Below are 143,556 nucleotides of genomic sequence, written 5' to 3'. Positions count from 1 at the left end.
ATCTCTACGAGCGTGTCGCTTTGGTGCTTTTAATAATCCTAACTCGACGGTAGTCACTGGGACGGTCCTTTACGGTGGCTTCTTCAGACTTCTGGATCGCCAGTCCCAGTATTTCCATTTCATCCTACCAAAAAAAACCCCAAAGCACGTTACAGCTGCACATAACATTTTCTGCACGTTCTTGTACGAGTATTTAAGGCGTAGGAGAAAGAGAAGATCTGAAAGGCAGAAGAGGCATTCAAAAACCGTGCAACTATGAAAAAGTAAAGCAGCTCTCTCGGAAAAGCACGAGAAACGGCCATAAAAGGTATACTTATGAAATACGCCAAGTAATATCGGGGCACCAAAATATACTATATAGGAAGGCTAGGTGGCTCATTTGATAGAAATTCGATGTAAATCTAAGACAGTACCGAGAATTCTGTCTGTAAATGGGTAATATTCGGCACCACTCGGCTCTAAAATTGCCGCTGCGCCTGCCTGTTAAAAATCCTACTTTAAAAGCATCTAGTACGAACCTTAAAGTTTTCATCACAGTTACAGCCATCTTTCACCTTAAAGCATGCTTTACATTGCTGCTGCAGCCTATCTGCCAACTTGGAGTGTACACATCTGGGTATACACGCTTGTAATTCAGGACGATTCCCACAAATCGTTTCTGTGCAGAAAAACAGGCCTCGTTTCATTATGCAATCAAATTTGAAATTTTTTTTCTCGGGAGAAGTTTTGCCTTTTTAACTGTGAGAATTTTAACTAGGAATTCACACGCTACCCATGCCTCAAATTATGAGGAGACGCATCACAAAACGAACTCAAAACGAACATCCCGGATTCAGGAAAACTAATTGTGCCTCCCCCCTCCGTGGAACGTGTCCGTAGGACAGGAGCGGGCACCCGCTTTGCCACAGAAGCAGACGGATGCGGAATTGCTCCACGCGTGTCGGTTAACACACATTCGGCTAATGGCCCACCACTCCTTGTACGCACAGGCTGACGACAGCCAGGTCGCCCGGTACGGGCTGAACACTTTGCAGGATTTGTTACAAACCTTTTTAGTGAAATAGATTTTGAAACCCCAGGAAACACACCCCTACCTCCGAGAATTGTAAGGCAATAAATACTTTGACAACTTACATTTCACGTCTATCCATGTATGTCCCATTACTGTCTGTGGTCATAAACTATCTAATATAGAATACTAAACGTTGCTACCATTTAAGAACCGAACGACAGCAACTGAACTGAACCGAAAGGAAGAGCTTTTCTTTGAAAATCGCAGTGCCACCTGAGAAGAAGCTGAAGACTGAAAATCGGGCGAGAGAATCACGCAAAAATATCAGCCTTGCTCTAAAAGCAAGACAGGAGAAAACCCACCAAAAAATAAAATGCAGTTCAATTGACCCAAAGGTCACCAAACAAGACAGGCAAAAAGCTTCACAACACACAGCGTTTGCACCGCTGTCGCTTTTCTGGCTTTTGCTGGGCCTAAGAGGTTGCTGTGACTTCCTCGAGCTGCCCTTCTGCGGTCACCAGATTGTTTCAGGGGAGACAGACGTCTCCCGGGGAGGCGCACGCAGAGAGCGCCGCTACGTCTCGGCTGTGACCCCTTGGTCACTGCGTTCCTGCGGTGCCCGTACCCGTGCTACCAACAGGATGTCACAAAAGGACGCAAGAGCAGGGGGAATCGCTACAGGAGTCCTGAATGTTTCCACGGGCTTTTGAAAACCCCATTTTCTAAATTAAGTTACGCGAGGGAGTCTTTTTGAAAGTTACGAGGCTTCTGTGTGTCTGCTACTAAAAACATCCAACCGACCGACTCAAAAAACACCCAGAACACACTTTCCCCACGTTCCCCCGACACCGTAGCCTTTCATCTCGGGGGATTTCCTTTCCTGCCTTGCGAACGGATGCAGGTTAGGGACACCATAAAACAGCTTCCCTAGGGTATCCGAACGGCTGTCAGCGTACCATTTAGATCCCTTGAGTACAAGCAATAGCGCGCGTTACCTCTCCGGTTTGATGCTCGCTGACAGGCCGAATCCTTTGTGGAACCTTAAGCTGTTGTTCCGGCTTCCCTATCTCTTGCTGGAAAAGGTCTCTCTCCTGCTCTCGGTCAATTGCTCGCTCCTGAAAGTGACGAAACAGTGAGGATGCACCATTTCACGTAAAAACTGTCTAAATTAAGGATATTACAGCTTCTCGCTTCTTTTAACACGAGGCTGCTAACGGTACGTCAGTAGCATTATTACATGTCAGTACGAGCCGGCAACGCGCGCTGGCAGCCCAGAAAGCCAACCCCACCCTGGGCTGCATCAAGAGAAGCGTGGCCAGCGGGTCACGGGAGGCGATTCTACCCCCCTCTACTCTGCGCGCGCGAGACCCCACCTGGCGTACGGTGTCCAGCTTTGGAGTCCTCGACACGGGAAGGACGTGGACCTGTTGGAAGGGGCCCAGCGGAGGGCCACGAAAACCATCGGAGGGACGGAGCACCTCCCCTGTGAAGAGAGACTGAGAGAGCTGGGGTTGTTCAGCCTGGAGAAGAGAAGGCTCCGGGGAGACCTCAGAGCAGCCTTCCAATATCTGAAGGGAGCCTACGGGAGAGCCGGAGAGGGACTCTCTGTCGGGAAAGGTAGCGACAGGACAAGGGGTAACGGTTTTAAATCGGAAGAGGGGAGATTCAGACTAGATGTTAGGAGGAAATTCTTTACCGTGAGGGTGGTGAGGCACTGGAACAGGTTGCCCGGGGAAGCTGTGGATGCCCCATCCCTGGAAGTGTTTAAGGCCAGGCTGGACGGGGCTTTGAGCAACCCGCTCTAGTGGAGGCGTCCCTGCCCAAGGCAGGGGGGCTGCAACACGATGATCTTGAAGGTCCCTTCCAACTCTAACCATTCTATGATTCTATGGTTTTTAAGGTGGCAGAACCTCTTGCGACTTCCATTAACAAAAACTACTCTCACCATTCGGGGCAACAAATCTCACATTTTTGAATAAAAACACGAGGACGGCACTGATACAGCCAGTATTATTTCACAAAAAGGACAGTTTTGTCTCTTCTGTTCAAAGCGCAGCATACAAATAGCAATAGGCCAGTATTTTATGGTCTCCTTTCCTCGCGTTCATCCTTCATATATGTAGCATAAATAGGAATTAAGAATAGAAATTAACTTTGTGTTCATACTGAGGAGGAGCCAATGGGAAAAAAGAAATTCTAAATTTTGCATTTCAGTGTTACTTTTGACCAGCTGCAGTTGTTATATCCCACTCTGATATTTGGGGAATACATCTTTATACTGGAAATAAGGCACAGCCGCTGGCATCCGGTGAAATGTCACCTTTAAATGCCACTTTGCTGAACAGACAAACCTGATCAGACGCATTGAAATAAACTAGCTCAAGTAGCTGATACACAGAGGAATGCTCTGTCTAGCAACAGAAGCTTTTGCAAAAATGGAGGAAGCCAGAACAAAGCTGCAACAGTTACAAGTTGCAGATTTGAAAACCTCACCTGCTGTTTGAGCACCCCGCAGCCCGCCCAGCCCCTGCTTTCCCCCGCAGCCCCCAACGCCCTCCTGCCCACCCCCCGTGCAGAACCAGCCAAAACGGCTTCTGCTCTCCGCCCCCAAACCGCATCACTTACTGCCCCCTTCCGAGCCCCAAAACCCAGCCGCTGAGCCTCTGCTCAAGTCCCCAAAACGCCGGACTCCACCCCCGCCCCTCAGCCCAAAGCCACACGACTCCCTCTCCGGCTGAAGCCCCAACACCAGCCACGCGAGCCCGTTTGCCAGCCCCAGGAGCCGCGAGCACCTCCCCAGACGCCTCAGCCCGCCCCCCCGCAACGCCGTCTCCCCTCGGAGCCGCCTCGGGACCCCGGCCGCCTTCCCCGCGCCCCCCCGCTGGCCTCGACGCTGTCCAGCTGCCTCGCGACGCTGTCCAGCTGCCTCGCGACGCTGTCCAGCGGCACCGCGACGCTGTCCAGCGGCACCGCGACGCTGTCCGGCTGCCCGGTGCTTTCCGCCCGCGCCGGTCCGGTGCGGTGCGGTGCGGTCCGCGCCGCGCCGCAGCCGCTTCTGCGCGCGCCGCCATTTTCCCCCGGCCCCCTCCGCTTCCGGAGCGGCTCGGCCCGCCCATGCGGCGCGCCCATTGGTCACGGCGCCGGAAGCGGCTTCCGTCCTCGGGGAGCCCGTCCCATTGGTCGGTCGCGCCGTCAATCTTCAGCGCCTCCCACCCCGGCCAATCGGAGCGCGGCAGGCGATCCGACCAATCGGAGCGCGGCGGTCGCGCTGTGATTGGCTCGTCCTCCTGTCAATCCGCCAGGGGGCGGTTGCCATGGTGAGGACGCCCCGCCCGGTGGCGCATGCGCAGTAGTGAGGGCGGCGCCGTGCTCGCTACTGCCCCCTCGTGGACAAAAAGCGGTACTGCAGGTACGCAGGTACAGGGCGGGGGGGGGGGGGGGGGGACGCGCATGCCCAGTAGAAAGGGGGGCGCTGCGCTCGCCGCCGCTGCCGCCCGTGCCAGCAGAAACCGGCGGTGCGGCTCGGGGAGCGGGGGGAGGCGGGACCGGGGAAGGTTCCCTTTTCCCCAAATTAGGGAAAATGTTATTCATGTTCGGGGTTCAATTTGGGGGTTCAATTTACGGTTCTGCAGCGTCAGCCCCCGCATGGGCGCCGTCCCCGGCGGCGGGGAAGGGCAAGAAAAACCCTAACAAAACCCTGAAGTCTTTTCCGTTGCGGAAAAGCACCGAAAAAAACCCCAAATTGAATAATTTTCCCCAATTTGGGGAAAATGGAACCTCCCAGGGCTCCGCCTTCCCCCCCCGCATCCGCCGAGCTGCAGCGCCGGTTTCTGCTGGCACGGGCGGCAGCGGCGAGCGCAGCGCCCCCCCCCCCCCGTCCACTGCGCATGCGGCCGGACCCCCCTACCCCCGTACCTGCAGTACCGCTTTTTGTCCACAAGCGGCGGCAGCAGCGAGGGCGGCGCCACTCTTTCCACTGCGCATGCGCGCCCCCCCACCTGCAGTACCGATTTTTGTCCACAAGGCGGCAGTAGCGAGCACGGCGCCGCCCTTACTACTGCGCATGCGCGACCAGGCGGGGCTTCCTCACCATGGCAACCGCCCCCGGGCGGATTGACAGGAGGACGAGCCAATCACAACGCGACCGCCGCGCTCCGATTGGTCGGATCGCCTGCCGCGCTCCGATTGGCCGGAGTGGGACGTCAATGGCGGTTGCCATGGTGAGGACGCCCCGCCCGGTGGCGCATGCGCAGTAGTGAGGGCGGCGCCGTCCTTACTACTGCGCATGCGCGACCGGGCGGGGCTTCCTCACCATGGCAACCGCCCCCCGGGCGGATTGACAGGAGGACGAGCCAATCACAACGCGACCGCCCCGCTCCGATTGGTCGGATCGCCTGCCGCGCTCCGATTGGCCGGACTGGGAGGCGCTGGAGATTGACGGCGCGATCCACCAATGGGACGGGGGCTCCTAGAGGACGGACGCCGCTTACGGCACCGCGACCAATGGGCGCGCGGTATGGGCGGGCCGAGCCGCTCCGGAACCGGAGGGGGCCGGGGGAAAACGGCGGCCAGCCCAGAAATCGCTGCGGACCGGTCCGCAGCGGGCGGAAAGCACCGGGCAGCGCCCACGCCCCCTTCCTTGTCCCCCTCTGAGACCTCACCGGGGCCATGAGCGGTGACCGCTCTCAGCCCGCTTCCCTCCACCCAGGGACCGTGACCACTTACCGGCGGGCAGGCCTTCCCGCTCTCTGCCCTGTCCCCGCTCGCAGTCCGGGCAGCCGCAGCCGTCGCCTCGGCGCCAAAAACCTCCGGTGTTCGCCCCGCAACCAGCCCCAGGGACGCCGCGGCGCTCTGCGCGTGGCCCCGGGGGCCGTGGGGGCGACAGCAGCCAGTCCGCCGGCGTCCAGGAAGGCAGGCGGGGGTGCCGCCTTATCCACCACAGAGACATCGGGGAGCTTTGCGTCCCTGCAGGAAAACGGGGCTGCGTTTTTTTCCTCCTGTCCCGCTGCACCGATCCAGCTCCCCAGGGCGGGAGGGGAAACGGGGGAAGGGGCTGCTTTTCATAGAATCATAGAATCGTCTAGGTTGCAAGAGACCCTTGGGATCATCGAGTCCAACCATCTACCCTACTCTACAAAGTTCTCCCCTACACCATATCCCCCAACACCACATCTCAACGGTTCTTAAACACATCCAGGGATGGTGACTCGACCACCTCCCTGGGTAGCCTGTTCCAATGCCCGACCACTCCCTCTGTGAAACATTCTTTCCTAATGTCCAGTCTAAACCTACCCTGTTGGAGCTTGAAGCCGTTCCCTCTCGTTCTGTCATTACCTACCCGTGCCAGGAGACCAGCACCGACCTCTCTACAGTGTCCTTTCAAGTAGGTTTAGAGAGTGACGAGGTCTCCCCTCAGCCCCCTCTTCCTCATACTAAACAGTCCCAGCTCCTTCAACCGCTCTTCATAGGATTCGTTTTCCAGGCCCTTCACCAGCTTCGTTGCCCTCCTCTGCACTCGCTCCAGCACCTCGACATCTCTCTTGGATTGAGGTGCCCAAAACCGGACGCAATACTCCAGGTGTGGCCTCACCAGTGCCGAGTACAGGGGCACAATCGCCTCCCTACTTCTGCTGCTCACGCTGTTTCTAATACAAGCCAGGATGCCGTTGGCTTTCGTGGCCACCTGGGCACACTGCCGGCTCACGTTCAGCCGCTTGTCCATTAGAACCCCCAGGTCTCTTTCTTCCAGGTGGTTTTCCAGCCACGTTTCCCCAAGCCTGTAGCGCTGCTCGGGGTTATTGTGGCCCACGCGCAGAACCTGGCGCTCGCCCTTGTTGAAACTCATACCACTGATGTTGGCCCAACGATCCAATCTACCTAAGTCTCTCTGTAGAGCTTCCCTATCCTCCTGGGAATCAACACTCCTGCTTAAAGCGCTTTTGAAAGCGCTTGGACGCCGGCAAGAGAGAGCAGAGGGGAGGGCCAGTTTGGAAATCCCTTCTAGCGATAGGCTCTCTTTGCAGTCTGGAACCATCTACAGCACAGGCGTTTACGCCTCCGCACTGACCGACCCGTGGGTAAGACTTAGGGAAAACGGATGCTCTTGATACACTTCGACAGAACGTCTGCTAAGAGTCACATCTGTTTAGACTTACAGATTAACACGCACGATAGACAACATCCAATTGGACTAGCGACCTGTCCAGACATCCGCTTTGACGCTTCAATCTCTCTTTATAAATAAATCTTTTAAAAAATCTTTCCGTCGTCTAAACTCCCATTAAATAATACAGAATCCTTAGAGATACGGGTTGGTATTTGGAACTCCTTTTATATACGTAAGGGAATATTATTTTTCAACACACAGAAAAATGAGAGATTGTTCTCTACTCCAATGCCTCACCCCCGCATATACAGCTTTTAACATTTTTTAAACACCACCGCCCAAAACCCCAACCACCTGCCCCGCACCAAGTTTTCAGGCGTTTGGGGGCCGTGACCCACCCTCTTGTGGGGGGAACCCCACTTAACCCCCACTCACCTGCTCCTCCGCCGCACCGTCGCTCCCCCGCTGACATCCGGCTGCCCCAAATGACATCATCACACCACCACCACCACCCCCCCCCCACACCGTTTTTTTTAATTCGCCCCAAAAAATGCACCGAACGACCAGACCCAGGGCTGGCCCCTTCCCCTCAGGCGGCTCCACCACCGGCTGCAAACCCGGGCCGGGGCATCTGTCGAGCAGCACGAGACGCGGACAACGAGGCACCTGCAAAACAAACAGCAAACCCCAACCGGAGATCAGCATCATCAAACGAAAGAGCACCGAAGAGAGTAGAGGAATTCCCTCCGGCCGAGGGACAGGACAGGAGCTGAGCTACAGGAGGATTGCGGGGAAACAGCTCCACTCCAAAGACGGCACGGCCTGCCAAAGCCGGAGCCATCCCGACGCTTCAGGTCCCTATTCAGACTGACCCGTGCCACTTGCAACACCTTCTCAGCCTAACAGCGTAACAAACCCTCCGCCCGCTGGGGGGAAGCGCCTCCTCCCTTCCCTTTCCCTGCCGCTGGAAAGCTCTGCGCGCGTTTAGATACGGCCAAGAAAAATACTCACGCTAGAAAAGCCTCGGGTTTTTTCTTCGGCGCTAATTCAACTGGCACAGCTCCGAACCCCCACCGTTGCGCTCTCCGTCTCCAGAACGCGCAGTTGTCATTTGACCGGGGGCTGCTTTCTCTCCTACCCAAGGAGGAGGGACATCTGGCCGGCGGCACTGCCCGAGAGAGATGCTACCGCACTGCCGGGGAAACGCGACGCTGAAAGCCAGGCAGAAATCAGGTTCTTCAGAGCGCTCCGCCTAAAGAAAAGGGGGGGGAAAAACAAAAAACAAAAAAACTAGAAAAAAAACCCAACCAAAAACCCAACCCGTTACCTTCAGTCGCCTCTCTTTTCAAAGATTTGGAACAAATACCTCGCCGCTTAGGGACGCCTAAGACGCTGTAGGCTACAGCCGGTGGACGGTTGCCGTTTAAAGCCTGCAAGTCAGTTTGCACGTTATACGACTTTAACCCTTTTTTTAAAGTCTCCTTTACGATAGAAAAAACCAGGAAGGTAAGAGATTCCCCAAACGGCTGTACTTTTGGCGGGGGGAAATCCAATCCCCGGTGCCGCGATCCACCAGGCTACCGAAAACGACCGGCGGACCGGCCAAGGCTTTTGGCTGTGCCGAACACGCAGAGGAACAGGGTTTGGCCGTGTCCCCGCTGTTACGGGGGACCCAGAGCCCAAAGGCCGGCCATGCCATCGGCCGTCGGAAGAGGTGCCGCGCTCGGGCCTTTGGAAGGACATCGTCTTTCTTTTTGTCCCTATTTAATAGAGCGCGCGACGTCTCCTCGCTGATGACTTCTGCTGCCCAGCGCATCGTCTCCGAGGATCCCCTCTCGTGGGAACTTCAGGAGAGGCAACCGCTTGGCACGAGAAACCGGTGCCCTTTCAGAAAGGGAAACCTCCTTCCGACTGACGTCCAAATGACACGCCGTAGGCTACGGACAACGGACGTTCCTGGAAGGCTCGACTCACCTAAGCCACCTCAGGACTCGCCGCCACCAGTGACGAGGCTGATGATGCTCCTTGGTTCGTGGCAAAGCCTGGAAAACAGGCAGAAGCGGCGCCGGTTCGTCCCGTTTTGTCCACGTCTCTTCGTTGACCGCCCCGGCTTTCAGCGCAGATGCCATGAAAGAGGAGTGACAAAGAAAAGGCGAGGTCAGGCAGCAAAAGAGCTCTGCAGGCTGCCACCTGCAGTCAACCGCGCACCCTGTTTTGGAAGCCACACGCCCGCCCGCCCGCCCGCCACCCCCCGCCCAAAACAAACAAACAAACAAACAAACAAAGAGACAAGAACCCCGGCACCTGGCCTCTTTCTTGTCTTCAGGAGCTCATCCTGAAGCTCATCGCTTCTGTCTTGTCAGAGCAGGAAGCGCAGACCATCTGTATCCCGAGGACACCTGACCGGGATTAACACGTGTCCAGAGGTAGTCCCCATCTCTACGAGCGTGTCGCTTTGGTGCTTTTAATAATCCTAACTCGACGGTAGTCACTGGGACGGTCCTTTACGGTGGCTTCTTCAGACTTCTGGATCGCCAGTCCCAGTATTTCCATTTCATCCTACCAAAAAAAACCCCAAAGCACGTTACAGCTGCACATAACATTTTCTGCACGTTCTTGTACGAGTATTTAAGGCGTAGGAGAAAGAGAAGATCTGAAAGGCAGAAGAGGCATTCAAAAACCGTGCAACTATGAAAAAGTAAAGCAGCTCTCTCGGAAAAGCACGAGAAACGGCCATAAAAGGTATACTTATGAAATACGCCAAGTAATATCGGGGCACCAAAATATACTATATAGGAAGGCTAGGTGGCTCATTTGATAGAAATTCGATGTAAATCTAAGACAGTACCGAGAATTCTGTCTGTAAATGGGTAATATTCGGCACCACTCGGCTCTAAAATTGCCGCTGCGCCTGCCTGTTAAAAATCCTACTTTAAAAGCATCTAGTACGAACCTTAAAGTTTTCATCACAGTTACAGCCATCTTTCACCTTAAAGCATGCTTTACATTGCTGCTGCAGCCTATCTGCCAACTTGGAGTGTACACATCTGGGTATACACGCTTGTAATTCAGGACGATTCCCACAAATCGTTTCTGTGCAGAAAAACAGGCCTCGTTTCATTATGCAATCAAATTTGAAATTTTTTTTCTCGGGAGAAGTTTTGCCTTTTTAACTGTGAGAATTTTAACTAGGAATTCACACGCTACCCATGCCTCAAATTATGAGGAGACGCATCACAAAACGAACTCAAAACGAACATCCCGGATTCAGGAAAACTAATTGTGCCTCCCCCCTCCGTGGAACGTGTCCGTAGGACAGGAGCGGGCACCCGCTTTGCCACAGAAGCAGACGGATGCGGAATTGCTCCACGCGTGTCGGTTAACACACATTCGGCTAATGGCCCACCACTCCTTGTACGCACAGGCTGACGACAGCCAGGTCGCCCGGTACGGGCTGAACACTTTGCAGGATTTGTTACAAACCTTTTTAGTGAAATAGATTTTGAAACCCCAGGAAACACACCCCTACCTCCGAGAATTGTAAGGCAATAAATACTTTGACAACTTACATTTCACGTCTATCCATGTATGTCCCATTACTGTCTGTGGTCATAAACTATCTAATATAGAATACTAAACGTTGCTACCATTTAAGAACCGAACGACAGCAACTGAACTGAACCGAAAGGAAGAGCTTTTCTTTGAAAATCGCAGTGCCACCTGAGAAGAAGCTGAAGACTGAAAATCGGGCGAGAGAATCACGCAAAAATATCAGCCTTGCTCTAAAAGCAAGACAGGAGAAAACCCACCAAAAAATAAAATGCAGTTCAATTGACCCAAAGGTCACCAAACAAGACAGGCAAAAAGCTTCACAACACACAGCGTTTGCACCGCTGTCGCTTTTCTGGCTTTTGCTGGGCCTAAGAGGTTGCTGTGACTTCCTCGAGCTGCCCTTCTGCGGTCACCAGATTGTTTCAGGGGAGACAGACGTCTCCCGGGGAGGCGCACGCAGAGAGCGCCGCTACGTCTCGGCTGTGACCCCTTGGTCACTGCGTTCCTGCGGTGCCCGTACCCGTGCTACCAACAGGATGTCACAAAAGGACGCAAGAGCAGGGGGAATCGCTACAGGAGTCCTGAATGTTTCCACGGGCTTTTGAAAACCCCATTTTCTAAATTAAGTTACGCGAGGGAGTCTTTTTGAAAGTTACGAGGCTTCTGTGTGTCTGCTACTAAAAACATCCAACCGACCGACTCAAAAAACACCCAGAACACACTTTCCCCACGTTCCCCCGACACCGTAGCCTTTCATCTCGGGGGATTTCCTTTCCTGCCTTGCGAACGGATGCAGGTTAGGGACACCATAAAACAGCTTCCCTAGGGTATCCGAACGGCTGTCAGCGTACCATTTAGATCCCTTGAGTACAAGCAATAGCGCGCGTTACCTCTCCGGTTTGATGCTCGCTGACAGGCCGAATCCTTTGTGGAACCTTAAGCTGTTGTTCCGGCTTCCCTATCTCTTGCTGGAAAAGGTCTCTCTCCTGCTCTCGGTCAATTGCTCGCTCCTGAAAGTGACGAAACAGTGAGGATGCACCATTTCACGTAAAAACTGTCTAAATTAAGGATATTACAGCTTCTCGCTTCTTTTAACACGAGGCTGCTAACGGTACGTCAGTAGCATTATTACATGTCAGTACGAGCCGGCAACGCGCGCTGGCAGCCCAGAAAGCCAACCCCACCCTGGGCTGCATCAAGAGAAGCGTGGCCAGCGGGTCACGGGAGGCGATTCTACCCCCCTCTACTCTGCGCGCGCGAGACCCCACCTGGCGTACGGTGTCCAGCTTTGGAGTCCTCGACACGGGAAGGACGTGGACCTGTTGGAAGGGGCCCAGCGGAGGGCCACGAAAACCATCGGAGGGACGGAGCACCTCCCCTGTGAAGAGAGACTGAGAGAGCTGGGGTTGTTCAGCCTGGAGAAGAGAAGGCTCCGGGGAGACCTCAGAGCAGCCTTCCAATATCTGAAGGGAGCCTACGGGAGAGCCGGAGAGGGACTCTCTGTCGGGAAAGGTAGCGACAGGACAAGGGGTAACGGTTTTAAATCGGAAGAGGGGAGATTCAGACTAGATGTTAGGAGGAAATTCTTTACCGTGAGGGTGGTGAGGCACTGGAACAGGTTGCCCGGGGAAGCTGTGGATGCCCCATCCCTGGAAGTGTTTAAGGCCAGGCTGGACGGGGCTTTGAGCAACCCGCTCTAGTGGAGGCGTCCCTGCCCAAGGCAGGGGGGCTGCAACACGATGATCTTGAAGGTCCCTTCCAACTCTAACCATTCTATGATTCTATGGTTTTTAAGGTGGCAGAACCTCTTGCGACTTCCATTAACAAAAACTACTCTCACCATTCGGGGCAACAAATCTCACATTTTTGAATAAAAACACGAGGACGGCACTGATACAGCCAGTATTATTTCACAAAAAGGACAGTTTTGTCTCTTCTGTTCAAAGCGCAGCATACAAATAGCAATAGGCCAGTATTTTATGGTCTCCTTTCCTCGCGTTCATCCTTCATATATGTAGCATAAATAGGAATTAAGAATAGAAATTAACTTTGTGTTCATACTGAGGAGGAGCCAATGGGAAAAAAGAAATTCTAAATTTTGCATTTCAGTGTTACTTTTGACCAGCTGCAGTTGTTATATCCCACTCTGATATTTGGGGAATACATCTTTATACTGGAAATAAGGCACAGCCGCTGGCATCCGGTGAAATGTCACCTTTAAATGCCACTTTGCTGAACAGACAAACCTGATCAGACGCATTGAAATAAACTAGCTCAAGTAGCTGATACACAGAGGAATGCTCTGTCTAGCAACAGAAGCTTTTGCAAAAATGGAGGAAGCCAGAACAAAGCTGCAACAGTTACAAGTTGCAGATTTGAAAACCTCACCTGCTGTTTGAGCACCCCGCAGCCCGCCCAGCCCCTGCTTTCCCCCGCAGCCCCCAACGCCCTCCTGCCCACCCCCCGTGCAGAACCAGCCAAAACGGCTTCTGCTCTCCGCCCCCAAACCGCATCACTTACTGCCCCCTTCCGAGCCCCAAAACCCAGCCGCTGAGCCTCTGCTCAAGTCCCCAAAACGCCGGACTCCACCCCCGCCCCTCAGCCCAAAGCCACACGACTCCCTCTCCGGCTGAAGCCCCAACACCAGCCACGCGAGCCCGTTTGCCAGCCCCAGGAGCCGCGAGCACCTCCCCAGACGCCTCAGCCCGCCCCCCCGCAACGCCGTCTCCCCTCGGAGCCGCCTCGGGACCCCGGCCGCCTTCCCCGCGCCCCCCCGCTGGCCTCGACGCTGTCCAGCTGCCTCGCGACGCTGTCCAGCTGCCTCGCGACGCTGTCCAGCGGCACCGCGACGCTGTCCAGCGGCACCGCGACGCTGTCCGGCTGCCCGGTGCTTTCCGCCCGCGCCGGTCCGGTGCGGTGCGGTGCGGTCCGCGCCGCGCCGCAGCCGCTTCTGCGCGCGCCGCCATTTTCCCCCGGCCCCCTCCGCTTCCGGAGCGGCTCGGCCCGCCCATGCGGCGCGCCCATTGGTCACGGCGCCGGAAGCGGCTTCCGTCCTCGGGGAGCCCGTCCCATTGGTCGGTCGCGCCGTCAATCTTCAGCGCCTCCCACCCCGGCCAATCGGAGCGCGGCAGGCGATCCGACCAATCGGAGCGCGGCGGTCGCGCTGTGATTGGCTCGTCCTCCTGTCAATCCGCCAGGGGGCGGTTGCCATGGTGAGGACGCCCCGCCCGGTGGCGCATGCGCAGTAGTGAGGGCGGCGCCGTGCTCGCTACTGCCCCCTCGTGGACAAAAAGCGGTACTGCAGGTACGCAGGTACAGGGCGGGGGGGGGGGGGGGGGGACGCGCATGCCCAGTAGAAAGGGGGGCGCTGCGCTCGCCGCCGCTGCCGCCCGTGCCAGCAGAAACCGGCGGTGCGGCTCGGGGAGCGGGGGGAGGCGGGACCGGGGAAGGTTCCCTTTTCCCCAAATTAGGGAAAATGTTATTCATGTTCGGGGTTCAATTTGGGGGTTCAATTTACGGTTCTGCAGCGTCAGCCCCCGCATGGGCGCCGTCCCCGGCGGCGGGGAAGGGCAAGAAAAACCCTAACAAAACCCTGAAGTCTTTTCCGTTGCGGAAAAGCACCGAAAAAAACCCCAAATTGAATAATTTTCCCCAATTTGGGGAAAATGGAACCTCCCAGGGCTCCGCCTTCCCCCCCCGCATCCGCCGAGCTGCAGCGCCGGTTTCTGCTGGCACGGGCGGCAGCGGCGAGCGCAGCGCCCCCCCCCCCCCGTCCACTGCGCATGCGGCCGGACCCCCCTACCCCCGTACCTGCAGTACCGCTTTTTGTCCACAAGCGGCGGCAGCAGCGAGGGCGGCGCCACTCTTTCCACTGCGCATGCGCGCCCCCCCACCTGCAGTACCGATTTTTGTCCACAAGGCGGCAGTAGCGAGCACGGCGCCGCCCTTACTACTGCGCATGCGCGACCAGGCGGGGCTTCCTCACCATGGCAACCGCCCCCGGGCGGATTGACAGGAGGACGAGCCAATCACAACGCGACCGCCGCGCTCCGATTGGTCGGATCGCCTGCCGCGCTCCGATTGGCCGGAGTGGGACGTCAATGGCGGTTGCCATGGTGAGGACGCCCCGCCCGGTGGCGCATGCGCAGTAGTGAGGGCGGCGCCGTCCTTACTACTGCGCATGCGCGACCGGGCGGGGCTTCCTCACCATGGCAACCGCCCCCCGGGTGGATTGACAGGAGGACGAGCCAATCACAACGCGACCGCCCCGCTCCGATTGGTCGGATCGCCTGCCGCGCTCCGATTGGCCGGACTGGGAGGCGCTGGAGATTGACGGCGCGATCCACCAATGGGACGGGGGCTCCTAGAGGACGGACGCCGCTTACGGCACCGCGACCAATGGGCGCGCGGTATGGGCGGGCCGAGCCGCTCCGGAACCGGAGGGGGCCGGGGGAAAACGGCGGCCAGCCCAGAAATCGCTGCGGACCGGTCCGCAGCGGGCGGAAAGCACCGGGCAGCGCCCACGCCCCCTTCCTTGTCCCCCTCTGAGACCTCACCGGGGCCATGAGCGGTGACCGCTCTCAGCCCGCTTCCCTCCACCCAGGGACCGTGACCACTTACCGGCGGGCAGGCCTTCCCGCTCTCTGCCCTGTCCCCGCTCGCAGTCCGGGCAGCCGCAGCCGTCGCCTCGGCGCCAAAAACCTCCGGTGTTCGCCCCGCAACCAGCCCCAGGGACGCCGCGGCGCTCTGCGCGTGGCCCCGGGGGCCGTGGGGGCGACAGCAGCCAGTCCGCCGGCGTCCAGGAAGGCAGGCGGGGGTGCCGCCTTATCCACCACAGAGACATCGGGGAGCTTTGCGTCCCTGCAGGAAAACGGGGCTGCGTTTTTTTCCTCCTGTCCCGCTGCACCGATCCAGCTCCCCAGGGCGGGAGGGGAAACGGGGGAAGGGGCTGCTTTTCATAGAATCATAGAATCGTCTAGGTTGCAAGAGACCCTTGGGATCATCGAGTCCAACCATCTACCCTACTCTACAAAGTTCTCCCCTACACCATATCCCCCAACACCACATCTCAACGGTTCTTAAACACATCCAGGGATGGTGACTCGACCACCTCCCTGGGTAGCCTGTTCCAATGCCCGACCACTCCCTCTGTGAAACATTCTTTCCTAATGTCCAGTCTAAACCTACCCTGTTGGAGCTTGAAGCCGTTCCCTCTCGTTCTGTCATTACCTACCCGTGCCAGGAGACCAGCACCGACCTCTCTACAGTGTCCTTTCAAGTAGGTTTAGAGAGTGACGAGGTCTCCCCTCAGCCCCCTCTTCCTCATACTAAACAGTCCCAGCTCCTTCAACCGCTCTTCATAGGATTCGTTTTCCAGGCCCTTCACCAGCTTCGTTGCCCTCCTCTGCACTCGCTCCAGCACCTCGACATCTCTCTTGGATTGAGGTGCCCAAAACCGGACGCAATACTCCAGGTGTGGCCTCACCAGTGCCGAGTACAGGGGCACAATCGCCTCCCTACTTCTGCTGCTCACGCTGTTTCTAATACAAGCCAGGATGCCGTTGGCTTTCGTGGCCACCTGGGCACACTGCCGGCTCACGTTCAGCCGCTTGTCCATTAGAACCCCCAGGTCTCTTTCTTCCAGGTGGTTTTCCAGCCACGTTTCCCCAAGCCTGTAGCGCTGCTCGGGGTTATTGTGGCCCACGCGCAGAACCTGGCGCTCGCCCTTGTTGAAACTCATACCACTGATGTTGGCCCAACGATCCAATCTACCTAAGTCTCTCTGTAGAGCTTCCCTATCCTCCTGGGAATCAACACTCCTGCTTAAAGCGCTTTTGAAAGCGCTTGGACGCCGGCAAGAGAGAGCAGAGGGGAGGGCCAGTTTGGAAATCCCTTCTAGCGATAGGCTCTCTTTGCAGTCTGGAACCATCTACAGCACAGGCGTTTACGCCTCCGCACTGACCGACCCGTGGGTAAGACTTAGGGAAAACGGATGCTCTTGATACACTTCGACAGAACGTCTGCTAAGAGTCACATCTGTTTAGACTTACAGATTAACACGCACGATAGACAACATCCAATTGGACTAGCGACCTGTCCAGACATCCGCTTTGACGCTTCAATCTCTCTTTATAAATAAATCTTTTAAAAAATCTTTCCGTCGTCTAAACTCCCATTAAATAATACAGAATCCTTAGAGATACGGGTTGGTATTTGGAACTCCTTTTATATACGTAAGGGAATATTATTTTTCAACACACAGAAAAATGAGAGATTGTTCTCTACTCCAATGCCTCACCCCCGCATATACAGCTTTTAACATTTTTTAAACACCACCGCCCAAAACCCCAACCACCTGCCCCGCACCAAGTTTTCAGGCGTTTGGGGGCCGTGACCCACCCTCTTGTGGGGGGAACCCCACTTAACCCCCACTCACCTGCTCCTCCGCCGCACCGTCGCTCCCCCGCTGACATCCGGCTGCCCCAAATGACATCATCACACCACCACCACCACCCCCCCCCCACACCGTTTTTTTTAATTCGCCCCAAAAAATGCACCGAACGACCAGACCCAGGGCTGGCCCCTTCCCCTCAGGCGGCTCCACCACCGGCTGCAAACCCGGGCCGGGGCATCTGTCGAGCAGCACGAGACGCGGACAACGAGGCACCTGCAAAACAAACAGCAAACCCCAACCGGAGATCAGCATCATCAAACGAAAGAGCACCGAAGAGAGTAGAGGAATTCCCTCCGGCCGAGGGACAGGACAGGAGCTGAGCTACAGGAGGATTGCGGGGAAACAGCTCCGCTCCAAAGACGGCACGGCCTGCCAAAGCCGGAGCCATCCCGACGCTTCAGGTCCCTATTCAGACTGACCCGTGCCACTTGCAACACCTTCTCAGCCTAACAGCGTAACAAACCCTCCGCCCGCTGGGGGGAAGCGCCTCCTCCCTTCCCTTTCCCTGCCGCTGGAAAGCTCTGCGCGCGTTTAGATACGGCCAAGAAAAATACTCACGCTAGAAAAGCCTCGGGTTTTTTCTTCGGCGCTAATTCAACTGGCACAGCTCCGAACCCCCACCGTTGCGCTCTCCGTCTCCAGAACGCGCAGTTGTCATTTGACCGGGGGCTGCTTTCTCTCCTACCCAAGGAGGAGGGACATCTGGCCGGCGGCACTGCCCGAGAGAGATGCTACCGCACTGCCGGGGAAACGCGACGCTGAAAGCCAGGCAGAAATCAGGTTCTTCAGAGCGCTCCGCCTAAAGAAAAGGGGGGGGAAAAACAAAAAACAAAAAAACTAGAAAAAAAACCCAACCAAAAACCCAACCCGTTACCTTCAGTCGCCTCTCTTTTCAAAGATTTGGAACAAATACCTCGCCGCTTAGGGACGCCTAAGACGCTGTAGGCTACAGCCGGTGGACGGTTGCCGTTTAAAGCCTGCAAGTCAGTTTGCACGTTATACGACTTTAACCCTTTTTTTAAAGTCTCCTTTACGATAGAAAAAACCAGGAAGGTAAGAGATTCCCCAAACGGCTGTACTTTTGGCGGGGGGAAATCCAATCCCCGGTGCCGCGATCCACCAGGCTACCGAAAACGACCGGCGGACCGGCCAAGGCTTTTGGCTGTGCCGAACACGCAGAGGAACAGGGTTTGGCCGTGTCCCCGCTGTTACGGGGGACCCAGAGCCCAAAGGCCGGCCATGCCATCAGCCGTCGGAAGAGGTGCCGCGCTCGGGCCTTTGGAAGGACATCGTCTTTCTTTTTGTCCCTATTTAATAGAGCGCGCGACGTCTCCTCGCTGATGACTTCTGCTGCCCAGCGCATCGTCTCCGAGGATCCCCTCTCGTGGGAACTTCAGGAGAGGCAACCGCTTGGCACGAGAAACCGGTGCCCTTTCAGAAAGGGAAACCTCCTTCCGACTGACGTCCAAATGACACGCCGTAGGCTACGGACAACGGACGTTCCTGGAAGGCTCGACTCACCTAAGCCACCTCAGGACTCGCCGCCACCAGTGACGAGGCTGATGATGCTCCTTGGTTCGTGGCAAAGCCTGGAAAACAGGCAGAAGCGGCGCCGGTTCGTCCCGTTTTGTCCACGTCTCTTCGTTGACCGCCCCGGCTTTCAGCGCAGATGCCATGAAAGAGGAGTGACAAAGAAAAGGCGAGGTCAGGCAGCAAAAGAGCTCTGCAGGCTGCCACCTGCAGTCAACCGCGCACCCTGTTTTGGAAGCCACACGCCCGCCCGCCCGCCCGCCACCCCCCGCCCAAAACAAACAAACAAACAAACAAACAAAGAGACAAGAACCCCGGCACCTGGCCTCTTTCTTGTCTTCAGGAGCTCATCCTGAAGCTCATCGCTTCTGTCTTGTCAGAGCAGGAAGCGCAGACCATCTGTATCCCGAGGACACCTGACCGGGATTAACACGTGTCCAGAGGTAGTCCCCATCTCTACGAGCGTGTCGCTTTGGTGCTTTTAATAATCCTAACTCGACGGTAGTCACTGGGACGGTCCTTTACGGTGGCTTCTTCAGACTTCTGGATCGCCAGTCCCAGTATTTCCATTTCATCCTACCAAAAAAAACCCCAAAGCACGTTACAGCTGCACATAACATTTTCTGCACGTTCTTGTACGAGTATTTAAGGCGTAGGAGAAAGAGAAGATCTGAAAGGCAGAAGAGGCATTCAAAAACCGTGCAACTATGAAAAAGTAAAGCAGCTCTCTCGGAAAAGCACGAGAAACGGCCATAAAAGGTATACTTATGAAATACGCCAAGTAATATCGGGGCACCAAAATATACTATATAGGAAGGCTAGGTGGCTCATTTGATAGAAATTCGATGTAAATCTAAGACAGTACCGAGAATTCTGTCTGTAAATGGGTAATATTCGGCACCACTCGGCTCTAAAATTGCCGCTGCGCCTGCCTGTTAAAAATCCTACTTTAAAAGCATCTAGTACGAACCTTAAAGTTTTCATCACAGTTACAGCCATCTTTCACCTTAAAGCATGCTTTACATTGCTGCTGCAGCCTATCTGCCAACTTGGAGTGTACACATCTGGGTATACACGCTTGTAATTCAGGACGATTCCCACAAATCGTTTCTGTGCAGAAAAACAGGCCTCGTTTCATTATGCAATCAAATTTGAAATTTTTTTTCTCGGGAGAAGTTTTGCCTTTTTAACTGTGAGAATTTTAACTAGGAATTCACACGCTACCCATGCCTCAAATTATGAGGAGACGCATCACAAAACGAACTCAAAACGAACATCCCGGATTCAGGGAAACTAATTGTGCCTCCCCCCTCCGTGGAACGTGTCCGTAGGACAGGAGCGGGCACCCGCTTTGCCACAGAAGCAGACGGATGCGGAATTGCTCCACGCGTGTCGGTTAACACACATTCGGCTAATGGCCCACCACTCCTTGTACGCACAGGCTGACGACAGCCAGGTCGCCCGGTACGGGCTGAACACTTTGCAGGATTTGTTACAAACCTTTTTAGTGAAATAGATTTTGAAACCCCAGGAAACACACCCCTACCTCCGAGAATTGTAAGGCAATAAATATTTTGACAACTTACATTTCACGTCTATCCATGTATGTCCCATTACTGTCTGTGGTCATAAACTATCTAATATAGAATACTAAACGTTGCTACCATTTAAGAACCGAACGACAGCAACTGAACTGAACCGAAAGGAAGAGCTTTTCTTTGAAAATCGCAGTGCCACCTGAGAAGAAGCTGAAGACTGAAAATCGGGCGAGAGAATCACGCAAAAATATCAGCCTTGCTCTAAAAGCAAGACAGGAGAAAACCCACCAAAAAATAAAATGCAGTTCAATTGACCCAAAGGTCACCAAACAAGACAGGCAAAAAGCTTCACAACACACAGCGTTTGCACCGCTGTCGCTTTTCTGGCTTTTGCTGGGCCTAAGAGGTTGCTGTGACTTCCTCGAGCTGCCCTTCTGCGGTCACCAGATTGTTTCAGGGGAGACAGACGTCTCCCGGGGAGGCGCACGCAGAGAGCGCCGCTACGTCTCGGCTGTGACCCCTTGGTCACTGCGTTCCTGCGGTGCCCGTACCCGTGCTACCAACAGGATGTCACAAAAGGACGCAAGAGCAGGGGGAATCGCTACAGGAGTCCTGAATGTTTCCACGGGCTTTTGAAAACCCCATTTTCTAAATTAAGTTACGCGAGGGAGTCTTTTTGAAAGTTACGAGGCTTCTGTGTGTCTGCTACTAAAAACATCCAACCGACCGACTCAAAAAACACCCAGAACACACTTTCCCCACGTTCCCCCGACACCGTAGCCTTTCATCTCGGGGGATTTCCTTTCCTGCCTTGCGAACGGATGCAGGTTAGGGACACCATAAAACAGCTTCCCTAGGGTATCCGAACGGCTGTCAGCGTACCATTTAGATCCCTTGAGTACAAGCAATAGCGCGCGTTACCTCTCCGGTTTGATGCTCGCTGACAGGCCGAATCCTTTGTGGAACCTTAAGCTGTTGTTCCGGCTTCCCTATCTCTTGCTGGAAAAGGTCTCTCTCCTGCTCTCGGTCAATTGCTCGCTCCTGAAAGTGACGAAACAGTGAGGATGCACCATTTCACGTAAAAACTGTCTAAATTAAGGATATTACAGCTTCTCGCTTCTTTTAACACGAGGCTGCTAACGGTACGTCAGTAGCATTATTACATGTCAGTACGAGCCGGCAACGCGCGCTGGCAGCCCAGAAAGCCAACCCCACCCTGGGCTGCATCAAGAGAAGCGTGGCCAGCGGGTCACGGGAGGCGATTCTACCCCCCTCTACTCTGCGCGCGCGAGACCCCACCTGGCGTACGGTGTCCAGCTTTGGAGTCCTCGACACGGGAAGGACGTGGACCTGTTGGAAGGGGCCCAGCGGAGGGCCACGAAAACCATCGGAGGGACGGAGCACCTCCCCTGTGAAGAGAGACTGAGAGAGCTGGGGTTGTTCAGCCTGGAGAAGAGAAGGCTCCGGGGAGACCTCAGAGCAGCCTTCCAATATCTGAAGGGAGCCTACGGGAGAGCCGGAGAGGGACTCTCTGTCGGGAAAGGTAGCGACAGGACAAGGGGTAACGGTTTTAAATCGGAAGAGGGGAGATTCAGACTAGATGTTAGGAGGAAATTCTTTACCGTGAGGGTGGTGAGGCACTGGAACAGGTTGCCCGGGGAAGCTGTGGATGCCCCATCCCTGGAAGTGTTTAAGGCCAGGCTGGACGGGGCTTTGAGCAACCCGCTCTAGTGGAGGCGTCCCTGCCCAAGGCAGGGGGGCTGCAACACGATGATCTTGAAGGTCCCTTCCAACTCTAACCATTCTATGATTCTATGGTTTTTAAGGTGGCAGAACCTCTTGCGACTTCCATTAACAAAAACTACTCTCACCATTCGGGGCAACAAATCTCACATTTTTGAATAAAAACACGAGGACGGCACTGATACAGCCAGTATTATTTCACAAAAAGGACAGTTTTGTCTCTTCTGTTCAAAGCGCAGCATACAAATAGCAATAGGCCAGTATTTTATGGTCTCCTTTCCTCGCGTTCATCCTTCATATATGTAGCATAAATAGGAATTAAGAATAGAAATTAACTTTGTGTTCATACTGAGGAGGAGCCAATGGGAAAAAAGAAATTCTAAATTTTGCATTTCAGTGTTACTTTTGACCAGCTGCAGTTGTTATATCCCACTCTGATATTTGGGGAATACATCTTTATACTGGAAATAAGGCACAGCCGCTGGCATCCGGTGAAATGTCACCTTTAAATGCCACTTTGCTGAACAGACAAACCTGATCAGACGCATTGAAATAAACTAGCTCAAGTAGCTGATACACAGAGGAATGCTCTGTCTAGCAACAGAAGCTTTTGCAAAAATGGAGGAAGCCAGAACAAAGCTGCAACAGTTACAAGTTGCAGATTTGAAAACCTCACCTGCTGTTTGAGCACCCCGCAGCCCGCCCAGCCCCTGCTTTCCCCCGCAGCCCCCAACGCCCTCCTGCCCACCCCCCGTGCAGAACCAGCCAAAACGGCTTCTGCTCTCCGCCCCCAAACCGCATCACTTACTGCCCCCTTCCGAGCCCCAAAACCCAGCCGCTGAGCCTCTGCTCAAGTCCCCAAAACGCCGGACTCCACCCCCGCCCCTCAGCCCAAAGCCACACGACTCCCTCTCCGGCTGAAGCCCCAACACCAGCCACGCGAGCCCGTTTGCCAGCCCCAGGAGCCGCGAGCACCTCCCCAGACGCCTCAGCCCGCCCCCCCGCAACGCCGTCTCCCCTCGGAGCCGCCTCGGGACCCCGGCCGCCTTCCCCGCGCCCCCCCGCTGGCCTCGACGCTGTCCAGCTGCCTCGCGACGCTGTCCAGCTGCCTCGCGACGCTGTCCAGCGGCACCGCGACGCTGTCCAGCGGCACCGCGACGCTGTCCGGCTGCCCGGTGCTTTCCGCCCGCGCCGGTCCGGTGCGGTGCGGTGCGGTGCGGTGCGGTCCGCGCCGCGCCGCAGCCGCTTCTGCGCGCGCCGCCATTTTCCCCCGGCCCCCTCCGCTTCCGGAGCGGCTCGGCCCGCCCATGCGGCGCGCCCATTGGTCACGGCGCCGGAAGCGGCTTCCGTCCTCGGGGAGCCCGTCCCATTGGTCGGTCGCGCCGTCAATCTTCAGCGCCTCCCACCCCGGCCAATCGGAGCGCGGCAGGCGATCCGACCAATCGGAGCGCGGCGGTCGCGCTGTGATTGGCTCGTCCTCCTGTCAATCCGCCAGGGGGCGGTTGCCATGGTGAGGACGCCCCGCCCGGTGGCGCATGCGCAGTAGTGAGGGCGGCGCCGTCCTTACTACTGCGCATGCGCGACCGGGCGGGGCTTCCTCACCATGGCAACCGCCCCCCGGGCGGATTGACAGGAGGACGAGCCAATCACAACGCGACCGCCGCGCTCCGATTGGCCGGAGTGGGACGTCAATGGCGGTTGCCATGGTGAGGACGCCCCGCCCGGTGGCGCATGCGCAGTAGTGAGGGCGGCGCCGTGCTCGCTACTGCCCCCTCGTGGACAAAAAGCGGTACTGCAGGTACGCAGGTACAGGGCGGGGGGGGGGGGGGGGGGACGCGCATGCCCAGTAGAAAGGGGGGCGCTGCGCTCGCCGCCGCTGCCGCCCGTGCCAGCAGAAACCGGCGGTGCGGCTCGGGGAGCGGGGGGAGGCGGGACCGGGGAAGGTTCCCTTTTCCCCAAATTAGGGAAAATGTTATTCATGTTCGGGGTTCAATTTGGGGGTTCAATTTACGGTTCTGCAGCGTCAGCCCCCGCATGGGCGCCGTCCCCGGCGGCGGGGAAGGGCAAGAAAAACCCTAACAAAACCCTGAAGTCTTTTCCGTTGCGGAAAAGCACCGAAAAAAACCCCAAATTGAATAATTTTCCCCAATTTGGGGAAAATGGAACCTCCCAGGGCTCCGCCTTCCCCCCCCGCATCCGCCGAGCTGCAGCGCCGGTTTCTGCTGGCACGGGCGGCAGCGGCGAGCGCAGCGCCCCCCCCCCCCCGTCCACTGCGCATGCGGCCGGACCCCCCTACCCCCGTACCTGCAGTACCGCTTTTTGTCCACAAGCGGCGGCAGCAGCGAGGGCGGCGCCACTCTTTCCACTGCGCATGCGCGCCCCCCCACCTGCAGTACCGATTTTTGTCCACAAGGCGGCAGTAGCGAGCACGGCGCCGCCCTTACTACTGCGCATGCGCGACCAGGCGGGGCTTCCTCACCATGGCAACCGCCCCCGGGCGGATTGACAGGAGGACGAGCCAATCACAACGCGACCGCCGCGCTCCGATTGGTCGGATCGCCTGCCGCGCTCCGATTGGCCGGAGTGGGACGTCAATGGCGGTTGCCATGGTGAGGACGCCCCGCCCGGTGGCGCATGCGCAGTAGTGAGGGCGGCGCCGTCCTTACTACTGCGCATGCGCGACCGGGCGGGGCTTCCTCACCATGGCAACCGCCCCCCGGGCGGATTGACAGGAGGACGAGCCAATCACAACGCGACCGCCCCGCTCCGATTGGTCGGATCGCCTGCCGCGCTCCGATTGGCCGGACTGGGAGGCGCTGGAGATTGACGGCGCGATCCACCAATGGGACGGGGGCTCCTAGAGGACGGACGCCGCTTACGGCACCGCGACCAATGGGCGCGCGGTATGGGCGGGCCGAGCCGCTCCGGAACCGGAGGGGGCCGGGGGAAAACGGCGGCCAGCCCAGAAATCGCTGCGGACCGGTCCGCAGCGGGCGGAAAGCACCGGGCAGCGCCCACGCCCCCTTCCTTGTCCCCCTCTGAGACCTCACCGGGGCCATGAGCGGTGACCGCTCTCAGCCCGCTTCCCTCCACCCAGGGACCGTGACCACTTACCGGCGGGCAGGCCTTCCCGCTCTCTGCCCTGTCCCCGCTCGCAGTCCGGGCAGCCGCAGTCGGCGCCAAAAACCTCCGGTGTTCGCCCCGCAACCAGCCCCAGGGACGCCGCGGCGCTCTGCGCGTGGCCCCGGGGGCCGTGGGGGCGACAGCAGCCAGTCCGCCGGCGTCCAGGAAGGCAGGCGGGGGTGCCGCCTTATCCACCACAGAGACATCGGGGAGCTTTGCGTCCCTGCAGGAAAACGGGGCTGCGTTTTTTTCCTCCTGTCCCGCTGCACCGATCCAGCTCCCCAGGGCGGGAGGGGAAACGGGGGAAGGGGCTGCTTTTCATAGAATCATAGAATCGTCTAGGTTGCAAGAGACCCTTGGGATCATCGAGTCCAACCATCTACCCTACTCTACAAAGTTCTCCCCTACACCATATCCCCCAACACCACATCTCAACGGTTCTTAAACACATCCAGGGATGGTGACTCGACCACCTCCCTGGGTAGCCTGTTCCAATGCCCGACCACTCCCTCTGTGAAACATTCTTTCCTAATGTCCAGTCTAAACCTACCCTGTTGGAGCTTGAAGCCGTTCCCTCTCGTTCTGTCATTACCTACCCGTGCCAGGAGACCAGCACCGACCTCTCTACAGTGTCCTTTCAAGTAGGTTTAGAGAGTGACGAGGTCTCCCCTCAGCCCCCTCTTCCTCATACTAAACAGTCCCAGCTCCTTCAACCGCTCTTCATAGGATTCGTTTTCCAGGCCCTTCACCAGCTTCGTTGCCCTCCTCTGCACTCGCTCCAGCACCTCGACATCTCTCTTGGATTGAGGTGCCCAAAACCGGACGCAATACTCCAGGTGTGGCCTCACCAGTGCCGAGTACAGGGGCACAATCGCCTCCCTACTTCTGCTGCTCACGCTGTTTCTAATACAAGCCAGGATGCCGTTGGCTTTCGTGGCCACCTGGGCACACTGCCGGCTCACGTTCAGCCGCTTGTCCATTAGAACCCCCAGGTCTCTTTCTTCCAGGTGGTTTTCCAGCCACGTTTCCCCAAGCCTGTAGCGCTGCTCGGGGTTATTGTGGCCCACGCGCAGAACCTGGCGCTCGCCCTTGTTGAAACTCATACCACTGATGTTGGCCCAACGATCCAATCTACCTAAGTCTCTCTGTAGAGCTTCCCTATCCTCCTGGGAATCAACACTCCTGCTTAAAGCGCTTTTGAAAGCGCTTGGACGCCGGCAAGAGAGAGCAGAGGGGAGGGCCAGTTTGGAAATCCCTTCTAGCGATAGGCTCTCTTTGCAGTCTGGAACCATCTACAGCACAGGCGTTTACGCCTCCGCACTGACCGACCCGTGGGTAAGACTTAGGGAAAACGGATGCTCTTGATACACTTCGACAGAACGTCTGCTAAGAGTCACATCTGTTTAGACTTACAGATTAACACGCACGATAGACAACATCCAATTGGACTAGCGACCTGTCCAGACATCCGCTTTGACGCTTCAATCTCTCTTTATAAATAAATCTTTTAAAAAATCTTTCCGTCGTCTAAACTCCCATTAAATAATACAGAATCCTTAGAGATACGGGTTGGTATTTGGAACTCCTTTTATATACGTAAGGGAATATTATTTTTCAACACACAGAAAAATGAGAGATTGTTCTCTACTCCAATGCCTCACCCCCGCATATACAGCTTTTAACATTTTTTAAACACCACCGCCCAAAACCCCAACCACCTGCCCCGCACCAAGTTTTCAGGCGTTTGGGGGCCGTGACCCACCCTCTTGTGGGGGGAACCCCACTTAACCCCCACTCACCTGCTCCTCCGCCGCACCGTCGCTCCCCCGCTGACATCCGGCTGCCCCAAATGACATCATCACACCACCACCACCACCCCCCCCCCACACCGTTTTTTTTAATTCGCCCCAAAAAATGCACCGAACGACCAGACCCAGGGCTGGCCCCTTCCCCTCAGGCGGCTCCACCACCGGCTGCAAACCCGGGCCGGGGCATCTGTCGAGCAGCACGAGACGCGGACAACGAGGCACCTGCAAAACAAACAGCAAACCCCAACCGGAGATCAGCATCATCAAACGAAAGAGCACCGAAGAGAGTAGAGGAATTCCCTCCGGCCGAGGGACAGGACAGGAGCTGAGCTACAGGAGGATTGCGGGGAAACAGCTCCGCTCCAAAGACGGCACGGCCTGCCAAAGCCGGAGCCATCCCGACGCTTCAGGTCCCTATTCAGACTGACCCGTGCCACTTGCAACACCTTCTCAGCCTAACAGCGTAACAAACCCTCCGCCCGCTGGGGGGAAGCGCCTCCTCCCTTCCCTTTCCCTGCCGCTGGAAAGCTCTGCGCGCGTTTAGATACGGCCAAGAAAAATACTCACGCTAGAAAAGCCTCGGGTTTTTTCTTCGGCGCTAATTCAACTGGCACAGCTCCGAACCCCCACCGTTGCGCTCTCCGTCTCCAGAACGCGCAGTTGTCATTTGACCGGGGGCTGCTTTCTCTCCTACCCAAGGAGGAGGGACATCTGGCCGGCGGCACTGCCCGAGAGAGATGCTACCGCACTGCCGGGGAAACGCGACGCTGAAAGCCAGGCAGAAATCAGGTTCTTCAGAGCGCTCCGCCTAAAGAAAAGGGGGGGGAAAAACAAAAAACAAAAAAACTAGAAAAAAAACCCAACCAAAAACCCAACCCGTTACCTTCAGTCGCCTCTCTTTTCAAAGATTTGGAACAAATACCTCGCCGCTTAGGGACGCCTAAGACGCTGTAGGCTACAGCCGGTGGACGGTTGCCGTTTAAAGCCTGCAAGTCAGTTTGCACGTTATACGACTTTAACCCTTTTTTTAAAGTCTCCTTTACGATAGAAAAAACCAGGAAGGTAAGAGATTCCCCAAACGGCTGTACTTTTGGCGGGGGGAAATCCAATCCCCGGTGCCGCGATCCACCAGGCTACCGAAAACGACCGGCGGACCGGCCAAGGCTTTTGGCTGTGCCGAACACGCAGAGGAACAGGGTTTGGCCGTGTCCCCGCTGTTACGGGGGACCCAGAGCCCAAAGGCCGGCCATGCCATCAGCCGTCGGAAGAGGTGCCGCGCTCGGGCCTTTGGAAGGACATCGTCTTTCTTTTTGTCCCTATTTAATAGAGCGCGCGACGTCTCCTCGCTGATGACTTCTGCTGCCCAGCGCATCGTCTCCGAGGATCCCCTCTCGTGGGAACTTCAGGAGAGGCAACCGCTTGGCACGAGAAACCGGTGCCCTTTCAGAAAGGGAAACCTCCTTCCGACTGACGTCCAAATGACACGCCGTAGGCTACGGACAACGGACGTTCCTGGAAGGCTCGACTCACCTAAGCCACCTCAGGACTCGCCGCCACCAGTGACGAGGCTGATGATGCTCCTTGGTTCGTGGCAAAGCCTGGAAAACAGGCAGAAGCGGCGCCGGTTCGTCCCGTTTTGTCCACGTCTCTTCGTTGACCGCCCCGGCTTTCAGCGCAGATGCCATGAAAGAGGAGTGACAAAGAAAAGGCGAGGTCAGGCAGCAAAAGAGCTCTGCAGGCTGCCACCTGCAGTCAACCGCGCACCCTGTTTTGGAAGCCACACGCCCGCCCGCCCGCCCGCCACCCCCCGCCCAAAACAAACAAACAAACAAACAAACAAAGAGACAAGAACCCCGGCACCTGGCCTCTTTCTTGTCTTCAGGAGCTCATCCTGAAGCTCATCGCTTCTGTCTTGTCAGAGCAGGAAGCGCAGACCATCTGTATCCCGAGGACACCTGACCGGGATTAACACGTGTCCAGAGGTAGTCCCCATCTCTACGAGCGTGTCGCTTTGGTGCTTTTAATAATCCTAACTCGACGGTAGTCACTGGGACGGTCCTTTACGGTGGCTTCTTCAGACTTCTGGATCGCCAGTCCCAGTATTTCCATTTCATCCTACCAAAAAAAACCCCAAAGCACGTTACAGCTGCACATAACATTTTCTGCACGTTCTTGTACGAGTATTTAAGGCGTAGGAGAAAGAGAAGATCTGAAAGGCAGAAGAGGCATTCAAAAACCGTGCAACTATGAAAAAGTAAAGCAGCTCTCTCGGAAAAGCACGAGAAACGGCCATAAAAGGTATACTTATGAAATACGCCAAGTAATATCGGGGCACCAAAATATACTATATAGGAAGGCTAGGTGGCTCATTTGATAGAAATTCGATGTAAATCTAAGACAGTACCGAGAATTCTGTCTGTAAATGGGTAATATTCGGCACCACTCGGCTCTAAAATTGCCGCTGCGCCTGCCTGTTAAAAATCCTACTTTAAAAGCATCTAGTACGAACCTTAAAGTTTTCATCACAGTTACAGCCATCTTTCACCTTAAAGCATGCTTTACATTGCTGCTGCAGCCTATCTGCCAACTTGGAGTGTACACATCTGGGTATACACGCTTGTAATTCAGGACGATTCCCACAAATCGTTTCTGTGCAGAAAAACAGGCCTCGTTTCATTATGCAATCAAATTTGAAATTTTTTTTCTCGGGAGAAGTTTTGCCTTTTTAACTGTGAGAATTTTAACTAGGAATTCACACGCTACCCATGCCTCAAATTATGAGGAGACGCATCACAAAACGAACTCAAAACGAACATCCCGGATTCAGGAAAACTAATTGTGCCTCCCCCCTCCGTGGAACGTGTCCGTAGGACAGGAGCGGGCACCCGCTTTGCCACAGAAGCAGACGGATGCGGAATTGCTCCACGCGTGTCGGTTAACACACATTCGGCTAATGGCCCACCACTCCTTGTACGCACAGGCTGACGACAGCCAGGTCGCCCGGTACGGGCTGAACACTTTGCAGGATTTGTTACAAACCTTTTTAGTGAAATAGATTTTGAAACCCCAGGAAACACACCCCTACCTCCGAGAATTGTAAGGCAATAAATACTTTGACAACTTACATTTCACGTCTATCCATGTATGTCCCATTACTGTCTGTGGTCATAAACTATCTAATATAGAATACTAAACGTTGCTACCATTTAAGAACCGAACGACAGCAACTGAACTGAACCGAAAGGAAGAGCTTTTCTTTGAAAATCGCAGTGCCACCTGAGAAGAAGCTGAAGACTGAAAATCGGGCGAGAGAATCACGCAAAAATATCAGCCTTGCTCTAAAAGCAAGACAGGAGAAAACCCACCAAAAAATAAAATGCAGTTCAATTGACCCAAAGGTCACCAAACAAGACAGGCAAAAAGCTTCACAACACACAGCGTTTGCACCGCTGTCGCTTTTCTGGCTTTTGCTGGGCCTAAGAGGTTGCTGTGACTTCCTCGAGCTGCCCTTCTGCGGTCACCAGATTGTTTCAGGGGAGACAGACGTCTCCCGGGGAGGCGCACGCAGAGAGCGCCGCTACGTCTCGGCTGTGACCCCTTGGTCACTGCGTTCCTGCGGTGCCCGTACCCGTGCTACCAACAGGATGTCACAAAAGGACGCAAGAGCAGGGGGAATCGCTACAGGAGTCCTGAATGTTTCCACGGGCTTTTGAAAACCCCATTTTCTAAATTAAGTTACGCGAGGGAGTCTTTTTGAAAGTTACGAGGCTTCTGTGTGTCTGCTACTAAAAACATCCAACCGACCGACTCAAAAAACACCCAGAACACACTTTCCCCACGTTCCCCCGACACCGTAGCCTTTCATCTCGGGGGATTTCCTTTCCTGCCTTGCGAACGGATGCAGGTTAGGGACACCATAAAACAGCTTCCCTAGGGTATCCGAACGGCTGTCAGCGTACCATTTAGATCCCTTGAGTACAAGCAATAGCGCGCGTTACCTCTCCGGTTTGATGCTCGCTGACAGGCCGAATCCTTTGTGGAACCTTAAGCTGTTGTTCCGGCTTCCCTATCTCTTGCTGGAAAAGGTCTCTCTCCTGCTCTCGGTCAATTGCTCGCTCCTGAAAGTGACGAAACAGTGAGGATGCACCATTTCACGTAAAAACTGTCTAAATTAAGGATATTACAGCTTCTCGCTTCTTTTAACACGAGGCTGCTAACGGTACGTCAGTAGCATTATTACATGTCAGTACGAGCCGGCAACGCGCGCTGGCAGCCCAGAAAGCCAACCCCACCCTGGGCTGCATCAAGAGAAGCGTGGCCAGCGGGTCACGGGAGGCGATTCTACCCCCCTCTACTCTGCGCGCGCGAGACCCCACCTGGCGTACGGTGTCCAGCTTTGGAGTCCTCGACACGGGAAGGACGTGGACCTGTTGGAAGGGGCCCAGCGGAGGGCCACGAAAACCATCGGAGGGACGGAGCACCTCCCCTGTGAAGAGAGACTGAGAGAGCTGGGGTTGTTCAGCCTGGAGAAGAGAAGGCTCCGGGGAGACCTCAGAGCAGCCTTCCAATATCTGAAGGGAGCCTACGGGAGAGCCGGAGAGGGACTCTCTGTCGGGAAAGGTAGCGACAGGACAAGGGGTAACGGTTTTAAATCGGAAGAGGGGAGATTCAGACTAGATGTTAGGAGGAAATTCTTTACCGTGAGGGTGGTGAGGCACTGGAACAGGTTGCCCGGGGAAGCTGTGGATGCCCCATCCCTGGAAGTGTTTAAGGCCAGGCTGGACGGGGCTTTGAGCAACCCGCTCTAGTGGAGGCGTCCCTGCCCAAGGCAGGGGGGCTGCAACACGATGATCTTGAAGGTCCCTTCCAACTCTAACCATTCTATGATTCTATGGTTTTTAAGGTGGCAGAACCTCTTGCGACTTCCATTAACAAAAACTACTCTCACCATTCGGGGCAACAAATCTCACATTTTTGAATAAAAACACGAGGACGGCACTGATACAGCCAGTATTATTTCACAAAAAGGACAGTTTTGTCTCTTCTGTTCAAAGCGCAGCATACAAATAGCAATAGGCCAGTATTTTATGGTCTCCTTTCCTCGCGTTCATCCTTCATATATGTAGCATAAATAGGAATTAAGAATAGAAATTAACTTTGTGTTCATACTGAGGAGGAGCCAATGGGAAAAAAGAAATTCTAAATTTTGCATTTCAGTGTTACTTTTGACCAGCTGCAGTTGTTATATCCCACTCTGATATTTGGGGAATACATCTTTATACTGGAAATAAGGCACAGCCGCTGGCATCCGGTGAAATGTCACCTTTAAATGCCACTTTGCTGAACAGACAAACCTGATCAGACGCATTGAAATAAACTAGCTCAAGTAGCTGATACACAGAGGAATGCTCTGTCTAGCAACAGAAGCTTTTGCAAAAATGGAGGAAGCCAGAACAAAGCTGCAACAGTTACAAGTTGCAGATTTGAAAACCTCACCTGCTGTTTGAGCACCCCGCAGCCCGCCCAGCCCCTGCTTTCCCCCGCAGCCCCCAACGCCCTCCTGCCCACCCCCCCTGCAGAACCAGCCAAAACGGCTTCTGCTCTCCGCCCCCAAACCGCATCACTTACTGCCCCCTTCCGAGCCCCAAAACCCAGCCGCTGAGCCTCTGCTCGAGTCCCCAAAACGCCGGACTCCACCCCCGCCCCTCAGCCCAAAGCCACACGACTCCCTCTCCGGCTGAAGCCCCAACACCAGCCACGCGAGCCCGTTTGCCAGCCCCAGGAGCCGCGAGCACCTCCCCAGACGCCTCAGCCCGCCCCCCCGCAACGCCGTCTCCCCTCGGAGCCGCCTCGGGACCCCGGCCGCCTTCCCCGCGCCCCCCCGCTGGCCTCGACGCTGTCCAGCTGCCTCGCGACGCTGTCCAGCTGCCTCGCGACGCTGTCCAGCGGCACCGCGACGCTGTCCAGCGGCACCGCGACGCTGTCCGGCTGCCCGGTGCTTTCCGCCCGCGCCGGTCCGGTGCGGTGCGGTGCGGTCCGCGCCGCGCCGCAGCCGCTTCTGCGCGCGCCGCCATTTTCCCCCGGCCCCCTCCGCTTCCGGAGCGGCTCGGCCCGCCCATGCGGCGCGCCCATTGGTCACGGCGCCGGAAGCGGCTTCCGTCCTCGGGGAGCCCGTCCCATTGGTCGGTCGCGCCGTCAATCTTCAGCGACTCCCACCCCGGCCAATCGGAGCGCGGCAGGCGATCCGACCAATCGGAGCGCGGCGGTCGCGCTGTGATTGGCTCGTCCTCCTGTCAATCCGCCAGGGGGCGGTTGCCATGGTGAGGACGCCCCGCCCGGTGGCGCATGCGCAGTAGTGAGGGCGGCGCCGTCCTTACTACTGCGCATGCGCGACCGGGCGGGGCTTCCTCACCATGGCAACCGCCCCCCGGGCGGATTGACAGGAGGACGAGCCAATCACAACGCGACCGCCGCGCTCCGATTGGTCGGATCGCCTGCCGCGCTCCGATTGGCCGGAGTGGGACGTCAATGGCGGTTGCCATGGTGAGGACGCCCCGCCCGGTGGCGCATGCGCAGTAGTGAGGGCGGCGCCGTGCTCGCTACTGCCCCCTCGTGGACAAAAAGCGGTACTGCAGGTACGCAGGTACAGGGCGGGGGGGGGGGGGGGGGGGACGCGCATGCCCAGTAGAAAGGGGGGCGCTGCGCTCGCCGCCGCTGCCGCCCGTGCCAGCAGAAACCGGCGGTGCGGCTCGGGGAGCGGGGGGAGGCGGGACCGGGGAAGGTTCCCTTTTCCCCAAATTAGGGAAAATGTTATTCATGTTCGGGGTTCAATTTGGGGGTTCAATTTACGGTTCTGCAGCGTCAGCCCCCGCATGGGCGCCGTCCCCGGCGGCGGGGAAGGGCAAGAAAAACCCTAACAAAACCCTGAAGTCTTTTCCGTTGCGGAAAAGCACCGAAAAAAACCCCAAATTGAATAATTTTCCCCAATTTGGGGAAAATGGAACCTCCCAGGGCTCCGCCTTCCCCCCCCGCATCCGCCGAGCTGCAGCGCCGGTTTCTGCTGGCACGGGCGGCAGCGGCGAGCGCAGCGCCCCCCCCCCCCCGTCCACTGCGCATGCGGCCGGACCCCCCTACCCCCGTACCTGCAGTACCGCTTTTTGTCCACAAGCGGCGGCAGCAGCGAGGGCGGCGCCACTCTTTCCACTGCGCATGCGCGCCCCCCCACCTGCAGTACCGATTTTTGTCCACAAGGCGGCAGTAGCGAGCACGGCGCCGCCCTTACTACTGCGCATGCGCGACCAGGCGGGGCTTCCTCACCATGGCAACCGCCCCCGGGCGGATTGACAGGAGGACGAGCCAATCACAACGCGACCGCCGCGCTCCGATTGGTCGGATCGCCTGCCGCGCTCCGATTGGCCGGAGTGGGACGTCAATGGCGGTTGCCATGGTGAGGACGCCCCGCCCGGTGGCGCATGCGCAGTAGTGAGGGCGGCGCCGTCCTTACTACTGCGCATGCGCGACCGGGCGGGGCTTCCTCACCATGGCAACCGCCCCCCGGGCGGATTGACAGGAGGACGAGCCAATCACAACGCGACCGCCCCGCTCCGATTGGTCGGATCGCCTGCCGCGCTCCGATTGGCCGGACTGGGAGGCGCTGGAGATTGACGGCGCGATCCACCAATGGGACGGGGGCTCCTAGAGGACGGACGCCGCTTACGGCACCGCGACCAATGGGCGCGCGGTATGGGCGGGCCGAGCCGCTCCGGAACCGGAGGGGGCCGGGGGGAAAACGGCGGCCAGCCCAGAAATCGCTGCGGACCGGTCCGCAGCGGGCGGAAAGCACCGGGCAGCGCCCACGCCCCCTTCCTTGTCCCCCTCTGAGACCTCACCGGGGCCATGAGCGGTGACCGCTCTCAGCCCGCTTCCCTCCACCCAGGGACCGTGACCACTTACCGGCGGGCAGGCCTTCCCGCTCTCTGCCCTGTCCCCGCTCGCAGTCCGGGCAGCCGCAGCCGTCGCCTCGGCGCCAAAAACCTCCGGTGTTCGCCCCGCAACCAGCCCCAGGGACGCCGCGGCGCTCTGCGCGTGGCCCCGGGGGCCGTGGGGGCGACAGCAGCCAGTCCGCCGGCGTCCAGGAAGGCAGGCGGGGGTGCCGCCTTATCCACCACAGAGACATCGGGGAGCTTTGCGTCCCTGCAGGAAAACGGGGCTGCGTTTTTTTCCTCCTGTCCCGCTGCACCGATCCAGCTCCCCAGGGCGGGAGGGGAAACGGGGGAAGGGGCTGCTTTTCATAGAATCATAGAATCGTCTAGGTTGCAAGAGACCCTTGGGATCATCGAGTCCAACCATCTACCCTACTCTACAAAGTTCTCCCCTACACCATATCCCCCAACACCACATCTCAACGGTTCTTAAACACATCCAGGGATGGTGACTCGACCACCTCCCTGGGTAGCCTGTTCCAATGCCCGACCACTCCCTCTGTGAAACATTCTTTCCTAATGTCCAGTCTAAACCTACCCTGTTGGAGCTTGAAGCCGTTCCCTCTCGTTCTGTCATTACCTACCCGTGCCAGGAGACCAGCACCGACCTCTCTACAGTGTCCTTTCAAGTAGGTTTAGAGAGTGACGAGGTCTCCCCTCAGCCCCCTCTTCCTCATACTAAACAGTCCCAGCTCCTTCAACCGCTCTTCATAGGATTTGTTTTCCAGGCCCTTCACCAGCTTCGTTGCCCTCCTCTGCACTCGCTCCAGCACCTCGACATCTCTCTTGGATTGAGGTGCCCAAAACCGGACGCAATACTCCAGGTGTGGCCTCACCAGTGCCGAGTACAGGGGCACAATCGCCTCCCTACTTCTGCTGCTCACGCTGTTTCTAATACAAGCCAGGATGCCGTTGGCTTTCGTGGCCACCTGGGCACACTGCCGGCTCACGTTCAGCCGCTTGTCCATTAGAACCCCCAGGTCTCTTTCTTCCAGGTGGTTTTCCAGCCACGTTTCCCCAAGCCTGTAGCGCTGCTCGGGGTTATTGTGGCCCACGCGCAGAACCTGGCGCTCGCCCTTGTTGAAACTCATACCACTGATGTTGGCCCAACGATCCAATCTACCTAAGTCTCTCTGTAGAGCTTCCCTATCCTCCTGGGAATCAACACTCCTGCTTAAAGCGCTTTTGAAAGCGCTTGGACGCCGGCAAGAGAGAGCAGAGGGGAGGGCCAGTTTGGAAATCCCTTCTAGCGATAGGCTCTCTTTGCAGTCTGGAACCATCTACAGCACAGGCGTTTACGCCTCCGCACTGACCGACCCGTGGGTAAGACTTAGGGAAAACGGATGCTCTTGATACACTTCGACAGAACGTCTGCTAAGAGTCACATCTGTTTAGACTTACAGATTAACACGCACGATAGACAACATCCAATTGGACTAGCGACCTGTCCAGACATCCGCTTTGACGCTTCAATCTCTCTTTATAAATAAATCTTTTAAAAAATCTTTCCGTCGTCTAAACTCCCATTAAATAATACAGAATCCTTAGAGATACGGGTTGGTATTTTGAACTCCTTTTATATACGTAAGGGAATATTATTTTTCAACACACAGAAAAATGAGAGATTGTTCTCTACTCCAATGCCTCACCCCCGCATATACAGCTTTTAACATTTTTTAAACACCACCGCCCAAAACCCCAACCACCTGCCCCGCACCAAGTTTTCAGGCGTTTGGGGGCCGTGACCCACCCTCTTGTGGGGGGAACCCCACTTAACCCCCACTCACCTGCTCCTCCGCCGCACCGTCGCTCCCCCGCTGACATCCGGCTGCCCCAAATGACATCATCACACCACCACCACCACCCCCCCACACACCGTTTTTTTTAATTCGCCCCAAAAAATGCACCGAACGACCAGACCCAGGGCTGGCCCCTTCCCCTCAGGCGGCTCCACCACCGGCTGCAAACCCGGGCCGGGGCATCTGTCGAGCAGCACGAGACGCGGACAACGAGGCACCTGCAAAACAAACAGCAAACCCCAACCGGAGATCAGCATCATCAAACGAAAGAGCACCGAAGAGAGTAGAGGAATTCCCTCCGGCCGAGGGACAGGACAGGAGCTGAGCTACAGGAGGATTGCGGGGAAACAGCTCCGCTCCAAAGACGGCACGGCCTGCCAAAGCCGGAGCCATCCCGACGCTTCAGGTCCCTATTCAGACTGACCCGTGCCACTTGCAACACCTTCTCAGCCTAACAGCGTAACAAACCCTCCGCCCGCTGGGGGGAAGCGCCTCCTCCCTTCCCTTTCCCTGCCGCTGGAAAGCTCTGCGCGCGTTTAGATACGGCCAAGAAAAATACTCACGCTAGAAAAGCCTCGGGTTTTTTCTTCGGCGCTAATTCAACTGGCACAGCTCCGAACCCCCACCGTTGCGCTCTCCGTCTCCAGAACGCGCAGTTGTCATTTGACCGGGGGCTGCTTTCTCTCCTACCCAAGGAGGAGGGACATCTGGCCGGCGGCACTGCCCGAGAGAGATGCTACCGCACTGCCGGGGAAACGCGACGCTGAAAGCCAGGCAGAAATCAGGTTCTTCAGAGCGCTCCGCCTAAAGAAAAGGGGGGGGAAAAACAAAAAACAAAAAAACTAGAAAAAAAACCCAACCAAACACCCAACCCGTTACCTTCAGTCGCCTCTCTTTTCAAAGATTTGGAACAAATACCTCGCCGCTTAGGGACGCCTAAGACGCTGTAGGCTACAGCCGGTGGACGGTTGCCGTTTAAAGCCTGCAAGTCAGTTTGCACGTTATACGACTTTAACCCTTTTTTTAAAGTCTCCTTTACGATAGAAAAAACCAGGAAGGTAAGAGATTCCCCAAACGGCTGTACTTTTGGCGGGGGGAAATCCAATCCCCGGTGCCGCGATCCACCAGGCTACCGAAAACGACCGGCGGACCGGCCAAGGCTTTTGGCTGTGCCGAACACGCAGAGGAACAGGGTTTGGCCGTGTCCCCGCTGTTACGGGGGACCCAGAGCCCAAAGGCCGGCCATGCCATCGGCCGTCGGAAGAGGTGCCGCGCTCGGGCCTTTGGAAGGACATCGTCTTTCTTTTTGTCCCTATTTAATAGAGCGCGCGACGTCTCCTCGCTGATGACTTCTGCTGCCCAGCGCATCGTCTCCGAGGATCCCCTCTCGTGGGAACTTCAGGAGAGGCAACCGCTTGGCACGAGAAACCGGTGCCCTTTCAGAAAGGGAAACCTCCTTCCGACTGACGTCCAAATGACACGCCGTAGGCTACGGACAACGGACGTTCCTGGAAGGCTCGACTCACCTAAGCCACCTCAGGACTCGCCGCCACCAGTGACGAGGCTGATGATGCTCCTTGGTTCGTGGCAAAGCCTGGAAAACAGGCAGAAGCGGCGCCGGTTCGTCCCGTTTTGTCCACGTCTCTTCGTTGACCGCCCCGGCTTTCAGCGCAGATGCCATGAAAGAGGAGTGACAAAGAAAAGGCGAGGTCAGGCAGCAAAAGAGCTCTGCAGGCTGCCACCTGCAGTCAACCGCGCACCCTGTTTTGGAAGCCACACGCCCGCCCGCCCGCCCGCCACCCCCCGCCCAAAACAAACAAACAAACAAACAAACAAAGAGACAAGAACCCCGGCACCTGGCCTCTTTCTTGTCTTCAGGAGCTCATCCTGAAGCTCATCGCTTCTGTCTTGTCAGAGCAGGAAGCGCAGACCATCTGTATCCCGAGGACACCTGACCGGGATTAACACGTGTCCAGAGGTAGTCCCCATCTCTACGAGCGTGTCGCTTTGGTGCTTTTAATAATCCTAACTCGACGGTAGTCACTGGGACGGTCCTTTACGGTGGCTTCTTCAGACTTCTGGATCGCCAGTCCCAGTATTTCCATTTCATCCTACCAAAAAAAACCCCAAAGCACGTTACAGCTGCACATAACATTTTCTGCACGTTCTTGTACGAGTATTTAAGGCGTAGGAGAAAGAGAAGATCTGAAAGGCAGAAGAGGCATTCAAAAACCGTGCAACTATGAAAAAGTAAAGCAGCTCTCTCGGAAAAGCACGAGAAACGGCCATAAAAGGTATACTTATGAAATACGCCAAGTAATATCGGGGCACCAAAATATACTATATAGGAAGGCTAGGTGGCTCATTTGATAGAAATTCGATGTAAATCTAAGACAGTACCGAGAATTCTGTCTGTAAATGGGTAATATTCGGCACCACTCGGCTCTAAAATTGCCGCTGCGCCTGCCTGTTAAAAATCCTACTTTAAAAGCATCTAGTACGAACCTTAAAGTTTTCATCACAGTTACAGCCATCTTTCACCTTAAAGCATGCTTTACATTGCTGCTGCAGCCTATCTGCCAACTTGGAGTGTACACATCTGGGTATACACGCTTGTAATTCAGGACGATTCCCACAAATCGTTTCTGTGCAGAAAAACAGGCCTCGTTTCATTATGCAATCAAATTTGAAATTTTTTTTCTCGGGAGAAGTTTTGCCTTTTTAACTGTGAGAATTTTAACTAGGAATTCACACGCTACCCATGCCTCAAATTATGAGGAGACGCATCACAAAACGAACTCAAAACGAACATCCCGGATTCAGGAAAACTAATTGTGCCTCCCCCCTCTGTGGAACGTGTCCGTAGGACAGGAGCGGGCACCCGCTTTGCCACAGAAGCAGACGGATGCGGAATTGCTCCACGCGTGTCGGTTAACACACATTCGGCTAATGGCCCACCACTCCTTGTACGCACAGGCTGACGACAGCCAGGTCGCCCGGTACGGGCTGAACACTTTGCAGGATTTGTTACAAACCTTTTTAGTGAAATAGATTTTGAAACCCCAGGAAACACACCCCTACCTCCGAGAATTGTAAGGCAATAAATATTTTGACAACTTACATTTCACGTCTATCCATGTATGTCCCATTACTGTCTGTGGTCATAAACTATCTAATATAGAATACTAAACGTTGCTACCATTTAAGAACCGAACGACAGCAACTGAACTGAACCGAAAGGAAGAGCTTTTCTTTGAAAATCGCAGTGCCACCTGAGAAGAAGCTGAAGACTGAAAATCGGGCGAGAGAATCACGCAAAAATATCAGCCTTGCTCTAAAAGCAAGACAGGAGAAAACCCACCAAAAAATAAAATGCAGTTCAATTGACCCAAAGGTCACCAAACAAGACAGGCAAAAAGCTTCACAACACACAGCGTTTGCACCGCTGTCGCTTTTCTGGCTTTTGCTGGGCCTAAGAGGTTGCTGTGACTTCCTCGAGCTGCCCTTCTGCGGTCACCAGATTGTTTCAGGGGAGACAGACGTCTCCCGGGGAGGCGCACGCAGAGAGCGCCGCTACGTCTCGGCTGTGACCCCTTGGTCACTGCGTTCCTGCGGTGCCCGTACCCGTGCTACCAACAGGATGTCACAAAAGGACGCAAGAGCAGGGGGAATCGCTACAGGAGTCCTGAATGTTTCCACGGGCTTTTGAAAACCCCATTTTCTAAATTAAGTTACGCGAGGGAGTCTTTTTGAAAGTTACGAGGCTTCTGTGTGTCTGCTACTAAAAACATCCAACCGACCGACTCAAAAAACACCCAGAACACACTTTCCCCACGTTCCCCCGACACCGTAGCCTTTCATCTCGGGGGATTTCCTTTCCTGCCTTGCGAACGGATGCAGGTTAGGGACACCATAAAACAGCTTCCCTAGGGTATCCGAACGGCTGTCAGCGTACCATTTAGATCCCTTGAGTACAAGCAATAGCGCGCGTTACCTCTCCGGTTTGATGCTCGCTGACAGGCCGAATCCTTTGTGGAACCTTAAGCTGTTGTTCCGGCTTCCCTATCTCTTGCTGGAAAAGGTCTCTCTCCTGCTCTCGGTCAATTGCTCGCTCCTGAAAGTGACGAAACAGTGAGGATGCACCATTTCACGTAAAAACTGTCTAAATTAAGGATATTACAGCTTCTCGCTTCTTTTAACACGAGGCTGCTAACGGTACGTCAGTAGCATTATTACATGTCAGTACGAGCCGGCAACGCGCGCTGGCAGCCCAGAAAGCCAACCCCACCCTGGGCTGCATCAAGAGAAGCGTGGCCAGCGGGTCACGGGAGGCGATTCTACCCCCCTCTACTCTGCGCGCGCGAGACCCCACCTGGCGTACGGTGTCCAGCTTTGGAGTCCTCGACACGGGAAGGACGTGGACCTGTTGGAAGGGGCCCAGCGGAGGGCCACGAAAACCATCGGAGGGACGGAGCACCTCCCCTGTGAAGAGAGACTGAGAGAGCTGGGGTTGTTCAGCCTGGAGAAGAGAAGGCTCCGGGGAGACCTCAGAGCAGCCTTCCAATATCTGAAGGGAGCCTACGGGAGAGCCGGAGAGGGACTCTCTGTCGGGAAAGGTAGCGACAGGACAAGGGGTAACGGTTTTAAATCGGAAGAGGGGAGATTCAGACTAGATGTTAGGAGGAAATTCTTTACCGTGAGGGTGGTGAGGCACTGGAACAGGTTGCCCGGGGAAGCTGTGGATGCCCCATCCCTGGAAGTGTTTAAGGCCAGGCTGGACGGGGCTTTGAGCAACCCGCTCTAGTGGAGGCGTCCCTGCCCAAGGCAGGGGGGCTGCAACACGATGATCTTGAAGGTCCCTTCCAACTCTAACCATTCTATGATTCTATGGTTTTTAAGGTGGCAGAACCTCTTGCGACTTCCATTAACAAAAACTACTCTCACCATTCGGGGCAACAAATCTCACATTTTTGAATAAAAACACGAGGACGGCACTGATACAGCCAGTATTATTTCACAAAAAGGACAGTTTTGTCTCTTCTGTTCAAAGCGCAGCATACAAATAGCAATAGGCCAGTATTTTATGGTCTCCTTTCCTCGCGTTCATCCTTCATATATGTAGCATAAATAGGAATTAAGAATAGAAATTAACTTTGTGTTCATACTGAGGAGGAGCCAATGGGAAAAAAGAAATTCTAAATTTTGCATTTCAGTGTTACTTTTGACCAGCTGCAGTTGTTATATCCCACTCTGATATTTGGGGAATACATCTTTATACTGGAAATAAGGCACAGCCGCTGGCATCCGGTGAAACGTCACCTTTAAATGCCACTTTGCTGAACAGACAAACCTGATCAGACGCATTGAAATAAACTAGCTCAAGTAGCTGATACACAGAGGAATGCTCTGTCTAGCAACAGAAGCTTTTGCAAAAATGGAGGAAGCCAGAACAAAGCTGCAACAGTTACAAGTTGCAGATTTGAAAACCTCACCTGCTGTTTGAGCACCCCGCAGCCCGCCCAGCCCCTGCTTTCCCCCGCAGCCCCCAACGCCCTCCTGCCCACCCCCCCTGCAGAACCAGCCAAAACGGCTTCTGCTCTCCGCCCCCAAACCGCATCACTTACTGCCCCCTTCCGAGCCCCAAAACCCAGCCGCTGAGCCTCTGCTCAAGTCCCCAAAACGCCGGACTCCACCCCCGCCCCTCAGCCCAAAGCCACACGACTCCCTCTCCGGCTGAAGCCCCAACACCAGCCACGCGAGCCCGTTTGCCAGCCCCAGGAGCCGCGAGCACCTCCCCAGACGCCTCAGCCCGCCCCCCCGCAACGCCGTCTCCCCTCGGAGCCGCCTCGGGACCCCGGCCGCCTTCCCCGCGCCCCCCCCGCTGGCCTCGACGCTGTCCAGCGGCACCGCGACGCTGTCCAGCGGCACCGCGACGCTGTCCGGCTGCCCGGTGCTTTCCGCCCGCGCCGGTCCGGTGCGGTGCGGTCCGCGCCGCGCCGCGCCGCGCCGCAGCCGCTTCTGCGCGCGCCGCCATTTTCCCCCGGCCCCCTCCGCTTCCGGAGCGGCTCGGCCCGCCCATGCGGCGCGCCCATTGGTCACGGCGCCGGAAGCGGCTTCCGTCCTCGGGGAGCCCGTCCCATTGGTCGGTCGCGCCGTCAATCTTCAGCGCCTCCCACCCCGGCCAATCGGAGCGCGGCAGGCGATCCGACCAATCGGAGCGCGGCGGTCGCGCTGTGATTGGCTCGTCCTCCTGTCAATCCGCCAGGGGGCGGTTGCCATGGTGAGGACGCCCCGCCCGGTGGCGCATGCGCAGTAGTGAGGGCGGCGCCGTGCTCGCTACTGCCCCCTCGTGGACAAAAAGCGGTACTGCAGGTACGCAGGTACAGGGCGGGGGGGGGGGGGGGGGGGGGGGACGCGCATGCCCAGTAGAAAGGGGGGCGCTGCGCTCGCCGCCGCTGCCGCCCGTGCCAGCAGAAACCGGCGGTGCGGCTCGGGGAGCGGGGGGAGGCGGGACCGGGGAAGGTTCCCTTTTCCCCAAATTAGGGAAAATGTTATTCATGTTCGGGGTTCAATTTGGGGGTTCAATTTACGGTTCTGCAGCGTCAGCCCCCGCATGGGCGCCGTCCCCGGCGGCGGGGAAGGGCAAGAAAAACCCTAACAAAACCCTGAAGTCTTTTCCGTTGCGGAAAAGCACCGAAAAAAACCCCAAATTGAATAATTTTCCCCAATTTGGGGAAAATGGAACCTCCCAGGGCTCCGCCTTCCCCCCCCGCATCCGCCGAGCTGCAGCGCCGGTTTCTGCTGGCACGGGCGGCAGCGGCGAGCGCAGCGCCCCCCCCCCCCCGTCCACTGCGCATGCGGCCGGACCCCCCTACCCCCGTACCTGCAGTACCGCTTTTTGTCCACAAGCGGCGGCAGCAGCGAGGGCGGCGCCACTCTTTCCACTGCGCATGCGCGCCCCCCCCACCTGCAGTACCGATTTTTGTCCACAAGGCGGCAGTAGCGAGCACGGCGCCGCCCTTACTACTGCGCATGCGCGACCAGGCGGGGCTTCCTCACCATGGCAACCGCCCCCGGGCGGATTGACAGGAGGACGAGCCAATCACAACGCGACCGCCGCGCTCCGATTGGTCGGATCGCCTGCCGCGCTCCGATTGGCCGGAGTGGGACGTCAATGGCGGTTGCCATGGTGAGGACGCCCCGCCCGGTGGCGCATGCGCAGTAGTGAGGGCGGCGCCGTCCTTACTACTGCGCATGCGCGACCGGGCGGGGCTTCCTCACCATGGCAACCGCCCCCCGGGCGGATTGACAGGAGGACGAGCCAATCACAACGCGACCGCCCCGCTCCGATTGGTCGGATCGCCTGCCGCGCTCCGATTGGCCGGACTGGGAGGCGCTGGAGATTGACGGCGCGATCCACCAATGGGACGGGGGCTCCTAGAGGACGGACGCCGCTTACGGCACCGCGACCAATGGGCGCGCGGTATGGGCGGGCCGAGCCGCTCCGGAACCGGAGGGGGCCGGGGGAAAACGGCGGCCAGCCCAGAAATCGCTGCGGACCGGTCCGCAGCGGGCGGAAAGCACCGGGCAGCGCCCACGCCCCCTTCCTTGTCCCCCTCTGAGACCTCACCGGGGCCATGAGCGGTGACCGCTCTCAGCCCGCTTCCCTCCACCCAGGGACCGTGACCACTTACCGGCGGGCAGGCCTTCCCGCTCTCTGCCCTGTCCCCGCTCGCAGTCCGGGCAGCCGCAGCCGTCGCCTCGGCGCCAAAAACCTCCGGTGTTCGCCCCGCAACCAGCCCCAGGGACGCCGCGGCGCTCTGCGCGTGGCCCCGGGGGCCGTGGGGGCGACAGCAGCCAGTCCGCCGGCGTCCAGGAAGGCAGGCGGGGGTGCCGCCTTATCCACCACAGAGACATCGGGGAGCTTTGCGTCCCTGCAGGAAAACGGGGCTGCGTTTTTTTCCTCCTGTCCCGCTGCACCGATCCAGCTCCCCAGGGCGGGAGGGGAAACGGGGGAAGGGGCTGCTTTTCATAGAATCATAGAATCGTCTAGGTTGCAAGAGACCCTTGGGATCATCGAGTCCAACCATCTACCCTACTCTACAAAGTTCTCCCCTACACCATATCCCCCAACACCACATCTCAACGGTTCTTAAACACATCCAGGGATGGTGACTCGACCACCTCCCTGGGTAGCCTGTTCCAATGCCCGACCACTCCCTCTGTGAAACATTCTTTCCTAATGTCCAGTCTAAACCTACCCTGTTGGAGCTTGAAGCCGTTCCCTCTCGTTCTGTCATTACCTACCCGTGCCAGGAGACCAGCACCGACCTCTCTACAGTGTCCTTTCAAGTAGGTTTAGAGAGTGACGAGGTCTCCCCTCAGCCCCCTCTTCCTCATACTAAACAGTCCCAGCTCCTTCAACCGCTCTTCATAGGATTCGTTTTCCAGGCCCTTCACCAGCTTCGTTGCCCTCCTCTGCACTCGCTCCAGCACCTCGACATCTCTCTTGGATTGAGGTGCCCAAAACCGGACGCAATACTCCAGGTGTGGCCTCACCAGTGCCGAGTACAGGGGCACAATCGCCTCCCTACTTCTGCTGCTCACGCTGTTTCTAATACAAGCCAGGATGCCGTTGGCTTTCGTGGCCACCTGGGCACACTGCCGGCTCACGTTCAGCCGCTTGTCCATTAGAACCCCCAGGTCTCTTTCTTCCAGGTGGTTTTCCAGCCACGTTTCCCCAAGCCTGTAGCGCTGCTCGGGGTTATTGTGGCCCACGCGCAGAACCTGGCGCTCGCCCTTGTTGAAACTCATACCACTGATGTTGGCCCAACGATCCAATCTACCTAAGTCTCTCTGTAGAGCTTCCCTATCCTCCTGGGAATCAACACTCCTGCTTAAAGCGCTTTTGAAAGCGCTTGGACGCCGGCAAGAGAGAGCAGAGGGGAGGGCCAGTTTGGAAATCCCTTCTAGCGATAGGCTCTCTTTGCAGTCTGGAACCATCTACAGCACAGGCGTTTACGCCTCCGCACTGACCGACCCGTGGGTAAGACTTAGGGAAAACGGATGCTCTTGATACACTTCGACAGAACGTCTGCTAAGAGTCACATCTGTTTAGACTTACAGATTAACACGCACGATAGATAGACAACATCCAATTGGACTAGCGACCTGTCCAGACATCCGCTTTGACGCTTCAATCTCTCTTTATAAATAAATCTTTTAAAAAATCTTTCCGTCGTCTAAACTCCCATTAAATAATACAGAATCCTTAGAGATACGGGTTGGTATTTTGAACTCCTTTTATATACGTAAGGGAATATTATTTTTCAACACACAGAAAAATGAGAGATTGTTCTCTACTCCAATGCCTCACCCCCGCATATACAGCTTTTAACATTTTTTAAACACCACCGCCCAAAACCCCAACCACCTGCCCCGCACCAAGTTTTCAGGCGTTTGGGGGCCGTGACCCACCCTCTTGTGGGGGGAACCCCACTTAACCCCCACTCACCTGCTCCTCCGCCGCACCGTCGCTCCCCCGCTGACATCCGGCTGCCCCAAATGACATCATCACACCACCACCACCACCCCCCCCCCACACCGTTTTTTTTAATTCGCCCCAAAAAATGCACCGAACGACCAGACCCAGGGCTGGCCCCTTCCCCTCAGGCGGCTCCACCACCGGCTGCAAACCCGGGCCGGGGCATCTGTCGAGCAGCACGAGACGCGGACAACGAGGCACCTGCAAAACAAACAGCAAACCCCAACCGGAGATCAGCATCATCAAACGAAAGAGCACCGAAGAGAGTAGAGGAATTCCCTCCGGCCGAGGGACAGGACAGGAGCTGAGCTACAGGAGGATTGCGGGGAAACAGCTCCGCTCCAAAGACGGCACGGCCTGCCAAAGCCGGAGCCATCCCGACGCTTCAGGTCCCTATTCAGACTGACCCGTGCCACTTGCAACACCTTCTCAGCCTAACAGCGTAACAAACCCTCCGCCCGCTGGGGGGAAGCGCCTCCTCCCTTCCCTTTCCCTGCCGCTGGAAAGCTCTGCGCGCGTTTAGATACGGCCAAGAAAAATACTCACGCTAGAAAAGCCTCGGGTTTTTTCTTCGGCGCTAATTCAACTGGCACAGCTCCGAACCCCCACCGTTGCGCTCTCCGTCTCCAGAACGCGCAGTTGTCATTTGACCGGGGGCTGCTTTCTCTCCTACCCAAGGAGGAGGGACATCTGGCCGGCGGCACTGCCTGAGAGAGATGCTACCGCACTGCCGGGGAAACGCGACGCTGAAAGCCAGGCAGAAATCAGGTTCTTCAGAGCGCTCCGCCTAAAGAAAAGGGGGGGGAAAAACAAAAAACAAAAAAACTAGAAAAAAAACCCAACCAAAAACCCAACCCGTTACCTTCAGTCGCCTCTCTTTTCAAAGATTTGGAACAAATACCTCGCCGCTTAGGGACGCCTAAGACGCTGTAGGCTACAGCCGGTGGACGGTTGCCGTTTAAAGCCTGCAAGTCAGTTTGCACGTTATACGACTTTAACCCTTTTTTTAAAGTCTCCTTTACGATAGAAAAAACCAGGAAGGTAAGAGATTCCCCAAACGGCTGTACTTTTGGCGGGGGGAAATCCAATCCCCGGTGCCGCGATCCACCAGGCTACCGAAAACGACCGGCGGACCGGCCAAGGCTTTTGGCTGTGCCGAACACGCAGAGGAACAGGGTTTGGCCGTGTCCCCGCTGTTACGGGGGACCCAGAGCCCAAAGGCCGGCCATGCCATCGGCCGTCGGAAGAGGTGCCGCGCTCGGGCCTTTGGAAGGACATCGTCTTTCTTTTTGTCCCTATTTAATAGAGCGCGCGACGTCTCCTCGCTGATGACTTCTGCTGCCCAGCGCATCGTCTCCGAGGATCCCCTCTCGTGGGAACTTCAGGAGAGGCAACCGCTTGGCACGAGAAACCGGTGCCCTTTCAGAAAGGGAAACCTCCTTCCGACTGACGTCCAAATGACACGCCGTAGGCTACGGACAACGGACGTTCCTGGAAGGCTCGACTCACCTAAGCCACCTCAGGACTCGCCGCCACCAGTGACGAGGCTGATGATGCTCCTTGGTTCGTGGCAAAGCCTGGAAAACAGGCAGAAGCGGCGCCGGTTCGTCCCGTTTTGTCCACGTCTCTTCGTTGACCGCCCCGGCTTTCAGCGCAGATGCCATGAAAGAGGAGTGACAAAGAAAAGGCGAGGTCAGGCAGCAAAAGAGCTCTGCAGGCTGCCACCTGCAGTCAACCGCGCACCCTGTTTTGGAAGCCACACGCCCGCCCGCCCGCCCGCCACCCCCCGCCCAAAACAAACAAACAAACAAACAAACAAAGAGACAAGAACCCCGGCACCTGGCCTCTTTCTTGTCTTCAGGAGCTCATCCTGAAGCTCATCGCTTCTGTCTTGTCAGAGCAGGAAGCGCAGACCATCTGTATCCCGAGGACACCTGACCGGGATTAACACGTGTCCAGAGGTAGTCCCCATCTCTACGAGCGTGTCGCTTTGGTGCTTTTAATAATCCTAACTCGACGGTAGTCACTGGGACGGTCCTTTACGGTGGCTTCTTCAGACTTCTGGATCGCCAGTCCCAGTATTTCCATTTCATCCTACCAAAAAAAACCCCAAAGCACGTTACAGCTGCACATAACATTTTCTGCACGTTCTTGTACGAGTATTTAAGGCGTAGGAGAAAGAGAAGATCTGAAAGGCAGAAGAGGCATTCAAAAACCGTGCAACTATGAAAAAGTAAAGCAGCTCTCTCGGAAAAGCACGAGAAACGGCCATAAAAGGTATACTTATGAAATACGCCAAGTAATATCGGGGCACCAAAATATACTATATAGGAAGGCTAGGTGGCTCATTTGATAGAAATTCGATGTAAATCTAAGACAGTACCGAGAATTCTGTCTGTAAATGGGTAATATTCGGCACCACTCGGCTCTAAAATTGCCGCTGCGCCTGCCTGTTAAAAATCCTACTTTAAAAGCATCTAGTACGAACCTTAAAGTTTTCATCACAGTTACAGCCATCTTTCACCTTAAAGCATGCTTTACATTGCTGCTGCAGCCTATCTGCCAACTTGGAGTGTACACATCTGGGTATACACGCTTGTAATTCAGGACGATTCCCACAAATCGTTTCTGTGCAGAAAAACAGGCCTCGTTTCATTATGCAATCAAATTTGAAATTTTTTTTCTCGGGAGAAGTTTTGCCTTTTTAACTGTGAGAATTTTAACTAGGAATTCACACGCTACCCATGCCTCAAATTATGAGGAGACGCATCACAAAACGAACTCAAAACGAACATCCCGGATTCAGGAAAACTAATTGTGCCTCCCCCCTCCGTGGAACGTGTCCGTAGGACAGGAGCGGGCACCCGCTTTGCCACAGAAGCAGACGGATGCGGAATTGCTCCACGCGTGTCGGTTAACACACATTCGGCTAATGGCCCACCACTCCTTGTACGCACAGGCTGACGACAGCCAGGTCGCCCGGTACGGGCTGAACACTTTGCAGGATTTGTTACAAACCTTTTTAGTGAAATAGATTTTGAAACCCCAGGAAACACACCCCTACCTCCGAGAATTGTAAGGCAATAAATACTTTGACAACTTACATTTCACGTCTATCCATGTATGTCCCATTACTGTCTGTGGTCATAAACTATCTAATATAGAATACTAAACGTTGCTACCATTTAAGAACCGAACGACAGCAACTGAACTGAACCGAAAGGAAGAGCTTTTCTTTGAAAATCGCAGTGCCACCTGAGAAGAAGCTGAAGACTGAAAATCGGGCGAGAGAATCACGCAAAAATATCAGCCTTGCTCTAAAAGCAAGACAGGAGAAAACCCACCAAAAAATAAAATGCAGTTCAATTGACCCAAAGGTCACCAAACAAGACAGGCAAAAAGCTTCACAACACACAGCGTTTGCACCGCTGTCGCTTTTCTGGCTTTTGCTGGGCCTAAGAGGTTGCTGTGACTTCCTCGAGCTGCCCTTCTGCGGTCACCAGATTGTTTCAGGGGAGACAGACGTCTCCCGGGGAGGCGCACGCAGAGAGCGCCGCTACGTCTCGGCTGTGACCCCTTGGTCACTGCGTTCCTGCGGTGCCCGTACCCGTGCTACCAACAGGATGTCACAAAAGGACGCAAGAGCAGGGGGAATCGCTACAGGAGTCCTGAATGTTTCCACGGGCTTTTGAAAACCCCATTTTCTAAATTAAGTTACGCGAGGGAGTCTTTTTGAAAGTTACGAGGCTTCTGTGTGTCTGCTACTAAAAACATCCAACCGACCGACTCAAAAAACACCCAGAACACACTTTCCCCACGTTCCCCCGACACCGTAGCCTTTCATCTCGGGGGATTTCCTTTCCTGCCTTGCGAACGGATGCAGGTTAGGGACACCATAAAACAGCTTCCCTAGGGTATCCGAACGGCTGTCAGCGTACCATTTAGATCCCTTGAGTACAAGCAATAGCGCGCGTTACCTCTCCGGTTTGATGCTCGCTGACAGGCCGAATCCTTTGTGGAACCTTAAGCTGTTGTTCCGGCTTCCCTATCTCTTGCTGGAAAAGGTCTCTCTCGTGCTCTCGGTCAATTGCTCGCTCCTGAAAGTGACGAAACAGTGAGGATGCACCATTTCACATAAAAACTGTCTAAATTAAGGATATTACAGCTTCTTGCTTCTTTTAACACGAGGCTGCTAACGGTACGTCAGTAGCATTATTACATGTCAGTACGAGCCGGCAACGCGCGCTGGCAGCCCAGAAAGCCAACCCCACCCTGGGCTGCATCAAGAGAAGCGTGGCCAGCGGGTCACGGGAGGCGATTCTACCCCCCTCTACTCTGCGCGCGCGAGACCCCACCTGGCGTACGGTGTCCAGCTTTGGAGTCCTCGACACGGGAAGGACGTGGACCTGTTGGAAGGGGCCCAGCGGAGGGCCACGAAAACCATCGGAGGGACGGAGCACCTCCCCTGTGAAGAGAGACTGAGAGAGCTGGGGTTGTTCAGCCTGGAGAAGAGAAGGCTCCGGGGAGACCTCAGAGCAGCCTTCCAATATCTGAAGGGAGCCTACGGGAGAGCCGGAGAGGGACTCTCTGTCGGGAAAGGTAGCGACAGGACAAGGGGTAACGGTTTTAAATCGGAAGAGGGGAGATTCAGACTAGATGTTAGGAGGAAATTCTTTACCGTGAGGGTGGTGAGGCACTGGAACAGGTTGCCCGGGGAAGCTGTGGATGCCCCATCCCTGGAAGTGTTTAAGGCCAGGCTGGACGGGGCTTTGAGCAACCCGCTCTAGTGGAGGCGTCCCTGCCCAAGGCAGGGGGGCTGCAACACGATGATCTTGAAGGTCCCTTCCAACTCTAACCATTCTATGATTCTATGGTTTTTAAGGTGGCAGAACCTCTTGCGACTTCCATTAACAAAAACTACTCTCACCATTCGGGGCAACAAATCTCACATTTTTGAATAAAAACACGAGGACGGCACTGATACAGCCAGTATTATTTCACAAAAAGGACAGTTTTGTCTCTTCTGTTCAAAGCGCAGCATACAAATAGCAATAGGCCAGTATTTTATGGTCTCCTTTCCTCGCGTTCATCCTTCATATATGTAGCATAAATAGGAATTAAGAATAGAAATTAACTTTGTGTTCATACTGAGGAGGAGCCAATGGGAAAAAAGAAATTCTAAATTTTGCATTTCAGTGTTACTTTTGACCAGCTGCAGTTGTTATATCCCACTCTGATATTTGGGGAATACATCTTTATACTGGAAATAAGGCACAGCCGCTGGCATCCGGTGAAATGTCACCTTTAAATGCCACTTTGCTGAACAGACAAACCTGATCAGACGCATTGAAATAAACTAGCTCAAGTAGCTGATACACAGAGGAATGCTCTGTCTAGCAACAGAAGCTTTTGCAAAAATGGAGGAAGCCAGAACAAAGCTGCAACAGTTACAAGTTGCAGATTTGAAAACCTCACCTGCTGTTTGAGCACCCCGCAGCCCGCCCAGCCCCTGCTTTCCCCCGCAGCCCCCAACGCCCTCCTGCCCACCCCCCGTGCAGAACCAGCCAAAACGGCTTCTGCTCTCCGCCCCCAAACCGCATCACTTACTGCCCCCTTCCGAGCCCCAAAACCCAGCCGCTGAGCCTCTGCTCAAGTCCCCAAAACGCCGGACTCCACCCCCGCCCCTCAGCCCAAAGCCACACGACTCCCTCTCCGGCTGAAGCCCCAACACCAGCCACGCGAGCCCGTTTGCCAGCCCCAGGAGCCGCGAGCACCTCCCCAGACGCCTCAGCCCGCCCCCCCGCAACGCCGTCTCCCCTCGGAGCCGCCTCGGGACCCCGGCCGCCTTCCCCGCGCCCCCCCGCTGGCCTCGACGCTGTCCAGCTGCCTCGCGACGCTGTCCAGCGGCACCGCGACGCTGTCCAGCGGCACCGCGACGCTGTCCAGCGGCACCGCGACGCTGTCCGGCTGCCCGGTGCTTTCCGCCCGCGCCGGTCCGGTGCGGTGCGGTGCGGTGCGGTGCGGTCCGCGCCGCGCCGCAGCCGCTTCTGCGCGCGCCGCCATTTTCCCCCGGCCCCCTCCGCTTCCGGAGCGGCTCGGCCCGCCCATGCGGCGCGCCCATTGGTCACGGCGCCGGAAGCGGCTTCCGTCCTCGGGGAGCCCGTCCCATTGGTCGGTCGCGCCGTCAATCTTCAGCGCCTCCCACCCCGGCCAATCGGAGCGCGGCAGGCGATCCGACCAATCGGAGCGCGGCGGTCGCGCTGTGATTGGCTCGTCCTCCTGTCAATCCGCCAGGGGGCGGTTGCCATGGTGAGGACGCCCCGCCCGGTGGCGCATGCGCAGTAGTGAGGGCGGCGCCGTCCTTACTACTGCGCATGCGCGACCGGGCGGGGCTTCCTCACCATGGCAACCGCCCCCCGGGCGGATTGACAGGAGGACGAGCCAATCACAACGCGACCGCCGCGCTCCGATTGGTCGGATCGCCTGCCGCGCTCCGATTGGCCGGAGTGGGACGTCAATGGCGGTTGCCATGGTGAGGACGCCCCGCCCGGTGGCGCATGCGCAGTAGTGAGGGCGGCGCCGTGCTCGCTACTGCCCCCTCGTGGACAAAAAGCGGTACTGCAGGTACGCAGGTACAGGGCGGGGGGGGGGGGGGGGGGGACGCGCATGCCCAGTAGAAAGGGGGGCGCTGCGCTCGCCGCCGCTGCCGCCCGTGCCAGCAGAAACCGGCGGTGCGGCTCGGGGAGCGGGGGGAGGCGGGACCGGGGAAGGTTCCCTTTTCCCCAAATTAGGGAAAATGTTATTCATGTTCGGGGTTCAATTTGGGGGTTCAATTTACGGTTCTGCAGCGTCAGCCCCCGCATGGGCGCCGTCCCCGGCGGCGGGGAAGGGCAAGAAAAACCCTAACAAAACCCTGAAGTCTTTTCCGTTGCGGAAAAGCACCGAAAAAAACCCCAAATTGAATAATTTTCCCCAATTTGGGGAAAATGGAACCTCCCAGGGCTCCGCCTTCCCCCCCCGCATCCGCCGAGCTGCAGCGCCGGTTTCTGCTGGCACGGGCGGCAGCGGCGAGCGCAGCGCCCCCCCCCCCCCCGTCCACTGCGCATGCGGCCGGACCCCCCTACCCCCGTACCTGCAGTACCGCTTTTTGTCCACAAGCGGCGGCAGCAGCGAGGGCGGCGCCACTCTTTCCACTGCGCATGCGCGCCCCCCCACCTGCAGTACCGATTTTTGTCCACAAGGCGGCAGTAGCGAGCACGGCGCCGCCCTTACTACTGCGCATGCGCGACCGGGCGGGGCTTCCTCACCATGGCAACCGCCCCCGGGCGGATTGACAGGAGGACGAGCCAATCACAACGCGACCGCCGCGCTCCGATTGGTCGGATCGCCTGCCGCGCTCCGATTGGCCGGAGTGGGACGTCAATGGCGGTTGCCATGGTGAGGACGCCCCGCCCGGTGGCGCATGCGCAGTAGTGAGGGCGGCGCCGTCCTTACTACTGCGCATGCGCGACCGGGCGGGGCTTCCTCACCATGGCAACCGCCCCCCGGGCGGATTGACAGGAGGACGAGCCAATCACAACGCGACCGCCGCGCTCCGATTGGTCGGATCGCCTGCCGCGCTCCGATTGGCCGGAGTGGGACGTCAATGGCGGTTGCCATGGTGAGGACGCCCCGCCCGGTGGCGCATGCGCAGTAGTGAGGGCGGCGCCGTGCTCGCTACTGCCCCCTCGTGGACAAAAAGCGGTACTGCAGGTACGCAGGTACAGGGCGGGGGGGGGGGGGGGGGGGACGCGCATGCCCAGTAGAAAGGGGGGCGCTGCGCTCGCCGCCGCTGCCGCCCGTGCCAGCAGAAACCGGCGGTGCGGCTCGGGGAGCGGGGGGAGGCGGGACCGGGGAAGGTTCCCTTTTCCCCAAATTAGGGAAAATGTTATTCATGTTCGGGGTTCAATTTGGGGGTTCAATTTACGGTTCTGCAGCGTCAGCCCCCGCATGGGCGCCGTCCCCGGCGGCGGGGAAGGGCAAGAAAAACCCTAACAAAACCCTGAAGTCTTTTCCGTTGCGGAAAAGCACCGAAAAAAACCCCAAATTGAATAATTTTCCCCAATTTGGGGAAAATGGAACCTCCCAGGGCTCCGCCTTCCCCCCCCGCATCCGCCGAGCTGCAGCGCCGGTTTCTGCTGGCACGGGCGGCAGCGGCGAGCGCAGCGCCCCCCCCCCCCCCGTCCACTGCGCATGCGGCCGGACCCCCCTACCCCCGTACCTGCAGTACCGCTTTTTGTCCACAAGCGGCGGCAGCAGCGAGGGCGGCGCCACTCTTTCCACTGCGCATGCGCGCCCCCCCCACCTGCAGTACCGATTTTTGTCCACAAGGCGGCAGTAGCGAGCACGGCGCCGCCCTTACTACTGCGCATGCGCGACCGGGCGGGGCTTCCTCACCATGGCAACCGCCCCCGGGCGGATTGACAGGAGGACGAGCCAATCACAACGCGACCGCCGCGCTCCGATTGGTCGGATCGCCTGCCGCGCTCCGATTGGCCGGAGTGGGACGTCAATGGCGGTTGCCATGGTGAGGACGCCCCGCCCGGTGGCGCATGCGCAGTAGTGAGGGCGGCGCCGTCCTTACTACTGCGCATGCGCGACCGGGCGGGGCTTCCTCACCATGGCAACCGCCCCCCGGGCGGATTGACAGGAGGACGAGCCAATCACAACGCGACCGCCCCGCTCCGATTGGTCGGATCGCCTGCCGCGCTCCGATTGGCCGGACTGGGAGGCGCTGGAGATTGACGGCGCGATCCACCAATGGGACGGGGGCTCCTAGAGGACGGACGCCGCTTACGGCACCGCGACCAATGGGCGCGCGGTATGGGCGGGCCGAGCCGCTCCGGAACCGGAGGGGGCCGGGGGAAAACGGCGGCCAGCCCAGAAATCGCTGCGGACCGGTCCGCAGCGGGCGGAAAGCACCGGGCAGCGCCCACGCCCCCTTCCTTGTCCCCCTCTGAGACCTCACCGGGGCCATGAGCGGTGACCGCTCTCAGCCCGCTTCCCTCCACCCAGGGACCGTGACCACTTACCGGCGGGCAGGCCTTCCCGCTCTCTGCCCTGTCCCCGCTCGCAGTCCGGGCAGCCGCAGCCGTCGCCTCGGCGCCAAAAACCTCCGGTGTTCGCCCCGCAACCAGCCCCAGGGACGCCGCGGCGCTCTGCGCGTGGCCCCGGGGGCCGTGGGGGCGACAGCAGCCAGTCCGCCGGCGTCCAGGAAGGCAGGCGGGGGTGCCGCCTTATCCACCACAGAGACATCGGGGAGCTTTGCGTCCCTGCAGGAAAACGGGGCTGCGTTTTTTTCCTCCTGTCCCGCTGCACCGATCCAGCTCCCCAGGGCGGGAGGGGAAACGGGGGAAGGGGCTGCTTTTCATAGAATCATAGAATCGTCTAGGTTGCAAGAGACCCTTGGCATCATCGAGTCCAACCATCTACCCTACTCTACAAAGTTCTCCCCTACACCATATCCCCCAACACCACATCTCAACGGTTCTTAAACACATCCAGGGATGGTGACTCGACCACCTCCCTGGGTAGCCTGTTCCAATGCCCGACCACTCCCTCTGTGAAACATTCTTTCCTAATGTCCAGTCTAAACCTACCCTGTTGGAGCTTGAAGCCGTTCCCTCTCGTTCTGTCATTACCTACCCGTGCCAAGAGACCAGCACCGACCTCTCTACAGTGTCCTTTCAAGTAGGTTTAGAGAGTGACGAGGTCTCCCCTCAGCCCCCTCTTCCTCATACTAAACAGTCCCAGCTCCTTCAACCGCTCTTCATAGGATTTGTTTTCCAGGCCCTTCACCAGCTTCGTTGCCCTCCTCTGCACTCGCTCCAGCACCTCGACATCTCTCTTGGATTGAGGTGCCCAAAACCGGACGCAATACTCCAGGTGTGGCCTCACCAGTGCCGAGTACAGGGGCACAATCGCCTCCCTACTTCTGCTGCTCACGCTGTTTCTAATACAAGCCAGGATGCCGTTGGCTTTCGTGGCCACCTGGGCACACTGCCGGCTCACGTTCAGCCGCTTGTCCATTAGAACCCCCAGGTCTCTTTCTTCCAGGTGGTTTTCCAGCCACGTTTCCCCAAGCCTGTAGCGCTGCTCGGGGTTATTGTGGCCCACGCGCAGAACCTGGCGCTCGCCCTTGTTGAAACTCATACCACTGATGTTGGCCCAACGATCCAATCTACCTAAGTCTCTCTGTAGAGCTTCCCTATCCTCCTGGGAATCAACACTCCTGCTTAAAGCGCTTTTGAAAGCGCTTGGACGCCGGCAAGAGAGAGCAGAGGGGAGGGCCAGTTTGGAAATCCCTTCTAGCGATAGGCTCTCTTTGCAGTCTGGAACCATCTACAGCACAGGCGTTTACGCCTCCGCACTGACCGACCCGTGGGTAAGACTTAGGGAAAACGGATGCTCTTGATACACTTCGACAGAACGTCTGCTAAGAGTCACATCTGTTTAGACTTACAGATTAACACGCACGATAGACAACATCCAATTGGACTAGCGACCTGTCCAGACATCCGCTTTGACGCTTCAATCTCTCTTTATAAATAAATCTTTTAAAAAATCTTTCCGTCGTCTAAACTCCCATTAAATAATACAGAATCCTTAGAGATACGGGTTGGTATTTGGAACTCCTTTTATATACGTAAGGGAATATTATTTTTCAACACACAGAAAAATGAGAGATTGTTCTCTACTCCAATGCCTCACCCCCGCATATACAGCTTTTAACATTTTTTAAACACCACCGCCCAAAACCCCAACCACCTGCCCCGCACCAAGTTTTCAGGCGTTTGGGGGCCGTGACCCACCCTCTTGTGGGGGGAACCCCACTTAACCCCCACTCACCTGCTCCTCCGCCGCACCGTCGCTCCCCCGCTGACATCCGGCTGCCCCAAATGACATCATCACACCACCCCCCCCCCCCCACACGCACCGGTTTTTTTAATTCGCCCCAAAAAATGCACCGAACGACCAGACCCAGGGCTGGCCCCTTCCCCTCAGGCGGCTCCACCACCGGCTGCAAACCCGGGCCGGGGCATCTGTCGAGCAGCACGAGACGCGGACAACGAGGCACCTGCAAAACAAACAGCAAACCCCAACCGGAGATCAGCATCATCAAACGAAAGAGCACCGAAGAGAGTAGAGGAATTCCCTCCGGCCGAGGGACAGGACAGGAGCTGAGCTACAGGAGGATTGCGGGGAAACAGCTCCGCTCCAAAGACGGCACGGCCTGCCAAAGCCGGAGCCATCCCGACGCTTCAGGTCCCTATTCAGACTGACCCGTGCCACTTGCAACACCTTCTCAGCCTAACAGCGTAACAAACCCTCCGCCCGCTGGGGGGAAGCGCCTCCTCCCTTCCCTTTCCCTGCCGCTGGAAAGCTCTGCGCGCGTTTAGATACGGCCAAGAAAAATACTCACGCTAGAAAAGCCTCGGGTTTTTTCTTCGGCGCTAATTCAACTGGCACAGCTCCGAACCCCCACCGTTGCGCTCTCCGTCTCCAGAACGCGCAGTTGTCATTTGACCGGGGGCTGCTTTCTCTCCTACCCAAGGAGGAGGGACATCTGGCCGGCGGCACTGCCCGAGAGAGATGCTACCGCACTGCCGGGGAAACGCGACGCTGAAAGCCAGGCAGAAATCAGGTTCTTCAGAGCGCTCCGCCTAAAGAAAAGGGGGGGGAAAAACAAAAAACAAAAAAACTAGAAAAAAAACCCAACCAAAAACCCAACCCGTTACCTTCAGTCGCCTCTCTTTTCAAAGATTTGGAACAAATACCTCGCCGCTTAGGGACGCCTAAGACGCTGTAGGCTACAGCCGGTGGACGGTTGCCGTTTAAAGCCTGCAAGTCAGTTTGCACGTTATACGACTTTAACCCTTTTTTTAAAGTCTCCTTTACGATAGAAAAAACCAGGAAGGTAAGAGATTCCCCAAACGGCTGTACTTTTGGCGGGGGGAAATCCAATCCCCGGTGCCGCGATCCACCAGGCTACCGAAAACGACCGGCGGACCGGCCAAGGCTTTTGGCTGTGCCGAACACGCAGAGGAACAGGGTTTGGCCGTGTCCCCGCTGTTACGGGGGACCCAGAGCCCAAAGGCCGGCCATGCCATCGGCCATCGGAAGAGGTGCCGCGCTCGGGCCTTTGGAAGGACATCGTCTTTCTTTTTGTCCCTATTTAATAGAGCGCGCGACGTCTCCTCGCTGATGACTTCTGCTGCCCAGCGCATCGTCTCCGAGGATCCCCTCTCGTGGGAACTTCAGGAGAGGCAACCGCTTGGCACGAGAAACCGGTGCCCTTTCAGAAAGGGAAACCTCCTTCCGACTGACGTCCAAATGACACGCCGTAGGCTACGGACAACGGACGTTCCTGGAAGGCTCGACTCACCTAAGCCACCTCAGGACTCGCCGCCACCAGTGACGAGGCTGATGATGCTCCTTGGTTCGTGGCAAAGCCTGGAAAACAGGCAGAAGCGGCGCCGGTTCGTCCCGTTTTGTCCACGTCTCTTCGTTGACCGCCCCGGCTTTCAGCGCAGATGCCATGAAAGAGGAGTGACAAAGAAAAGGCGAGGTCAGGCAGCAAAAGAGCTCTGCAGGCTGCCACCTGCAGTCAACCGCGCACCCTGTTTTGGAAGCCACACGCCCGCCCGCCCGCCCGCCACCCCCCGCCCAAAACAAACAAACAAACAAACAAACAAAGAGACAAGAACCCCGGCACCTGGCCTCTTTCTTGTCTTCAGGAGCTCATCCTGAAGCTCATCGCTTCTGTCTTGTCAGAGCAGGAAGCGCAGACCATCTGTATCCCGAGGACACCTGACCGGGATTAACACGTGTCCAGAGGTAGTCCCCATCTCTACGAGCGTGTCGCTTTGGTGCTTTTAATAATCCTAACTCGACGGTAGTCACTGGGACGGTCCTTTACGGTGGCTTCTTCAGACTTCTGGATCGCCAGTCCCAGTATTTCCATTTCATCCTACCAAAAAAAACCCCAAAGCACGTTACAGCTGCACATAACATTTTCTGCACGTTCTTGTACGAGTATTTAAGGCGTAGGAGAAAGAGAAGATCTGAAAGGCAGAAGAGGCATTCAAAAACCGTGCAACTATGAAAAAGTAAAGCAGCTCTCTCGGAAAAGCACGAGAAACGGCCATAAAAGGTATACTTATGAAATACGCCAAGTAATATCGGGGCACCAAAATATACTATATAGGAAGGCTAGGTGGCTCATTTGATAGAAATTCGATGTAAATCTAAGACAGTACCGAGAATTCTGTCTGTAAATGGGTAATATTCGGCACCACTCGGCTCTAAAATTGCCGCTGCGCCTGCCTGTTAAAAATCCTACTTTAAAAGCATCTAGTACGAACCTTAAAGTTTTCATCACAGTTACAGCCATCTTTCACCTTAAAGCATGCTTTACATTGCTGCTGCAGCCTATCTGCCAACTTGGAGTGTACACATCTGGGTATACACGCTTGTAATTCAGGACGATTCCCACAAATCGTTTCTGTGCAGAAAAACAGGCCTCGTTTCATTATGCAATCAAATTTGAAATTTTTTTTCTCGGGAGAAGTTTTGCCTTTTTAACTGTGAGAATTTTAACTAGGAATTCACACGCTACCCATGCCTCAAATTATGAGGAGACGCATCACAAAACGAACTCAAAACGAACATCCCGGATTCAGGAAAACTAATTGTGCCTCCCCCCTCCGTGGAACGTGTCCGTAGGACAGGAGCGGGCACCCGCTTTGCCACAGAAGCAGACGGATGCGGAATTGCTCCACGCGTGTCGGTTAACACACATTCGGCTAATGGCCCACCACTCCTTGTACGCACAGGCTGACGACAGCCAGGTCGCCCGGTACGGGCTGAACACTTTGCAGGATTTGTTACAAACCTTTTTAGTGAAATAGATTTTGAAACCCCAGGAAACACACCCCTACCTCCGAGAATTGTAAGGCAATAAATATTTTGACAACTTACATTTCACGTCTATCCATGTATGTCCCATTACTGTCTGTGGTCATAAACTATCTAATATAGAATACTAAACGTTGCTACCATTTAAGAACCGAACGACAGCAACTGAACTGAACCGAAAGGAAGAGCTTTTCTTTGAAAATCGCAGTGCCACCTGAGAAGAAGCTGAAGACTGAAAATCGGGCGAGAGAATCACGCAAAAATATCAGCCTTGCTCTAAAAGCAAGACAGGAGAAAACCCACCAAAAAATAAAATGCAGTTCAATTGACCCAAAGGTCACCAAACAAGACAGGCAAAAAGCTTCACAACACACAGCGTTTGCACCGCTGTCGCTTTTCTGGCTTTTGCTGGGCCTAAGAGGTTGCTGTGACTTCCTCGAGCTGCCCTTCTGCGGTCACCAGATTGTTTCAGGGGAGACAGACGTCTCCCGGGGAGGCGCACGCAGAGAGCGCCGCTACGTCTCGGCTGTGACCCCTTGGTCACTGCGTTCCTGCGGTGCCCGTACCCGTGCTACCAACAGGATGTCACAAAAGGACGCAAGAGCAGGGGGAATCGCTACAGGAGTCCTGAATGTTTCCACGGGCTTTTGAAAACCCCATTTTCTAAATTAAGTTACGCGAGGGAGTCTTTTTGAAAGTTACGAGGCTTCTGTGTGTCTGCTACTAAAAACATCCAACCGACCGACTCAAAAAACACCCAGAACACACTTTCCCCACGTTCCCCCGACACCGTAGCCTTTCATCTCGGGGGATTTCCTTTCCTGCCTTGCGAACGGATGCAGGTTAGGGACACCATAAAACAGCTTCCCTAGGGTATCCGAACGGCTGTCAGCGTACCATTTAGATCCCTTGAGTACAAGCAATAGCGCGCGTTACCTCTCCGGTTTGATGCTCGCTGACAGGCCGAATCCTTTGTGGAACCTTAAGCTGTTGTTCCGGCTTCCCTATCTCTTGCTGGAAAAGGTCTCTCTCCTGCTCTCGGTCAATTGCTCGCTCCTGAAAGTGACGAAACAGTGAGGATGCACCATTTCACGTAAAAACTGTCTAAATTAAGGATATTACAGCTTCTCGCTTCTTTTAACACGAGGCTGCTAACGGTACGTCAGTAGCATTATTACATGTCAGTACGAGCCGGCAACGCGCGCTGGCAGCCCAGAAAGCCAACCCCACCCTGGGCTGCATCAAGAGAAGCGTGGCCAGCGGGTCACGGGAGGCGATTCTACCCCCCTCTACTCTGCGCGCGCGAGACCCCACCTGGCGTACGGTGTCCAGCTTTGGAGTCCTCGACACGGGAAGGACGTGGACCTGTTGGAAGGGGCCCAGCGGAGGGCCACGAAAACCATCGGAGGGACGGAGCACCTCCCCTGTGAAGAGAGACTGAGAGAGCTGGGGTTGTTCAGCCTGGAGAAGAGAAGGCTCCGGGGAGACCTCAGAGCAGCCTTCCAATATCTGAAGGGAGCCTACGGGAGAGCCGGAGAGGGACTCTCTGTCGGGAAAGGTAGCGACAGGACAAGGGGTAACGGTTTTAAATCGGAAGAGGGGAGATTCAGACTAGATGTTAGGAGGAAATTCTTTACCGTGAGGGTGGTGAGGCACTGGAACAGGTTGCCCGGGGAAGCTGTGGATGCCCCATCCCTGGAAGTGTTTAAGGCCAGGCTGGACGGGGCTTTGAGCAACCCGCTCTAGTGGAGGCGTCCCTGCCCAAGGCAGGGGGGCTGCAACACGATGATCTTGAAGGTCCCTTCCAACTCTAACCATTCTATGATTCTATGGTTTTTAAGGTGGCAGAACCTCTTGCGACTTCCATTAACAAAAACTACTCTCACCATTCGGGGCAACAAATCTCACATTTTTGAATAAAAACACGAGGACGGCACTGATACAGCCAGTATTATTTCAAAAAAAAGGACAGTTTTGTCTCTTCTGTTCAAAGCGCAGCATACAAATAGCAATAGGCCAGTATTTTATGGTCTCCTTTCCTCGCGTTCATCCTTCATATATGTAGCATAAATAGGAATTAAGAATAGAAATTAACTTTGTGTTCATACTGAGGAGGAGCCAATGGGAAAAAAGAAATTATAAATTTTGCATTTCAGTGTTACTTTTGACCAGCTGCAGTTGTTATATCCCACTCTGATATTTGGGGAATACATCTTTATACTGGAAATAAGGCACAGCCGCTGGCATCCGGTGAAACGTCACCTTTAAATGCCACTTTGCTGAACAGACAAACCTGATCAGACGCATTGAAATAAACTAGCTCAAGTAGCTGATACACAGAGGAATGCTCTGTCTAGCAACAGAAGCTTTTGCAAAAATGGAGGAAGCCAGAACAAAGCTGCAACAGTTACAAGTTGCAGATTTGAAAACCTCACCTGCTGTTTGAGCACCCCGCAGCCCGCCCAGCCCCTGCTTTCCCCCGCAGCCCCCAACGCCCTCCTGCCCACCCCCCCTGCAGAACCAGCCAAAACGGCTTCTGCTCTCCGCCCCCAAACCGCATCACTTACTGCCCCCTTCCGAGCCCCAAAACCCAGCCGCTGAGCCTCTGCTCAAGTCCCCAAAACGCCGGACTCCACCCCCGCCCCTCAGCCCAAAGCCACACGACTCCCTCTCCGGCTGAAGCCCCAACACCAGCCACGCGAGCCCGTTTGCCAGCCCCAGGAGCCGCGAGCACCTCCCCAGACGCCTCAGCCCGCCCCCCCGCAACGCCGTCTCCCCTCGGAGCCGCCTCGGGACCCCGGCCGCCTTCCCCGCGCCCCCCCGCTGGCCTCGACGCTGTCCAGCTGCCTCGCGACGCTGTCCAGCTGCCTCGCGACGCTGTCCAGCGGCACCGCGACGCTGTCCAGCGGCACCGCGACGCTGTCCGGCTGCCCGGTGCTTTCCGCCCGCGCCGGTCCGGTGCGGTGCGGTGCGGTGCGGTCCGCGCCGCGCCGCGCCGCAGCCGCTTCTGCGCGCGCCGCCATTTTCCCCCGGCCCCCTCCGCTTCCGGAGCGGCTCGGCCCGCCCATGCGGCGCGCCCATTGGTCACGGCGCCGGAAGCGGCTTCCGTCCTCGGGGAGCCCGTCCCATTGGTCGGTCGCGCCGTCAATCTTCAGCGCCTCCCACCCCGGCCAATCGGAGCGCGGCAGGCGATCCGACCAATCGGAGCGCGGCGGTCGCGCTGTGATTGGCTCGTCCTCCTGTCAATCCGCCAGGGGGCGGTTGCCATGGTGAGGACGCCCCGCCCGGTGGCGCATGCGCAGTAGTGAGGGCGGCGCCGTGCTCGCTACTGCCCCCTCGTGGACAAAAAGCGGTACTGCAGGTACGCAGGTACAGGGCGGGGGGGGGGGGGGGGGGGGGGACGCGCATGCCCAGTAGAAAGGGGGGCGCTGCGCTCGCCGCCGCTGCCGCCCGTGCCAGCAGAAACCGGCGGTGCGGCTCGGGGAGCGGGGGGAGGCGGGACCGGGGAAGGTTCCCTTTTCCCCAAATTAGGGAAAATGTTATTCATGTTCGGGGTTCAATTTGGGGGTTCAATTTACGGTTCTGCAGCGTCAGCCCCCGCATGGGCGCCGTCCCCGGCGGCGGGGAAGGGCAAGAAAAACCCTAACAAAACCCTGAAGTCTTTTCCGTTGCGGAAAAGCACCGAAAAAAACCCCAAATTGAATAATTTTCCCCAATTTGGGGAAAATGGAACCTCCCAGGGCTCCGCCTTCCCCCCCCGCATCCGCCGAGCTGCAGCGCCGGTTTCTGCTGGCACGGGCGGCAGCGGCGAGCGCAGCGCCCCCCCCCCCCCCGTCCACTGCGCATGCGGCCGGACCCCCCTACCCCCGTACCTGCAGTACCGCTTTTTGTCCACAAGCGGCGGCAGCAGCGAGGGCGGCGCCACTCTTTCCACTGCGCATGCGCGCCCCCCCACCTGCAGTACCGATTTTTGTCCACAAGGCGGCAGTAGCGAGCACGGCGCCGCCCTTACTACTGCGCATGCGCGACCGGGCGGGGCTTCCTCACCATGGCAACCGCCCCCGGGCGGATTGACAGGAGGACGAGCCAATCACAACGCGACCGCCGCGCTCCGATTGGTCGGATCGCCTGCCGCGCTCCGATTGGCCGGAGTGGGACGTCAATGGCGGTTGCCATGGTGAGGACGCCCCGCCCGGTGGCGCATGCGCAGTAGTGAGGGCGGCGCCGTCCTTACTACTGCGCATGCGCGACCGGGCGGGGCTTCCTCACCATGGCAACCGCCCCCCGGGCGGATTGACAGGAGGACGAGCCAATCACAACGCGACCGCCCCGCTCCGATTGGTCGGATCGCCTGCCGCGCTCCGATTGGCCGGACTGGGAGGCGCTGGAGATTGACGGCGCGATCCACCAATGGGACGGGGGCTCCTAGAGGACGGACGCCGCTTACGGCACCGCGACCAATGGGCGCGCGGTATGGGCGGGCCGAGCCGCTCCGGAACCGGAGGGGGCCGGGGGAAAACGGCGGCCAGCCCAGAAATCGCTGCGGACCGGTCCGCAGCGGGCGGAAAGCACCGGGCAGCGCCCACGCCCCCTTCCTTGTCCCCCTCTGAGACCTCACCGGGGCCATGAGCGGTGACCGCTCTCAGCCCGCTTCCCTCCACCCAGGGACCGTGACCACTTACCGGCGGGCAGGCCTTCCCGCTCTCTGCCCTGTCCCCGCTCGCAGTCCGGGCAGCCGCAGCCGTCGCCTCGGCGCCAAAAACCTCCGGTGTTCGCCCCGCAACCAGCCCCAGGGACGCCGCGGCGCTCTGCGCGTGGCCCCGGGGGCCGTGGGGGCGACAGCAGCCAGTCCGCCGGCGTCCAGGAAGGCAGGCGGGGGTGCCGCCTTATCCACCACAGAGACATCGGGGAGCTTTGCGTCCCTGCAGGAAAACGGGGCTGCGTTTTTTTCCTCCTGTCCCGCTGCACCGATCCAGCTCCCCAGGGCGGGAGGGGAAACGGGGGAAGGGGCTGCTTTTCATAGAATCATAGAATCGTCTAGGTTGCAAGAGACCCTTGGCATCATCGAGTCCAACCATCTACCCTACTCTACAAAGTTCTCCCCTACACCATATCCCCCAACACCACATCTCAACGGTTCTTAAACACATCCAGGGATGGTGACTCGACCACCTCCCTGGGTAGCCTGTTCCAATGCCCGACCACTCCCTCTGTGAAACATTCTTTCCTAATGTCCAGTCTAAACCTACCCTGTTGGAGCTTGAAGCCGTTCCCTCTCGTTCTGTCATTACCTACCCGTGCCAAGAGACCAGCACCGACCTCTCTACAGTGTCCTTTCAAGTAGGTTTAGAGAGTGACGAGGTCTCCCCTCAGCCCCCTCTTCCTCATACTAAACAGTCCCAGCTCCTTCAACCGCTCTTCATAGGATTTGTTTTCCAGGCCCTTCACCAGCTTCGTTGCCCTCCTCTGCACTCGCTCCAGCACCTCGACATCTCTCTTGGATTGAGGTGCCCAAAACCGGACGCAATACTCCAGGTGTGGCCTCACCAGTGCCGAGTACAGGGGCACAATCGCCTCCCTACTTCTGCTGCTCACGCTGTTTCTAATACAAGCCAGGATGCCGTTGGCTTTCGTGGCCACCTGGGCACACTGCCGGCTCACGTTCAGCCGCTTGTCCATTAGAACCCCCAGGTCTCTTTCTTCCAGGTGGTTTTCCAGCCACGTTTCCCCAAGCCTGTAGCGCTGCTCGGGGTTATTGTGGCCCACGCGCAGAACCTGGCGCTCGCCCTTGTTGAAACTCATACCACTGATGTTGGCCCAACGATCCAATCTACCTAAGTCTCTCTGTAGAGCTTCCCTATCCTCCTGGGAATCAACACTCCTGCTTAAAGCGCTTTTGAAAGCGCTTGGACGCCGGCAAGAGAGAGCAGAGGGGAGGGCCAGTTTGGAAATCCCTTCTAGCGATAGGCTCTCTTTGCAGTCTGGAACCATCTACAGCACAGGCGTTTACGCCTCCGCACTGACCGACCCGTGGGTAAGACTTAGGGAAAACGGATGCTCTTGATACACTTCGACAGAACGTCTGCTAAGAGTCACATCTGTTTAGACTTACAGATTAACACGCACGATAGACAACATCCAATTGGACTAGCGACCTGTCCAGACATCCGCTTTGACGCTTCAATCTCTCTTTATAAATAAATCTTTTAAAAAATCTTTCCGTCGTCTAAACTCCCATTAAATAATACAGAATCCTTAGAGATACGGGTTGGTATTTGGAACTCCTTTTATATACGTAAGGGAATATTATTTTTCAACACACAGAAAAATGAGAGATTGTTCTCTACTCCAATGCCTCACCCCCGCATATACAGCTTTTAACATTTTTTAAACACCACCGCCCAAAACCCCAACCACCTGCCCCGCACCAAGTTTTCAGGCGTTTGGGGGCCGTGACCCACCCTCTTGTGGGGGGAACCCCACTTAACCCCCACTCACCTGCTCCTCCGCCGCACCGTCGCTCCCCCGCTGACATCCGGCTGCCCCAAATGACATCATCACACCACCCCCCCCCCCCACACACGCACCGTTTTTTTTAATTCGCCCCAAAAAATGCACCGAACGACCAGACCCAGGGCTGGCCCCTTCCCCTCAGGCGGCTCCACCACCGGCTGCAAACCCGGGCCGGGGCATCTGTCGAGCAGCACGAGACGCGGACAACGAGGCACCTGCAAAACAAACAGCAAACCCCAACCGGAGATCAGCATCATCAAACGAAAGAGCACCGAAGAGAGTAGAGGAATTCCCTCCGGCCGAGGGACAGGACAGGAGCTGAGCTACAGGAGGATTGCGGGGAAACAGCTCCGCTCCAAAGACGGCACGGCCTGCCAAAGCCGGAGCCATCCCGACGCTTCAGGTCCCTATTCAGACTGACCCGTGCCACTTGCAACACCTTCTCAGCCTAACAGCGTAACAAACCCTCCGCCCGCTGGGGGGAAGCGCCTCCTCCCTTCCCTTTCCCTGCCGCTGGAAAGCTCTGCGCGCGTTTAGATACGGCCAAGAAAAATACTCACGCTAGAAAAGCCTCGGGTTTTTTCTTCGGCGCTAATTCAACTGGCACAGCTCCGAACCCCCACCGTTGCGCTCTCCGTCTCCAGAACGCGCAGTTGTCATTTGACCGGGGGCTGCTTTCTCTCCTACCCAAGGAGGAGGGACATCTGGCCGGCGGCACTGCCCGAGAGAGATGCTACCGCACTGCCGGGGAAACGCGACGCTGAAAGCCAGGCAGAAATCAGGTTCTTCAGAGCGCTCCGCCTAAAGAAAAGGGGGGGGAAAAACAAAAAACAAAAAAACTAGAAAAAAAACCCAACCAAAAACCCAACCCGTTACCTTCAGTCGCCTCTCTTTTCAAAGATTTGGAACAAATACCTCGCCGCTTAGGGACGCCTAAGACGCTGTAGGCTACAGCCGGTGGACGGTTGCCGTTTAAAGCCTGCAAGTCAGTTTGCACGTTATACGACTTTAACCCTTTTTTTAAAGTCTCCTTTACGATAGAAAAAACCAGGAAGGTAAGAGATTCCCCAAACGGCTGTACTTTTGGCGGGGGGAAATCCAATCCCCGGTGCCGCGATCCACCAGGCTACCGAAAACGACCGGCGGACCGGCCAAGGCTTTTGGCTGTGCCGAACACGCAGAGGAACAGGGTTTGGCCGTGTCCCCGCTGTTACGGGGGACCCAGAGCCCAAAGGCCGGCCATGCCATCGGCCGTCGGAAGAGGTGCCGCGCTCGGGCCTTTGGAAGGACATCGTCTTTCTTTTTGTCCCTATTTAATAGAGCGCGCGACGTCTCCTCGCTGATGACTTCTGCTGCCCAGCGCATCGTCTCCGAGGATCCCCTCTCGTGGGAACTTCAGGAGAGGCAACCGCTTGGCACGAGAAACCGGTGCCCTTTCAGAAAGGGAAACCTCCTTCCGACTGACGTCCAAATGACACGCCGTAGGCTACGGACAACGGACGTTCCTGGAAGGCTCGACTCACCTAAGCCACCTCAGGACTCGCCGCCACCAGTGACGAGGCTGATGATGCTCCTTGGTTCGTGGCAAAGCCTGGAAAACAGGCAGAAGCGGCGCCGGTTCGTCCCGTTTTGTCCACGTCTCTTCGTTGACCGCCCCGGCTTTCAGCGCAGATGCCATGAAAGAGGAGTGACAAAGAAAAGGCGAGGTCAGGCAGCAAAAGAGCTCTGCAGGCTGCCACCTGCAGTCAACCGCGCACCCTGTTTTGGAAGCCACACGCCCGCCCGCCCGCCCGCCACCCCCCGCCCAAAACAAACAAACAAACAAACAAACAAAGAGACAAGAACCCCGGCACCTGGCCTCTTTCTTGTCTTCAGGAGCTCATCCTGAAGCTCATCGCTTCTGTCTTGTCAGAGCAGGAAGCGCAGACCATCTGTATCCCGAGGACACCTGACCGGGATTAACACGTGTCCAGAGGTAGTCCCCATCTCTACGAGCGTGTCGCTTTGGTGCTTTTAATAATCCTAACTCGACGGTAGTCACTGGGACGGTCCTTTACGGTGGCTTCTTCAGACTTCTGGATCGCCAGTCCCAGTATTTCCATTTCATCCTACCAAAAAAAACCCCAAAGCACGTTACAGCTGCACATAACATTTTCTGCACGTTCTTGTACGAGTATTTAAGGCGTAGGAGAAAGAGAAGATCTGAAAGGCAGAAGAGGCATTCAAAAACCGTGCAACTATGAAAAAGTAAAGCAGCTCTCTCGGAAAAGCACGAGAAACGGCCATAAAAGGTATACTTATGAAATACGCCAAGTAATATCGGGGCACCAAAATATACTATATAGGAAGGCTAGGTGGCTCATTTGATAGAAATTCGATGTAAATCTAAGACAGTACCGAGAATTCTGTCTGTAAATGGGTAATATTCGGCACCACTCGGCTCTAAAATTGCCGCTGCGCCTGCCTGTTAAAAATCCTACTTTAAAAGCATCTAGTACGAACCTTAAAGTTTTCATCACAGTTACAGCCATCTTTCACCTTAAAGCATGCTTTACATTGCTGCTGCAGCCTATCTGCCAACTTGGAGTGTACACATCTGGGTATACACGCTTGTAATTCAGGACGATTCCCACAAATCGTTTCTGTGCAGAAAAACAGGCCTCGTTTCATTATGCAATCAAATTTGAAATTTTTTTTCTCGGGAGAAGTTTTGCCTTTTTAACTGTGAGAATTTTAACTAGGAATTCACACGCTACCCATGCCTCAAATTATGAGGAGACGCATCACAAAACGAACTCAAAACGAACATCCCGGATTCAGGAAAACTAATTGTGCCTCCCCCCTCCGTGGAACGTGTCCGTAGGACAGGAGCGGGCACCCGCTTTGCCACAGAAGCAGACGGATGCGGAATTGCTCCACGCGTGTCGGTTAACACACATTCGGCTAATGGCCCACCACTCCTTGTACGCACAGGCTGACGACAGCCAGGTCGCCCGGTACGGGCTGAACACTTTGCAGGATTTGTTACAAACCTTTTTAGTGAAATAGATTTTGAAACCCCAGGAAACACACCCCTACCTCCGAGAATTGTAAGGCAATAAATACTTTGACAACTTACATTTCACGTCTATCCATGTATGTCCCATTACTGTCTGTGGTCATAAACTATCTAATATAGAATACTAAACGTTGCTACCATTTAAGAACCGAACGACAGCAACTGAACTGAACCGAAAGGAAGAGCTTTTCTTTGAAAATCGCAGTGCCACCTGAGAAGAAGCTGAAGACTGAAAATCGGGCGAGAGAATCACGCAAAAATATCAGCCTTGCTCTAAAAGCAAGACAGGAGAAAACCCACCAAAAAATAAAATGCAGTTCAATTGACCCAAAGGTCACCAAACAAGACAGGCAAAAAGCTTCACAACACACAGCGTTTGCACCGCTGTCGCTTTTCTGGCTTTTGCTGGGCCTAAGAGGTTGCTGTGACTTCCTCGAGCTGCCCTTCTGCGGTCACCAGATTGTTTCAGGGGAGACAGACGTCTCCCGGGGAGGCGCACGCAGAGAGCGCCGCTACGTCTCGGCTGTGACCCCTTGGTCACTGCGTTCCTGCGGTGCCCGTACCCGTGCTACCAACAGGATGTCACAAAAGGACGCAAGAGCAGGGGGAATCGCTACAGGAGTCCTGAATGTTTCCACGGGCTTTTGAAAACCCCATTTTCTAAATTAAGTTACGCGAGGGAGTCTTTTTGAAAGTTACGAGGCTTCTGTGTGTCTGCTACTAAAAACATCCAACCGACCGACTCAAAAAACACCCAGAACACACTTTCCCCACGTTCCCCCGACACCGTAGCCTTTCATCTCGGGGGATTTCCTTTCCTGCCTTGCGAACGGATGCAGGTTAGGGACACCATAAAACAGCTTCCCTAGGGTATCCGAACGGCTGTCAGCGTACCATTTAGATCCCTTGAGTACAAGCAATAGCGCGCGTTACCTCTCCGGTTTGATGCTCGCTGACAGGCCGAATCCTTTGTGGAACCTTAAGCTGTTGTTCCGGCTTCCCTATCTCTTGCTGGAAAAGGTCTCTCTCCTGCTCTCGGTCAATTGCTCGCTCCTGAAAGTGACGAAACAGTGAGGATGCACCATTTCACGTAAAAACTGTCTAAATTAAGGATATTACAGCTTCTCGCTTCTTTTAACACGAGGCTGCTAACGGTACGTCAGTAGCATTATTACATGTCAGTACGAGCCGGCAACGCGCGCTGGCAGCCCAGAAAGCCAACCCCACCCTGGGCTGCATCAAGAGAAGCGTGGCCAGCGGGTCACGGGAGGCGATTCTACCCCCCTCTACTCTGCGCGCGCGAGACCCCACCTGGCGTACGGTGTCCAGCTTTGGAGTCCTCGACACGGGAAGGACGTGGACCTGTTGGAAGGGGCCCAGCGGAGGGCCACGAAAACCATCGGAGGGACGGAGCACCTCCCCTGTGAAGAGAGACTGAGAGAGCTGGGGTTGTTCAGCCTGGAGAAGAGAAGGCTCCGGGGAGACCTCAGAGCAGCCTTCCAATATCTGAAGGGAGCCTACGGGAGAGCCGGAGAGGGACTCTCTGTCGGGAAAGGTAGCGACAGGACAAGGGGTAACGGTTTTAAATCGGAAGAGGGGAGATTCAGACTAGATGTTAGGAGGAAATTCTTTACCGTGAGGGTGGTGAGGCACTGGAACAGGTTGCCCGGGGAAGCTGTGGATGCCCCATCCCTGGAAGTGTTTAAGGCCAGGCTGGACGGGGCTTTGAGCAACCCGCTCTAGTGGAGGCGTCCCTGCCCAAGGCAGGGGGGCTGCAACACGATGATCTTGAAGGTCCCTTCCAACTCTAACCATTCTATGATTCTATGGTTTTTAAGGTGGCAGAACCTCTTGCGACTTCCATTAACAAAAACTACTCTCACCATTCGGGGCAACAAATCTCACATTTTTGAATAAAAACACGAGGACGGCACTGATACAGCCAGTATTATTTCACAAAAAGGACAGTTTTGTCTCTTCTGTTCAAAGCGCAGCATACAAATAGCAATAGGCCAGTATTTTATGGTCTCCTTTCCTCACGTTCATCCTTCATATATGTAGCATAAATAGGAATTAAGAATAGAAATTAACTTTGTGTTCATACTGAGGAGGAGCCAATGGGAAAAAAGAAATTCTAAATTTTGCATTTCAGTGTTACTTTTGACCAGCTGCAGTTGTTATATCCCACTCTGATATTTGGGGAATACATCTTTATACTGGAAATAAGGCACAGCCGCTGGCATCCGGTGAAACGTCACCTTTAAATGCCACTTTGCTGAACAGACAAACCTGATCAGACGCATTGAAATAAACTAGCTCAAGTAGCTGATACACAGAGGAATGCTCTGTCTAGCAACAGAAGCTTTTGCAAAAATGGAGGAAGCCAGAACAAAGCTGCAACAGTTACAAGTTGCAGATTTGAAAACCTCACCTGCTGTTTGAGCACCCCGCAGCCCGCCCAGCCCCTGCTTTCCCCCGCAGCCCCCAACGCCCTCCTGCCCACCCCCCGTGCAGAACCAGCCAAAACGGCTTCTGCTCTCCGCCCCCAAACCGCATCACTTACTGCCCCCTTCCGAGCCCCAAAACCCAGCCGCTGAGCCTCTGCTCAAGTCCCCAAAACGCCGGACTCCACCCCCGCCCCTCAGCCCAAAGCCACACGACTCCCTCTCCGGCTGAAGCCCCAACACCAGCCACGCGAGCCCGTTTGCCAGCCCCAGGAGCCGCGAGCACCTCCCCAGACGCCTCAGCCCGCCCCCCCGCAACGCCGTCTCCCCTCGGAGCCGCCTCGGGACCCCGGCCGCCTTCCCCGCGCCCCCCCGCTGGCCTCGACGCTGTCCAGCTGCCTCGCGACGCTGTCCAGCGGCACCGCGACGCTGTCCAGCGGCACCGCGACGCTGTCCGGCTGCCCGGTGCTTTCCGCCCGCGCCGGTCCGGTGCGGTGCGGTCCGCGCCGCGCCGCGCCGCGCCGCAGCCGCTTCTGCGCGCGCCGCCATTTTCCCCCGGCCCCCTCCGCTTCCGGAGCGGCTCGGCCCGCCCATGCGGCGCGCCCATTGGTCACGGCGCCGGAAGCGGCTTCCGTCCTCGGGGAGCCCGTCCCATTGGTCGGTCGCGCCGTCAATCTTCAGCGCCTCCCACCCCGGCCAATCGGAGCGCGGCAGGCGATCCGACCAATCGGAGCGCGGCGGTCGCGCTGTGATTGGCTCGTCCTCCTGTCAATCCGCCAGGGGGCGGTTGCCATGGTGAGGACGCCCCGCCCGGTGGCGCATGCGCAGTAGTGAGGGCGGCGCCGTGCTCGCTACTGCCCCCTCGTGGACAAAAAGCGGTACTGCAGGTACGCAGGTACAGGGCGGGGGGGGGGGGGGGGACGCGCATGCCCAGTAGAAAGGGGGGCGCTGCGCTCGCCGCCGCTGCCGCCCGTGCCAGCAGAAACCGGCGGTGCGGCTCGGGGAGCGGGGGGAGGCGGGACCGGGGAAGGTTCCCTTTTCCCCAAATTAGGGAAAATGTTATTCATGTTCGGGGTTCAATTTGGGGGTTCAATTTACGGTTCTGCAGCGTCAGCCCCCGCATGGGCGCCGTCCCCGGCGGCGGGGAAGGGCAAGAAAAACCCTAACAAAACCCTGAAGTCTTTTCCGTTGCGGAAAAGCACCGAAAAAAACCCCAAATTGAATAATTTTCCCCAATTTGGGGAAAATGGAACCTCCCAGGGCTCCGCCTTCCCCCCCGCATCCGCCGAGCTGCAGCGCCGGTTTCTGCTGGCACGGGCGGCAGCGGCGAGCGCAGCGCCCCCCCCCCCCCCCGTCCACTGCGCATGCGGCCGGACCCCCCTACCCCCGTACCTGCAGTACCGCTTTTTGTCCACAAGCGGCGGCAGCAGCGAGGGCGGCGCCACTCTTTCCACTGCGCATGCGCGCCCCCCCACCTGCAGTACCGATTTTTGTCCACAAGGCGGCAGTAGCGAGCACGGCGCCGCCCTTACTACTGCGCATGCGCGACCAGGCGGGGCTTCCTCACCATGGCAACCGCCCCCGGGCGGATTGACAGGAGGACGAGCCAATCACAACGCGACCGCCGCGCTCCGATTGGTCGGATCGCCTGCCGCGCTCCGATTGGCCGGAGTGGGACGTCAATGGCGGTTGCCATGGTGAGGACGCCCCGCCCGGTGGCGCATGCGCAGTAGTGAGGGCGGCGCCGTCCTTACTACTGCGCATGCGCGACCGGGCGGGGCTTCCTCACCATGGCAACCGCCCCCCGGGCGGATTGACAGGAGGACGAGCCAATCACAACGCGACCGCCGCGCTCCGATTGGTCGGATCGCCTGCCGCGCTCCGATTGGCCGGACTGGGAGGCGCTGGAGATTGACGGCGCGATCCACCAATGGGACGGGGGCTCCTAGAGGACGGACGCCGCTTACGGCACCGCGACCAATGGGCGCGCGGTATGGGCGGGCCGAGCCGCTCCGGAACCGGAGGGGGCCGGGGGAAAACGGCGGCCAGCCCAGAAATCGCTGCGGACCGGTCCGCAGCGGGCGGAAAGCACCGGGCAGCGCCCACGCCCCCTTCCTTGTCCCCCTCTGAGACCTCACCGGGGCCATGAGCGGTGACCGCTCTCAGCCCGCTTCCCTCCACCCAGGGACCGTGACCACTTACCGGCGGGCAGGCCTTCCCGCTCTCTGCCCTGTCCCCGCTCGCAGTCCGGGCAGCCGCAGCCGTCGCCTCGGCGCCAAAAACCTCCGGTGTTCGCCCCGCAACCAGCCCCAGGGACGCCGCGGCGCTCTGCGCGTGGCCCCGGGGGCCGTGGGGGCGACAGCAGCCAGTCCGCCGGCGTCCAGGAAGGCAGGCGGGGGTGCCGCCTTATCCACCACAGAGACATCGGGGAGCTTTGCGTCCCTGCAGGAAAACGGGGCTGCGTTTTTTTCCTCCTGTCCCGCTGCACCGATCCAGCTCCCCAGGGCGGGAGGGGAAACGGGGGAAGGGGCTGCTTTTCATAGAATCATAGAATCGTCTAGGTTGCAAGAGACCCTTGGCATCATCGAGTCCAACCATCTACCCTACTCTACAAAGTTCTCCCCTACACCATATCCCCCAACACCACATCTCAACGGTTCTTAAACACATCCAGGGATGGTGACTCGACCACCTCCCTGGGTAGCCTGTTCCAATGCCCGACCACTCCCTCTGTGAAACATTCTTTCCTAATGTCCAGTCTAAACCTACCCTGTTGGAGCTTGAAGCCGTTCCCTCTCGTTCTGTCATTACCTACCCGTGCCAGGAGACCAGCACCGACCTCTCTACAGTGTCCTTTCAAGTAGGTTTAGAGAGTGACGAGGTCTCCCCTCAGCCCCCTCTTCCTCATACTAAACAGTCCCAGCTCCTTCAACCGCTCTTCATAGGATTCGTTTTCCAGGCCCTTCACCAGCTTCGTTGCCCTCCTCTGCACTCGCTCCAGCACCTCGACATCTCTCTTGGATTGAGGTGCCCAAAACCGGACGCAATACTCCAGGTGTGGCCTCACCAGTGCCGAGTACAGGGGCACAATCGCCTCCCTACTTCTGCTGCTCACGCTGTTTCTAATACAAGCCAGGATGCCGTTGGCTTTCGTGGCCACCTGGGCACACTGCCAGCTCACGTTCAGCCGCTTGTCCATTAGAACCCCCAGGTCTCTTTCTTCCAGGTGGTTTTCCAGCCACGTTTCCCCAAGCCTGTAGCGCTGCTCGGGGTTATTGTGGCCCACGCGCAGAACCTGGCGCTCGCCCTTGTTGAAACTCATACCACTGATGTTGGCCCAACGATCCAATCTACCTAAGTCTCTCTGTAGAGCTTCCCTATCCTCCTGGGAATCAACACTCCTGCTTAAAGCGCTTTTGAAAGCGCTTGGACGCCGGCAAGAGAGAGCAGAGGGGAGGGCCAGTTTGGAAATCCCTTCTAGCGATAGGCTCTCTTTGCAGTCTGGAACCATCTACAGCACAGGCGTTTACGCCTCCGCACTGACCGACCCGTGGGTAAGACTTAGGGAAAACGGATGCTCTTGATACACTTCGACAGAACGTCTGCTAAGAGTCACATCTGTTTAGACTTACAGATTAACACGCACGATAGACAACATCCAATTGGACTAGCGACCTGTCCAGACATCCGCTTTGACGCTTCAATCTCTCTTTATAAATAAATCTTTTAAAAAATCTTTCCGTCGTCTAAACTCCCATTAAATAATACAGAATCCTTAGAGATACGGGTTGGTATTTGGAACTCCTTTTATATACGTAAGGGAATATTAGTTTTCAACACACAGAAAAATGAGAGATTGTTCTCTACTCCAATGCCTCACCCCCGCATATACAGCTTTTAACATTTTTTAAACACCACCGCCCAAAACCCCAACCACCTGCCCCGCACCAAGTTTTCAGGCGTTTGGGGGCCGTGACCCACCCTCTTGTGGGGGGAACCCCACTTAACCCCCACTCACCTGCTCCTCCGCCGCACCGTCGCTCCCCCGCTGACATCCGGCTGCCCCAAATGACATCATCACACCACCACCACCACCCCCCCCCCACACCGTTTTTTTTAATTCGCCCCAAAAAATGCACCGAACGACCAGACCCAGGGCTGGCCCCTTCCCCTCAGGCGGCTCCACCACCGGCTGCAAACCCGGGCCGGGGCATCTGTCGAGCAGCACGAGACGCGGACAACGAGGCACCTGCAAAACAAACAGCAAACCCCAACCGGAGATCAGCATCATCAAACGAAAGAGCACCGAAGAGAGTAGAGGAATTCCCTCCGGCCGAGGGACAGGACAGGAGCTGAGCTACAGGAGGATTGCGGGGAAACAGCTCCGCTCCAAAGACGGCACGGCCTGCCAAAGCCGGAGCCATCCCGACGCTTCAGGTCCCTATTCAGACTGACCCGTGCCACTTGCAACACCTTCTCAGCCTAACAGCGTAACAAACCCTCCGCCCGCTGGGGGGAAGCGCCTCCTCCCTTCCCTTTCCCTGCCGCTGGAAAGCTCTGCGCGCGTTTAGATACGGCCAAGAAAAATACTCACGCTAGAAAAGCCTCGGGTTTTTTCTTCGGCGCTAATTCAACTGGCACAGCTCCGAACCCCCACCGTTGCGCTCTCCGTCTCCAGAACGCGCAGTTGTCATTTGACCGGGGGCTGCTTTCTCTCCTACCCAAGGAGGAGGGACATCTGGCCGGCGGCACTGCCTGAGAGAGATGCTACCGCACTGCCGGGGAAACGCGACGCTGAAAGCCAGGCAGAAATCAGGTTCTTCAGAGCGCTCCGCCTAAAGAAAAGGGGGGGGAAAAACAAAAAACAAAAAAACTAGAAAAAAAACCCAACCAAAAACCCAACCCGTTACCTTCAGTCGCCTCTCTTTTCAAAGATTTGGAACAAATACCTCGCCGCTTAGGGACGCCTAAGACGCTGTAGGCTACAGCCGGTGGACGGTTGCCGTTTAAAGCCTGCAAGTCAGTTTGCACGTTATACGACTTTAACCCTTTTTTTAAAGTCTCCTTTACGATAGAAAAAACCAGGAAGGTAAGAGATTCCCCAAACGGCTGTACTTTTGGCGGGGGGAAATCCAATCCCCGGTGCCGCGATCCACCAGGCTACCGAAAACGACCGGCGGACCGGCCAAGGCTTTTGGCTGTGCCGAACACGCAGAGGAACAGGGTTTGGCCGTGTCCCCGCTGTTACGGGGGACCCAGAGCCCAAAGGCCGGCCATGCCATCGGCCGTCGGAAGAGGTGCCGCGCTCGGGCCTTTGGAAGGACATCGTCTTTCTTTTTGTCCCTATTTAATAGAGCGCGCGACGTCTCCTCGCTGATGACTTCTGCTGCCCAGCGCATCGTCTCCGAGGATCCCCTCTCGTGGGAACTTCAGGAGAGGCAACCGCTTGGCACGAGAAACCGGTGCCCTTTCAGAAAGGGAAACCTCCTTCCGACTGACGTCCAAATGACACGCCGTAGGCTACGGACAACGGACGTTCCTGGAAGGCTCGACTCACCTAAGCCACCTCAGGACTCGCCGCCACCAGTGACGAGGCTGATGATGCTCCTTGGTTCGTGGCAAAGCCTGGAAAACAGGCAGAAGCGGCGCCGGTTCGTCCCGTTTTGTCCACGTCTCTTCGTTGACCGCCCCGGCTTTCAGCGCAGATGCCATGAAAGAGGAGTGACAAAGAAAAGGCGAGGTCAGGCAGCAAAAGAGCTCTGCAGGCTGCCACCTGCAGTCAACCGCGCACCCTGTTTTGGAAGCCACACGCCCGCCCGCCCGCCCGCCACCCCCCGCCCAAAACAAACAAACAAACAAACAAACAAAGAGACAAGAACCCCGGCACCTGGCCTCTTTCTTGTCTTCAGGAGCTCATCCTGAAGCTCATCGCTTCTGTCTTGTCAGAGCAGGAAGCGCAGACCATCTGTATCCCGAGGACACCTGACCGGGATTAACACGTGTCCAGAGGTAGTCCCCATCTCTACGAGCGTGTCGCTTTGGTGCTTTTAATAATCCTAACTCGACGGTAGTCACTGGGACGGTCCTTTACGGTGGCTTCTTCAGACTTCTGGATCGCCAGTCCCAGTATTTCCATTTCATCCTACCAAAAAAAACCCCAAAGCACGTTACAGCTGCACATAACATTTTCTGCACGTTCTTGTACGAGTATTTAAGGCGTAGGAGAAAGAGAAGATCTGAAAGGCAGAAGAGGCATTCAAAAACCGTGCAACTATGAAAAAGTAAAGCAGCTCTCTCGGAAAAGCACGAGAAACGGCCATAAAAGGTATACTTATGAAATACGCCAAGTAATATCGGGGCACCAAAATATACTATATAGGAAGGCTAGGTGGCTCATTTGATAGAAATTCGATGTAAATCTAAGACAGTACCGAGAATTCTGTCTGTAAATGGGTAATATTCGGCACCACTCGGCTCTAAAATTGCCGCTGCGCCTGCCTGTTAAAAATCCTACTTTAAAAGCATCTAGTACGAACCTTAAAGTTTTCATCACAGTTACAGCCATCTTTCACCTTAAAGCATGCTTTACATTGCTGCTGCAGCCTATCTGCCAACTTGGAGTGTACACATCTGGGTATACACGCTTGTAATTCAGGACGATTCCCACAAATCGTTTCTGTGCAGAAAAACAGGCCTCGTTTCATTATGCAATCAAATTTGAAATTTTTTTTCTCGGGAGAAGTTTTGCCTTTTTAACTGTGAGAATTTTAACTAGGAATTCACACGCTACCCATGCCTCAAATTATGAGGAGACGCATCACAAAACGAACTCAAAACGAACATCCCGGATTCAGGAAAACTAATTGTGCCTCCCCCCTCCGTGGAACGTGTCCGTAGGACAGGAGCGGGCACCCGCTTTGCCACAGAAGCAGACGGATGCGGAATTGCTCCACGCGTGTCGGTTAACACACATTCGGCTAATGGCCCACCACTCCTTGTACGCACAGGCTGACGACAGCCAGGTCGCCCGGTACGGGCTGAACACTTTGCAGGATTTGTTACAAACCTTTTTAGTGAAATAGATTTTGAAACCCCAGGAAACACACCCCTACCTCCGAGAATTGTAAGGCAATAAATACTTTGACAACTTACATTTCACGTCTATCCATGTATGTCCCATTACTGTCTGTGGTCATAAACTATCTAATATAGAATACTAAACGTTGCTACCATTTAAGAACCGAACGACAGCAACTGAACTGAACCGAAAGGAAGAGCTTTTCTTTGAAAATCGCAGTGCCACCTGAGAAGAAGCTGAAGACTGAAAATCGGGCGAGAGAATCACGCAAAAATATCAGCCTTGCTCTAAAAGCAAGACAGGAGAAAACCCACCAAAAAATAAAATGCAGTTCAATTGACCCAAAGGTCACCAAACAAGACAGGCAAAAAGCTTCACAACACACAGCGTTTGCACCGCTGTCGCTTTTCTGGCTTTTGCTGGGCCTAAGAGGTTGCTGTGACTTCCTCGAGCTGCCCTTCTGCGGTCACCAGATTGTTTCAGGGGAGACAGACGTCTCCCGGGGAGGCGCACGCAGAGAGCGCCGCTACGTCTCGGCTGTGACCCCTTGGTCACTGCGTTCCTGCGGTGCCCGTACCCGTGCTACCAACAGGATGTCACAAAAGGACGCAAGAGCAGGGGGAATCGCTACAGGAGTCCTGAATGTTTCCACGGGCTTTTGAAAACCCCATTTTCTAAATTAAGTTACGCGAGGGAGTCTTTTTGAAAGTTACGAGGCTTCTGTGTGTCTGCTACTAAAAACATCCAACCGACCGACTCAAAAAACACCCAGAACACACTTTCCCCACGTTCCCCCGACACCGTAGCCTTTCATCTCGGGGGATTTCCTTTCCTGCCTTGCGAACGGATGCAGGTTAGGGACACCATAAAACAGCTTCCCTAGGGTATCCGAACGGCTGTCAGCGTACCATTTAGATCCCTTGAGTACAAGCAATAGCGCGCGTTACCTCTCCGGTTTGATGCTCGCTGACAGGCCGAATCCTTTGTGGAACCTTAAGCTGTTGTTCCGGCTTCCCTATCTCTTGCTGGAAAAGGTCTCTCTCCTGCTCTCGGTCAATTGCTCGCTCCTGAAAGTGACGAAACAGTGAGGATGCACCATTTCACGTAAAAACTGTCTAAATTAAGGATATTACAGCTTCTCGCTTCTTTTAACACGAGGCTGCTAACGGTACGTCAGTAGCATTATTACATGTCAGTACGAGCCGGCAACGCGCGCTGGCAGCCCAGAAAGCCAACCCCACCCTGGGCTGCATCAAGAGAAGCGTGGCCAGCGGGTCACGGGAGGCGATTCTACCCCCCTCTACTCTGCGCGCGCGAGACCCCACCTGGCGTACGGTGTCCAGCTTTGGAGTCCTCGACACGGGAAGGACGTGGACCTGTTGGAAGGGGCCCAGCGGAGGGCCACGAAAACCATCGGAGGGACGGAGCACCTCCCCTGTGAAGAGAGACTGAGAGAGCTGGGGTTGTTCAGCCTGGAGAAGAGAAGGCTCCGGGGAGACCTCAGAGCAGCCTTCCAATATCTGAAGGGAGCCTACGGGAGAGCCGGAGAGGGACTCTCTGTCGGGAAAGGTAGCGACAGGACAAGGGGTAACGGTTTTAAATCGGAAGAGGGGAGATTCAGACTAGATGTTAGGAGGAAATTCTTTACCGTGAGGGTGGTGAGGCACTGGAACAGGTTGCCCGGGGAAGCTGTGGATGCCCCATCCCTGGAAGTGTTTAAGGCCAGGCTGGACGGGGCTTTGAGCAACCCGCTCTAGTGGAGGCGTCCCTGCCCAAGGCAGGGGGGCTGCAACACGATGATCTTGAAGGTCCCTTCCAACTCTAACCATTCTATGATTCTATGGTTTTTAAGGTGGCAGAACCTCTTGCGACTTCCATTAACAAAAACTACTCTCACCATTCGGGGCAACAAATCTCACATTTTTGAATAAAAACACGAGGACGGCACTGATACAGCCAGTATTATTTCACAAAAAGGACAGTTTTGTCTCTTCTGTTCAAAGCGCAGCATACAAATAGCAATAGGCCAGTATTTTATGGTCTCCTTTCCTCGCGTTCATCCTTCATATATGTAGCATAAATAGGAATTAAGAATAGAAATTAACTTTGTGTTCATACTGAGGAGGAGCCAATGGGAAAAAAGAAATTCTAAATTTTGCATTTCAGTGTTACTTTTGACCAGCTGCAGTTGTTATATCCCACTCTGATATTTGGGGAATACATCTTTATACTGGAAATAAGGCACAGCCGCTGGCATCCGGTGAAATGTCACCTTTAAATGCCACTTTGCTGAACAGACAAACCTGATCAGACGCATTGAAATAAACTAGCTCAAGTAGCTGATACACAGAGGAATGCTCTGTCTAGCAACAGAAGCTTTTGCAAAAATGGAGGAAGCCAGAACAAAGCTGCAACAGTTACAAGTTGCAGATTTGAAAACCTCACCTGCTGTTTGAGCACCCCGCAGCCCGCCCAGCCCCTGCTTTCCCCCGCAGCCCCCAACGCCCTCCTGCCCACCCCCCGTGCAGAACCAGCCAAAACGGCTTCTGCTCTCCGCCCCCAAACCGCATCACTTACTGCCCCCTTCCGAGCCCCAAAACCCAGCCGCTGAGCCTCTGCTCAAGTCCCCAAAACGCCGGACTCCACCCCCGCCCCTCAGCCCAAAGCCACACGACTCCCTCTCCGGCTGAAGCCCCAACACCAGCCACGCGAGCCCGTTTGCCAGCCCCAGGAGCCGCGAGCACCTCCCCAGACGCCTCAGCCCGCCCCCCCGCAACGCCGTCTCCCCTCGGAGCCGCCTCGGGACCCCGGCCGCCTTCCCCGCGCCCCCCCGCTGGCCTCGACGCTGTCCAGCTGCCTCGCGACGCTGTCCAGCTGCCTCGCGACGCTGTCCAGCGGCACCGCGACGCTGTCCAGCGGCACCGCGACGCTGTCCGGCTGCCCGGTGCTTTCCGCCCGCGCCGGTCCGGTGCGGTGCGGTGCGGTCCGCGCCGCGCCGCAGCCGCTTCTGCGCGCGCCGCCATTTTCCCCCGGCCCCCTCCGCTTCCGGAGCGGCTCGGCCCGCCCATGCGGCGCGCCCATTGGTCACGGCGCCGGAAGCGGCTTCCGTCCTCGGGGAGCCCGTCCCATTGGTCGGTCGCGCCGTCAATCTTCAGCGCCTCCCACCCCGGCCAATCGGAGCGCGGCAGGCGATCCGACCAATCGGAGCGCGGCGGTCGCGCTGTGATTGGCTCGTCCTCCTGTCAATCCGCCAGGGGGCGGTTGCCATGGTGAGGACGCCCCGCCCGGTGGCGCATGCGCAGTAGTGAGGGCGGCGCCGTCCTTACTACTGCGCATGCGCGACCGGGCGGGGCTTCCTCACCATGGCAACCGCCCCCCGGGCGGATTGACAGGAGGACGAGCCAATCACAACGCGACCGCCCCGCTCCGATTGGTCGGATCGCCTGCCGCGCTCCGATTGGCCGGACTGGGAGGCGCTGGAGATTGACGGCGCGATCCACCAATGGGACGGGGGCTCCTAGAGGACGGACGCCGCTTACGGCACCGCGACCAATGGGCGCGCGGTATGGGCGGGCCGAGCCGCTCCGGAACCGGAGGGGGCCGGGGGAAAACGGCGGCCAGCCCAGAAATCGCTGCGGACCGGTCCGCAGCGGGCGGAAAGCACCGGGCAGCGCCCACGCCCCCTTCCTTGTCCCCCTCTGAGACCTCACCGGGGCCATGAGCGGTGACCGCTCTCAGCCCGCTTCCCTCCACCCAGGGACCGTGACCACTTACCGGCGGGCAGGCCTTCCCGCTCTCTGCCCTGTCCCCGCTCGCAGTCCGGGCAGCCGCAGCCGTCGCCTCGGCGCCAAAAACCTCCGGTGTTCGCCCCGCAACCAGCCCCAGGGACGCCGCGGCGCTCTGCGCGTGGCCCCGGGGGCCGTGGGGGCGACAGCAGCCAGTCCGCCGGCGTCCAGGAAGGCAGGCGGGGGTGCCGCCTTATCCACCACAGAGACATCGGGGAGCTTTGCGTCCCTGCAGGAAAACGGGGCTGCGTTTTTTTCCTCCTGTCCCGCTGCACCGATCCAGCTCCCCAGGGCGGGAGGGGAAACGGGGGAAGGGGCTGCTTTTCATAGAATCATAGAATCGTCTAGGTTGCAAGAGACCCTTGGGATCATCGAGTCCAACCATCTACCCTACTCTACAAAGTTCTCCCCTACACCATATCCCCCAACACCACATCTCAACGGTTCTTAAACACATCCAGGGATGGTGACTCGACCACCTCCCTGGGTAGCCTGTTCCAATGCCCGACCACTCCCTCTGTGAAACATTCTTTCCTAATGTCCAGTCTAAACCTACCCTGTTGGAGCTTGAAGCCGTTCCCTCTCGTTCTGTCATTACCTACCCGTGCCAGGAGACCAGCACCGACCTCTCTACAGTGTCCTTTCAAGTAGGTTTAGAGAGTGACGAGGTCTCCCCTCAGCCCCCTCTTCCTCATACTAAACAGTCCCAGCTCCTTCAACCGCTCTTCATAGGATTCGTTTTCCAGGCCCTTCACCAGCTTCGTTGCCCTCCTCTGCACTCGCTCCAGCACCTCGACATCTCTCTTGGATTGAGGTGCCCAAAACCGGACGCAATACTCCAGGTGTGGCCTCACCAGTGCCGAGTACAGGGGCACAATCGCCTCCCTACTTCTGCTGCTCACGCTGTTTCTAATACAAGCCAGGATGCCGTTGGCTTTCGTGGCCACCTGGGCACACTGCCGGCTCACGTTCAGCCGCTTGTCCATTAGAACCCCCAGGTCTCTTTCTTCCAGGTGGTTTTCCAGCCACGTTTCCCCAAGCCTGTAGCGCTGCTCGGGGTTATTGTGGCCCACGCGCAGAACCTGGCGCTCGCCCTTGTTGAAACTCATACCACTGATGTTGGCCCAACGATCCAATCTACCTAAGTCTCTCTGTAGAGCTTCCCTATCCTCCTGGGAATCAACACTCCTGCTTAAAGCGCTTTTGAAAGCGCTTGGACGCCGGCAAGAGAGAGCAGAGGGGAGGGCCAGTTTGGAAATCCCTTCTAGCGATAGGCTCTCTTTGCAGTCTGGAACCATCTACAGCACAGGCGTTTACGCCTCCGCACTGACCGACCCGTGGGTAAGACTTAGGGAAAACGGATGCTCTTGATACACTTCGACAGAACGTCTGCTAAGAGTCACATCTGTTTAGACTTACAGATTAACACGCACGATAGACAACATCCAATTGGACTAGCGACCTGTCCAGACATCCGCTTTGACGCTTCAATCTCTCTTTATAAATAAATCTTTTAAAAAATCTTTCCGTCGTCTAAACTCCCATTAAATAATACAGAATCCTTAGAGATACGGGTTGGTATTTGGAACTCCTTTTATATACGTAAGGGAATATTATTTTTCAACACACAGAAAAATGAGAGATTGTTCTCTACTCCAATGCCTCACCCCCGCATATACAGCTTTTAACATTTTTTAAACACCACCGCCCAAAACCCCAACCACCTGCCCCGCACCAAGTTTTCAGGCGTTTGGGGGCCGTGACCCACCCTCTTGTGGGGGGAACCCCACTTAACCCCCACTCACCTGCTCCTCCGCCGCACCGTCGCTCCCCCGCTGACATCCGGCTGCCCCAAATGACATCATCACACCACCACCACCACCCCCCCCCCACACCGTTTTTTTTAATTCGCCCCAAAAAATGCACCGAACGACCAGACCCAGGGCTGGCCCCTTCCCCTCAGGCGGCTCCACCACCGGCTGCAAACCCGGGCCGGGGCATCTGTCGAGCAGCACGAGACGCGGACAACGAGGCACCTGCAAAACAAACAGCAAACCCCAACCGGAGATCAGCATCATCAAACGAAAGAGCACCGAAGAGAGTAGAGGAATTCCCTCCGGCCGAGGGACAGGACAGGAGCTGAGCTACAGGAGGATTGCGGGGAAACAGCTCCACTCCAAAGACGGCACGGCCTGCCAAAGCCGGAGCCATCCCGACGCTTCAGGTCCCTATTCAGACTGACCCGTGCCACTTGCAACACCTTCTCAGCCTAACAGCGTAACAAACCCTCCGCCCGCTGGGGGGAAGCGCCTCCTCCCTTCCCTTTCCCTGCCGCTGGAAAGCTCTGCGCGCGTTTAGATACGGCCAAGAAAAATACTCACGCTAGAAAAGCCTCGGGTTTTTTCTTCGGCGCTAATTCAACTGGCACAGCTCCGAACCCCCACCGTTGCGCTCTCCGTCTCCAGAACGCGCAGTTGTCATTTGACCGGGGGCTGCTTTCTCTCCTACCCAAGGAGGAGGGACATCTGGCCGGCGGCACTGCCCGAGAGAGATGCTACCGCACTGCCGGGGAAACGCGACGCTGAAAGCCAGGCAGAAATCAGGTTCTTCAGAGCGCTCCGCCTAAAGAAAAGGGGGGGGAAAAACAAAAAACAAAAAAACTAGAAAAAAAACCCAACCAAAAACCCAACCCGTTACCTTCAGTCGCCTCTCTTTTCAAAGATTTGGAACAAATACCTCGCCGCTTAGGGACGCCTAAGACGCTGTAGGCTACAGCCGGTGGACGGTTGCCGTTTAAAGCCTGCAAGTCAGTTTGCACGTTATACGACTTTAACCCTTTTTTTAAAGTCTCCTTTACGATAGAAAAAACCAGGAAGGTAAGAGATTCCCCAAACGGCTGTACTTTTGGCGGGGGGAAATCCAATCCCCGGTGCCGCGATCCACCAGGCTACCGAAAACGACCGGCGGACCGGCCAAGGCTTTTGGCTGTGCCGAACACGCAGAGGAACAGGGTTTGGCCGTGTCCCCGCTGTTACGGGGGACCCAGAGCCCAAAGGCCGGCCATGCCATCGGCCGTCGGAAGAGGTGCCGCGCTCGGGCCTTTGGAAGGACATCGTCTTTCTTTTTGTCCCTATTTAATAGAGCGCGCGACGTCTCCTCGCTGATGACTTCTGCTGCCCAGCGCATCGTCTCCGAGGATCCCCTCTCGTGGGAACTTCAGGAGAGGCAACCGCTTGGCACGAGAAACCGGTGCCCTTTCAGAAAGGGAAACCTCCTTCCGACTGACGTCCAAATGACACGCCGTAGGCTACGGACAACGGACGTTCCTGGAAGGCTCGACTCACCTAAGCCACCTCAGGACTCGCCGCCACCAGTGACGAGGCTGATGATGCTCCTTGGTTCGTGGCAAAGCCTGGAAAACAGGCAGAAGCGGCGCCGGTTCGTCCCGTTTTGTCCACGTCTCTTCGTTGACCGCCCCGGCTTTCAGCGCAGATGCCATGAAAGAGGAGTGACAAAGAAAAGGCGAGGTCAGGCAGCAAAAGAGCTCTGCAGGCTGCCACCTGCAGTCAACCGCGCACCCTGTTTTGGAAGCCACACGCCCGCCCGCCCGCCCGCCACCCCCCGCCCAAAACAAACAAACAAACAAACAAACAAAGAGACAAGAACCCCGGCACCTGGCCTCTTTCTTGTCTTCAGGAGCTCATCCTGAAGCTCATCGCTTCTGTCTTGTCAGAGCAGGAAGCGCAGACCATCTGTATCCCGAGGACACCTGACCGGGATTAACACGTGTCCAGAGGTAGTCCCCATCTCTACGAGCGTGTCGCTTTGGTGCTTTTAATAATCCTAACTCGACGGTAGTCACTGGGACGGTCCTTTACGGTGGCTTCTTCAGACTTCTGGATCGCCAGTCCCAGTATTTCCATTTCATCCTACCAAAAAAAACCCCAAAGCACGTTACAGCTGCACATAACATTTTCTGCACGTTCTTGTACGAGTATTTAAGGCGTAGGAGAAAGAGAAGATCTGAAAGGCAGAAGAGGCATTCAAAAACCGTGCAACTATGAAAAAGTAAAGCAGCTCTCTCGGAAAAGCACGAGAAACGGCCATAAAAGGTATACTTATGAAATACGCCAAGTAATATCGGGGCACCAAAATATACTATATAGGAAGGCTAGGTGGCTCATTTGATAGAAATTCGATGTAAATCTAAGACAGTACCGAGAATTCTGTCTGTAAATGGGTAATATTCGGCACCACTCGGCTCTAAAATTGCCGCTGCGCCTGCCTGTTAAAAATCCTACTTTAAAAGCATCTAGTACGAACCTTAAAGTTTTCATCACAGTTACAGCCATCTTTCACCTTAAAGCATGCTTTACATTGCTGCTGCAGCCTATCTGCCAACTTGGAGTGTACACATCTGGGTATACACGCTTGTAATTCAGGACGATTCCCACAAATCGTTTCTGTGCAGAAAAACAGGCCTCGTTTCATTATGCAATCAAATTTGAAATTTTTTTTCTCGGGAGAAGTTTTGCCTTTTTAACTGTGAGAATTTTAACTAGGAATTCACACGCTACCCATGCCTCAAATTATGAGGAGACGCATCACAAAACGAACTCAAAACGAACATCCCGGATTCAGGAAAACTAATTGTGCCTCCCCCCTCCGTGGAACGTGTCCGTAGGACAGGAGCGGGCACCCGCTTTGCCACAGAAGCAGACGGATGCGGAATTGCTCCACGCGTGTCGGTTAACACACATTCGGCTAATGGCCCACCACTCCTTGTACGCACAGGCTGACGACAGCCAGGTCGCCCGGTACGGGCTGAACACTTTGCAGGATTTGTTACAAACCTTTTTAGTGAAATAGATTTTGAAACCCCAGGAAACACACCCCTACCTCCGAGAATTGTAAGGCAATAAATACTTTGACAACTTACATTTCACGTCTATCCATGTATGTCCCATTACTGTCTGTGGTCATAAACTATCTAATATAGAATACTAAACGTTGCTACCATTTAAGAACCGAACGACAGCAACTGAACTGAACCGAAAGGAAGAGCTTTTCTTTGAAAATCGCAGTGCCACCTGAGAAGAAGCTGAAGACTGAAAATCGGGCGAGAGAATCACGCAAAAATATCAGCCTTGCTCTAAAAGCAAGACAGGAGAAAACCCACCAAAAAATAAAATGCAGTTCAATTGACCCAAAGGTCACCAAACAAGACAGGCAAAAAGCTTCACAACACACAGCGTTTGCACCGCTGTCGCTTTTCTGGCTTTTGCTGGGCCTAAGAGGTTGCTGTGACTTCCTCGAGCTGCCCTTCTGCGGTCACCAGATTGTTTCAGGGGAGACAGACGTCTCCCGGGGAGGCGCACGCAGAGAGCGCCGCTACGTCTCGGCTGTGACCCCTTGGTCACTGCGTTCCTGCGGTGCCCGTACCCGTGCTACCAACAGGATGTCACAAAAGGACGCAAGAGCAGGGGGAATCGCTACAGGAGTCCTGAATGTTTCCACGGGCTTTTGAAAACCCCATTTTCTAAATTAAGTTACGCGAGGGAGTCTTTTTGAAAGTTACGAGGCTTCTGTGTGTCTGCTACTAAAAACATCCAACCGACCGACTCAAAAAACACCCAGAACACACTTTCCCCACGTTCCCCCGACACCGTAGCCTTTCATCTCGGGGGATTTCCTTTCCTGCCTTGCGAACGGATGCAGGTTAGGGACACCATAAAACAGCTTCCCTAGGGTATCCGAACGGCTGTCAGCGTACCATTTAGATCCCTTGAGTACAAGCAATAGCGCGCGTTACCTCTCCGGTTTGATGCTCGCTGACAGGCCGAATCCTTTGTGGAACCTTAAGCTGTTGTTCCGGCTTCCCTATCTCTTGCTGGAAAAGGTCTCTCTCCTGCTCTCGGTCAATTGCTCGCTCCTGAAAGTGACGAAACAGTGAGGATGCACCATTTCACGTAAAAACTGTCTAAATTAAGGATATTACAGCTTCTCGCTTCTTTTAACACGAGGCTGCTAACGGTACGTCAGTAGCATTATTACATGTCAGTACGAGCCGGCAACGCGCGCTGGCAGCCCAGAAAGCCAACCCCACCCTGGGCTGCATCAAGAGAAGCGTGGCCAGCGGGTCACGGGAGGCGATTCTACCCCCCTCTACTCTGCGCGCGCGAGACCCCACCTGGCGTACGGTGTCCAGCTTTGGAGTCCTCGACACGGGAAGGACGTGGACCTGTTGGAAGGGGCCCAGCGGAGGGCCACGAAAACCATCGGAGGGACGGAGCACCTCCCCTGTGAAGAGAGACTGAGAGAGCTGGGGTTGTTCAGCCTGGAGAAGAGAAGGCTCCGGGGAGACCTCAGAGCAGCCTTCCAATATCTGAAGGGAGCCTACGGGAGAGCCGGAGAGGGACTCTCTGTCGGGAAAGGTAGCGACAGGACAAGGGGTAACGGTTTTAAATCGGAAGAGGGGAGATTCAGACTAGATGTTAGGAGGAAATTCTTTACCGTGAGGGTGGTGAGGCACTGGAACAGGTTGCCCGGGGAAGCTGTGGATGCCCCATCCCTGGAAGTGTTTAAGGCCAGGCTGGACGGGGCTTTGAGCAACCCGCTCTAGTGGAGGCGTCCCTGCCCAAGGCAGGGGGGCTGCAACACGATGATCTTGAAGGTCCCTTCCAACTCTAACCATTCTATGATTCTATGGTTTTTAAGGTGGCAGAACCTCTTGCGACTTCCATTAACAAAAACTACTCTCACCATTCGGGGCAACAAATCTCACATTTTTGAATAAAAACACGAGGACGGCACTGATACAGCCAGTATTATTTCACAAAAAGGACAGTTTTGTCTCTTCTGTTCAAAGCGCAGCATACAAATAGCAATAGGCCAGTATTTTATGGTCTCCTTTCCTCGCGTTCATCCTTCATATATGTAGCATAAATAGGAATTAAGAATAGAAATTAACTTTGTGTTCATACTGAGGAGGAGCCAATGGGAAAAAAGAAATTCTAAATTTTGCATTTCAGTGTTACTTTTGACCAGCTGCAGTTGTTATATCCCACTCTGATATTTGGGGAATACATCTTTATACTGGAAATAAGGCACAGCCGCTGGCATCCGGTGAAATGTCACCTTTAAATGCCACTTTGCTGAACAGACAAACCTGATCAGACGCATTGAAATAAACTAGCTCAAGTAGCTGATACACAGAGGAATGCTCTGTCTAGCAACAGAAGCTTTTGCAAAAATGGAGGAAGCCAGAACAAAGCTGCAACAGTTACAAGTTGCAGATTTGAAAACCTCACCTGCTGTTTGAGCACCCCGCAGCCCGCCCAGCCCCTGCTTTCCCCCGCAGCCCCCAACGCCCTCCTGCCCACCCCCCGTGCAGAACCAGCCAAAACGGCTTCTGCTCTCCGCCCCCAAACCGCATCACTTACTGCCCCCTTCCGAGCCCCAAAACCCAGCCGCTGAGCCTCTGCTCAAGTCCCCAAAACGCCGGACTCCACCCCCGCCCCTCAGCCCAAAGCCACACGACTCCCTCTCCGGCTGAAGCCCCAACACCAGCCACGCGAGCCCGTTTGCCAGCCCCAGGAGCCGCGAGCACCTCCCCAGACGCCTCAGCCCGCCCCCCCGCAACGCCGTCTCCCCTCGGAGCCGCCTCGGGACCCCGGCCGCCTTCCCCGCGCCCCCCCGCTGGCCTCGACGCTGTCCAGCTGCCTCGCGACGCTGTCCAGCTGCCTCGCGACGCTGTCCAGCGGCACCGCGACGCTGTCCAGCGGCACCGCGACGCTGTCCGGCTGCCCGGTGCTTTCCGCCCGCGCCGGTCCGGTGCGGTGCGGTGCGGTCCGCGCCGCGCCGCAGCCGCTTCTGCGCGCGCCGCCATTTTCCCCCGGCCCCCTCCGCTTCCGGAGCGGCTCGGCCCGCCCATGCGGCGCGCCCATTGGTCACGGCGCCGGAAGCGGCTTCCGTCCTCGGGGAGCCCGTCCCATTGGTCGGTCGCGCCGTCAATCTTCAGCGCCTCCCACCCCGGCCAATCGGAGCGCGGCAGGCGATCCGACCAATCGGAGCGCGGCGGTCGCGCTGTGATTGGCTCGTCCTCCTGTCAATCCGCCAGGGGGCGGTTGCCATGGTGAGGACGCCCCGCCCGGTGGCGCATGCGCAGTAGTGAGGGCGGCGCCGTCCTTACTACTGCGCATGCGCGACCGGGCGGGGCTTCCTCACCATGGCAACCGCCCCCCGGGCGGATTGACAGGAGGACGAGCCAATCACAACGCGACCGCCGCGCTCCGATTGGTCGGATCGCCTGCCGCGCTCCGATTGGCCGGAGTGGGACGTCAATGGCGGTTGCCATGGTGAGGACGCCCCGCCCGGTGGCGCATGCGCAGTAGTGAGGGCGGCGCCGTCCTTACTACTGCGCATGCGCGACCGGGCGGGGCTTCCTCACCATGGCAACCGCCCCCCGGGCGGATTGACAGGAGGACGAGCCAATCACAACGCGACCGCCCCGCTCCGATTGGTCGGATCGCCTGCCGCGCTCCGATTGGCCGGACTGGGAGGCGCTGGAGATTGACGGCGCGATCCACCAATGGGACGGGGGCTCCTAGAGGACGGACGCCGCTTACGGCACCGCGACCAATGGGCGCGCGGTATGGGCGGGCCGAGCCGCTCCGGAACCGGAGGGGGCCGGGGGAAAACGGCGGCCAGCCCAGAAATCGCTGCGGACCGGTCCGCAGCGGGCGGAAAGCACCGGGCAGCGCCCACGCCCCCTTCCTTGTCCCCCTCTGAGACCTCACCGGGGCCATGAGCGGTGACCGCTCTCAGCCCGCTTCCCTCCACCCAGGGACCGTGACCACTTACCGGCGGGCAGGCCTTCCCGCTCTCTGCCCTGTCCCCGCTCGCAGTCCGGGCAGCCGCAGCCGTCGCCTCGGCGCCAAAAACCTCCGGTGTTCGCCCCGCAACCAGCCCCAGGGACGCCGCGGCGCTCTGCGCGTGGCCCCGGGGGCCGTGGGGGCGACAGCAGCCAGTCCGCCGGCGTCCAGGAAGGCAGGCGGGGGTGCCGCCTTATCCACCACAGAGACATCGGGGAGCTTTGCGTCCCTGCAGGAAAACGGGGCTGCGTTTTTTTCCTCCTGTCCCGCTGCACCGATCCAGCTCCCCAGGGCGGGAGGGGAAACGGGGGAAGGGGCTGCTTTTCATAGAATCATAGAATCGTCTAGGTTGCAAGAGACCCTTGGGATCATCGAGTCCAACCATCTACCCTACTCTACAAAGTTCTCCCCTACACCATATCCCCCAACACCACATCTCAACGGTTCTTAAACACATCCAGGGATGGTGACTCGACCACCTCCCTGGGTAGCCTGTTCCAATGCCCGACCACTCCCTCTGTGAAACATTCTTTCCTAATGTCCAGTCTAAACCTACCCTGTTGGAGCTTGAAGCCGTTCCCTCTCGTTCTGTCATTACCTACCCGTGCCAGGAGACCAGCACCGACCTCTCTACAGTGTCCTTTCAAGTAGGTTTAGAGAGTGACGAGGTCTCCCCTCAGCCCCCTCTTCCTCATACTAAACAGTCCCAGCTCCTTCAACCGCTCTTCATAGGATTCGTTTTCCAGGCCCTTCACCAGCTTCGTTGCCCTCCTCTGCACTCGCTCCAGCACCTCGACATCTCTCTTGGATTGAGGTGCCCAAAACCGGACGCAATACTCCAGGTGTGGCCTCACCAGTGCCGAGTACAGGGGCACAATCGCCTCCCTACTTCTGCTGCTCACGCTGTTTCTAATACAAGCCAGGATGCCGTTGGCTTTCGTGGCCACCTGGGCACACTGCCGGCTCACGTTCAGCCGCTTGTCCATTAGAACCCCCAGGTCTCTTTCTTCCAGGTGGTTTTCCAGCCACGTTTCCCCAAGCCTGTAGCGCTGCTCGGGGTTATTGTGGCCCACGCGCAGAACCTGGCGCTCGCCCTTGTTGAAACTCATACCACTGATGTTGGCCCAACGATCCAATCTACCTAAGTCTCTCTGTAGAGCTTCCCTATCCTCCTGGGAATCAACACTCCTGCTTAAAGCGCTTTTGAAAGCGCTTGGACGCCGGCAAGAGAGAGCAGAGGGGAGGGCCAGTTTGGAAATCCCTTCTAGCGATAGGCTCTCTTTGCAGTCTGGAACCATCTACAGCACAGGCGTTTACGCCTCCGCACTGACCGACCCGTGGGTAAGACTTAGGGAAAACGGATGCTCTTGATACACTTCGACAGAACGTCTGCTAAGAGTCACATCTGTTTAGACTTACAGATTAACACGCACGATAGACAACATCCAATTGGACTAGCGACCTGTCCAGACATCCGCTTTGACGCTTCAATCTCTCTTTATAAATAAATCTTTTAAAAAATCTTTCCGTCGTCTAAACTCCCATTAAATAATACAGAATCCTTAGAGATACGGGTTGGTATTTGGAACTCCTTTTATATACGTAAGGGAATATTATTTTTCAACACACAGAAAAATGAGAGATTGTTCTCTACTCCAATGCCTCACCCCCGCATATACAGCTTTTAACATTTTTTAAACACCACCGCCCAAAACCCCAACCACCTGCCCCGCACCAAGTTTTCAGGCGTTTGGGGGCCGTGACCCACCCTCTTGTGGGGGGAACCCCACTTAACCCCCACTCACCTGCTCCTCCGCCGCACCGTCGCTCCCCCGCTGACATCCGGCTGCCCCAAATGACATCATCACACCACCACCACCACCCCCCCCCCACACCGTTTTTTTTAATTCGCCCCAAAAAATGCACCGAACGACCAGACCCAGGGCTGGCCCCTTCCCCTCAGGCGGCTCCACCACCGGCTGCAAACCCGGGCCGGGGCATCTGTCGAGCAGCACGAGACGCGGACAACGAGGCACCTGCAAAACAAACAGCAAACCCCAACCGGAGATCAGCATCATCAAACGAAAGAGCACCGAAGAGAGTAGAGGAATTCCCTCCGGCCGAGGGACAGGACAGGAGCTGAGCTACAGGAGGATTGCGGGGAAACAGCTCCGCTCCAAAGACGGCACGGCCTGCCAAAGCCGGAGCCATCCCGACGCTTCAGGTCCCTATTCAGACTGACCCGTGCCACTTGCAACACCTTCTCAGCCTAACAGCGTAACAAACCCTCCGCCCGCTGGGGGGAAGCGCCTCCTCCCTTCCCTTTCCCTGCCGCTGGAAAGCTCTGCGCGCGTTTAGATACGGCCAAGAAAAATACTCACGCTAGAAAAGCCTCGGGTTTTTTCTTCGGCGCTAATTCAACTGGCACAGCTCCGAACCCCCACCGTTGCGCTCTCCGTCTCCAGAACGCGCAGTTGTCATTTGACCGGGGGCTGCTTTCTCTCCTACCCAAGGAGGAGGGACATCTGGCCGGCGGCACTGCCCGAGAGAGATGCTACCGCACTGCCGGGGAAACGCGACGCTGAAAGCCAGGCAGAAATCAGGTTCTTCAGAGCGCTCCGCCTAAAGAAAAGGGGGGGGAAAAACAAAAAACAAAAAAACTAGAAAAAAAACCCAACCAAAAACCCAACCCGTTACCTTCAGTCGCCTCTCTTTTCAAAGATTTGGAACAAATACCTCGCCGCTTAGGGACGCCTAAGACGCTGTAGGCTACAGCCGGTGGACGGTTGCCGTTTAAAGCCTGCAAGTCAGTTTGCACGTTATACGACTTTAACCCTTTTTTTAAAGTCTCCTTTACGATAGAAAAAACCAGGAAGGTAAGAGATTCCCCAAACGGCTGTACTTTTGGCGGGGGGAAATCCAATCCCCGGTGCCGCGATCCACCAGGCTACCGAAAACGACCGGCGGACCGGCCAAGGCTTTTGGCTGTGCCGAACACGCAGAGGAACAGGGTTTGGCCGTGTCCCCGCTGTTACGGGGGACCCAGAGCCCAAAGGCCGGCCATGCCATCAGCCGTCGGAAGAGGTGCCGCGCTCGGGCCTTTGGAAGGACATCGTCTTTCTTTTTGTCCCTATTTAATAGAGCGCGCGACGTCTCCTCGCTGATGACTTCTGCTGCCCAGCGCATCGTCTCCGAGGATCCCCTCTCGTGGGAACTTCAGGAGAGGCAACCGCTTGGCACGAGAAACCGGTGCCCTTTCAGAAAGGGAAACCTCCTTCCGACTGACGTCCAAATGACACGCCGTAGGCTACGGACAACGGACGTTCCTGGAAGGCTCGACTCACCTAAGCCACCTCAGGACTCGCCGCCACCAGTGACGAGGCTGATGATGCTCCTTGGTTCGTGGCAAAGCCTGGAAAACAGGCAGAAGCGGCGCCGGTTCGTCCCGTTTTGTCCACGTCTCTTCGTTGACCGCCCCGGCTTTCAGCGCAGATGCCATGAAAGAGGAGTGACAAAGAAAAGGCGAGGTCAGGCAGCAAAAGAGCTCTGCAGGCTGCCACCTGCAGTCAACCGCGCACCCTGTTTTGGAAGCCACACGCCCGCCCGCCCGCCCGCCACCCCCCGCCCAAAACAAACAAACAAACAAACAAACAAAGAGACAAGAACCCCGGCACCTGGCCTCTTTCTTGTCTTCAGGAGCTCATCCTGAAGCTCATCGCTTCTGTCTTGTCAGAGCAGGAAGCGCAGACCATCTGTATCCCGAGGACACCTGACCGGGATTAACACGTGTCCAGAGGTAGTCCCCATCTCTACGAGCGTGTCGCTTTGGTGCTTTTAATAATCCTAACTCGACGGTAGTCACTGGGACGGTCCTTTACGGTGGCTTCTTCAGACTTCTGGATCGCCAGTCCCAGTATTTCCATTTCATCCTACCAAAAAAAACCCCAAAGCACGTTACAGCTGCACATAACATTTTCTGCACGTTCTTGTACGAGTATTTAAGGCGTAGGAGAAAGAGAAGATCTGAAAGGCAGAAGAGGCATTCAAAAACCGTGCAACTATGAAAAAGTAAAGCAGCTCTCTCGGAAAAGCACGAGAAACGGCCATAAAAGGTATACTTATGAAATACGCCAAGTAATATCGGGGCACCAAAATATACTATATAGGAAGGCTAGGTGGCTCATTTGATAGAAATTCGATGTAAATCTAAGACAGTACCGAGAATTCTGTCTGTAAATGGGTAATATTCGGCACCACTCGGCTCTAAAATTGCCGCTGCGCCTGCCTGTTAAAAATCCTACTTTAAAAGCATCTAGTACGAACCTTAAAGTTTTCATCACAGTTACAGCCATCTTTCACCTTAAAGCATGCTTTACATTGCTGCTGCAGCCTATCTGCCAACTTGGAGTGTACACATCTGGGTATACACGCTTGTAATTCAGGACGATTCCCACAAATCGTTTCTGTGCAGAAAAACAGGCCTCGTTTCATTATGCAATCAAATTTGAAATTTTTTTTCTCGGGAGAAGTTTTGCCTTTTTAACTGTGAGAATTTTAACTAGGAATTCACACGCTACCCATGCCTCAAATTATGAGGAGACGCATCACAAAACGAACTCAAAACGAACATCCCGGATTCAGGGAAACTAATTGTGCCTCCCCCCTCCGTGGAACGTGTCCGTAGGACAGGAGCGGGCACCCGCTTTGCCACAGAAGCAGACGGATGCGGAATTGCTCCACGCGTGTCGGTTAACACACATTCGGCTAATGGCCCACCACTCCTTGTACGCACAGGCTGACGACAGCCAGGTCGCCCGGTACGGGCTGAACACTTTGCAGGATTTGTTACAAACCTTTTTAGTGAAATAGATTTTGAAACCCCAGGAAACACACCCCTACCTCCGAGAATTGTAAGGCAATAAATATTTTGACAACTTACATTTCACGTCTATCCATGTATGTCCCATTACTGTCTGTGGTCATAAACTATCTAATATAGAATACTAAACGTTGCTACCATTTAAGAACCGAACGACAGCAACTGAACTGAACCGAAAGGAAGAGCTTTTCTTTGAAAATCGCAGTGCCACCTGAGAAGAAGCTGAAGACTGAAAATCGGGCGAGAGAATCACGCAAAAATATCAGCCTTGCTCTAAAAGCAAGACAGGAGAAAACCCACCAAAAAATAAAATGCAGTTCAATTGACCCAAAGGTCACCAAACAAGACAGGCAAAAAGCTTCACAACACACAGCGTTTGCACCGCTGTCGCTTTTCTGGCTTTTGCTGGGCCTAAGAGGTTGCTGTGACTTCCTCGAGCTGCCCTTCTGCGGTCACCAGATTGTTTCAGGGGAGACAGACGTCTCCCGGGGAGGCGCACGCAGAGAGCGCCGCTACGTCTCGGCTGTGACCCCTTGGTCACTGCGTTCCTGCGGTGCCCGTACCCGTGCTACCAACAGGATGTCACAAAAGGACGCAAGAGCAGGGGGAATCGCTACAGGAGTCCTGAATGTTTCCACGGGCTTTTGAAAACCCCATTTTCTAAATTAAGTTACGCGAGGGAGTCTTTTTGAAAGTTACGAGGCTTCTGTGTGTCTGCTACTAAAAACATCCAACCGACCGACTCAAAAAACACCCAGAACACACTTTCCCCACGTTCCCCCGACACCGTAGCCTTTCATCTCGGGGGATTTCCTTTCCTGCCTTGCGAACGGATGCAGGTTAGGGACACCATAAAACAGCTTCCCTAGGGTATCCGAACGGCTGTCAGCGTACCATTTAGATCCCTTGAGTACAAGCAATAGCGCGCGTTACCTCTCCGGTTTGATGCTCGCTGACAGGCCGAATCCTTTGTGGAACCTTAAGCTGTTGTTCCGGCTTCCCTATCTCTTGCTGGAAAAGGTCTCTCTCCTGCTCTCGGTCAATTGCTCGCTCCTGAAAGTGACGAAACAGTGAGGATGCACCATTTCACGTAAAAACTGTCTAAATTAAGGATATTACAGCTTCTCGCTTCTTTTAACACGAGGCTGCTAACGGTACGTCAGTAGCATTATTACATGTCAGTACGAGCCGGCAACGCGCGCTGGCAGCCCAGAAAGCCAACCCCACCCTGGGCTGCATCAAGAGAAGCGTGGCCAGCGGGTCACGGGAGGCGATTCTACCCCCCTCTACTCTGCGCGCGCGAGACCCCACCTGGCGTACGGTGTCCAGCTTTGGAGTCCTCGACACGGGAAGGACGTGGACCTGTTGGAAGGGGCCCAGCGGAGGGCCACGAAAACCATCGGAGGGACGGAGCACCTCCCCTGTGAAGAGAGACTGAGAGAGCTGGGGTTGTTCAGCCTGGAGAAGAGAAGGCTCCGGGGAGACCTCAGAGCAGCCTTCCAATATCTGAAGGGAGCCTACGGGAGAGCCGGAGAGGGACTCTCTGTCGGGAAAGGTAGCGACAGGACAAGGGGTAACGGTTTTAAATCGGAAGAGGGGAGATTCAGACTAGATGTTAGGAGGAAATTCTTTACCGTGAGGGTGGTGAGGCACTGGAACAGGTTGCCCGGGGAAGCTGTGGATGCCCCATCCCTGGAAGTGTTTAAGGCCAGGCTGGACGGGGCTTTGAGCAACCCGCTCTAGTGGAGGCGTCCCTGCCCAAGGCAGGGGGGCTGCAACACGATGATCTTGAAGGTCCCTTCCAACTCTAACCATTCTATGATTCTATGGTTTTTAAGGTGGCAGAACCTCTTGCGACTTCCATTAACAAAAACTACTCTCACCATTCGGGGCAACAAATCTCACATTTTTGAATAAAAACACGAGGACGGCACTGATACAGCCAGTATTATTTCACAAAAAGGACAGTTTTGTCTCTTCTGTTCAAAGCGCAGCATACAAATAGCAATAGGCCAGTATTTTATGGTCTCCTTTCCTCGCGTTCATCCTTCATATATGTAGCATAAATAGGAATTAAGAATAGAAATTAACTTTGTGTTCATACTGAGGAGGAGCCAATGGGAAAAAAGAAATTCTAAATTTTGCATTTCAGTGTTACTTTTGACCAGCTGCAGTTGTTATATCCCACTCTGATATTTGGGGAATACATCTTTATACTGGAAATAAGGCACAGCCGCTGGCATCCGGTGAAATGTCACCTTTAAATGCCACTTTGCTGAACAGACAAACCTGATCAGACGCATTGAAATAAACTAGCTCAAGTAGCTGATACACAGAGGAATGCTCTGTCTAGCAACAGAAGCTTTTGCAAAAATGGAGGAAGCCAGAACAAAGCTGCAACAGTTACAAGTTGCAGATTTGAAAACCTCACCTGCTGTTTGAGCACCCCGCAGCCCGCCCAGCCCCTGCTTTCCCCCGCAGCCCCCAACGCCCTCCTGCCCACCCCCCGTGCAGAACCAGCCAAAACGGCTTCTGCTCTCCGCCCCCAAACCGCATCACTTACTGCCCCCTTCCGAGCCCCAAAACCCAGCCGCTGAGCCTCTGCTCAAGTCCCCAAAACGCCGGACTCCACCCCCGCCCCTCAGCCCAAAGCCACACGACTCCCTCTCCGGCTGAAGCCCCAACACCAGCCACGCGAGCCCGTTTGCCAGCCCCAGGAGCCGCGAGCACCTCCCCAGACGCCTCAGCCCGCCCCCCCGCAACGCCGTCTCCCCTCGGAGCCGCCTCGGGACCCCGGCCGCCTTCCCCGCGCCCCCCCGCTGGCCTCGACGCTGTCCAGCTGCCTCGCGACGCTGTCCAGCTGCCTCGCGACGCTGTCCAGCGGCACCGCGACGCTGTCCAGCGGCACCGCGACGCTGTCCGGCTGCCCGGTGCTTTCCGCCCGCGCCGGTCCGGTGCGGTGCGGTGCGGTCCGCGCCGCGCCGCGCCGCAGCCGCTTCTGCGCGCGCCGCCATTTTCCCCCGGCCCCCTCCGCTTCCGGAGCGGCTCGGCCCGCCCATGCGGCGCGCCCATTGGTCACGGCGCCGGAAGCGGCTTCCGTCCTCGGGGAGCCCGTCCCATTGGTCGGTCGCGCCGTCAATCTTCAGCGCCTCCCACCCCGGCCAATCGGAGCGCGGCAGGCGATCCGACCAATCGGAGCGCGGCGGTCGCGCTGTGATTGGCTCGTCCTCCTGTCAATCCGCCAGGGGGCGGTTGCCATGGTGAGGACGCCCCGCCCGGTGGCGCATGCGCAGTAGTGAGGGCGGCGCCGTCCTTACTACTGCGCATGCGCGACCGGGCGGGGCTTCCTCACCATGGCAACCGCCCCCCGGGCGGATTGACAGGAGGACGAGCCAATCACAACGCGACCGCCGCGCTCCGATTGGCCGGAGTGGGACGTCAATGGCGGTTGCCATGGTGAGGACGCCCCGCCCGGTGGCGCATGCGCAGTAGTGAGGGCGGCGCCGTGCTCGCTACTGCCCCCTCGTGGACAAAAAGCGGTACTGCAGGTACGCAGGTACAGGGCGGGGGGGGGGGGGGGGGGGGACGCGCATGCCCAGTAGAAAGGGGGGCGCTGCGCTCGCCGCCGCTGCCGCCCGTGCCAGCAGAAACCGGCGGTGCGGCTCGGGGAGCGGGGGGAGGCGGGACCGGGGAAGGTTCCCTTTTCCCCAAATTAGGGAAAATGTTATTCATGTTCGGGGTTCAATTTGGGGGTTCAATTTACGGTTCTGCAGCGTCAGCCCCCGCATGGGCGCCGTCCCCGGCGGCGGGGAAGGGCAAGAAAAACCCTAACAAAACCCTGAAGTCTTTTCCGTTGCGGAAAAGCACCGAAAAAAACCCCAAATTGAATAATTTTCCCCAATTTGGGGAAAATGGAACCTCCCAGGGCTCCGCCTTCCCCCCCCGCATCCGCCGAGCTGCAGCGCCGGTTTCTGCTGGCACGGGCGGCAGCGGCGAGCGCAGCGCCCCCCCCCCCCCGTCCACTGCGCATGCGGCCGGACCCCCCTACCCCCGTACCTGCAGTACCGCTTTTTGTCCACAAGCGGCGGCAGCAGCGAGGGCGGCGCCACTCTTTCCACTGCGCATGCGCGCCCCCCCACCTGCAGTACCGATTTTTGTCCACAAGGCGGCAGTAGCGAGCACGGCGCCGCCCTTACTACTGCGCATGCGCGACCAGGCGGGGCTTCCTCACCATGGCAACCGCCCCCGGGCAGATTGACAGGAGGACGAGCCAATCACAACGCGACCGCCGCGCTCCGATTGGTCGGATCGCCTGCCGCGCTCCGATTGGCCGGAGTGGGACGTCAATGGCGGTTGCCATGGTGAGGACGCCCCGCCCGGTGGCGCATGCGCAGTAGTGAGGGCGGCGCCGTCCTTACTACTGCGCATGCGCGACCGGGCGGGGCTTCCTCACCATGGCAACCGCCCCCCGGGCGGATTGACAGGAGGACGAGCCAATCACAACGCGACCGCCCCGCTCCGATTGGTCGGATCGCCTGCCGCGCTCCGATTGGCCGGACTGGGAGGCGCTGGAGATTGACGGCGCGATCCACCAATGGGACGGGGGCTCCTAGAGGACGGACGCCGCTTACGGCACCGCGACCAATGGGCGCGCGGTATGGGCGGGCCGAGCCGCTCCGGAACCGGAGGGGGCCGGGGGGAAAACGGCGGCCAGCCCAGAAATCGCTGCGGACCGGTCCGCAGCGGGCGGAAAGCACCGGGCAGCGCCCACGCCCCCTTCCTTGTCCCCCTCTGAGACCTCACCGGGGCCATGAGCGGTGACCGCTCTCAGCCCGCTTCCCTCCACCCAGGGACCGTGACCACTTACCGGCGGGCAGGCCTTCCCGCTCTCTGCCCTGTCCCCGCTCGCAGTCCGGGCAGCCGCAGCCGTCGCCTCGGCGCCAAAAACCTCCGGTGTTCGCCCCGCAACCAGCCCCAGGGACGCCGCGGCGCTCTGCGCGTGGCCCCGGGGGCCGTGGGGGCGACAGCAGCCAGTCCGCCGGCGTCCAGGAAGGCAGGCGGGGGTGCCGCCTTATCCACCACAGAGACATCGGGGAGCTTTGCGTCCCTGCAGGAAAACGGGGCTGCGTTTTTTTCCTCCTGTCCCGCTGCACCGATCCAGCTCCCCAGGGCGGGAGGGGAAACGGGGGAAGGGGCTGCTTTTCATAGAATCATAGAATCGTCTAGGTTGCAAGAGACCCTTGGGATCATCGAGTCCAACCATCTACCCTACTCTACAAAGTTCTCCCCTACACCATATCCCCCAACACCACATCTCAACGGTTCTTAAACACATCCAGGGATGGTGACTCGACCACCTCCCTGGGTAGCCTGTTCCAATGCCCGACCACTCCCTCTGTGAAACATTCTTTCCTAATGTCCAGTCTAAACCTACCCTGTTGGAGCTTGAAGCCGTTCCCTCTCGTTCTGTCATTACCTACCCGTGCCAGGAGACCAGCACCGACCTCTCTACAGTGTCCTTTCAAGTAGGTTTAGAGAGTGACGAGGTCTCCCCTCAGCCCCCTCTTCCTCATACTAAACAGTCCCAGCTCCTTCAACCGCTCTTCATAGGATTCGTTTTCCAGGCCCTTCACCAGCTTCGTTGCCCTCCTCTGCACTCGCTCCAGCACCTCGACATCTCTCTTGGATTGAGGTGCCCAAAACCGGACGCAATACTCCAGGTGTGGCCTCACCAGTGCCGAGTACAGGGGCACAATCGCCTCCCTACTTCTGCTGCTCACGCTGTTTCTAATACAAGCCAGGATGCCGTTGGCTTTCGTGGCCACCTGGGCACACTGCCGGCTCACGTTCAGCCGCTTGTCCATTAGAACCCCCAGGTCTCTTTCTTCCAGGTGGTTTTCCAGCCACGTTTCCCCAAGCCTGTAGCGCTGCTCGGGGTTATTGTGGCCCACGCGCAGAACCTGGCGCTCGCCCTTGTTGAAACTCATACCACTGATGTTGGCCCAACGATCCAATCTACCTAAGTCTCTCTGTAGAGCTTCCCTATCCTCCTGGGAATCAACACTCCTGCTTAAAGCGCTTTTGAAAGCGCTTGGACGCCGGCAAGAGAGAGCAGAGGGGAGGGCCAGTTTGGAAATCCCTTCTAGCGATAGGCTCTCTTTGCAGTCTGGAACCATCTACAGCACAGGCGTTTACGCCTCCGCACTGACCGACCCGTGGGTAAGACTTAGGGAAAACGGATGCTCTTGATACACTTCGACAGAACGTCTGCTAAGAGTCACATCTGTTTAGACTTACAGATTAACACGCACGATAGACAACATCCAATTGGACTAGCGACCTGTCCAGACATCCGCTTTGACGCTTCAATCTCTCTTTATAAATAAATCTTTTAAAAAATCTTTCCGTCGTCTAAACTCCCATTAAATAATACAGAATCCTTAGAGATACGGGTTGGTATTTGGAACTCCTTTTATATACGTAAGGGAATATTATTTTTCAACACACAGAAAAATGAGAGATTGTTCTCTACTCCAATGCCTCACCCCCGCATATACAGCTTTTAACATTTTTTAAACACCACCGCCCAAAACCCCAACCACCTGCCCCGCACCAAGTTTTCAGGCGTTTGGGGGCCGTGACCCACCCTCTTGTGGGGGGAACCCCACTTAACCCCCACTCACCTGCTCCTCCGCCGCACCGTCGCTCCCCCGCTGACATCCGGCTGCCCCAAATGACATCATCACACCACCACCACCACCCCCCCCCCACACCGTTTTTTTTAATTCGCCCCAAAAAATGCACCGAACGACCAGACCCAGGGCTGGCCCCTTCCCCTCAGGCGGCTCCACCACCGGCTGCAAACCCGGGCCGGGGCATCTGTCGAGCAGCACGAGACGCGGACAACGAGGCACCTGCAAAACAAACAGCAAACCCCAACCGGAGATCAGCATCATCAAACGAAAGAGCACCGAAGAGAGTAGAGGAATTCCCTCCGGCCGAGGGACAGGACAGGAGCTGAGCTACAGGAGGATTGCGGGGAAACAGCTCCGCTCCAAAGACGGCACGGCCTGCCAAAGCCGGAGCCATCCCGACGCTTCAGGTCCCTATTCAGACTGACCCGTGCCACTTGCAACACCTTCTCAGCCTAACAGCGTAACAAACCCTCCGCCCGCTGGGGGGAAGCGCCTCCTCCCTTCCCTTTCCCTGCCGCTGGAAAGCTCTGCGCGCGTTTAGATACGGCCAAGAAAAATACTCACGCTAGAAAAGCCTCGGGTTTTTTCTTCGGCGCTAATTCAACTGGCACAGCTCCGAACCCCCACCGTTGCGCTCTCCGTCTCCAGAACGCGCAGTTGTCATTTGACCGGGGGCTGCTTTCTCTCCTACCCAAGGAGGAGGGACATCTGGCCGGCGGCACTGCCCGAGAGAGATGCTACCGCACTGCCGGGGAAACGCGACGCTGAAAGCCAGGCAGAAATCAGGTTCTTCAGAGCGCTCCGCCTAAAGAAAAGGGGGGGGAAAAACAAAAAACAAAAAAACTAGAAAAAAAACCCAACCAAAAACCCAACCCGTTACCTTCAGTCGCCTCTCTTTTCAAAGATTTGGAACAAATACCTCGCCGCTTAGGGACGCCTAAGACGCTGTAGGCTACAGCCGGTGGACGGTTGCCGTTTAAAGCCTGCAAGTCAGTTTGCACGTTATACGACTTTAACCCTTTTTTTAAAGTCTCCTTTACGATAGAAAAAACCAGGAAGGTAAGAGATTCCCCAAACGGCTGTACTTTTGGCGGGGGGAAATCCAATCCCCGGTGCCGCGATCCACCAGGCTACCGAAAACGACCGGCGGACCGGCCAAGGCTTTTGGCTGTGCCGAACACGCAGAGGAACAGGGTTTGGCCGTGTCCCCGCTGTTACGGGGGACCCAGAGCCCAAAGGCCGGCCATGCCATCGGCCGTCGGAAGAGGTGCCGCGCTCGGGCCTTTGGAAGGACATCGTCTTTCTTTTTGTCCCTATTTAATAGAGCGCGCGACGTCTCCTCGCTGATGACTTCTGCTGCCCAGCGCATCGTCTCCGAGGATCCCCTCTCGTGGGAACTTCAGGAGAGGCAACCGCTTGGCACGAGAAACCGGTGCCCTTTCAGAAAGGGAAACCTCCTTCCGACTGACGTCCAAATGACACGCCGTAGGCTACGGACAACGGACGTTCCTGGAAGGCTCGACTCACCTAAGCCACCTCAGGACTCGCCGCCACCAGTGACGAGGCTGATGATGCTCCTTGGTTCGTGGCAAAGCCTGGAAAACAGGCAGAAGCGGCGCCGGTTCGTCCCGTTTTGTCCACGTCTCTTCGTTGACCGCCCCGGCTTTCAGCGCAGATGCCATGAAAGAGGAGTGACAAAGAAAAGGCGAGGTCAGGCAGCAAAAGAGCTCTGCAGGCTGCCACCTGCAGTCAACCGCGCACCCTGTTTTGGAAGCCACACGCCCGCCCGCCCGCCCGCCACCCCCCGCCCAAAACAAACAAACAAACAAACAAACAAAGAGACAAGAACCCCGGCACCTGGCCTCTTTCTTGTCTTCAGGAGCTCATCCTGAAGCTCATCGCTTCTGTCTTGTCAGAGCAGGAAGCGCAGACCATCTGTATCCCGAGGACACCTGACCGGGATTAACACGTGTCCAGAGGTAGTCCCCATCTCTACGAGCGTGTCGCTTTGGTGCTTTTAATAATCCTAACTCGACGGTAGTCACTGGGACGGTCCTTTACGGTGGCTTCTTCAGACTTCTGGATCGCCAGTCCCAGTATTTCCATTTCATCCTACCAAAAAAAACCCCAAAGCACGTTACAGCTGCACATAACATTTTCTGCACGTTCTTGTACGAGTATTTAAGGCGTAGGAGAAAGAGAAGATCTGAAAGGCAGAAGAGGCATTCAAAAACCGTGCAACTATGAAAAAGTAAAGCAGCTCTCTCGGAAAAGCACGAGAAACGGCCATAAAAGGTATACTTATGAAATACGCCAAGTAATATCGGGGCACCAAAATATACTATATAGGAAGGCTAGGTGGCTCATTTGATAGAAATTCGATGTAAATCTAAGACAGTACCGAGAATTCTGTCTGTAAATGGGTAATATTCGGCACCACTCGGCTCTAAAATTGCCGCTGCGCCTGCCTGTTAAAAATCCTACTTTAAAAGCATCTAGTACGAACCTTAAAGTTTTCATCACAGTTACAGCCATCTTTCACCTTAAAGCATGCTTTACATTGCTGCTGCAGCCTATCTGCCAACTTGGAGTGTACACATCTGGGTATACACGCTTGTAATTCAGGACGATTCCCACAAATCGTTTCTGTGCAGAAAAACAGGCCTCGTTTCATTATGCAATCAAATTTGAAATTTTTTTTCTCGGGAGAAGTTTTGCCTTTTTAACTGTGAGAATTTTAACTAGGAATTCACACGCTACCCATGCCTCAAATTATGAGGAGACGCATCACAAAACGAACTCAAAACGAACATCCCGGATTCAGGAAAACTAATTGTGCCTCCCCCCTCCGTGGAACGTGTCCGTAGGACAGGAGCGGGCACCCGCTTTGCCACAGAAGCAGACGGATGCGGAATTGCTCCACGCGTGTCGGTTAACACACATTCGGCTAATGGCCCACCACTCCTTGTACGCACAGGCTGACGACAGCCAGGTCGCCCGGTACGGGCTGAACACTTTGCAGGATTTGTTACAAACCTTTTTAGTGAAATAGATTTTGAAACCCCAGGAAACACACCCCTACCTCCGAGAATTGTAAGGCAATAAATACTTTGACAACTTACATTTCACGTCTATCCATGTATGTCCCATTACTGTCTGTGGTCATAAACTATCTAATATAGAATACTAAACGTTGCTACCATTTAAGAACCGAACGACAGCAACTGAACTGAACCGAAAGGAAGAGCTTTTCTTTGAAAATCGCAGTGCCACCTGAGAAGAAGCTGAAGACTGAAAATCGGGCGAGAGAATCACGCAAAAATATCAGCCTTGCTCTAAAAGCAAGACAGGAGAAAACCCACCAAAAAATAAAATGCAGTTCAATTGACCCAAAGGTCACCAAACAAGACAGGCAAAAAGCTTCACAACACACAGCGTTTGCACCGCTGTCGCTTTTCTGGCTTTTGCTGGGCCTAAGAGGTTGCTGTGACTTCCTCGAGCTGCCCTTCTGCGGTCACCAGATTGTTTCAGGGGAGACAGACGTCTCCCGGGGAGGCGCACGCAGAGAGCGCCGCTACGTCTCGGCTGTGACCCCTTGGTCACTGCGTTCCTGCGGTGCCCGTACCCGTGCTACCAACAGGATGTCACAAAAGGACGCAAGAGCAGGGGGAATCGCTACAGGAGTCCTGAATGTTTCCACGGGCTTTTGAAAACCCCATTTTCTAAATTAAGTTACGCGAGGGAGTCTTTTTGAAAGTTACGAGGCTTCTGTGTGTCTGCTACTAAAAACATCCAACCGACCGACTCAAAAAACACCCAGAACACACTTTCCCCACGTTCCCCCGACACCGTAGCCTTTCATCTCGGGGGATTTCCTTTCCTGCCTTGCGAACGGATGCAGGTTAGGGACACCATAAAACAGCTTCCCTAGGGTATCCGAACGGCTGTCAGCGTACCATTTAGATCCCTTGAGTACAAGCAATAGCGCGCGTTACCTCTCCGGTTTGATGCTCGCTGACAGGCCGAATCCTTTGTGGAACCTTAAGCTGTTGTTCCGGCTTCCCTATCTCTTGCTGGAAAAGGTCTCTCTCCTGCTCTCGGTCAATTGCTCGCTCCTGAAAGTGACGAAACAGTGAGGATGCACCATTTCACGTAAAAACTGTCTAAATTAAGGATATTACAGCTTCTCGCTTCTTTTAACACGAGGCTGCTAACGGTACGTCAGTAGCATTATTACATGTCAGTACGAGCCGGCAACGCGCGCTGGCAGCCCAGAAAGCCAACCCCACCCTGGGCTGCATCAAGAGAAGCGTGGCCAGCGGGTCACGGGAGGCGATTCTACCCCCCTCTACTCTGCGCGCGCGAGACCCCACCTGGCGTACGGTGTCCAGCTTTGGAGTCCTCGACACGGGAAGGACGTGGACCTGTTGGAAGGGGCCCAGCGGAGGGCCACGAAAACCATCGGAGGGACGGAGCACCTCCCCTGTGAAGAGAGACTGAGAGAGCTGGGGTTGTTCAGCCTGGAGAAGAGAAGGCTCCGGGGAGACCTCAGAGCAGCCTTCCAATATCTGAAGGGAGCCTACGGGAGAGCCGGAGAGGGACTCTCTGTCGGGAAAGGTAGCGACAGGACAAGGGGTAACGGTTTTAAATCGGAAGAGGGGAGATTCAGACTAGATGTTAGGAGGAAATTCTTTACCGTGAGGGTGGTGAGGCACTGGAACAGGTTGCCCGGGGAAGCTGTGGATGCCCCATCCCTGGAAGTGTTTAAGGCCAGGCTGGACGGGGCTTTGAGCAACCCGCTCTAGTGGAGGCGTCCCTGCCCAAGGCAGGGGGGCTGCAACACGATGATCTTGAAGGTCCCTTCCAACTCTAACCATTCTATGATTCTATGGTTTTTAAGGTGGCAGAACCTCTTGCGACTTCCATTAACAAAAACTACTCTCACCATTCGGGGCAACAAATCTCACATTTTTGAATAAAAACACGAGGACGGCACTGATACAGCCAGTATTATTTCACAAAAAGGACAGTTTTGTCTCTTCTGTTCAAAGCGCAGCATACAAATAGCAATAGGCCAGTATTTTATGGTCTCCTTTCCTCACGTTCATCCTTCATATATGTAGCATAAATAGGAATTAAGAATAGAAATTAACTTTGTGTTCATACTGAGGAGGAGCCAATGGGAAAAAAGAAATTCTAAATTTTGCATTTCAGTGTTACTTTTGACCAGCTGCAGTTGTTATATCCCACTCTGATATTTGGGGAATACATCTTTATACTGGAAATAAGGCACAGCCGCTGGCATCCGGTGAAACGTCACCTTTAAATGCCACTTTGCTGAACAGACAAACCTGATCAGACGCATTGAAATAAACTAGCTCAAGTAGCTGATACACAGAGGAATGCTCTGTCTAGCAACAGAAGCTTTTGCAAAAATGGAGGAAGCCAGAACAAAGCTGCAACAGTTACAAGTTGCAGATTTGAAAACCTCACCTGCTGTTTGAGCACCCCGCAGCCCGCCCAGCCCCTGCTTTCCCCCGCAGCCCCCAACGCCCTCCTGCCCACCCCCCGTGCAGAACCAGCCAAAACGGCTTCTGCTCTCCGCCCCCAAACCGCATCACTTACTGCCCCCTTCCGAGCCCCAAAACCCAGCCGCTGAGCCTCTGCTCAAGTCCCCAAAACGCCGGACTCCACCCCCGCCCCTCAGCCCAAAGCCACACGACTCCCTCTCCGGCTGAAGCCCCAACACCAGCCACGCGAGCCCGTTTGCCAGCCCCAGGAGCCGCGAGCACCTCCCCAGACGCCTCAGCCCGCCCCCCCGCAACGCCGTCTCCCCTCGGAGCCGCCTCGGGACCCCGGCCGCCTTCCCCGCGCCCCCCCGCTGGCCTCGACGCTGTCCAGCTGCCTCGCGACGCTGTCCAGCGGCACCGCGACGCTGTCCAGCGGCACCGCGACGCTGTCCGGCTGCCCGGTGCTTTCCGCCCGCGCCGGTCCGGTGCGGTGCGGTCCGCGCCGCGCCGCGCCGCGCCGCAGCCGCTTCTGCGCGCGCCGCCATTTTCCCCCGGCCCCCTCCGCTTCCGGAGCGGCTCGGCCCGCCCATGCGGCGCGCCCATTGGTCACGGCGCCGGAAGCGGCTTCCGTCCTCGGGGAGCCCGTCCCATTGGTCGGTCGCGCCGTCAATCTTCAGCGCCTCCCACCCCGGCCAATCGGAGCGCGGCAGGCGATCCGACCAATCGGAGCGCGGCGGTCGCGCTGTGATTGGCTCGTCCTCCTGTCAATCCGCCAGGGGGCGGTTGCCATGGTGAGGACGCCCCGCCCGGTGGCGCATGCGCAGTAGTGAGGGCGGCGCCGTCCTTACTACTGCGCATGCGCGACCGGGCGGGGCTTCCTCACCATGGCAACCGCCCCCCGGGCGGAATGACAGGAGGACGAGCCAATCACAACGCGACCGCCGCGCTCCGATTGGTCGGATCGCCTGCCGCGCTCCGATTGGCCGGAGTGGGACGTCAATGGCGGTTGCCATGGTGAGGACGCCCCGCCCGGTGGCGCATGCGCAGTAGTGAGGGCGGCGCCGTGCTCGCTACTGCCCCCTCGTGGACAAAAAGCGGTACTGCAGGTACGCAGGTACAGGGCGGGGGGGGGGGGGGGGACGCGCATGCCCAGTAGAAAGGGGGGCGCTGCGCTCGCCGCCGCTGCCGCCCGTGCCAGCAGAAACCGGCGGTGCGGCTCGGGGAGCGGGGGGAGGCGGGACCGGGGAAGGTTCCCTTTTCCCCAAATTAGGGAAAATGTTATTCATGTTCGGGGTTCAATTTGGGGGTTCAATTTACGGTTCTGCAGCGTCAGCCCCCGCATGGGCGCCGTCCCCGGCGGCGGGGAAGGGCAAGAAAAACCCTAACAAAACCCTGAAGTCTTTTCCGTTGCGGAAAAGCACCGAAAAAAACCCCAAATTGAATAATTTTCCCCAATTTGGGGAAAATGGAACCTCCCAGGGCTCCGCCTTCCCCCCCGCATCCGCCGAGCTGCAGCGCCGGTTTCTGCTGGCACGGGCGGCAGCGGCGAGCGCAGCGCCCCCCCCCCCCCCGTCCACTGCGCATGCGGCCGGACCCCCCTACCCCCGTACCTGCAGTACCGCTTTTTGTCCACAAGCGGCGGCAGCAGCGAGGGCGGCGCCACTCTTTCCACTGCGCATGCGCGCCCCCCCACCTGCAGTACCGATTTTTGTCCACAAGGCGGCAGTAGCGAGCACGGCGCCGCCCTTACTACTGCGCATGCGCGACCAGGCGGGGCTTCCTCACCATGGCAACCGCCCCCGGGCGGATTGACAGGAGGACGAGCCAATCACAACGCGACCGCCGCGCTCCGATTGGTCGGATCGCCTGCCGCGCTCCGATTGGCCGGAGTGGGACGTCAATGGCGGTTGCCATGGTGAGGACGCCCCGCCCGGTGGCGCATGCGCAGTAGTGAGGGCGGCGCCGTCCTTACTACTGCGCATGCGCGACCGGGCGGGGCTTCCTCACCATGGCAACCGCCCCCCGGGCGGATTGACAGGAGGACGAGCCAATCACAACGCGACCGCCGCGCTCCGATTGGTCGGATCGCCTGCCGCGCTCCGATTGGCCGGACTGGGAGGCGCTGGAGATTGACGGCGCGATCCACCAATGGGACGGGGGCTCCTAGAGGACGGACGCCGCTTACGGCACCGCGACCAATGGGCGCGCGGTATGGGCGGGCCGAGCCGCTCCGGAACCGGAGGGGGCCGGGGGAAAACGGCGGCCAGCCCAGAAATCGCTGCGGACCGGTCCGCAGCGGGCGGAAAGCACCGGGCAGCGCCCACGCCCCCTTCCTTGTCCCCCTCTGAGACCTCACCGGGGCCATGAGCGGTGACCGCTCTCAGCCCGCTTCCCTCCACCCAGGGACCGTGACCACTTACCGGCGGGCAGGCCTTCCCGCTCTCTGCCCTGTCCCCGCTCGCAGTCCGGGCAGCCGCAGCCGTCGCCTCGGCGCCAAAAACCTCCGGTGTTCGCCCCGCAACCAGCCCCAGGGACGCCGCGGCGCTCTGCGCGTGGCCCCGGGGGCCGTGGGGGCGACAGCAGCCAGTCCGCCGGCGTCCAGGAAGGCAGGCGGGGGTGCCGCCTTATCCACCACAGAGACATCGGGGAGCTTTGCGTCCCTGCAGGAAAACGGGGCTGCGTTTTTTTCCTCCTGTCCCGCTGCACCGATCCAGCTCCCCAGGGCGGGAGGGGAAACGGGGGAAGGGGCTGCTTTTCATAGAATCATAGAATCGTCTAGGTTGCAAGAGACCCTTGGGATCATCGAGTCCAACCATCTACCCTACTCTACAAAGTTCTCCCCTACACCATATCCCCCAACACCACATCTCAACGGTTCTTAAACACATCCAGGGATGGTGACTCGACCACCTCCCTGGGTAGCCTGTTCCAATGCCCGACCACTCCCTCTGTGAAACATTCTTTCCTAATGTCCAGTCTAAACCTACCCTGTTGGAGCTTGAAGCCGTTCCCTCTCGTTCTGTCATTACCTACCCGTGCCAGGAGACCAGCACCGACCTCTCTACAGTGTCCTTTCAAGTAGGTTTAGAGAGTGACGAGGTCTCCCCTCAGCCCCCTCTTCCTCATACTAAACAGTCCCAGCTCCTTCAACCGCTCTTCATAGGATTCGTTTTCCAGGCCCTTCACCAGCTTCGTTGCCCTCCTCTGCACTCGCTCCAGCACCTCGACATCTCTCTTGGATTGAGGTGCCCAAAACCGGACGCAATACTCCAGGTGTGGCCTCACCAGTGCCGAGTACAGGGGCACAATCGCCTCCCTACTTCTGCTGCTCACGCTGTTTCTAATACAAGCCAGGATGCCGTTGGCTTTCGTGGCCACCTGGGCACACTGCCGGCTCACGTTCAGCCGCTTGTCCATTAGAACCCCCAGGTCTCTTTCTTCCAGGTGGTTTTCCAGCCACGTTTCCCCAAGCCTGTAGCGCTGCTCGGGGTTATTGTGGCCCACGCGCAGAACCTGGCGCTCGCCCTTGTTGAAACTCATACCACTGATGTTGGCCCAACGATCCAATCTACCTAAGTCTCTCTGTAGAGCTTCCCTATCCTCCTGGGAATCAACACTCCTGCTTAAAGCGCTTTTGAAAGCGCTTGGACGCCGGCAAGAGAGAGCAGAGGGGAGGGCCAGTTTGGAAATCCCTTCTAGCGATAGGCTCTCTTTGCAGTCTGGAACCATCTACAGCACAGGCGTTTACGCCTCCGCACTGACCGACCCGTGGGTAAGACTTAGGGAAAACGGATGCTCTTGATACACTTCGACAGAACGTCTGCTAAGAGTCACATCTGTTTAGACTTACAGATTAACACGCACGATAGACAACATCCAATTGGACTAGCGACCTGTCCAGACATCCGCTTTGACGCTTCAATCTCTCTTTATAAATAAATCTTTTAAAAAATCTTTCCGTCGTCTAAACTCCCATTAAATAATACAGAATCCTTAGAGATACGGGTTGGTATTTGGAACTCCTTTTATATACGTAAGGGAATATTATTTTTCAACACACAGAAAAATGAGAGATTGTTCTCTACTCCAATGCCTCACCCCCGCATATACAGCTTTTAACATTTTTTAAACACCACCGCCCAAAACCCCAACCACCTGCCCCGCACCAAGTTTTCAGGCGTTTGGGGGCCGTGACCCACCCTCTTGTGGGGGGAACCCCACTTAACCCCCACTCACCTGCTCCTCCGCCGCACCGTCGCTCCCCCGCTGACATCCGGCTGCCCCAAATGACATCATCACACCACCACCACCACCCCCCCCCCACACCGTTTTTTTTAATTCGCCCCAAAAAATGCACCGAACGACCAGACCCAGGGCTGGCCCCTTCCCCTCAGGCGGCTCCACCACCGGCTGCAAACCCGGGCCGGGGCATCTGTCGAGCAGCACGAGACGCGGACAACGAGGCACCTGCAAAACAAACAGCAAACCCCAACCGGAGATCAGCATCATCAAACGAAAGAGCACCGAAGAGAGTAGAGGAATTCCCTCCGGCCGAGGGACAGGACAGGAGCTGAGCTACAGGAGGATTGCGGGGAAACAGCTCCGCTCCAAAGACGGCACGGCCTGCCAAAGCCGGAGCCATCCCGACGCTTCAGGTCCCTATTCAGACTGACCCGTGCCACTTGCAACACCTTCTCAGCCTAACAGCGTAACAAACCCTCCGCCCGCTGGGGGGAAGCGCCTCCTCCCTTCCCTTTCCCTGCCGCTGGAAAGCTCTGCGCGCGTTTAGATACGGCCAAGAAAAATACTCACGCTAGAAAAGCCTCGGGTTTTTTCTTCGGCGCTAATTCAACTGGCACAGCTCCGAACCCCCACCGTTGCGCTCTCCGTCTCCAGAACGCGCAGTTGTCATTTGACCGGGGGCTGCTTTCTCTCCTACCCAAGGAGGAGGGACATCTGGCCGGCGGCACTGCCCGAGAGAGATGCTACCGCACTGCCGGGGAAACGCGACGCTGAAAGCCAGGCAGAAATCAGGTTCTTCAGAGCGCTCCGCCTAAAGAAAAGGGGGGGGAAAAACAAAAAACAAAAAAACTAGAAAAAAAACCCAACCAAAAACCCAACCCGTTACCTTCAGTCGCCTCTCTTTTCAAAGATTTGGAACAAATACCTCGCCGCTTAGGGACGCCTAAGACGCTGTAGGCTACAGCCGGTGGACGGTTGCCGTTTAAAGCCTGCAAGTCAGTTTGCACGTTATACGACTTTAACCCTTTTTTTAAAGTCTCCTTTACGATAGAAAAAACCAGGAAGGTAAGAGATTCCCCAAACGGCTGTACTTTTGGCGGGGGGAAATCCAATCCCCGGTGCCGCGATCCACCAGGCTACCGAAAACGACCGGCGGACCGGCCAAGGCTTTTGGCTGTGCCGAACACGCAGAGGAACAGGGTTTGGCCGTGTCCCCGCTGTTACGGGGGACCCAGAGCCCAAAGGCCGGCCATGCCATCGGCCGTCGGAAGAGGTGCCGCGCTCGGGCCTTTGGAAGGACATCGTCTTTCTTTTTGTCCCTATTTAATAGAGCGCGCGACGTCTCCTCGCTGATGACTTCTGCTGCCCAGCGCATCGTCTCCGAGGATCCCCTCTCGTGGGAACTTCAGGAGAGGCAACCGCTTGGCACGAGAAACCGGTGCCCTTTCAGAAAGGGAAACCTCCTTCCGACTGACGTCCAAATGACACGCCGTAGGCTACGGACAACGGACGTTCCTGGAAGGCTCGACTCACCTAAGCCACCTCAGGACTCGCCGCCACCAGTGACGAGGCTGATGATGCTCCTTGGTTCGTGGCAAAGCCTGGAAAACAGGCAGAAGCGGCGCCGGTTCGTCCCGTTTTGTCCACGTCTCTTCGTTGACCGCCCCGGCTTTCAGCGCAGATGCCATGAAAGAGGAGTGACAAAGAAAAGGCGAGGTCAGGCAGCAAAAGAGCTCTGCAGGCTGCCACCTGCAGTCAACCGCGCACCCTGTTTTGGAAGCCACACGCCCGCCCGCCCGCCCGCCACCCCCCGCCCAAAACAAACAAACAAACAAACAAACAAAGAGACAAGAACCCCGGCACCTGGCCTCTTTCTTGTCTTCAGGAGCTCATCCTGAAGCTCATCGCTTCTGTCTTGTCAGAGCAGGAAGCGCAGACCATCTGTATCCCGAGGACACCTGACCGGGATTAACACGTGTCCAGAGGTAGTCCCCATCTCTACGAGCGTGTCGCTTTGGTGCTTTTAATAATCCTAACTCGACGGTAGTCACTGGGACGGTCCTTTACGGTGGCTTCTTCAGACTTCTGGATCGCCAGTCCCAGTATTTCCATTTCATCCTACCAAAAAAAACCCCAAAGCACGTTACAGCTGCACATAACATTTTCTGCACGTTCTTGTACGAGTATTTAAGGCGTAGGAGAAAGAGAAGATCTGAAAGGCAGAAGAGGCATTCAAAAACCGTGCAACTATGAAAAAGTAAAGCAGCTCTCTCGGAAAAGCACGAGAAACGGCCATAAAAGGTATACTTATGAAATACGCCAAGTAATATCGGGGCACCAAAATATACTATATAGGAAGGCTAGGTGGCTCATTTGATAGAAATTCGATGTAAATCTAAGACAGTACCGAGAATTCTGTCTGTAAATGGGTAATATTCGGCACCACTCGGCTCTAAAATTGCCGCTGCGCCTGCCTGTTAAAAATCCTACTTTAAAAGCATCTAGTACGAACCTTAAAGTTTTCATCACAGTTACAGCCATCTTTCACCTTAAAGCATGCTTTACATTGCTGCTGCAGCCTATCTGCCAACTTGGAGTGTACACATCTGGGTATACACGCTTGTAATTCAGGACGATTCCCACAAATCGTTTCTGTGCAGAAAAACAGGCCTCGTTTCATTATGCAATCAAATTTGAAATTTTTTTTCTCGGGAGAAGTTTTGCCTTTTTAACTGTGAGAATTTTAACTAGGAATTCACACGCTACCCATGCCTCAAATTATGAGGAGACGCATCACAAAACGAACTCAAAACGAACATCCCGGATTCAGGAAAACTAATTGTGCCTCCCCCCTCCGTGGAACGTGTCCGTAGGACAGGAGCGGGCACCCGCTTTGCCACAGAAGCAGACGGATGCGGAATTGCTCCACGCGTGTCGGTTAACACACATTCGGCTAATGGCCCACCACTCCTTGTACGCACAGGCTGACGACAGCCAGGTCGCCCGGTACGGGCTGAACACTTTGCAGGATTTGTTACAAACCTTTTTAGTGAAATAGATTTTGAAACCCCAGGAAACACACCCCTACCTCCGAGAATTGTAAGGCAATAAATACTTTGACAACTTACATTTCACGTCTATCCATGTATGTCCCATTACTGTCTGTGGTCATAAACTATCTAATATAGAATACTAAACGTTGCTACCATTTAAGAACCGAACGACAGCAACTGAACTGAACCGAAAGGAAGAGCTTTTCTTTGAAAATCGCAGTGCCACCTGAGAAGAAGCTGAAGACTGAAAATCGGGCGAGAGAATCACGCAAAAATATCAGCCTTGCTCTAAAAGCAAGACAGGAGAAAACCCACCAAAAAATAAAATGCAGTTCAATTGACCCAAAGGTCACCAAACAAGACAGGCAAAAAGCTTCACAACACACAGCGTTTGCACCGCTGTCGCTTTTCTGGCTTTTGCTGGGCCTAAGAGGTTGCTGTGACTTCCTCGAGCTGCCCTTCTGCGGTCACCAGATTGTTTCAGGGGAGACAGACGTCTCCCGGGGAGGCGCACGCAGAGAGCGCCGCTACGTCTCGGCTGTGACCCCTTGGTCACTGCGTTCCTGCGGTGCCCGTACCCGTGCTACCAACAGGATGTCACAAAAGGACGCAAGAGCAGGGGGAATCGCTACAGGAGTCCTGAATGTTTCCACGGGCTTTTGAAAACCCCATTTTCTAAATTAAGTTACGCGAGGGAGTCTTTTTGAAAGTTACGAGGCTTCTGTGTGTCTGCTACTAAAAACATCCAACCGACCGACTCAAAAAACACCCAGAACACACTTTCCCCACGTTCCCCCGACACCGTAGCCTTTCATCTCGGGGGATTTCCTTTCCTGCCTTGCGAACGGATGCAGGTTAGGGACACCATAAAACAGCTTCCCTAGGGTATCCGAACGGCTGTCAGCGTACCATTTAGATCCCTTGAGTACAAGCAATAGCGCGCGTTACCTCTCCGGTTTGATGCTCGCTGACAGGCCGAATCCTTTGTGGAACCTTAAGCTGTTGTTCCGGCTTCCCTATCTCTTGCTGGAAAAGGTCTCTCTCCTGCTCTCGGTCAATTGCTCGCTCCTGAAAGTGACGAAACAGTGAGGATGCACCATTTCACGTAAAAACTGTCTAAATTAAGGATATTACAGCTTCTCGCTTCTTTTAACACGAGGCTGCTAACGGTACGTCAGTAGCATTATTACATGTCAGTACGAGCCGGCAACGCGCGCTGGCAGCCCAGAAAGCCAACCCCACCCTGGGCTGCATCAAGAGAAGCGTGGCCAGCGGGTCACGGGAGGCGATTCTACCCCCCTCTACTCTGCGCGCGCGAGACCCCACCTGGCGTACGGTGTCCAGCTTTGGAGTCCTCGACACGGGAAGGACGTGGACCTGTTGGAAGGGGCCCAGCGGAGGGCCACGAAAACCATCGGAGGGACGGAGCACCTCCCCTGTGAAGAGAGACTGAGAGAGCTGGGGTTGTTCAGCCTGGAGAAGAGAAGGCTCCGGGGAGACCTCAGAGCAGCCTTCCAATATCTGAAGGGAGCCTACGGGAGAGCCGGAGAGGGACTCTCTGTCGGGAAAGGTAGCGACAGGACAAGGGGTAACGGTTTTAAATCGGAAGAGGGGAGATTCAGACTAGATGTTAGGAGGAAATTCTTTACCGTGAGGGTGGTGAGGCACTGGAACAGGTTGCCCGGGGAAGCTGTGGATGCCCCATCCCTGGAAGTGTTTAAGGCCAGGCTGGACGGGGCTTTGAGCAACCCGCTCTAGTGGAGGCGTCCCTGCCCAAGGCAGGGGGGCTGCAACACGATGATCTTGAAGGTCCCTTCCAACTCTAACCATTCTATGATTCTATGGTTTTTAAGGTGGCAGAACCTCTTGCGACTTCCATTAACAAAAACTACTCTCACCATTCGGGGCAACAAATCTCACATTTTTGAATAAAAACACGAGGACGGCACTGATACAGCCAGTATTATTTCACAAAAAGGACAGTTTTGTCTCTTCTGTTCAAAGCGCAGCATACAAATAGCAATAGGCCAGTATTTTATGGTCTCCTTTCCTCGCGTTCATCCTTCATATATGTAGCATAAATAGGAATTAAGAATAGAAATTAACTTTGTGTTCATACTGAGGAGGAGCCAATGGGAAAAAAGAAATTCTAAATTTTGCATTTCAGTGTTACTTTTGACCAGCTGCAGTTGTTATATCCCACTCTGATATTTGGGGAATACATCTTTATACTGGAAATAAGGCACAGCCGCTGGCATCCGGTGAAATGTCACCTTTAAATGCCACTTTGCTGAACAGACAAACCTGATCAGACGCATTGAAATAAACTAGCTCAAGTAGCTGATACACAGAGGAATGCTCTGTCTAGCAACAGAAGCTTTTGCAAAAATGGAGGAAGCCAGAACAAAGCTGCAACAGTTACAAGTTGCAGATTTGAAAACCTCACCTGCTGTTTGAGCACCCCGCAGCCCGCCCAGCCCCTGCTTTCCCCCGCAGCCCCCAACGCCCTCCTGCCCACCCCCCGTGCAGAACCAGCCAAAACGGCTTCTGCTCTCCGCCCCCAAACCGCATCACTTACTGCCCCCTTCCGAGCCCCAAAACCCAGCCGCTGAGCCTCTGCTCAAGTCCCCAAAACGCCGGACTCCACCCCCGCCCCTCAGCCCAAAGCCACACGACTCCCTCTCCGGCTGAAGCCCCAACACCAGCCACGCGAGCCCGTTTGCCAGCCCCAGGAGCCGCGAGCACCTCCCCAGACGCCTCAGCCCGCCCCCCCGCAACGCCGTCTCCCCTCGGAGCCGCCTCGGGACCCCGGCCGCCTTCCCCGCGCCCCCCCGCTGGCCTCGACGCTGTCCAGCTGCCTCGCGACGCTGTCCAGCTGCCTCGCGACGCTGTCCAGCGGCACCGCGACGCTGTCCAGCGGCACCGCGACGCTGTCCGGCTGCCCGGTGCTTTCCGCCCGCGCCGGTCCGGTGCGGTGCGGTGCGGTCCGCGCCGCGCCGCAGCCGCTTCTGCGCGCGCCGCCATTTTCCCCCGGCCCCCTCCGCTTCCGGAGCGGCTCGGCCCGCCCATGCGGCGCGCCCATTGGTCACGGCGCCGGAAGCGGCTTCCGTCCTCGGGGAGCCCGTCCCATTGGTCGGTCGCGCCGTCAATCTTCAGCGCCTCCCACCCCGGCCAATCGGAGCGCGGCAGGCGATCCGACCAATCGGAGCGCGGCGGTCGCGCTGTGATTGGCTCGTCCTCCTGTCAATCCGCCAGGGGGCGGTTGCCATGGTGAGGACGCCCCGCCCGGTGGCGCATGCGCAGTAGTGAGGGCGGCGCCGTCCTTACTACTGCGCATGCGCGACCGGGCGGGGCTTCCTCACCATGGCAACCGCCCCCCGGGCGGATTGACAGGAGGACGAGCCAATCACAACGCGACCGCCGCGCTCCGATTGGTCGGATCGCCTGCCGCGCTCCGATTGGCCGGAGTGGGACGTCAATGGCGGTTGCCATGGTGAGGACGCCCCGCCCGGTGGCGCATGCGCAGTAGTGAGGGCGGCGCCGTGCTCGCTACTGCCCCCTCGTGGACAAAAAGCGGTACTGCAGGTACGCAGGTACAGGGCGGGGGGGGGGGGGGGGGGGACGCGCATGCCCAGTAGAAAGGGGGGCGCTGCGCTCGCCGCCGCTGCCGCCCGTGCCAGCAGAAACCGGCGGTGCGGCTCGGGGAGCGGGGGGAGGCGGGACCGGGGAAGGTTCCCTTTTCCCCAAATTAGGGAAAATGTTATTCATGTTCGGGGTTCAATTTGGGGGTTCAATTTACGGTTCTGCAGCGTCAGCCCCCGCATGGGCGCCGTCCCCGGCGGCGGGGAAGGGCAAGAAAAACCCTAACAAAACCCTGAAGTCTTTTCCGTTGCGGAAAAGCACCGAAAAAAACCCCAAATTGAATAATTTTCCCCAATTTGGGGAAAATGGAACCTCCCAGGGCTCCGCCTTCCCCCCCCGCATCCGCCGAGCTGCAGCGCCGGTTTCTGCTGGCACGGGCGGCAGCGGCGAGCGCAGCACCCCCCCCCCCCCGTCCACTGCGCATGCGGCCGGACCCCCCTACCCCCGTACCTGCAGTACCGCTTTTTGTCCACAAGCGGCGGCAGCAGCGAGGGCGGCGCCACTCTTTCCACTGCGCATGCGCGCCCCCCCCACCTGCAGTACCGATTTTTGTCCACAAGGCGGCAGTAGCGAGCACGGCGCCGCCCTTACTACTGCGCATGCGCGACCAGGCGGGGCTTCCTCACCATGGCAACCGCCCCCGGGCGGATTGACAGGAGGACGAGCCAATCACAACGCGACCGCCGCGCTCCGATTGGTCGGATCGCCTGCCGCGCTCCGATTGGCCGGAGTGGGACGTCAATGGCGGTTGCCATGGTGAGGACGCCCCGCCCGGTGGCGCATGCGCAGTAGTGAGGGCGGCGCCGTCCTTACTACTGCGCATGCGCGACCGGGCGGGGCTTCCTCACCATGGCAACCGCCCCCCGGGCGGATTGACAGGAGGACGAGCCAATCACAACGCGACCGCCCCGCTCCGATTGGTCGGATCGCCTGCCGCGCTCCGATTGGCCGGACTGGGAGGCGCTGGAGATTGACGGCGCGATCCACCAATGGGACGGGGGCTCCTAGAGGACGGACGCCGCTTACGGCACCGCGACCAATGGGCGCGCGGTATGGGCGGGCCGAGCCGCTCCGGAACCGGAGGGGGCCGGGGGAAAACGGCGGCCAGCCCAGAAATCGCTGCGGACCGGTCCGCAGCGGGCGGAAAGCACCGGGCAGCGCCCACGCCCCCTTCCTTGTCCCCCTCTGAGACCTCACCGGGGCCATGAGCGGTGACCGCTCTCAGCCCGCTTCCCTCCACCCAGGGACCGTGACCACTTACCGGCGGGCAGGCCTTCCCGCTCTCTGCCCTGTCCCCGCTCGCAGTCCGGGCAGCCGCAGCCGTCGCCTCGGCGCCAAAAACCTCCGGTGTTCGCCCCGCAACCAGCCCCAGGGACGCCGCGGCGCTCTGCGCGTGGCCCCGGGGGCCGTGGGGGCGACAGCAGCCAGTCCGCCGGCGTCCAGGAAGGCAGGCGGGGGTGCCGCCTTATCCACCACAGAGACATCGGGGAGCTTTGCGTCCCTGCAGGAAAACGGGGCTGCGTTTTTTTCCTCCTGTCCCGCTGCACCGATCCAGCTCCCCAGGGCGGGAGGGGAAACGGGGGAAGGGGCTGCTTTTCATAGAATCATAGAATCGTCTAGGTTGCAAGAGACCCTTGGGATCATCGAGTCCAACCATCTACCCTACTCTACAAAGTTCTCCCCTACACCATATCCCCCAACACCACATCTCAACGGTTCTTAAACACATCCAGGGATGGTGACTCGACCACCTCCCTGGGTAGCCTGTTCCAATGCCCGACCACTCCCTCTGTGAAACATTCTTTCCTAATGTCCAGTCTAAACCTACCCTGTTGGAGCTTGAAGCCGTTCCCTCTCGTTCTGTCATTACCTACCCGTGCCAGGAGACCAGCACCGACCTCTCTACAGTGTCCTTTCAAGTAGGTTTAGAGAGTGACGAGGTCTCCCCTCAGCCCCCTCTTCCTCATACTAAACAGTCCCAGCTCCTTCAACCGCTCTTCATAGGATTCGTTTTCCAGGCCCTTCACCAGCTTCGTTGCCCTCCTCTGCACTCGCTCCAGCACCTCGACATCTCTCTTGGATTGAGGTGCCCAAAACCGGACGCAATACTCCAGGTGTGGCCTCACCAGTGCCGAGTACAGGGGCACAATCGCCTCCCTACTTCTGCTGCTCACGCTGTTTCTAATACAAGCCAGGATGCCGTTGGCTTTCGTGGCCACCTGGGCACACTGCCGGCTCACGTTCAGCCGCTTGTCCATTAGAACCCCCAGGTCTCTTTCTTCCAGGTGGTTTTCCAGCCACGTTTCCCCAAGCCTGTAGCGCTGCTCGGGGTTATTGTGGCCCACGCGCAGAACCTGGCGCTCGCCCTTGTTGAAACTCATACCACTGATGTTGGCCCAACGATCCAATCTACCTAAGTCTCTCTGTAGAGCTTCCCTATCCTCCTGGGAATCAACACTCCTGCTTAAAGCGCTTTTGAAAGCGCTTGGACGCCGGCAAGAGAGAGCAGAGGGGAGGGCCAGTTTGGAAATCCCTTCTAGCGATAGGCTCTCTTTGCAGTCTGGAACCATCTACAGCACAGGCGTTTACGCCTCCGCACTGACCGACCCGTGGGTAAGACTTAGGGAAAACGGATGCTCTTGATACACTTCGACAGAACGTCTGCTAAGAGTCACATCTGTTTAGACTTACAGATTAACACGCACGATAGACAACATCCAATTGGACTAGCGACCTGTCCAGACATCCGCTTTGACGCTTCAATCTCTCTTTATAAATAAATCTTTTAAAAAATCTTTCCGTCGTCTAAACTCCCATTAAATAATACAGAATCCTTAGAGATACGGGTTGGTATTTGGAACTCCTTTTATATACGTAAGGGAATATTATTTTTCAACACACAGAAAAATGAGAGATTGTTCTCTACTCCAATGCCTCACCCCCGCATATACAGCTTTTAACATTTTTTAAACACCACCGCCCAAAACCCCAACCACCTGCCCCGCACCAAGTTTTCAGGCGTTTGGGGGCCGTGACCCACCCTCTTGTGGGGGGAACCCCACTTAACCCCCACTCACCTGCTCCTCCGCCGCACCGTCGCTCCCCCGCTGACATCCGGCTGCCCCAAATGACATCATCACACCACCACCACCACCCCCCCCCCACACCGTTTTTTTTAATTCGCCCCAAAAAATGCACCGAACGACCAGACCCAGGGCTGGCCCCTTCCCCTCAGGCGGCTCCACCACCGGCTGCAAACCCGGGCCGGGGCATCTGTCGAGCAGCACGAGACGCGGACAACGAGGCACCTGCAAAACAAACAGCAAACCCCAACCGGAGATCAGCATCATCAAACGAAAGAGCACCGAAGAGAGTAGAGGAATTCCCTCCGGCCGAGGGACAGGACAGGAGCTGAGCTACAGGAGGATTGCGGGGAAACAGCTCCACTCCAAAGACGGCACGGCCTGCCAAAGCCGGAGCCATCCCGACGCTTCAGGTCCCTATTCAGACTGACCCGTGCCACTTGCAACACCTTCTCAGCCTAACAGCGTAACAAACCCTCCGCCCGCTGGGGGGAAGCGCCTCCTCCCTTCCCTTTCCCTGCCGCTGGAAAGCTCTGCGCGCGTTTAGATACGGCCAAGAAAAATACTCACGCTAGAAAAGCCTCGGGTTTTTTCTTCGGCGCTAATTCAACTGGCACAGCTCCGAACCCCCACCGTTGCGCTCTCCGTCTCCAGAACGCGCAGTTGTCATTTGACCGGGGGCTGCTTTCTCTCCTACCCAAGGAGGAGGGACATCTGGCCGGCGGCACTGCCCGAGAGAGATGCTACCGCACTGCCGGGGAAACGCGACGCTGAAAGCCAGGCAGAAATCAGGTTCTTCAGAGCGCTCCGCCTAAAGAAAAGGGGGGGGAAAAACAAAAAACAAAAAAACTAGAAAAAAAACCCAACCAAAAACCCAACCCGTTACCTTCAGTCGCCTCTCTTTTCAAAGATTTGGAACAAATACCTCGCCGCTTAGGGACGCCTAAGACGCTGTAGGCTACAGCCGGTGGACGGTTGCCGTTTAAAGCCTGCAAGTCAGTTTGCACGTTATACGACTTTAACCCTTTTTTTAAAGTCTCCTTTACGATAGAAAAAACCAGGAAGGTAAGAGATTCCCCAAACGGCTGTACTTTTGGCGGGGGGAAATCCAATCCCCGGTGCCGCGATCCACCAGGCTACCGAAAACGACCGGCGGACCGGCCAAGGCTTTTGGCTGTGCCGAACACGCAGAGGAACAGGGTTTGGCCGTGTCCCCGCTGTTACGGGGGACCCAGAGCCCAAAGGCCGGCCATGCCATCGGCCGTCGGAAGAGGTGCCGCGCTCGGGCCTTTGGAAGGACATCGTCTTTCTTTTTGTCCCTATTTAATAGAGCGCGCGACGTCTCCTCGCTGATGACTTCTGCTGCCCAGCGCATCGTCTCCGAGGATCCCCTCTCGTGGGAACTTCAGGAGAGGCAACCGCTTGGCACGAGAAACCGGTGCCCTTTCAGAAAGGGAAACCTCCTTCCGACTGACGTCCAAATGACACGCCGTAGGCTACGGACAACGGACGTTCCTGGAAGGCTCGACTCACCTAAGCCACCTCAGGACTCGCCGCCACCAGTGACGAGGCTGATGATGCTCCTTGGTTCGTGGCAAAGCCTGGAAAACAGGCAGAAGCGGCGCCGGTTCGTCCCGTTTTGTCCACGTCTCTTCGTTGACCGCCCCGGCTTTCAGCGCAGATGCCATGAAAGAGGAGTGACAAAGAAAAGGCGAGGTCAGGCAGCAAAAGAGCTCTGCAGGCTGCCACCTGCAGTCAACCGCGCACCCTGTTTTGGAAGCCACACGCCCGCCCGCCCGCCCGCCACCCCCCGCCCAAAACAAACAAACAAACAAACAAACAAAGAGACAAGAACCCCGGCACCTGGCCTCTTTCTTGTCTTCAGGAGCTCATCCTGAAGCTCATCGCTTCTGTCTTGTCAGAGCAGGAAGCGCAGACCATCTGTATCCCGAGGACACCTGACCGGGATTAACACGTGTCCAGAGGTAGTCCCCATCTCTACGAGCGTGTCGCTTTGGTGCTTTTAATAATCCTAACTCGACGGTAGTCACTGGGACGGTCCTTTACGGTGGCTTCTTCAGACTTCTGGATCGCCAGTCCCAGTATTTCCATTTCATCCTACCAAAAAAAACCCCAAAGCACGTTACAGCTGCACATAACATTTTCTGCACGTTCTTGTACGAGTATTTAAGGCGTAGGAGAAAGAGAAGATCTGAAAGGCAGAAGAGGCATTCAAAAACCGTGCAACTATGAAAAAGTAAAGCAGCTCTCTCGGAAAAGCACGAGAAACGGCCATAAAAGGTATACTTATGAAATACGCCAAGTAATATCGGGGCACCAAAATATACTATATAGGAAGGCTAGGTGGCTCATTTGATAGAAATTCGATGTAAATCTAAGACAGTACCGAGAATTCTGTCTGTAAATGGGTAATATTCGGCACCACTCGGCTCTAAAATTGCCGCTGCGCCTGCCTGTTAAAAATCCTACTTTAAAAGCATCTAGTACGAACCTTAAAGTTTTCATCACAGTTACAGCCATCTTTCACCTTAAAGCATGCTTTACATTGCTGCTGCAGCCTATCTGCCAACTTGGAGTGTACACATCTGGGTATACACGCTTGTAATTCAGGACGATTCCCACAAATCGTTTCTGTGCAGAAAAACAGGCCTCGTTTCATTATGCAATCAAATTTGAAATTTTTTTTCTCGGGAGAAGTTTTGCCTTTTTAACTGTGAGAATTTTAACTAGGAATTCACACGCTACCCATGCCTCAAATTATGAGGAGACGCATCACAAAACGAACTCAAAACGAACATCCCGGATTCAGGGAAACTAATTGTGCCTCCCCCCTCCGTGGAACGTGTCCGTAGGACAGGAGCGGGCACCCGCTTTGCCACAGAAGCAGACGGATGCGGAATTGCTCCACGCGTGTCGGTTAACACACATTCGGCTAATGGCCCACCACTCCTTGTACGCACAGGCTGACGACAGCCAGGTCGCCCGGTACGGGCTGAACACTTTGCAGGATTTGTTACAAACCTTTTTAGTGAAATAGATTTTGAAACCCCAGGAAACACACCCCTACCTCCGAGAATTGTAAGGCAATAAATACTTTGACAACTTACATTTCACGTCTATCCATGTATGTCCCATTACTGTCTGTGGTCATAAACTATCTAATATAGAATACTAAACGTTGCTACCATTTAAGAACCGAACGACAGCAACTGAACTGAACCGAAAGGAAGAGCTTTTCTTTGAAAATCGCAGTGCCACCTGAGAAGAAGCTGAAGACTGAAAATCGGGCGAGAGAATCACGCAAAAATATCAGCCTTGCTCTAAAAGCAAGACAGGAGAAAACCCACCAAAAAATAAAATGCAGTTCAATTGACCCAAAGGTCACCAAACAAGACAGGCAAAAAGCTTCACAACACACAGCGTTTGCACCGCTGTCGCTTTTCTGGCTTTTGCTGGGCCTAAGAGGTTGCTGTGACTTCCTCGAGCTGCCCTTCTGCGGTCACCAGATTGTTTCAGGGGAGACAGACGTCTCCCGGGGAGGCGCACGCAGAGAGCGCCGCTACGTCTCGGCTGTGACCCCTTGGTCACTGCGTTCCTGCGGTGCCCGTACCCGTGCTACCAACAGGATGTCACAAAAGGACGCAAGAGCAGGGGGAATCGCTACAGGAGTCCTGAATGTTTCCACGGGCTTTTGAAAACCCCATTTTCTAAATTAAGTTACGCGAGGGAGTCTTTTTGAAAGTTACGAGGCTTCTGTGTGTCTGCTACTAAAAACATCCAACCGACCGACTCAAAAAACACCCAGAACACACTTTCCCCACGTTCCCCCGACACCGTAGCCTTTCATCTCGGGGGATTTCCTTTCCTGCCTTGCGAACGGATGCAGGTTAGGGACACCATAAAACAGCTTCCCTAGGGTATCCGAACGGCTGTCAGCGTACCATTTAGATCCCTTGAGTACAAGCAATAGCGCGCGTTACCTCTCCGGTTTGATGCTCGCTGACAGGCCGAATCCTTTGTGGAACCTTAAGCTGTTGTTCCGGCTTCCCTATCTCTTGCTGGAAAAGGTCTCTCTCCTGCTCTCGGTCAATTGCTCGCTCCTGAAAGTGACGAAACAGTGAGGATGCACCATTTCACGTAAAAACTGTCTAAATTAAGGATATTACAGCTTCTCGCTTCTTTTAACACGAGGCTGCTAACGGTACGTCAGTAGCATTATTACATGTCAGTACGAGCCGGCAACGCGCGCTGGCAGCCCAGAAAGCCAACCCCACCCTGGGCTGCATCAAGAGAAGCGTGGCCAGCGGGTCACGGGAGGCGATTCTACCCCCCTCTACTCTGCGCGCGCGAGACCCCACCTGGCGTACGGTGTCCAGCTTTGGAGTCCTCGACACGGGAAGGACGTGGACCTGTTGGAAGGGGCCCAGCGGAGGGCCACGAAAACCATCGGAGGGACGGAGCACCTCCCCTGTGAAGAGAGACTGAGAGAGCTGGGGTTGTTCAGCCTGGAGAAGAGAAGGCTCCGGGGAGACCTCAGAGCAGCCTTCCAATATCTGAAGGGAGCCTACGGGAGAGCCGGAGAGGGACTCTCTGTCGGGAAAGGTAGCGACAGGACAAGGGGTAACGGTTTTAAATCGGAAGAGGGGAGATTCAGACTAGATGTTAGGAGGAAATTCTTTACCGTGAGGGTGGTGAGGCACTGGAACAGGTTGCCCGGGGAAGCTGTGGATGCCCCATCCCTGGAAGTGTTTAAGGCCAGGCTGGACGGGGCTTTGAGCAACCCGCTCTAGTGGAGGCGTCCCTGCCCAAGGCAGGGGGGCTGCAACACGATGATCTTGAAGGTCCCTTCCAACTCTAACCATTCTATGATTCTATGGTTTTTAAGGTGGCAGAACCTCTTGCGACTTCCATTAACAAAAACTACTCTCACCATTCGGGGCAACAAATCTCACATTTTTGAATAAAAACACGAGGACGGCACTGATACAGCCAGTATTATTTCACAAAAAGGACAGTTTTGTCTCTTCTGTTCAAAGCGCAGCATACAAATAGCAATAGGCCAGTATTTTATGGTCTCCTTTCCTCGCGTTCATCCTTCATATATGTAGCATAAATAGGAATTAAGAATAGAAATTAACTTTGTGTTCATACTGAGGAGGAGCCAATGGGAAAAAAGAAATTCTAAATTTTGCATTTCAGTGTTACTTTTGACCAGCTGCAGTTGTTATATCCCACTCTGATATTTGGGGAATACATCTTTATACTGGAAATAAGGCACAGCCGCTGGCATCCGGTGAAATGTCACCTTTAAATGCCACTTTGCTGAACAGACAAACCTGATCAGACGCATTGAAATAAACTAGCTCAAGTAGCTGATACACAGAGGAATGCTCTGTCTAGCAACAGAAGCTTTTGCAAAAATGGAGGAAGCCAGAACAAAGCTGCAACAGTTACAAGTTGCAGATTTGAAAACCTCACCTGCTGTTTGAGCACCCCGCAGCCCGCCCAGCCCCTGCTTTCCCCCGCAGCCCCCAACGCCCTCCTGCCCACCCCCCGTGCAGAACCAGCCAAAACGGCTTCTGCTCTCCGCCCCCAAACCGCATCACTTACTGCCCCCTTCCGAGCCCCAAAACCCAGCCGCTGAGCCTCTGCTCAAGTCCCCAAAACGCCGGACTCCACCCCCGCCCCTCAGCCCAAAGCCACACGACTCCCTCTCCGGCTGAAGCCCCAACACCAGCCACGCGAGCCCGTTTGCCAGCCCCAGGAGCCGCGAGCACCTCCCCAGACGCCTCAGCCCGCCCCCCCGCAACGCCGTCTCCCCTCGGAGCCGCCTCGGGACCCCGGCCGCCTTCCCCGCGCCCCCCCGCTGGCCTCGACGCTGTCCAGCTGCCTCGCGACGCTGTCCAGCTGCCTCGCGACGCTGTCCAGCGGCACCGCGACGCTGTCCAGCGGCACCGCGACGCTGTCCGGCTGCCCGGTGCTTTCCGCCCGCGCCGGTCCGGTGCGGTGCGGTGCGGTCCGCGCCGCGCCGCAGCCGCTTCTGCGCGCGCCGCCATTTTCCCCCGGCCCCCTCCGCTTCCGGAGCGGCTCGGCCCGCCCATGCGGCGCGCCCATTGGTCACGGCGCCGGAAGCGGCTTCCGTCCTCGGGGAGCCCGTCCCATTGGTCGGTCGCGCCGTCAATCTTCAGCGCCTCCCACCCCGGCCAATCGGAGCGCGGCAGGCGATCCGACCAATCGGAGCGCGGCGGTCGCGCTGTGATTGGCTCGTCCTCCTGTCAATCCGCCAGGGGGCGGTTGCCATGGTGAGGACGCCCCGCCCGGTGGCGCATGCGCAGTAGTGAGGGCGGCGCCGTCCTTACTACTGCGCATGCGCGACCGGGCGGGGCTTCCTCACCATGGCAACCGCCCCCCGGGCGGATTGACAGGAGGACGAGCCAATCACAACGCGACCGCCGCGCTCCGATTGGTCGGATCGCCTGCCGCGCTCCGATTGGCCGGAGTGGGACGTCAATGGCGGTTGCCATGGTGAGGACGCCCCGCCCGGTGGCGCATGCGCAGTAGTGAGGGCGGCGCCGTGCTCGCTACTGCCCCCTCGTGGACAAAAAGCGGTACTGCAGGTACGCAGGTACAGGGCGGGGGGGGGGGGGGGGGGACGCGCATGCCCAGTAGAAAGGGGGGCGCTGCGCTCGCCGCCGCTGCCGCCCGTGCCAGCAGAAACCGGCGGTGCGGCTCGGGGAGCGGGGGGAGGCGGGACCGGGGAAGGTTCCCTTTTCCCCAAATTAGGGAAAATGTTATTCATGTTCGGGGTTCAATTTGGGGGTTCAATTTACGGTTCTGCAGCGTCAGCCCCCGCATGGGCGCCGTCCCCGGCGGCGGGGAAGGGCAAGAAAAACCCTAACAAAACCCTGAAGTCTTTTCCGTTGCGGAAAAGCACCGAAAAAAACCCCAAATTGAATAATTTTCCCCAATTTGGGGAAAATGGAACCTCCCAGGGCTCCGCCTTCCCCCCCCGCATCCGCCGAGCTGCAGCGCCGGTTTCTGCTGGCACGGGCGGCAGCGGCGAGCGCAGCGCCCCCCCCCCCCCGTCCACTGCGCATGCGGCCGGACCCCCCTACCCCCGTACCTGCAGTACCGCTTTTTGTCCACAAGCGGCGGCAGCAGCGAGGGCGGCGCCACTCTTTCCACTGCGCATGCGCGCCCCCCCCACCTGCAGTACCGATTTTTGTCCACAAGGCGGCAGTAGCGAGCACGGCGCCGCCCTTACTACTGCGCATGCGCGACCAGGCGGGGCTTCCTCACCATGGCAACCGCCCCCGGGCGGATTGACAGGAGGACGAGCCAATCACAACGCGACCGCCGCGCTCCGATTGGTCGGATCGCCTGCCGCGCTCCGATTGGCCGGAGTGGGACGTCAATGGCGGTTGCCATGGTGAGGACGCCCCGCCCGGTGGCGCATGCGCAGTAGTGAGGGCGGCGCCGTCCTTACTACTGCGCATGCGCGACCAGGCGGGGCTTCCTCACCATGGCAACCGCCCCCCGGGCGGATTGACAGGAGGACGAGCCAATCACAACGCGACCGCCCCGCTCCGATTGGTCGGATCGCCTGCCGCGCTCCGATTGGCCGGACTGGGAGGCGCTGGAGATTGACGGCGCGATCCACCAATGGGACGGGGGCTCCTAGAGGACGGACGCCGCTTACGGCACCGCGACCAATGGGCGCGCGGTATGGGCGGGCCGAGCCGCTCCGGAACCGGAGGGGGCCGGGGGAAAACGGCGGCCAGCCCAGAAATCGCTGCGGACCGGTCCGCAGCGGGCGGAAAGCACCGGGCAGCGCCCACGCCCCCTTCCTTGTCCCCCTCTGAGACCTCACCGGGGCCATGAGCGGTGACCGCTCTCAGCCCGCTTCCCTCCACCCAGGGACCGTGACCACTTACCGGCGGGCAGGCCTTCCCGCTCTCTGCCCTGTCCCCGCTCGCAGTCCGGGCAGCCGCAGCCGTCGCCTCGGCGCCAAAAACCTCCGGTGTTCGCCCCGCAACCAGCCCCAGGGACGCCGCGGCGCTCTGCGCGTGGCCCCGGGGGCCGTGGGGGCGACAGCAGCCAGTCCGCCGGCGTCCAGGAAGGCAGGCGGGGGTGCCGCCTTATCCACCACAGAGACATCGGGGAGCTTTGCGTCCCTGCAGGAAAACGGGGCTGCGTTTTTTTCCTCCTGTCCCGCTGCACCGATCCAGCTCCCCAGGGCGGGAGGGGAAACGGGGGAAGGGGCTGCTTTTCATAGAATCATAGAATCGTCTAGGTTGCAAGAGACCCTTGGGATCATCGAGTCCAACCATCTACCCTACTCTACAAAGTTCTCCCCTACACCATATCCCCCAACACCACATCTCAACGGTTCTTAAACACATCCAGGGATGGTGACTCGACCACCTCCCTGGGTAGCCTGTTCCAATGCCCGACCACTCCCTCTGTGAAACATTCTTTCCTAATGTCCAGTCTAAACCTACCCTGTTGGAGCTTGAAGCCGTTCCCTCTCGTTCTGTCATTACCTACCCGTGCCAGGAGACCAGCACCGACCTCTCTACAGTGTCCTTTCAAGTAGGTTTAGAGAGTGACGAGGTCTCCCCTCAGCCCCCTCTTCCTCATACTAAACAGTCCCAGCTCCTTCAACCGCTCTTCATAGGATTCGTTTTCCAGGCCCTTCACCAGCTTCGTTGCCCTCCTCTGCACTCGCTCCAGCACCTCGACATCTCTCTTGGATTGAGGTGCCCAAAACCGGACGCAATACTCCAGGTGTGGCCTCACCAGTGCCGAGTACAGGGGCACAATCGCCTCCCTACTTCTGCTGCTCACGCTGTTTCTAATACAAGCCAGGATGCCGTTGGCTTTCGTGGCCACCTGGGCACACTGCCGGCTCACGTTCAGCCGCTTGTCCATTAGAACCCCCAGGTCTCTTTCTTCCAGGTGGTTTTCCAGCCACGTTTCCCCAAGCCTGTAGCGCTGCTCGGGGTTATTGTGGCCCACGCGCAGAACCTGGCGCTCGCCCTTGTTGAAACTCATACCACTGATGTTGGCCCAACGATCCAATCTACCTAAGTCTCTCTGTAGAGCTTCCCTATCCTCCTGGGAATCAACACTCCTGCTTAAAGCGCTTTTGAAAGCGCTTGGACGCCGGCAAGAGAGAGCAGAGGGGAGGGCCAGTTTGGAAATCCCTTCTAGCGATAGGCTCTCTTTGCAGTCTGGAACCATCTACAGCACAGGCGTTTACGCCTCCGCACTGACCGACCCGTGGGTAAGACTTAGGGAAAACGGATGCTCTTGATACACTTCGACAGAACGTCTGCTAAGAGTCACATCTGTTTAGACTTACAGATTAACACGCACGATAGACAACATCCAATTGGACTAGCGACCTGTCCAGACATCCGCTTTGACGCTTCAATCTCTCTTTATAAATAAATCTTTTAAAAAATCTTTCCGTCGTCTAAACTCCCATTAAATAATACAGAATCCTTAGAGATACGGGTTGGTATTTGGAACTCCTTTTATATACGTAAGGGAATATTATTTTTCAACACACAGAAAAATGAGAGATTGTTCTCTACTCCAATGCCTCACCCCCGCATATACAGCTTTTAACATTTTTTAAACACCACCGCCCAAAACCCCAACCACCTGCCCCGCACCAAGTTTTCAGGCGTTTGGGGGCCGTGACCCACCCTCTTGTGGGGGGAACCCCACTTAACCCCCACTCACCTGCTCCTCCGCCGCACCGTCGCTCCCCCGCTGACATCCGGCTGCCCCAAATGACATCATCACACCACCACCACCACCCCCCCCCCACACCGTTTTTTTTAATTCGCCCCAAAAAATGCACCGAACGACCAGACCCAGGGCTGGCCCCTTCCCCTCAGGCGGCTCCACCACCGGCTGCAAACCCGGGCCGGGGCATCTGTCGAGCAGCACGAGACGCGGACAACGAGGCACCTGCAAAACAAACAGCAAACCCCAACCGGAGATCAGCATCATCAAACGAAAGAGCACCGAAGAGAGTAGAGGAATTCCCTCCGGCCGAGGGACAGGACAGGAGCTGAGCTACAGGAGGATTGCGGGGAAACAGCTCCGCTCCAAAGACGGCACGGCCTGCCAAAGCCGGAGCCATCCCGACGCTTCAGGTCCCTATTCAGACTGACCCGTGCCACTTGCAACACCTTCTCAGCCTAACAGCGTAACAAACCCTCCGCCCGCTGGGGGGAAGCGCCTCCTCCCTTCCCTTTCCCTGCCGCTGGAAAGCTCTGCGCGCGTTTAGATACGGCCAAGAAAAATACTCACGCTAGAAAAGCCTCGGGTTTTTTCTTCGGCGCTAATTCAACTGGCACAGCTCCGAACCCCCACCGTTGCGCTCTCCGTCTCCAGAACGCGCAGTTGTCATTTGACCGGGGGCTGCTTTCTCTCCTACCCAAGGAGGAGGGACATCTGGCCGGCGGCACTGCCCGAGAGAGATGCTACCGCACTGCCGGGGAAACGCGACGCTGAAAGCCAGGCAGAAATCAGGTTCTTCAGAGCGCTCCGCCTAAAGAAAAGGGGGGGGAAAAACAAAAAACAAAAAAACTAGAAAAAAAACCCAACCAAAAACCCAACCCGTTACCTTCAGTCGCCTCTCTTTTCAAAGATTTGGAACAAATACCTCGCCGCTTAGGGACGCCTAAGACGCTGTAGGCTACAGCCGGTGGACGGTTGCCGTTTAAAGCCTGCAAGTCAGTTTGCACGTTATACGACTTTAACCCTTTTTTTAAAGTCTCCTTTACGATAGAAAAAACCAGGAAGGTAAGAGATTCCCCAAACGGCTGTACTTTTGGCGGGGGGAAATCCAATCCCCGGTGCCGCGATCCACCAGGCTACCGAAAACGACCGGCGGACCGGCCAAGGCTTTTGGCTGTGCCGAACACGCAGAGGAACAGGGTTTGGCCGTGTCCCCGCTGTTACGGGGGACCCAGAGCCCAAAGGCCGGCCATGCCATCAGCCGTCGGAAGAGGTGCCGCGCTCGGGCCTTTGGAAGGACATCGTCTTTCTTTTTGTCCCTATTTAATAGAGCGCGCGACGTCTCCTCGCTGATGACTTCTGCTGCCCAGCGCATCGTCTCCGAGGATCCCCTCTCGTGGGAACTTCAGGAGAGGCAACCGCTTGGCACGAGAAACCGGTGCCCTTTCAGAAAGGGAAACCTCCTTCCGACTGACGTCCAAATGACACGCCGTAGGCTACGGACAACGGACGTTCCTGGAAGGCTCGACTCACCTAAGCCACCTCAGGACTCGCCGCCACCAGTGACGAGGCTGATGATGCTCCTTGGTTCGTGGCAAAGCCTGGAAAACAGGCAGAAGCGGCGCCGGTTCGTCCCGTTTTGTCCACGTCTCTTCGTTGACCGCCCCGGCTTTCAGCGCAGATGCCATGAAAGAGGAGTGACAAAGAAAAGGCGAGGTCAGGCAGCAAAAGAGCTCTGCAGGCTGCCACCTGCAGTCAACCGCGCACCCTGTTTTGGAAGCCACACGCCCGCCCGCCCGCCCGCCACCCCCCGCCCAAAACAAACAAACAAACAAACAAACAAAGAGACAAGAACCCCGGCACCTGGCCTCTTTCTTGTCTTCAGGAGCTCATCCTGAAGCTCATCGCTTCTGTCTTGTCAGAGCAGGAAGCGCAGACCATCTGTATCCCGAGGACACCTGACCGGGATTAACACGTGTCCAGAGGTAGTCCCCATCTCTACGAGCGTGTCGCTTTGGTGCTTTTAATAATCCTAACTCGACGGTAGTCACTGGGACGGTCCTTTACGGTGGCTTCTTCAGACTTCTGGATCGCCAGTCCCAGTATTTCCATTTCATCCTACCAAAAAAAACCCCAAAGCACGTTACAGCTGCACATAACATTTTCTGCACGTTCTTGTACGAGTATTTAAGGCGTAGGAGAAAGAGAAGATCTGAAAGGCAGAAGAGGCATTCAAAAACCGTGCAACTATGAAAAAGTAAAGCAGCTCTCTCGGAAAAGCACGAGAAACGGCCATAAAAGGTATACTTATGAAATACGCCAAGTAATATCGGGGCACCAAAATATACTATATAGGAAGGCTAGGTGGCTCATTTGATAGAAATTCGATGTAAATCTAAGACAGTACCGAGAATTCTGTCTGTAAATGGGTAATATTCGGCACCACTCGGCTCTAAAATTGCCGCTGCGCCTGCCTGTTAAAAATCCTACTTTAAAAGCATCTAGTACGAACCTTAAAGTTTTCATCACAGTTACAGCCATCTTTCACCTTAAAGCATGCTTTACATTGCTGCTGCAGCCTATCTGCCAACTTGGAGTGTACACATCTGGGTATACACGCTTGTAATTCAGGACGATTCCCACAAATCGTTTCTGTGCAGAAAAACAGGCCTCGTTTCATTATGCAATCAAATTTGAAATTTTTTTTCTCGGGAGAAGTTTTGCCTTTTTAACTGTGAGAATTTTAACTAGGAATTCACACGCTACCCATGCCTCAAATTATGAGGAGACGCATCACAAAACGAACTCAAAACGAACATCCCGGATTCAGGGAAACTAATTGTGCCTCCCCCCTCCGTGGAACGTGTCCGTAGGACAGGAGCGGGCACCCGCTTTGCCACAGAAGCAGACGGATGCGGAATTGCTCCACGCGTGTCGGTTAACACACATTCGGCTAATGGCCCACCACTCCTTGTACGCACAGGCTGACGACAGCCAGGTCGCCCGGTACGGGCTGAACACTTTGCAGGATTTGTTACAAACCTTTTTAGTGAAATAGATTTTGAAACCCCAGGAAACACACCCCTACCTCCGAGAATTGTAAGGCAATAAATATTTTGACAACTTACATTTCACGTCTATCCATGTATGTCCCATTACTGTCTGTGGTCATAAACTATCTAATATAGAATACTAAACGTTGCTACCATTTAAGAACCGAACGACAGCAACTGAACTGAACCGAAAGGAAGAGCTTTTCTTTGAAAATCGCAGTGCCACCTGAGAAGAAGCTGAAGACTGAAAATCGGGCGAGAGAATCACGCAAAAATATCAGCCTTGCTCTAAAAGCAAGACAGGAGAAAACCCACCAAAAAATAAAATGCAGTTCAATTGACCCAAAGGTCACCAAACAAGACAGGCAAAAAGCTTCACAACACACAGCGTTTGCACCGCTGTCGCTTTTCTGGCTTTTGCTGGGCCTAAGAGGTTGCTGTGACTTCCTCGAGCTGCCCTTCTGCGGTCACCAGATTGTTTCAGGGGAGACAGACGTCTCCCGGGGAGGCGCACGCAGAGAGCGCCGCTACGTCTCGGCTGTGACCCCTTGGTCACTGCGTTCCTGCGGTGCCCGTACCCGTGCTACCAACAGGATGTCACAAAAGGACGCAAGAGCAGGGGGAATCGCTACAGGAGTCCTGAATGTTTCCACGGGCTTTTGAAAACCCCATTTTCTAAATTAAGTTACGCGAGGGAGTCTTTTTGAAAGTTACGAGGCTTCTGTGTGTCTGCTACTAAAAACATCCAACCGACCGACTCAAAAAACACCCAGAACACACTTTCCCCACGTTCCCCCGACACCGTAGCCTTTCATCTCGGGGGATTTCCTTTCCTGCCTTGCGAACGGATGCAGGTTAGGGACACCATAAAACAGCTTCCCTAGGGTATCCGAACGGCTGTCAGCGTACCATTTAGATCCCTTGAGTACAAGCAATAGCGCGCGTTACCTCTCCGGTTTGATGCTCGCTGACAGGCCGAATCCTTTGTGGAACCTTAAGCTGTTGTTCCGGCTTCCCTATCTCTTGCTGGAAAAGGTCTCTCTCCTGCTCTCGGTCAATTGCTCGCTCCTGAAAGTGACGAAACAGTGAGGATGCACCATTTCACGTAAAAACTGTCTAAATTAAGGATATTACAGCTTCTCGCTTCTTTTAACACGAGGCTGCTAACGGTACGTCAGTAGCATTATTACATGTCAGTACGAGCCGGCAACGCGCGCTGGCAGCCCAGAAAGCCAACCCCACCCTGGGCTGCATCAAGAGAAGCGTGGCCAGCGGGTCACGGGAGGCGATTCTACCCCCCTCTACTCTGCGCGCGCGAGACCCCACCTGGCGTACGGTGTCCAGCTTTGGAGTCCTCGACACGGGAAGGACGTGGACCTGTTGGAAGGGGCCCAGCGGAGGGCCACGAAAACCATCGGAGGGACGGAGCACCTCCCCTGTGAAGAGAGACTGAGAGAGCTGGGGTTGTTCAGCCTGGAGAAGAGAAGGCTCCGGGGAGACCTCAGAGCAGCCTTCCAATATCTGAAGGGAGCCTACGGGAGAGCCGGAGAGGGACTCTCTGTCGGGAAAGGTAGCGACAGGACAAGGGGTAACGGTTTTAAATCGGAAGAGGGGAGATTCAGACTAGATGTTAGGAGGAAATTCTTTACCGTGAGGGTGGTGAGGCACTGGAACAGGTTGCCCGGGGAAGCTGTGGATGCCCCATCCCTGGAAGTGTTTAAGGCCAGGCTGGACGGGGCTTTGAGCAACCCGCTCTAGTGGAGGCGTCCCTGCCCAAGGCAGGGGGGCTGCAACACGATGATCTTGAAGGTCCCTTCCAACTCTAACCATTCTATGATTCTATGGTTTTTAAGGTGGCAGAACCTCTTGCGACTTCCATTAACAAAAACTACTCTCACCATTCGGGGCAACAAATCTCACATTTTTGAATAAAAACACGAGGACGGCACTGATACAGCCAGTATTATTTCACAAAAAGGACAGTTTTGTCTCTTCTGTTCAAAGCGCAGCATACAAATAGCAATAGGCCAGTATTTTATGGTCTCCTTTCCTCGCGTTCATCCTTCATATATGTAGCATAAATAGGAATTAAGAATAGAAATTAACTTTGTGTTCATACTGAGGAGGAGCCAATGGGAAAAAAGAAATTCTAAATTTTGCATTTCAGTGTTACTTTTGACCAGCTGCAGTTGTTATATCCCACTCTGATATTTGGGGAATACATCTTTATACTGGAAATAAGGCACAGCCGCTGGCATCCGGTGAAATGTCACCTTTAAATGCCACTTTGCTGAACAGACAAACCTGATCAGACGCATTGAAATAAACTAGCTCAAGTAGCTGATACACAGAGGAATGCTCTGTCTAGCAACAGAAGCTTTTGCAAAAATGGAGGAAGCCAGAACAAAGCTGCAACAGTTACAAGTTGCAGATTTGAAAACCTCACCTGCTGTTTGAGCACCCCGCAGCCCGCCCAGCCCCTGCTTTCCCCCGCAGCCCCCAACGCCCTCCTGCCCACCCCCCGTGCAGAACCAGCCAAAACGGCTTCTGCTCTCCGCCCCCAAACCGCATCACTTACTGCCCCCTTCCGAGCCCCAAAACCCAGCCGCTGAGCCTCTGCTCAAGTCCCCAAAACGCCGGACTCCACCCCCGCCCCTCAGCCCAAAGCCACACGACTCCCTCTCCGGCTGAAGCCCCAACACCAGCCACGCGAGCCCGTTTGCCAGCCCCAGGAGCCGCGAGCACCTCCCCAGACGCCTCAGCCCGCCCCCCCGCAACGCCGTCTCCCCTCGGAGCCGCCTCGGGACCCCGGCCGCCTTCCCCGCGCCCCCCCGCTGGCCTCGACGCTGTCCAGCTGCCTCGCGACGCTGTCCAGCTGCCTCGCGACGCTGTCCAGCGGCACCGCGACGCTGTCCAGCGGCACCGCGACGCTGTCCGGCTGCCCGGTGCTTTCCGCCCGCGCCGGTCCGGTGCGGTGCGGTGCGGTCCGCGCCGCGCCGCGCCGCAGCCGCTTCTGCGCGCGCCGCCATTTTCCCCCGGCCCCCTCCGCTTCCGGAGCGGCTCGGCCCGCCCATGCGGCGCGCCCATTGGTCACGGCGCCGGAAGCGGCTTCCGTCCTCGGGGAGCCCGTCCCATTGGTCGGTCGCGCCGTCAATCTTCAGCGCCTCCCACCCCGGCCAATCGGAGCGCGGCAGGCGATCCGACCAATCGGAGCGCGGCGGTCGCGCTGTGATTGGCTCGTCCTCCTGTCAATCCGCCAGGGGGCGGTTGCCATGGTGAGGACGCCCCGCCCGGTGGCGCATGCGCAGTAGTGAGGGCGGCGCCGTCCTTACTACTGCGCATGCGCGACCGGGCGGGGCTTCCTCACCATGGCAACCGCCCCCCGGGCGGATTGACAGGAGGACGAGCCAATCACAACGCGACCGCCGCGCTCCGATTGGCCGGAGTGGGACGTCAATGGCGGTTGCCATGGTGAGGACGCCCCGCCCGGTGGCGCATGCGCAGTAGTGAGGGCGGCGCCGTGCTCGCTACTGCCCCCTCGTGGACAAAAAGCGGTACTGCAGGTACGCAGGTACAGGGCGGGGGGGGGGGGGGGGGGGACGCGCATGCCCAGTAGAAAGGGGGGCGCTGCGCTCGCCGCCGCTGCCGCCCGTGCCAGCAGAAACCGGCGGTGCGGCTCGGGGAGCGGGGGGAGGCGGGACCGGGGAAGGTTCCCTTTTCCCCAAATTAGGGAAAATGTTATTCATGTTCGGGGTTCAATTTGGGGGTTCAATTTACGGTTCTGCAGCGTCAGCCCCCGCATGGGCGCCGTCCCCGGCGGCGGGGAAGGGCAAGAAAAACCCTAACAAAACCCTGAAGTCTTTTCCGTTGCGGAAAAGCACCGAAAAAAACCCCAAATTGAATAATTTTCCCCAATTTGGGGAAAATGGAACCTCCCAGGGCTCCGCCTTCCCCCCCCGCATCCGCCGAGCTGCAGCGCCGGTTTCTGCTGGCACGGGCGGCAGCGGCGAGCGCAGCGCCCCCCCCCCCCCGTCCACTGCGCATGCGGCCGGACCCCCCTACCCCCGTACCTGCAGTACCGCTTTTTGTCCACAAGCGGCGGCAGCAGCGAGGGCGGCGCCACTCTTTCCACTGCGCATGCGCGCCCCCCCACCTGCAGTACCGATTTTTGTCCACAAGGCGGCAGTAGCGAGCACGGCGCCGCCCTTACTACTGCGCATGCGCGACCAGGCGGGGCTTCCTCACCATGGCAACCGCCCCCGGGCGGATTGACAGGAGGACGAGCCAATCACAACGCGACCGCCGCGCTCCGATTGGTCGGATCGCCTGCCGCGCTCCGATTGGCCGGAGTGGGACGTCAATGGCGGTTGCCATGGTGAGGACGCCCCGCCCGGTGGCGCATGCGCAGTAGTGAGGGCGGCGCCGTCCTTACTACTGCGCATGCGCGACCGGGCGGGGCTTCCTCACCATGGCAACCGCCCCCCGGGCGGATTGACAGGAGGACGAGCCAATCACAACGCGACCGCCCCGCTCCGATTGGTCGGATCGCCTGCCGCGCTCCGATTGGCCGGACTGGGAGGCGCTGGAGATTGACGGCGCGATCCACCAATGGGACGGGGGCTCCTAGAGGACGGACGCCGCTTACGGCACCGCGACCAATGGGCGCGCGGTATGGGCGGGCCGAGCCGCTCCGGAACCGGAGGGGGCCGGGGGAAAACGGCGGCCAGCCCAGAAATCGCTGCGGACCGGTCCGCAGCGGGCGGAAAGCACCGGGCAGCGCCCACGCCCCCTTCCTTGTCCCCCTCTGAGACCTCACCGGGGCCATGAGCGGTGACCGCTCTCAGCCCGCTTCCCTCCACCCAGGGACCGTGACCACTTACCGGCGGGCAGGCCTTCCCGCTCTCTGCCCTGTCCCCGCTCGCAGTCCGGGCAGCCGCAGCCGTCGCCTCGGCGCCAAAAACCTCCGGTGTTCGCCCCGCAACCAGCCCCAGGGACGCCGCGGCGCTCTGCGCGTGGCCCCGGGGGCCGTGGGGGCGACAGCAGCCAGTCCGCCGGCGTCCAGGAAGGCAGGCGGGGGTGCCGCCTTATCCACCACAGAGACATCGGGGAGCTTTGCGTCCCTGCAGGAAAACGGGGCTGCGTTTTTTTCCTCCTGTCCCGCTGCACCGATCCAGCTCCCCAGGGCGGGAGGGGAAACGGGGGAAGGGGCTGCTTTTCATAGAATCATAGAATCGTCTAGGTTGCAAGAGACCCTTGGGATCATCGAGTCCAACCATCTACCCTACTCTACAAAGTTCTCCCCTACACCATATCCCCCAACACCACATCTCAACGGTTCTTAAACACATCCAGGGATGGTGACTCGACCACCTCCCTGGGTAGCCTGTTCCAATGCCCGACCACTCCCTCTGTGAAACATTCTTTCCTAATGTCCAGTCTAAACCTACCCTGTTGGAGCTTGAAGCCGTTCCCTCTCGTTCTGTCATTACCTACCCGTGCCAGGAGACCAGCACCGACCTCTCTACAGTGTCCTTTCAAGTAGGTTTAGAGAGTGACGAGGTCTCCCCTCAGCCCCCTCTTCCTCATACTAAACAGTCCCAGCTCCTTCAACCGCTCTTCATAGGATTCGTTTTCCAGGCCCTTCACCAGCTTCGTTGCCCTCCTCTGCACTCGCTCCAGCACCTCGACATCTCTCTTGGATTGAGGTGCCCAAAACCGGACGCAATACTCCAGGTGTGGCCTCACCAGTGCCGAGTACAGGGGCACAATCGCCTCCCTACTTCTGCTGCTCACGCTGTTTCTAATACAAGCCAGGATGCCGTTGGCTTTCGTGGCCACCTGGGCACACTGCCGGCTCACGTTCAGCCGCTTGTCCATTAGAACCCCCAGGTCTCTTTCTTCCAGGTGGTTTTCCAGCCACGTTTCCCCAAGCCTGTAGCGCTGCTCGGGGTTATTGTGGCCCACGCGCAGAACCTGGCGCTCGCCCTTGTTGAAACTCATACCACTGATGTTGGCCCAACGATCCAATCTACCTAAGTCTCTCTGTAGAGCTTCCCTATCCTCCTGGGAATCAACACTCCTGCTTAAAGCGCTTTTGAAAGCGCTTGGACGCCGGCAAGAGAGAGCAGAGGGGAGGGCCAGTTTGGAAATCCCTTCTAGCGATAGGCTCTCTTTGCAGTCTGGAACCATCTACAGCACAGGCGTTTACGCCTCCGCACTGACCGACCCGTGGGTAAGACTTAGGGAAAACGGATGCTCTTGATACACTTCGACAGAACGTCTGCTAAGAGTCACATCTGTTTAGACTTACAGATTAACACGCACGATAGACAACATCCAATTGGACTAGCGACCTGTCCAGACATCCGCTTTGACGCTTCAATCTCTCTTTATAAATAAATCTTTTAAAAAATCTTTCCGTCGTCTAAACTCCCATTAAATAATACAGAATCCTTAGAGATACGGGTTGGTATTTGGAACTCCTTTTATATACGTAAGGGAATATTATTTTTCAACACACAGAAAAATGAGAGATTGTTCTCTACTCCAATGCCTCACCCCCGCATATACAGCTTTTAACATTTTTTAAACACCACCGCCCAAAACCCCAACCACCTGCCCCGCACCAAGTTTTCAGGCGTTTGGGGGCCGTGACCCACCCTCTTGTGGGGGGAACCCCACTTAACCCCCACTCACCTGCTCCTCCGCCGCACCGTCGCTCCCCCGCTGACATCCGGCTGCCCCAAATGACATCATCACACCACCACCACCACCCCCCCCCCACACCGTTTTTTTTAATTCGCCCCAAAAAATGCACCGAACGACCAGACCCAGGGCTGGCCCCTTCCCCTCAGGCGGCTCCACCACCGGCTGCAAACCCGGGCCGGGGCATCTGTCGAGCAGCACGAGACGCGGACAACGAGGCACCTGCAAAACAAACAGCAAACCCCAACCGGAGATCAGCATCATCAAACGAAAGAGCACCGAAGAGAGTAGAGGAATTCCCTCCGGCCGAGGGACAGGACAGGAGCTGAGCTACAGGAGGATTGCGGGGAAACAGCTCCGCTCCAAAGACGGCACGGCCTGCCAAAGCCGGAGCCATCCCGACGCTTCAGGTCCCTATTCAGACTGACCCGTGCCACTTGCAACACCTTCTCAGCCTAACAGCGTAACAAACCCTCCGCCCGCTGGGGGGAAGCGCCTCCTCCCTTCCCTTTCCCTGCCGCTGGAAAGCTCTGCGCGCGTTTAGATACGGCCAAGAAAAATACTCACGCTAGAAAAGCCTCGGGTTTTTTCTTCGGCGCTAATTCAACTGGCACAGCTCCGAACCCCCACCGTTGCGCTCTCCGTCTCCAGAACGCGCAGTTGTCATTTGACCGGGGGCTGCTTTCTCTCCTACCCAAGGAGGAGGGACATCTGGCCGGCGGCACTGCCCGAGAGAGATGCTACCGCACTGCCGGGGAAACGCGACGCTGAAAGCCAGGCAGAAATCAGGTTCTTCAGAGCGCTCCGCCTAAAGAAAAGGGGGGGGAAAAACAAAAAACAAAAAAACTAGAAAAAAAACCCAACCAAAAACCCAACCCGTTACCTTCAGTCGCCTCTCTTTTCAAAGATTTGGAACAAATACCTCGCCGCTTAGGGACGCCTAAGACGCTGTAGGCTACAGCCGGTGGACGGTTGCCGTTTAAAGCCTGCAAGTCAGTTTGCACGTTATACGACTTTAA

This window comes from Numenius arquata, chromosome 9, assembly GCF_964106895.1.
Source record: "Numenius arquata chromosome 9, bNumArq3.hap1.1, whole genome shotgun sequence".
Lineage (NCBI taxonomy): Eukaryota > Metazoa > Chordata > Aves > Charadriiformes > Scolopacidae > Numenius > Numenius arquata.
The sequence above is the reverse complement of the archived record's forward strand: the minus strand, read 5'-3'. Positions refer to the sequence as shown.